We start from the raw sequence: 144179 nt of genomic DNA on the forward strand, positions 1-144179 counted from the left end.
GATTTTTTTTGGAAAAAGATGAATTTATGAAGAATCTGGTGCCATCTCATACTTTCGATTAGACCTGCTGAGTTATTTATTTTCAAACTACCACAGAACAAACCATTTACAAGTTTTTGTAATTATCAAGGCTGAGTTATTTATTTTCAAAATCCTCCTGAAAAGTATTTTGAGAGTGGGTTTTGGTGGGAGATCTTTTATTGTTTTTGTAGGGTTTTGTCACAGATTTTGTGGGCTCAGGACGATTTTGAGCTTGACATATAGTATAGAAACCAGTCTTATGCTAAAGACAGTATTTTGCCCTCTTGAAGTCGTTTTGTTATTATTGTGTTGTGTTGCTGACTGATTTACGTATATCCCACATCTTATATTTATATTGGTTAATTTACCAAAGCAATTAAGACGCAGAATTTCAAGGTTTTTGTAAACTGATACTATGACGTGTTTCCTGGAAAACTAGGATACATAAACTGTTGACACAGCAATATGTCACGCCTTTGTGTAATTTTGATAGTTAAATGCAAATGTTGGAAATGATTTGATTTTGATTTTTGGTGTCTTAACGCCACTTTTAAGCACCGCTTTTGGGCTATTTCGTGGCGGCCAGTTTTTATTGGTGGAGGAAGCCGTAGTGCCCGGAGAAAACCACCGACCTTCGATAGGAAAACTGACAATCCTAGTCAATTAAGATTGGAGTCGAGTGCACCCGCACGAGCGGGGTTCGAACTCGCAACCTCAGTGTTGACTGGCTAGTGATTACAGTAGTAACTACTTAGACCACTCGGCCACCGAGGCCCCCTGTTGGAAATGAAATGACACTACTTTTACATATGAACTATGCATATCATTCAAAGTTAATGAGCCTTCACGGAAGAAGCAGGGTCAAATAACATCAAGCTCCGTGAAAATAAGGAATGGCGATGATAATACAACTGGAACCAAATGTCATTGTTTTATCATAAGTGTTTTCTTTTAAACTGATCTAAGCATAAACTTTAACATGTAAACTAAACAAAAGTTTTAAAGTCGGGTACCATGATGAGGGTGCAGCTCCATAAAATCTCCAAGGAAATGAGACGTGCAAATATTTATACAACTGCATACCAAATATTATTGACTTACTATTAAGTGGTTCGTCTTAAACTGACTTAATCACAAACTTTAACATGTAAAATATGTAAAAGTTTCCAAGACAATAGACCATAACTGAGGGTTTAAGGCCAAATAATCTCCATGAAAATGAGATTCGTCACTGCTTATGTACCTGCACACAAAATATCATTGCCTTACCTCTAACGGCTTCGCTTCAACTAACCTAATCACAAACTTTAACATGTAAACTATGCAAAAGTTTCAAAGTCAATAGACCATGACTAAGAGAACGGGGCCAAAAAAACTCCATGGAAATGAGATGTGCCAGTGCATACCAAATATCATTGACTTCTACCAGTAGTTCCCTTACAACTGATCTATTAAATCATAAACTAATGTATTTTTGCCACCGCAGGAAACAGCTCGCCATTGTCTCGCTTTTTCGACTTCGTCCAGGCGAGACAACCAAAGCATCGTGATGTTGTGATCCAGCCATATTCATAGCTAGTCTGATATTCTTTCTGACCATTTTTTTCAATATTTTTTTCTCTTTTCATTTCCAATCTTACTGTAAAATTTCTATGTTATTGTCCAAAAGTAGGGAATTTCGCAATATTGATGCAAATATTGATATATATATATTGATATTTCAATTTTATTTTTTTGTTATAAATATTTGCAATTTAATGGTATTGACAAGAATGGAAAGGGAAATCGTCAAATATAATTTTATAAGCAATATATTTTTTTATATGCCATTAATAATAACTGGCTTAATAATTTCCAGAAAGAGGCCTTGGAAATGCACTTTCTCAACAACAAAAATTTTAAAAAATAATAACTATTTTTTATCTAAATTGGTGTTCATTCTTCATTAAGAAAAAATACATTTCCTGTATTCAAATTTAAATGTACAAATACATAATGCTGAGGTATTTCCAATTACAATTAAATAGCAATATATAGACAATAATAGTGCATTGACTTGACATATCAACGATATAAGGATGAGGCTTAGAAACGGGGAAATGCGAGGCTCTGCCGAGCTTTTTCCCCGTTTCGGGCCGAATCCTTATATCGTTGATATGTCAAGTCAATGCACTATTATTGTCTTTATACTGCATTCTAGAAAAAAAAAACATTTGCAATTGTTGTTTAATGTGTAAATGTTATTTATTTGATTTAAATATTGGGAAAAATCCCCCTTTAAAAGGCCTCATACCGGTATCAGGCGGAGAAATAGACAACGCAATGAAATGTACATTACCTGTTGAAACCCGCAATCGATGGTGAACGAATTCGTTTGAGTATGGACTAAAATATCAACAATAAGCATAAAAAATAATGATTTTTTTGGTTTCAAACAAAAAATATTAACAATTGAAATATGTTTTCCAAAAATTGTAAAAGAAATAAGTTTGGGTCGTCCCACGCTTCATTGTAAACATTGGAAACAAGAACAGGTTGAAGAGGTCGTATGAATAATTAAATATAGTTTCGGCAACTTCTATTTAAATATTCATGAGGAAAAGTGATATCGGGTCAGTGACTGTATATGACATAGAAATATACAGTCAACGCATTTTGACTGCTCAAATAGAACGAGTACAGTATAAAATGGGATATAAATGTAGAACAAACAAATAAGTTTTATTGCAGAAAATGCTCAGGTAAGAGTTATGCAATTTTGTTTATTGTTTCAACCAAATTTCTGATAATTGAACTTGTAACTAATTAATTAGAACTTGATTATTGACTCATGTCAGATGATAATGACACTGATTTTACAAATGAAATAAAATTTGCTTGCATTTTTTATACATATTTTTTCTTTTTTTGTCTTTTCTTTGAAAAAAAACCCCACATCTGATTAATCATTCATGTCAAAAATTGGTAGTTGATGATTAAAATGGTGTAGAAAGTTTCTGCAAGTCATAAAACACATAATTAGTTTCATGATATGTCTACAACTTAGTATTCTGCACCATCTCCAAAACCATAGTGATCGCATAGATCCAGCATGGCTGAATCAAAAATTAAACGTCCTCGCTTATATTTGTGACCGTCTTTTAGTTCGACAAATAGTTACATTATTTTGTGGTTTGTAAAATGAATATTGTTGTTGGTACAAATAGGTCTTATTAAAATGACTTGGTTGTACCTTTTTAAATGTAAGTGCATATATCTTTATATCATTACACGGCAAAACTAGGGTGATTTTGAACTCACTATTAGACAAAGTTTTCATTCATGGATTCTTGCACATAAGGATATGAAAAGTAAACCGATTTACACATTAGATCGGAATACATGTCTCACCTTTTAAAAGGACCTAACGTTTTTTTAAACCGGTGTAGAACTCGGGTTAACATGTACAAACACAACATTACACGTCAAGACAAAACAACATAATTCCGCACTTTCCCAATTGTTAAACAAAATTACACGTGGATATCCACAAATATTCCCGTGTAATGCCAGATAATGACAAACCTGCTAGAGATTATCTTCAGATCTAATAATACTGTTAGGTCAACAGTGAACGGGAGAGTTTTTTCGCTCTCCTTTTACTTTGACATTACTTTTGCAAAATTCAAAACCTCATTTATATGGTTACTTGAACCAACCCCAAAGTGTGTTATACAATATACAGGACAAACGGGACGGGAGTTTTTTTTTAATTTTTAGAGAGCACAGAAACATCTATCCGCTTCCGAAAACCTAAAAATTTCAAAAATTTAATTTATAAACATTTAGGAAAACACAATCACAGTTATATTAAATTTATAGATTCCAGTAAAATTTGTGAACAGTCTTTGATTAAACGAATGCAGACAGTATATCCCCTCGGTCTAAATGACAATTTTAATGGGATGAGGGAACATCTAAAAACGTATCAATCGAAATTAAACATTGTATAGATTATACTCTGTATAGATTATACTCTTGATGATCTCTTATCTATATTTAAAAACAATGGTAGGCATCAATTATTATGCAAACTTGCTCCAATAACAAAAAGTAAATTACAAGATATTTTCAATTAAGGAGTGTTGACACAATATCGTTTTTCATTCAACTCTATAAATATACGCGTATAATTACAGCTTTTTGTAACCATAGGCTTTTCCCGAGTACCGATGAACCTGATGGTATTTTCTGAAAATTGAATAATTTATATGAGGTATTGATTTTAATTACTTTACCATTCAAAACTTTATACCCCCCATTTTGATAACACATAACCACCTATTATTTCGTATAATACACGCACAAAAAAACAGTAGAAGTGTAATTCTTAATTATACGCAAGTTACATAAAACGTCAGTTTCGAAAATGATGCTCCTTCAACTTGAGACGACTGTAAATCACCTCATTCTAAATATGATCCCTATGGCCATGTAATTACGGGGACCCCCTAAATCGTTCGAGACCTCCAGACCGAGAGGTTAAGAAATTTTCTGAAAGGGGACCAAAATGTCGTTCTTCGTCTTAACTAGATTGGAAATGGTGTCGTCGGGTCCAAGACGCTTTTTCGTCTATTGTAAAATGATTGGTGTAAACGGGAAAAATCTGATAAAAAATCTCTTGATCTTAATAAATAACTTAGAAATGAATAAAAGCGTACGAATTACGCATATTTCTAACATAAGGAACACATTTCAAGTACTCGAAAAATGGTTTGTGTTCATACCGGCCGAAAAAGCAGCCAGCAATTTGGTAGTGGTATGACATAAATACTGTACACGTAAGTTCTTTAGATGGAATTATAAACCATTATAAACTCTTCTAGATTCAGGTTCTTGCGCTCCATGGAGAATCATATAGTAAACAATCGTATATTTACAACATCTCGGCTTTAGGCCTCCTTTCAGGGACATTTTAAGGTCCTTACTATGTATTGGTTACCTAAACTACACAAACAGACCGTAAAATATCGTTTCTTCTCGACCTATAGTAAGTGTTCTACAAATAATTTTTCAGTTCTTTTAACCAGTTCCTTAACTTCCGAATCTATGAAGGAACTTATCATTAACTTTTGTAATACAGTATATGAAAAAGTAAAATTAACGTTTTTTTTTAATATAAAAAATTCTTTTGATTTTTAGAATAAATTACGTACTTTTTATGGTCATTTGAATTGAGTTGACAGTTTTGACATTGCGACTCTTTACACTACACTTCCACACAAACATCAAACGAAAGTTTTTCTATTTGATAATAATATGGTCGTTCAAACAATCTGTAAATTGATTGCAAATTAATCTGTTCAACTCATATAAAGCCTTCTTCTGTAATGAAAAAAGTAAATATGCTAGATATACTTATTGGAAGTGTGACGAGATGATTAAAGCTGTACATTTTCTCCTTGACAACATCTATGTACGTTTCGGCAATAAAGTTTATCGACAGGTTGTATAATTCCTATGTGCACCAATTGTGCCCCTTTAATAATAGACTTGTTCCTGTATTGTTATGAATCACAGTTTATGGCCAAAACAGAGTAAAGATCCGGCTAAATTCCATTTAGTTGAGAAATTCAACAACACTTATCGTTATATGAAACTTTATCGTTAAATACCAAAGAATATAATGCCGAAATTTACCCAAAGGAACTTTCTTTAAATAAATCAAATATAAACCGTCATAACTGTCCTTTCCTAGATTTAGATATTTCAGTTTCATACAGGAATCTCAACAAAACAATTACGACAAAAGGGACGATGTTTCGTTCGCTATTGCTAATTTTCCATTTTAAACACGCGTTACTGCGTATACATGTAAATACACTGGGTGCATAATGGAATTCTTTATCGCTTCGTATATATTAATTTTATCAATGAAATGTCATGAAAATATTTTATTTTTTGAAGAACATTTATTTGTAATCAACATGATTTGTCTTGAGAAACATATATCAGTAAAAAAATCATGCATATCATAATAACGAACAGGTACGATACATTGGTCATCTAAGTACACATAATGCACGCGGGTGAATATTAAGAATTGTATGCATATACATGTTCCTTGTGAATAACAATATGTCGGACGTAATTACAAGTAGTGTATTTTTTTAATACTATCACTAGTTTTGTGACATCATCAATTTCTTATCAACATAACTCATTATGATTAACATGGGATTAATGCATGAAACTGAATGCATATATTTTGTACAATAGTTCTTATAGAATATTTTTTTCAAAGATATTAGTATGTGTGCTTCCGTATTTTTAAGTAATCATTATAAGTTGCCTATGTAAACAAATATTCCTATGTGAACTTAATTAAGATATTACACAAATCCTAAAAGATCATCATAAAATGCAAAAAAATGATGAAAAAAGTATATAAGAACTTTAAACAAAATTTGATTTTTGAAGACTATTTAAGAACACCAAACTTTACATATAGAAAATTAAGAATAAAACTAAGAATTACAGACCATAATTTAAATATAATAAAAGGTAGCCATTCTAATATTCATAAAGAGCAGAGATATTGCCTTAAATGTAACATATCAGAAGATGAAAGTTAGACATGTTTTATTAGATTGTTAATTAAATAGGGAGATGAGAAACAAATTTTGATAATTTGGAAATAAACTTTTCTGTTCAAGATTTGTCTGATGAAGAAAAGGTGATTTTTATGCTCAATCCACCAACACCATCACAAGTAAATAAGTTGGGGTCCTACATTAAAAAGTCATTAGAACTGGGGACATGGACTATTACTACTGTAAATGATTGTGTATATATATATAAACAAGTCTAAATTGAAAACAACAAACCTATGATTGCGTTGGATAAAAACCTCAATTTTTATACGTGTGCATGCAAAACAAATTTCTTGGTAGAGTGGTCTAAATACAGCACAAACAACGTTTTCCAAAAGACCAAAAAAAGTGAAAAAGTATATTTTAACAAAACGCATTTGACTAGCAGGTCGAACAACGGATGTTCTTAAACCCTGCTGACTGCCAAATAAACGGATCACCAGATGTAAAAAATATATATATAAGTCTAAAGATTTGCACAACGGTACTAATATAAGATGGTAATATACGAAGATGATGTTATAAAATTGTGTTGACAAATATTTGTATTATATCACGACTGGTTTCATTGATACCTACCGGTATTTATCACTGGTATTACTATTAGTTTATCAATATAACACTACACGGAGACAATATTAGTCTCACATCTCATGATTGTACATAATTTTGAAGGAAATATCTATCTAGATGCACAATACAACGAGTCCAATACACAGCTTGCTTACTAGTATTATTTTATAGAAGGAATGTTTGATAATTTGAAGTAAACGTTAAGAAAACAGAAGTAAAGTACTATCCCTTTCCTTATTTTGTTTTTGTCAAATGTTTGTTAGGATCAACAGGGACGGATCCAGAAATTTTTCAGAAGGTGTCACCAAAACTAACTTTCAAAATTTTCAATTTTTTTAGTTGATATTATCTTCATTATAAGTAGTACCAAAACAAATGGTAACACATGGTTTACAAAATTTAATATAATTCTATTTCTTTTTGACCGCCTCATGATCCTTCTGTAGCGTGCTCCCCTCGAGTGCGGGAGGTCGTGGGTTCGAACCCCAGCCGGGTAAAACCAAAGACTTGGAAATACGTCTTTGCTTCGCCGCTAGGCACGCGGCATTTAGGAGTAAGAAAATACTAGTCTGGTCTACTCGGAGTCAGAATAATGTGTTCGCGTAGTCTGACATGTCTACCTGTGGACTGTTTCATTGTGAAAAAGCACGTTAAGAATCAGGCTTAGTGTGTTGGTTCGGAGTCGCCCCGCTATTCCGACACCCCATTGGTCCGACACGCTATTGGTCCGACACACCCAATAGTCCGACACAAGCTGTAATTGAATCTACTTCATACAAACAAATGGAAAAGACAGCACTTCCCAACATGTACATGTATGTAAGAAATACCATTATCTCGACAACCTTGCAATATTTTGCTTTATAAATACAAAGTGTGACCTAGCTCTTTAAAAAAAAACCGCTACGCTAAAAAGGAATTTGATTGATTTATTGCTGTTTTCTTTACGTCCACTGTCAAATAATTCATGCATGTTAAAGACGCAAACAAATTAATAATTAATACAAAAGGTATGTCCTGAAATAAGGATTCGATCGGGATTGAGGGCGGAAAACTTGGACTGCCACGGGAAAATGAGGGTATATTGGATAGGCATAGAAATTTGACCTGGAAACAGACTGTCATGAAATAGACGTTCCTTTATAATATATGTTCTAAATATGGAATATTATTTTCACTGGAAAAAATATTACGTTACTTGTTCCTGACGAAATAAAAGGTATATATAATATTTGTTCCAAAAGGAACAGATATTATAGGATTGTTTACAACAAAATTTCCAGGGGAACTTCTGTTAGGAGGAACAAATATAGTTAAACAAGCGTTGGTACCACCTACTGACCTACCATATTGTTGCAAGGTTTCTTAAAGTGCAGAGAACGTGCCACTCTCTCTACGCGAGGCATCGGTTGTAATGTTCTTTTTTCAGACCGAACGTGGCTGCCTATTTATTACATCCAGCATAACCAAAGGACGCCCCACTTGGCAAGGGGTTTACTTTATCAAAAAAAAAAACAACAAAAGTTAACATATTTTTATACACAAGTCATCATTGGGGTGAGGAAAATTTGGAATTTTAAAGAACCGTCTCTCGTTGAAAAGAAAATGTACACACTGTAATATAATCTCCGAAACTGTCAAACTAAAAAGATTTCATTAACAAACAAACAGAAACTTATTTTATCCAAGCATGTTGGTTTCCATCTCCACCAAACTTGAATTAAAAAATTGAAACTTTATAAAATATAGCGAGAGTCAAAATATCCATAAGAAGATTGAACATTCGATTATATTTGGTTCTTTATTGAATGCTTTATTACGGTTGTTAAACTCAATTAAAACGGATGGCATTTGCCGTCTGAATGGACTTACAATGAATATAACTGCTTCATATTACCGCTCTTCATTCTGGTCGACCCCTTTTACTGGATTTATTGTTCATTAGTTCTTATCCTGAACATGCATGAAATATTTGCCGCTGGATGTAATGACAGATGTATCTCCCATTGCGTCTTATGTTTTTGAAAAACGACATGTTTGCCAGTTACGTTGCTTTCTCCGGAAAATTTGAAATGTTTGACCTGATTAAAACAATAGCTGAGTAAGGTAGTCGTTGATCGGGAAATCAATATACATGCTTCTGATCGAAGAATCATTTATGAAGTAAATGAATGCCTTTATAAGGTATACAGTCACATATAAATATTTTTAATGAAGGGTAGGCTATTCGAAATGGCGAATTAGGTGCCTTTAGGGTTTTTCAGTATACCGATGTGGATAGTAAACTACACATTGCTAGAAAACTACGAAATACTGATGCCTGATTAAAATAAATTGAGAATGCGTCCATGGGACACAGATGATGCACCCGCTTGCATATGACGTTATAAAAGCGACAATAAAAGTGACGCCAACCTTATTCGAACTTGATCTGTGTTTTATGGTAATATGCATTGGGTATAAGTTTCATAACATTTGGTTAGGGTAAACTAAAGTTAGCGAACGGAAACCAATTTTGGGACGGACGGACGGACGTACAGACGGACGGGCGGGTGGACGTACGGATGCTAAGTGCCCCCTTCGCCTAACAGCTGGAGCATAAAAATATTGATCTGCATACCGAGTCCCTGTGCGGCGAACGCGTCAAAAACAGAAGATTATTATTTGGAAGAGAGATAATCATTGAACCAGCTTAACCACTATTTGAATAACAGAGTGATCTGTCCTAATTTCACTCTTTCTTGAATATTGGTGTCCATATACACAAACTAAACTGGTGTTCTTCTTCAACTAATGGCATTTTACTATTACATTTAAGCTCCCCTTTTCCGAAAAAATATTAAATTAGAAGTTTTAGTTGAGTTACAGCACCGTTATTACTTTTTGTCGCTAGAGTTATACAAGAAAAACTTGACCGTCTTATTCACTCAAGTCATATTCACTCATATAATCGTGTACGCAGGTTCCTTTATTATCTTACTGCGTCATTTTTAACCTGTATCTCTGAGATACTGTATCGAAAGGTATTTATTAAGCAATTCGTCAAGACTGAAGAAAATATTTTGTGCTTTTAGTTAGTGGTGATGAAATTCTGCTACTTTAGTACTAATACATTAACCTAGATTGCATCACCTCTTCCAACGAAGGACAGTGTCCTCTTCTTAATATTGAACGAACCTTTTATTTGGCTTTCTAATATAAAAATAGATACATTTTTTTTTAAACATTTCGATGTCAGACTAATGGAATGTCGACCTAATAGGTATCGAACCGATAAGGTGTCAGACTATTGGGGTGTCGGACTATTGGGGCATCGGACCAATGGGGTGTCGGACTATCGGGGTGTCGGACTAATGGGGTGTCGGACTTTTGGGGTGTCGTACCAATGGGGTGTCGGAATATCGGGGCTGCCCCGTTGGTTCAGTTCGAAGCAGGGTTTATACTCTGATCATATCACATCATTATGATGCCCGAAAACTATCATATCAAGGTTTGTTGATATGGTTCATAAGTGTTTCTCGTTTCTCGTTTTTTATATAGATTAGACCGTTGGTTTTCCCGTTTGAATGGTTTTACACTAAAAATTTTTGGGGCCCTTTATAGCTTGCTGTTCGGTGTAAGCCAAGGCTCCGTGTTGAAGACCGTAATTTGACCTATAATGGTTTACTTTTATAAATTTTGACTTGGATGGAGAGTTGTCTCATTGGCACTCATACCACATCTTCTTATATCTATATAAGTGTAAATATATAATTCACGTTCATCAGTGCTAATCCATTTTCACATATATACCTTTTAACATAATCAGTAATGTTGTATAACTTGAAACAGGTTTTGTTATTCAGTTTGCTAATATTGAGTTAAATTCCACTATGCTGTTTTCGTTATGCGATCCATGTTCACTGTCGAGTAAGGGAGCTACTATTTGATTTTTAATTGTAACCTCTGTCCTGCCTTTTTATTTTTCACTCCATTCTGTCCTGCCTAGAGGAAAATTTTGACACTGAAAAGCTAGAGCTTGTAGAAATACAAAACAATATAATAGAATCCATAGAAAGGGAAAAAGGTCAAGGCATTGATCATGTCAACGTAAAGGAGGTTAATAAAGCTATAGAAAAACTTAAAGCAGGAAAAGCACCGGATGAGGATGGAATTTCGGCAGAACACTACAAATATGGGATGGATGAGTTAACTCCCTTTATAGTACATTTGCTAAATTTAATTTTAACATATCAGGATGTACAAATGTTCCTAAATACAGGGATTCTTACACCAATCCTTAAGAAAGAAAAAGACAAAACATTACCATCTAGCTATAGAGGAATAACTGTGACTAAAACCTTTGCAAAAATATTACAAAGTATACTGAAGGATAGAGTTGACTCTGTATTTAACAACATACAAAACTCCTTGCAAAGAGGCTTTACAGAAGGAGTGTCATCACTATGCGCAGCTTTCATCACATCAGAAGCAATCGAAGAAAGTAAGAAATTAAAGATACTGATGATTTTAATAACTCTTGATGCAGAAAAAGCATTTGACAAACTAAACCATGAAATACTATTCAACAAGCTGTACCATTATGGAATAAAAGGAAAACTCTGGATACTACTGAGAAACTTGTATAAAGGCATGAGCATTAAGGTTAAATGGGAAGGTCAATGTACAGAAGATGTAATGGTGTTACAAGGAATTCAACAAGGTGCAAAACTATCTACAACGCTATATAAATGCTACAACAACGTCATACTGGATAGCATTTTAAAAAGTGGACTTGGAGCATGTATTGGTGATATACAAGTCCCTGCACCTACATGTGCCGATGACATTGCTGTCCTGGCAAATAGTACTGCAGACGCACAAGGAATATTAGACATAGTACAGCACCATACAAGCAGAGATCTAGTTAAAATCAATCCAACTAAATCTGAAGCTGTTTTATACAATGCAAAAGGCTCAAACATATCAACACTGCAATTCGAAGACGATGACATCAATATAACCAATGAAACCAAACATCTAGGTATCAAAAGAAACGGGCAAATATCTCAGAAAGAATAAGAACCGGCAGAGCAACACTATACAGCCTTCTCGGAGCCGGTTTACATGTCAGAAGGGGATTCTCACCCATGGTCGCATACAAGCTATGGAGAACATATGCAGTACCAAGAAGCATCTACGGACTTGAGGTGATGAGCTTACTTGCAAAAGAAAAGGATATGCTAGAACTGGCAGAGAGAAAAATCCTCCGACAAATTCAAGGGCTTCCAAATAATACAGCAAATATGGCTGTCTATACCCTGGTAGGAGCAGAACCTATTGCCATCACATTAGATAAAAATCTACTTACCTTATTCATGAATATTGTTCGAAATTCAGGAACCATAGAATGTGAAATTCTGCGTCGACAAATAGCATTCTCAGACCAAAGAGGAAAAGACTTTATCAACAGAGTGGAAAAAACTCTATCAAAATACAATTTGAAATCTAGTAGTTACTACATAGAAAAACCACTTAAGAAAATCGAATGGAAAAGACTAGTAGGAATACAGATCAAAGAATACTGGAAAAATGAATGTCATTATGAAAAAATGGAAAAAACATCACTTAAATACATAGAGATACAGAACAATCCATTAAATGAAGCACACAATATATGGAAAAGCGTAAAAAACAATAGTAAAGATGTAAAGGCAGGAGAGATAAAAGCAAGAATAAGTACTCAAACGTACATATTACAAGCCAAAAGAGCTAAGTTCGATCCGAAAGTTAACCCGATATGTACAATCTGTGAACAGGAAAATGAAGATCTGGAACATTTTATTCTACGCTGCAAAGAATTGGAGCAAATAAAATCTAAATATTGCTTAAAAATCGAACAGACAATGGATGAAATTGATATCTCAACATACAAGAAGATCATACAACAAGGGAATTTACTGCAGCTTATAATGGACTGTACTAGCAAGGACATAAACTGTTACTAAACTGTGTATGAAAACATTGAAACTCTGGCTAGAAAAATGTGCTACGAGATGCACATGCTGCGCACAAAAAGGATAAAAAACTTGAACACAAGTACAGTATAAGTATAAGTAAACTTTTTTTAAATAAAATAGTTCCCTACTTTACCATCTTACTATTTTATGACTTATTAGGACCTAAATTAAATTTTTTGCAAAGTTTTAAGATATCAAGTACCTTTAAAGAATAATGATAAGATCCGAAATAAGGTAATTTTAAACTGTGAAGGAAAACTTATGTATATATGTCGAATTGTTCTAAACCCCAACCCTTTTACATAAGTCTTATAAAATAACCTTCTCATTATAAATCCTATGTACATATAACACCTTTAACTAACAATTATAAGAAAGTTTAATTTAAGACCATTTAAATTCTAAATTCTTATTTGTAGATATATCCAGTTCTTACTTAACTTGTTCTTACACCTCAGCACATTATGAATATCATTTTTAAAATTTTATGATGACAATCCTATGAATTAATTATAATATTAATTATTTAGTAATTATTATTGCCTAAATTCAGTCATCTGTACATAATTAAATATTTCCTTATGTTTTAAGGTGTATATAGTTGCTACAATAATACCCTATGGGTAGTGCTCCACAATTAATGGAGGAATATACAAGAAACTGAACTGAACTGAACCTGCCTTTTTTATCAGTTTATCCTGACTTTTTTTTACATAAATTGTAATCCTGCCTTTTTGTTTGCAAAGTGTCTCATCCTGCCTCCCTCCCTAAAAATCAAATGGTAGCTCCCTAATGATGCAATACTTTCATTTTCAGTGTAGGGGCGATTCATTTCTATTGTATATGCGGTGCATTTTCACAGTAGGAATATTTATCATTTTCGTAAATAGAGTGTTAGTTCAGCCGACTCACTGGCAAACTAAATAAAGCCAAAAGGATTTGATAATGCTTACTTTGTGAGTGAAAGTCTAACGAATTAAATAAGGGCATTTATTGCTATTTAGATATCAGTCAATTCTTTTTTTTTAATAACTCATCAGGATATACATGACAGTAGACCTATTGCTTATAGTAGCTGAAATATGGACTTGACCACGAAAACTTAACCTTGTTAACTGATCCATGAAATGAGGTCGAGGTCAGATGAAAATTGTCCGACAGGCATGAGGACTATGCAAGGTACGCACATACTAAATATAGTTGTCCTATTACTCATAATGAGAGAGAAATTAACATTACAAACTTTTTTTTCAAGTAGTCACTGAACCATGAAAATGAGGTCAAGGACAATGGACATATGACAGACGGAAACTTCAAGCTGAACTTACAAACTTATAGTGCCCATACGGTCTCTCTATTTGTCGTTTTAGAAGACTTGCGGACATAATTGCCTACGCCCGTATGTGCATAACAAAGTCCATGTTTGCTACGAGAAAAAGTAAAATCGTATTTGTAAATCGTTCAATGACAGCGTTTCCACTTGACTACACATCCTCTCTTCAATAAGCTTGGAGTACATAGATAATATTATAAAAAGCAGATCTGGGCCTTCATCAATCATTTGGCAGTAACTTGCATATTATGTAAGTTTTTTCATTAATAATAAATACCTCTGCTTCCATGGGTAAGTCTAAAGGAGTCAAAGTCCTAATCGATAAGTAAATTAAATAACCATAATTTTTATACTTGCATCTTTCACATTGCTTTCAAGAGGAAAATTATATCTTTCACTATTATGTATTATTAATTATTTCTCTTTTCTTCTTCTTTTTCTATCCCATAACAGTATAACTCAATGCTTTTTTGCAATTCTGCTGATAATGAAAGCTGACCAATACCAAAATAGCACATATTTGTAAACTGCTCGCCTCCGATTGGTGATTGTCAGCATACTTGCCAACCTCTGACAATGTGAAATCATGTCATGACATGACATGACATGTCAAAAAGCGTGTGAAAACGCGTGACATAGATGCGGACTTTTTAATATGAACAATGTTCATAATTTCACATATTGATTATACAAATTTGTTAATATAAAAAACAATATTCTACTATAAACTTTTATTGTATTCAACAGTGGTCTGTTTTGCTGCTTTTAAAGCAACACCACTAGGTACAAATTCAAAACAACTGCCAGTTTGGTTACATTTACTTGATAACAAGGCACACAATATATCATTGTCAAGTTCTGATCAGAATTCATTGTGAATTTCTTTATAATTGAAAATGCTCTCTCACAGTCAGAATTTATATTGGCTGAACTAAAATAGCTTTATCAAGCTTTGAACAAGTGTCATAACGTTTTTTTTTGCCATCTAAAATGTCATCTATTATCTCTGCCATTGCTCCCAACAAACTATATATGTTGCTATTGCCTGGTCAAAACTAGGTAGTTCATCAGAAGACAGCTGGTACTATGAGAACTATTCCAACAGTTCCGTGATATTTCCATCCCCTATGGCATGTGGAAATCTGTTGGCTAGATTTGAAACTGAAAAAGAAAAATATTTTATTATTTGATTACCATTAAACACGTTAAATGCTTAATCAAATAGCTACATTGTAGTTCTCCTCTCACATGTATTGTTATGATTGCACATAGGGTGCACAATGCGTTACTCGTCCCTCGATCATTTAAACTCGAACTCCCAAATATAATTTATAAATCTTGAATCTTAGACGTACACATCGTTTTCACTTAACAATCGGCTCTTTAGACGACGGTACAGGTCCTGAAAGCGACCTCTTTCTGTGGACATTTCCCCTACATGAGTTTGAAAGAAAGAAAGTAACAAAATCCTAAAAACTAATCACAAACTACTTACCTTAAATGCTTTTTGCTGTTCGTCCATATAGAAAAATAAACAATGGTGACCAAACAATTACTTCGAAATTTTTGGTATTTATCGTCTAATTATGAAAAAACCCGAGAATCGCGATATCACTAACGACCAAAAAATCAAAACATCGAAAAAGCGTGTAATTGCGTGTAAAGTGGTGAAAAGCGTGTACACGCCATGTGACAAAATCCTCGCGTGTAAACCGTTGAAAAAGCGTGTATTACACGCGAATATCATGTCAGTTGGCAACTATGATTGTCAGTGATATTGTAATGTTGGCGCAAAAACTAACTCCATCAGTCCATTTACCAGTTAAATACGAAAAATTTAAATAAATTCAAACTGTCTTCCGATGCTATTTTTTTGGTCATGAAGAAGCTCTCTGTACAAGTTTCGTAGCATACCATGAAGGTATGTAAAAGCTATTGATACATAAAAAAAAATCACCACAGACTGTTAATGTTAAATTTTAAAAAGTCCATATATCGGTAAAATACAGAAAAAATGATAAATGTATTTCCAAATTTTTCTTCAGATTTAAATAGAATGGTCAAGATTTTTTTATGCATATCTCTTATGATAAAATGTAAAATTAAAAACAAAAAACTAAATATCGCTTATTAAGGGAAATGACATTATAGTGCCCATGCTCAATCATTGCATCATAAGAAAATGTCTTGTCTTAATTTGTTTCTTTTTGGAAAAGGTCCTATAAAGGAATTTATTATTTGGATGACATTTCTTATATATCTTTATTTGGCCAAGTTCCTGGAGAATCTTTGTAGTCTACATAATTCGCACCTTACAGTAAGATAAAGATGTAAAATGGAAGAAACCAACAATATCAAAGGGGAAACCAAAGCAGAGACCACTACAGAGGCAGATTTCGGCCCCCTTTTTTTTGTGGAAAAATTTTGGTTGGTTATATAGGTAATCACTGAAGCATGACGGGAGCGGGAAAATTTCTGGATCCGCCACTGCACTACGTAACCACTAAAACTTGGAATTTTATCAGATGTAAGGATGGCATATTCTACCGAGTGAATTCATATGTTGTGTTCTGCATTACCAAACTGGACAAAAGTTAATGTCTCAATATGGTGGCCATTTGTTTTTCAATTCCCATATCACCGGTATATTATCTTAATCGCATCATGAAGTACATTAAAAGAATAGAAAATTAAATTCCTTGTAACGAGCGTGCCTGATGGAGGTTTTTCCAGAAATCTGTATAGTGCCATAAAAATCGTGCCATGATAATTTTTACTATCTCTTGGATTTTTTTTTTTATTTAAACAGTTTAGCAGTGGAAATGTGGATTCATGTTGACCAAACAAAATCTAGTTTGCAATGGTGGTGTCTGGCTTTAATATGGTTTTAATTGCCACTTGGTATCCTCTTGCTTTTCTAAGTATATGTATCTTTCTTTGTTAACAATTGTTTTTCTTAATGTGTGTTGCTTCTTTTTTCTTTCTTTTTAATTTGCAGCATTTACTTGTCCCTTACAAATCTCTTTTTTTAATATTACAAGATATCAAATGGATTTGAAGTAACAATATATATGGATTGGATATACATATAAATTCTATCTTCTGTTTCTTAAATAAAGCAGAAAAAAAAGTATCCCAGATACTGTGGATTAACTATAATTCATGGATTTCATAGTTCTGTTAACCTTGAATTTAAATGTTCAACAAAGTACAAATTTTCTATTGGTTTGTAAAGAGACTTCGGCAAAACCACATCATTAAATATCTATGAAAAATTACAAGTTTTTTTCAATCCATGACAAGAGTTCACATGCTGAAATGTCTCGCCTACTATACTGACCATTGATTTTATGTTGATAGTCCTACATATAAAGTTTTACTACAAGTATCACATTAACATTTATGATCCAAGAAAATGAGGTCAAGGTCAGATAAACCAAGGCGGAAATACATGTACACCTTTAATACAATCATTCTATACACAGAATATAGATGACCTATTGCTTATAGTATAAAAGAAAGAGACCATACCATGGAAATTCTATATTGACCATTGAATCATGAAAATTAGGTGAAGATCAGATGATACCTGCCAGACAGACATATACACCTTACAATCATTCCAGTCCTGAAACTACAAAAATGCTTGTTTTTGGCCCCTAATTCCTAAACTGTTGGTACCATAACATCCAAATCAATCCCAACCTTCCTTTTGTGGTATTGAACCTTCTGGTAAAATTTCATAGAGATCCATTCACTTAAACTAAAGTTATTGTCGGAAACTAAATGTGTTTTCAGACGACGACCCCGACGACATGATACCATTATACGAACGCAAAAAAATTTTGGCGATCGTATAAAAAAAAACAGACCAAAACACAAAAACTTAACATTGAGCAATGAACTGTGAAAATGAGGTCAAGGTCAGATAAAACCTGCCAGACTAACATGCATTCACCTCAAAAGCTAACCAAACCTTTAAACAGACTTATTCGGAAAGGATATAGTTACCATACTGTTGTCAAGTCATTAAGGATTGCATATTTTGGTATTAATATTGATTCACTCATAGGGTCTTTGCATCGGAAATAAACACATTTATTCTAAAACCAGTTGTTGGCACGATACGGGTTATGTTCTTTTCATATATTTGATACGGGTTATGTTCTTCTCATATATTTTATGAAGGTATGATACTAAACCCCTAAACGAGTTATGTTCTTCTCATATATTTTATGAAGGTATGATACTAAACCCCTAACAGGAATTATTGTACTTGATTTTCATATGATGAAGACATAATCTTTAAATCAGTTTAATTGAGGTTTGGAGCTGGCATGTCAGTAACTGCTAGTAGTTATTTATGTATCATTGTCATTTTGCTTAGTTTCTTTTGTTACCTATTTTGACATCGGAATCGGACTTCTTTTAAACTGAGTTTTACTATGCGTATTGCTATGTGTTTCTTTTTTCTACATTGGCGAGAGGTATAGGGGGAGGGTTGAGATATCACAAAACATGTTTTACCCCGCCGCATTTTTGCGCTTGTCCCAAGTCAGGAGCCTCTGGCCTTTGGTCTTGTATGTTTTTTAAATATTAGTTCATTTATATGTTTTGGAGTTTAGTGTGACTTCATTTTCACTGAACTAGTACACAATTTTATTTAGGGGCCAGCTGAGGACCACCTCCGGGTGCGGGATTTTCTCGCTGCATTGAAGACCCATTGGTGGCCTTTGGCTGTTGTCTGCTCTTTGGTCGGGTTGTTGTCTCTTTGACATATTCCCCATTTCCATTCTCAATTTTACATCATAAAATATTTCCATACACCAAATATAGTTGACCTACTGCATACAGTATTAGAAAAATAGACCAAAACACAAAAACTTAACTATTAACACCGAACCATGAAAATGAGGTCAAGGTCAGATGACACCTGCCAGTTGGACATGTACACCTTACAATCATTACATACACCAAATATAGTAGACCTATTGCTTATAGTATCTGAGATATGGACTTGACCACGAAAACTTAACCTTGTTCACTGATCCATGAAATGAGGTCGAGGTCAAGTGAAAACTGTCTGACAGACATGAGGACCTTGTAAGGTATGCACATACCAAATATAGTTATCCTATTACTCATAATAAGAGAGAAATTAACATTACAAAAAATCTTAACTTTTTTTTTAAGTAGTCACTGAACCATGAAAATGAGGTCAAGGAAAATGGACATATGACAGACGGAAAATTCATATCATAAGGCATATATATACAAAGTATGAAGCATCCAGGTCTTCTACCTTCTGAAATATTAAGCTTTTAAGAAATTACTAATGCCGCCGCCGGCGGATCACTATCACTATGTCGAGCTTTCTGCAACAAAAGTCGCAGGTTCGACAAAATTTAATGACCCATGAATATATGAATCCACAGTATTCTTGTACAAAATTATTGCAAGAAAACAAATTTAAGTACATATCAGATTTTTTACTCTGATTAAAAGGAACAGATAACAGTTATATCAATTGTCATACATATGTTTGTTTGTAACATTTCCTGCCAATTTCAATATGCACAGGACCTATTGTCAAATATATTCATTGCTTTCCAGAAACAACAACACATTATCATTAGATCATTTGACAATTGCATGCATGAAACAAACAAAATACTTCACCAGTCTATGCTTTCACATTTTTAACAAAATTGGTAAAAAAATAAGCTTACACTCGAATAAAAAATATGAACACAATATCATTAAAAGCAAGGTTTTATAATGAAATATCATATAGTAATTTAGTTTGGATATGTAAAACATCTGTGTTGCATTGCATGTCTAGTGATCATGCATTTCTAGTGATCATACTACTACTTTTATTTGATGTTATATAACTTAGTACTAAATAAAAAACCCACATGAACATAATATAGGATTATTGCAATAGTGTCCAAAATTGAATATTATACAGCACAAGCTTTTCAATTAAAAAATGTATATGAAATAATGTTTACAAGTATCTGTGTAAAAACCCTTTTATCATATGGTAACACTTTAAAATGACAATAGTAACATATTCAACTACTGTTCATGTAGCTTCTTTCAAGTGATATTGGACTATCACAATATAAAAATAATGCTGGTTTCACTGTAACTTTCAGTTCAATTCTACAAGGAATATTAAAGGGGCATTACCGGTAGCTGTCAAATTCGTGTTCACCGATTTGACTCACATTCTCATATTTGATTTATAACATACTAAAATGTGTATCCAAATTATAAAAAGTCTAAAATAAGCAATTTACCATGCATGTACTCAATAATATGTATCAGCATTTCGTGTGTATTTTAGTCTAGACACCATCTAATTAACTATCAAGGTGACCTCCGAAGACTGCCGACGGTCATATAACCCAATATAAACATATAGATATAAATAGATAGCGAACTCGTGCAATTGAATTGTAAGAGGTCTGTTTGATTTCATATTATAGGTTATAAAAATATGTTAATCATCGTTTTTACCTGTATGAGAATGAGTTATTGTGGATCGATTCAATCAACCAAATGGTTTATCCTTGTTTCACTTTCAATGCTGACATTCTTTTCCTTTTAACAGCTGGACATGCTTAGCTCATGCATAACCCATTTCTAGCTAAGTAAATAGAAGGTAAGATGAATATGGTTTCAATGAGGTCGAATTATTCACTTGCAAGTAATGTTTCTGATCTTATTTTGACCAATTTGAACCAAAGTGGCTGCTAAAAATGAATTATTATTTCACCATTTCACTTTCATTAATGATTGAACAAAAAAAAAATCATACTTTTATGTTTTTTACATCTCATAGCTAATGCCCCTTTAAGTAGCTTTATAGTAACAGATAAATTGCAATTAATTGTTGGGATAGGTCCATGTTTATTTCAATTGGTTTCTTTGCCGTTAATTATTAAAAAAAAAAACATTTAAAAAAATAAAGAAGAAAATTTAGGCAATGCTGTAAGTGTAAAAAATATGTTTGAACATTATTTTTACAACTTCTTTTCAAGTTTATACAAGTTCAATTGTTGAATTTTCCGTAATTTCTACATATTAAAAGACATCCTGGCTAAGGGCATTTAGTTGTTTTCCAGCAATACAAAATAAACCCAAAATGCAGTATTAAAATTTGTATTTTTTAAAAGTAAATTACTATAAAAGGGTGGAGATATTTGGGAAATTTTAAAAGAAGCCATATAAATCTTTCTGCTTGCTTTACAAAAGACAAGTTATCGTTGAGGGCTACATTTCACAACATCAGTATCAAATTCACTGGGAATTATTACAACAGTCAAATTATTAAAATTTTGTTTACATCACAATATGACAGTATGCAAATGATTAAACAAGCTTTTTAAAACTAATTGCTTCCATTACCAGCTTTTAAATATCATGAAAGCTGTTCAACAATGCAATACCTTTTAATAAAACATATCTGTTTAACCCCCTAGCACACTAGAATAATAATACTATAACAATCTGGTTGATTCATTTAGTGATATCTAAATGCTAAAGGCAAATTTCATGGCAGGTACCCCATCCTGTTTTAATTCCTAATATACATAACATTAAAACATAGTTACACAAAACATAAATGGATTCTTCAACAAACAAAACAATACATACAAATGGAATAAATTAAGATCACAGTTATGCAGCTAATATAAGTGTTTTCTGTCACTGGTAATAGGGCTATTCCATAAATATAGCCCTTTCTTAAAAACTCAATTTCAGATTCATGAATCTATTTATGACATTAAATTATGCAGGAAGATGTTTTCCTTGCTGGAAAACAGCACTCTGCAGCAATAGTCATAAGAAAAATAACTTTATTCTTTACTTTGATTGGTCTAACTACATTTGCTTGGTTTCATACACTAGTAAATTCATTTTCAAAAGTTTCAACAGGGTTCAGGCTACTGGACATCAAGTGTTACATATGATTTAGTCTAAATTGCTCAAAATAAACAAAAATAGGTTGCTCTGTAATAAACCGTTTCAGAATCTGAAACATGCTGGGAAGTATTTATAAAAGTTCAGACCAAATGTTTTGATTGGTCAAGAATTTCCTAAAAACATGTGATAGGTTTATCTTCATTTTGAAGAACAAACAATGAAATCACTCTTAAGTTTTTAGACTCTGAATACAGAGAATTTATAGCAAATGTTAAACTAATAAAAAATAATCAGAATTACAAAATGTACAAAGTAATCATTCATTTATACAAATTTTCAGTTATTGTTTTTAAGAAATGAGTAAATTAGTATAAAAATATAAGGTTTTAATTTGTGAAATACCCTTTTTACATGCATGTTTTGTTGTTGAAAATTAAATACCATAAATAGTTACTCAGCAAGGTTCTATGTATTGAAACTTTTTAAAAAGTTATAAATACTGATACTATTTTAGCTTCATCTGCCAGTGATTGCATTTCTAGCTTTCGGCACTTACATCCACATGTTCGTATGCTTTTACCCATTTACAAATACTGTCAAAAATATCAATTATGCCTCTATCAGCTCCTATCACATAGGTAATTTGTTTCACAACAATATTTATTATTTAAGTGGTAAGATAGTCCAGAGCCTTGTCACCATCATTCTCAAACTTAACTAATGCTTCTTTTATTCTGTCACCACTGAATCCCAACTCCTGGAATTGTTTGAATATCTTTAAGTATGCTTCTGCCTAAAATGAGAATAAATTGTGAAAAATGAAGTACTCTCAGATCTGTACTTTGTGTCTTTTGTTATTAGGGATGTATAAATACCCTGCCACGTCCAGTCTGTGCTTTTGTTAAAATGTTTTTCTGCTTTGTATCGATCTGATGAGTGAAGCCATTTTCAACTGATTTTTATAGTTTGTTCTTATGTTGTTCTGTAACACCACTGTCTCAGGTTAGAGGAGGGTTGAGCGCTCACAAACAGGTTTAACCCCATCACACTCTTTATGTGCCTGTCCAAAGTCAGGAGCCTGAAGTTCAGTGGTGGTTGTTAGTTCATGTCTGTCATATTTGTTTTTCATAAATTGTTTTGTAATAAATTAGGCCGTTACTTTTCTAAATTGAATTGTTTCATATTTTTCATGTCAGAGCTTTTTATAGCTGACTATATGGTATGAGTTTTTCTCACTGTTGAAGGCTGTAGGGTTGCCTATAGTTTATTACATCCACTTCATTTGAACTTGGGTGGATAGTTGTCTCATTGGCAATCATACCACATCTCCTTATTTATATACATGTATTAACTAATTTAAATATGTATACAGAAAACTGATCTTATAAAAGAAAGGTGACTTTTGAATAGAGTTTAAAAATGGATATGTATTACAAGCGTGACAAGTTGTGGCTGACCTGACAATACAGGTTATCACTTAATTGAGAAGAACTTTATACATGGTATAGCAGGTTTGACTGTACTATGAAATAATAAGATTATAAAAAGGCTAAGGAATTAGAATAGACTACTTATAGTGTTGCATCAGTGCTATTTATAATTTGTTTATTATGACTCATACTATGCAGGTAGATTTGTTTGTAGTTGTACAAATAATAAACATACATAAGTATTAAAGCTTAGTCAGGACAATGATGATTTGAAATTTTTATGTGATTTAATTCTTTATGTGTATGAATGTAATTTTATTGCACATTGCATTGTAATCAGTTTTACATTATGACCCAGCATTCTTATTTGGTTATTTCCCAGTTCTTATTTATAACTGAACATGTTCTAACTTAAGAAATCCTAATATTTCCAGGTTAGGGTTAATTTTACAGTTAAATGATAATATGATAATGAAATTGTTTGTTTAAGGGAGAGGTTTTTAATTGTGATTAGACAGGGACATGATATAGGATTAAAGGTAATGAAAGATAGGATATTAAGTCTGTGATCCTTATAGTAAGTGTGTGTCATAATCATAGTGTCCTTGAGAGTAGGTCAAGCTGTTTGTGAACATATATATGTATGTACATTATAGTATCATATAACGAACCTTTTGTTTATCATTTTTATGCAGAACTAATGCCAATTCACTTTGGTATGTATCATAACCAACTTCTGTCATCTTATCTACACTGAATAAATGATCAACAATCTACAAAAAAATAAAGTCATGCTCTATTTATTAAATTCTCATTACGCATGTACTATCAACAATCTATTGTATAGACTATGGTGAACCCTGATAGTATGTTTTCTAACTATTGGGTGACTAGGTTGAAGAATTCACTTTCCCCTACGTACACCCCTTTGATTTTCACAACTTCCAAAATATATATCTTGTTACTCAAGTGTTCAAACAGTTGCTTTTGTCATCATTACTTTTTCATTTTTATCAAATTGATGCAATGGCAATTTTTCATTCATAAGCTAAGAAATTCAAAGACATCGAAAATTTATTTCTCAAGAAACAAACTGAAAGCATCCTCAATACAGACCAGACTGGTCAGAAATTATTTCAAAAGACACAACTTTTTAATGCAAACATATTGAAATATTCTCTCTCACTTCTGGCTCTTGTTACATTAGCATATGCATGCATTGTAAATCCATAGATGTGCCTTTTTAATAATTACAATACTTAAGATTGATATATGTACAATATGTAAGTAACCTACAAAATATTATATTACTACAGTACCACATTAAAAGTAAACTTTTCTTACCTCTTTTTCGTCACAGCCAAAATTTTCAACAGCCCGAGCAACTCTGGGTCGAGAGAATCCCATACCGACTAGATTATTGACAACCCCCTGAAGCTCAGGGGTGAGTTTAAGATATGGATCCACCTCGGATGGACTAGCGAAGTCACTTGTACTACTACTGTTGTTTGATGCTCCTGATGGGGAAGGAAGGGGAGAGTATTTGTTCCATGACTGAAAAATATAGAGAAATCATTACACATGAATATTGTTTACTATACTTGATATACAAATGGGTTGGAATCTTAGCCAATAGATCATGTTAGGAACTTTATGCTACAAAAATAAAAGAGGGAAGTTAAAACAAGAGTCCTCCTTCCAAAAATAAGGTTCTGCATTTCTATTTCAAAGCTTATCTGGCTTTATCAAATAAAGATTGGCAAAAAAACAGGTTTTATGAGTATTACTCAGCCTAATACATGTATACATGTTATCTGATGTGAAGAATAACCTTATTTGGTCTACATCAAAAATAGAGATGATTGGAAAAACAAGAAATGTTGAATGCCATATTGATTTTGGTAAAAAGGTGTAAGTAACATATTTGGTTGTCATGTTTGTGGTTCTTAAAATGATTTTCCATATGTATTCATATGTAATATTGTCAAGATCACTATATGTCATGTATGTATACCCAAGTAAAAAGAACTTAGCTGATTATTTAAATACACAAAAATACATGCATGTAAATAAAATGTAAATACATTGTACATGTAAATAAAATGTAAATACATTGTACATGTAAATAAAATGTAAATACATTGTACATGTAAATAAATATTCTACATTTGAATATGTATGCGACTTATTATGTTCAATGAATTTAGCATATTATATGATTATACTATTATTTTGTTAACTAAACTACATGATTAGCATATTAAACATTTAAATCCTTCACCAAACATGCCAAAGCTACAAATGTATATGACGTTTATTAAGTAAAACCAAACATTTTTCCTTTAAACAATTCAGTAATGACTAAATGTAAATCCACTTTTACTCTATATCAGTCCCCGCATCTTTCAAAATACATTACCACAATCTTTTTCAATCAACCTCAACATTGCTCAATGCTCATTTTAAATTTTATTAGTAGTTCAAAAATGATGTGAATAAAGACATTTCCTAATATGCTTTTTACAAAATGTTTCATACAAATAAAGCTAGGAGATAAATTATTAATTTTGTTTGGTACAAACTACAAATACATGAAATACATGTACACAAAATATAGTAATAAAAAAAAATGAAAACACCGATATACTTGTTTATATATATATATATATACATGCATTTTATTTGTAAGCACAATGTAATGAAAATATAAACATGAGTTTTAACGATGTAGGCCTGTAACTAAATTTTTGTAATAATAGGTTGAAACAATTCTTTTTGACCAGAGTAACACCAGAATGTCAACATCAGTTTCTACACATAATCATTGCATTAACACGGTCAATGGCCATGTAATTAATGACTATCGATACATATGGCGGTACGATGCACATTCCTTAAGTCACTTATACAAAAAATGTTTTATAATATCAAGGTCAACATGTTAAAAAAATGTAAACAAATCTGCAAAAGTTAGATGTGATGGAAGGTGTCCAATTTGTGTCCATAAAAATTTTTTATCTCTGGAAATTGTCCAAGAAGGTAATGTAACAAAGAAATACACATAATGTATACATGGTATAGTGCAATGACGACATCATTAGATACAGTACAAGTTAATAAGGATACTAATTAGTACAGAACTATTCTAGGATATAATATACAATGTAGAAGGATTCTAATTAAACAGACAGTTTTCTACTCCTTTATCAATTTTGTGGTAATTTTAATGATGTTACTTCAATGTTTAAAACAGTCTTAAGGTAGATGGGGTGTCTAAATTATAATCCATAGAATTTTTTAATAATTTGCCAAAATGTAGTTTATATCATGCTTTTTTGAAAAAAATAATAAAAAGAATGGGTCACGGGGCTTAATTTCACGCTACAGGTTGTGCAAAATTAACAGATTTTGTATAGATTATGCATGGAAAACGCAATTTTCTGCCATAAAACGAAAACTACACCATAGATATTTGAGATAAAATATGAGTAGATAGCCCTAATATTATACTTTCAGATAAGAAAAAGAAAAAATGGGGTCACCGGGCCCGTTTTCTTGCTACATAATAAAATAGATAAATTCCTAACACATTCTATTGTAAAAGTAACTTTATCTGAATTATCTGCCCTTTCATTTGAGTTGCCTCCCCTTATGTGGCAAAGTTGGAAAAAATTGAATCAAACAAAAGTATTCTGTTTTTTGTAAAATACAACCATAAATATAATAAAACATGTCATTTTCTATATTAGAATGAAAATTCTTACACATGAATTACCCACTACTCTCAAAATTTGCACATTTTATTAAAGGTCTAGACCGATTATTTTCTGGTATTTCAAAATCCAAGATGGAGGAAGACACCCCATCCACCTTAATAGTCAATTCACCAACTACTGTTATTACACACGTTTAACAGAGTTGTCTCCCTTTGTCAATTGTAGACTGATTCTGAGCTGGACAAAATGGGCTACTACCAATGCAAAGCCTGATAATTTGAATGGATATATAGGCATTTTAACCAATTTTAATGAAAAATAACTAAAAACATTTATCTTAATAAAAGATTGAATGTAAATAATAAAAATAAAATATTTGGAAAACTTAAGATTACACACATAAATTAAAGCACAAATAAATTTGCACTGTCCTCTAGCTCTACATCATCAATGTAAATTTATGTCCCTTCTAAAGGAAATAATTGTACAAACGGATCTCTAATTACCAGGTGAAGTACGTAATTGGCAAATAGACTATTTCATTGGTTTAAAAATTGTCATTTGAATTCATCTGTTGGTCATAAGATCTTTACTAAAGCAGCCATACATGCATAATGAAATTTGATGAATTTTTTTTTATAGCACATAACATGCATAATGAACATGTATTTTTGACTTCACTTGAAAAATACAGGTGATTAAAAATAGTTTTTATTGAACATTCATTTCCTTTGACTGTACAGACTTTGGTTTCTTTTTTCTGTAATTTTGATCTTTTAAGAAATAAAATAAATCTTTAAGGATCTAGAGTAGAAAACAATCCTATAATCAGATAGATCAGAGATATATGAGTACTTACTGGCAAGTCAACATATAAATTTTGTTTTACAAGATCCTAAAAAATAACGTTTTACTTAAAAAAAGAAAAAATTCTATACACTTGTACGTTAAATTATAAAAAAAATGAGGATGCTTAAAAAATTTAACTTTCTATTTCATAAAATCAAGACATTAGCATGGCCCTAAAAGGCTTCCGTAGTATTTCTACTCATCTTTATTTTATCAAAGTTAGCTACTAGCATAGAAAAGAAAACCACATTCATCATAAAGGAAGATTTTTTTATACAATGGCATGATATGTAGTACCAACCTGTTGTGATGAAGGTCTGTATGGTGGAGATTTTGACAGTGGAAATGGTGCTCTATCAAACACTTCACTAGAATTTTCCACACCATTCACGGTTTTGACAATATCCGGTGAACTTTTGGCATTTCGTATTGAACTGTCATTAAATGGCGCTGCGGGAGCAACATTTACATAACTAGATGCATTTGTTTTTGATGCAGTCTTTAATAATGACTCATGTGATAGCGAAGATTCACTTTTCTTACTAAACACAACTCTTTCACTTTGAATGTCAATATTTTCATAACTAGGAATATCAGAATCTAATGGTTTGAAGTATGGTTTATTTGTGTTTTCATATTCAGTTGCATGAGCGTTTGTAAATGTGTCTAATGCAAATGGATTAGGTTCTACAGAATTGAAATTTCCATAATTTGTACTATTGACAGTCATTTGTTGTAGGGGTTGATTAGCTATTGCACTTCTATCACTTTGATAATTTATTGGTGGGAGGGGATCATTGCTGACTAAAAATCTCCGAGGAGGAACTGGGGGTAATTTATTCAAGTCCATTTGGGATGTTTTATTTGGATGCTCAGGTTCGGTTTTTAGTGTTACATAATCTCCAGCATTATCAGTAGGCTCGGGACTGCTGCTAAATGCATTGTTTATATTAGCACCACTGGAAACACATCTTCCATTGGGACCTTGACCGTTACTAAAATGAATATTTTCATAATTATCTCCAGACATTTGTGAATTCCCTGTTACAGCATTTTGTCCATTTCCAATGAATTGTGAGCTTGTATTTCTGAAGGTTTGCTGTGTATCATCAAGTGGTTCCGTACTAGTGACACTAGTCGTTTGATTTGTACATTGGAACACATTTTTCAACTCCTCTAAATCGTTCAAAGTCTGTCTTTCAAACATATCAAAAGGATTATCTTCTGTTTCAAATAGGGTTACATCTACAGGTTTACTAGTTCCTGACACTGTTTTTTCATTGTTTGCTGAGGAGATAGGAATTGGTGTCAAAATACCATTACTTATCACAGGACCTCTTGGTTGAGGAGGACGAGGTGGAGGTTTTGGTTTTTCACGTGCAGTATTTTGTGGATCTCCTGGGAAACTAGTATTCTGAGATTTACTTTTCAGCCATTCATCTTCTGGTTCAGAATCTGATTCCTCCTGTGTTATTCTTATTGGGCAACTGTTAACTTTCCCAGCTTGGATCTCTTCCTCAAGTCTTTTTTGTGCTTGTATCTGGCGTTCTCTCTCAATTGCTCTTTCCCTTTCTTCGGCCCATTTCATAACACCTTCTTCAATCTCAAAGTTATACTGAAAAATATTATTAAGTTATCACTATGTTTAAGCAAAACGGTGGTTTTTAATCAAAAGTAAGTGCAATTGCATTTACAAGTTTAAAAGATACACAAACCTTAACAGGCCTAACACTACTTCAGAAACATAAGAGAAGAGACTTCTATTTTTGACAATGATAGGGAGAAGTGGTGAGACTTAAAAGAGAAGTGCTCGTTCACTCAAGGCACTTCAAGGTTTTTACCATAATATAAAGAGCCATATGTATCCATCCATATAATATCTATTTTTTATATTCATACCTGGTAATACAATTAAAGTAACAGTTGTTTCAGTTTATGTCTTAAATAATCATTTATATTTAAACAATTATATTTTTTCCTCTTTTCAGAAACTAGTACTACCAACTAATTATATCGCAAAAAGGAAAAGAAAGTATCAAATATCAATTAAAATCCAATCAAAAAACTATTCTATTAATCATGTTTATGAAATTCATTGTTTCTCATTAAAAAGATATATAAATTTAACAAAGTTAAGCAACTTTGATCAATAAATTAAACAATGCATTTACATAAAAATATATACATTTAGCAATGAGATCTAACCAAAAGTCTGTTAATGCAGGTGGAATGAGTAATTTTTACTTTTGGAATCATTATTCTTCTGCCAGCTCTTCCATTCGTGTGTCTGTAGTTATTATCATAAGAATACAGATTTCTGTCATAGGTGATCCACTTGGCATGAATACCGCCTCCGATTCGTGGTTCTTACAAATATTTCAATGGTGGACGAAAAAAATAAAAAATATGTTATAATAAGTTATAATTACAGACTGACTTACCTCTTCCCTGGCATGTTTTGGACTTCTCAGAAAATCTGCCTGTAACCTAACCTGAAAAAGTAAATACTTTCTAAAACTTTTTTCACTTTGAATAATGAAAGGCTTTATGATATATGGAGTACTTAATACAAAGACAGTCAATCTTCAAAATGGAATGTATATTGTTTATGTCTGATACATTTGTACATTCCAATGAGTTGTTGAGAAAAATTGGTGTTGATAATTTTTGTCGATGGCAGATCTTTAATGTTGATAATTTTTATTGATGGCAGACCTTAGGTGATAATCAGTTTTGTTGATGGCAGACAGTGTTCTCCTCAGAAATTTCTTATATCATCCTGGTAAACAGGAAATTATGAAATACCATCCATAACACTATCTATAAGAAACTAATTTCAGATAGCATCACATTACCATGATGCTAAAAGGCCCTGGGGAGAACACTGGCAGGCCTCTGGTGATGATAATGTTTATTGATGACAGATCTTTGGTGTTGATATTGTTTATTGATGGCAGATCTTTGGTATTGATAGTGTTTATTGATGGCTGATCTTTGGTGTTGATAGTATTTATTGATGGCTGATCTTTGGTGTTGATAATGTTTATTGATGGCTGATCTTTGGTGTTGATAGTGTTTATTGATGACAGATCTTTGGTGTTGATAGTGTTTATTGATGGCTGATCTTTGGTGTTGATAATGTTTATTGATGGCAGATCTTTGGTGTTGATAATGTTTATTGATGGCAGATCTTTAGTGTTGATAGTGTTTATTGATGACAGATCTTTGGTGTTGATAATGTTTATTGATGGCTGATCTTTGGTGTTGATAATGTTTATTGATGACAGATCTTTGGTGTTGATAGTGTTTATTGATGGCTGATCTTTGGTGTTGATAGTGTTTATTGATGGCTGATCTTTGGTGTTGATAGTGTTTATTGATGACAGATCTTTGGTGTTGATATTGTTTATTGATGACAGATCTTTGGTGTTGATAATGTTTATTGATGGCAGACCTTTGGTGTTGATAGTTTTTATTGATGGCAGACCTTTATTGTTGATAATGTTTATTGATGGCAGACCTTTGGTGTTGATAATGTTTATTGATGGCAGACCTTTGGTGTTGATAGTTTTAATGGATGACAGATCGTTGGGTGTTGATTATGTTTAGTGATGGCAGACCTTTGGTGTTGATAATGTTTATTGATGGCAGACCTTTGGTGTTGATAATGTTTATTGATGGCAGACCTTTGGTGTTGATAATGTTTATTGATGGCAGATCTTTGGTGTTGATAATGTTTATTGATGGCAGATCTTTGGTGTTGATAGTTTTCATTGATGACAGATCGTTGGGTGTTGATAATGTTTATTGATGGCAGACCTTTGGTGTTGATAATGTTTATTGATGGCAGACCTTTGGTGTTGATAATGTTTAATGATGGCAGACCTTTGGTGTTAATAGTTTTTATTGATGGCAGATCTTTGGTGTTGATAATTTTTATTGATGGGAGACCTTTGGTGTTGATAATTTTTATTGATGGGAGACCTTTGATATTACAGGATAGCTAGTTCCTACTACTGTTCTGTTTCCATTGTTTTCTAAGGAGATTAGAATAGGTGTCATAATACCATTTTGATGGATACATAAAGGTTTGCTAGTTGGATTCTGTTCCTGTTTTTTGTTTTCATTGTTGACTGAGGAGATAGGATTTGGTATCAGAATACCAATTTGATTGATACAGCTCAATCAGCTACTTAGAAATAAACTTGTTGTTTGGGGAAATTGATGTTGATCATTTTTGCTGATGGTAGTTCTTCCATAGTTTCTTGTTAAATTGCTCAACTTTTTGAGAACTTTTTAGAGATTAACATAGTGTAAAGACATCTTTCTATTGTATGAGATTGTATGTTGCCCTTTATATGCTTTAGGTTAACTTTTATTTACAAAACTGCTAGATTTGAAATCGAAATCAAAGGGATAAACCGTTTTTTTTTGGAGGGGGGGGGGGGGGGGATTCTACATGATTTTGCTATAATTCTCATTGGATAAGGGTCACTTTATTTACTCTACTCTTAAAAATGCTAAAAAAATCCATCTACTTAAGTCAATATAATATGATTAGGGCAGCAATAGGGTTATTCCATAAAAATGCATGTGGGAGGGAAGGAACAGACTTTGAATTCCCCAACCACTAACATGTAATTTTGCATACATCAAATTAATATATAACCATAAATTGTCTTACAAACCATGTCTAAAATAAGTTTCCCTTTCTAACCTCCTACATTCTTTGTAATAGAATAGCTCTTATAAGTAATCAGCTTTAACCAAAGATAACTTATCTCTGTATATACCAAGGTTGGCAAAAAAGCGGTCAATACTAGTATTGACCAGGCCAGCGGTAAATACCGGTAAATACCGGGAAATACTGGCAAATACTGGTCAATACTGGCAAATACTGGTCAATTGAAATTTTGATAAGATATTACTATTAAATACAGTCCCTACCTGGTCAACTACAGGGTAAATGGACAAATATATTCACAGGACAGAAAGTCACTTATTTACTACATTGTAAAGGACAAAAACTCACAATTAATTAGTTTACAAGTGTTTAAATATGTAAGGGAAAATCCTTGAAATGAATTCATTGTAATGTTTATGAGATTGATAATGAACATGGTTAAATGAAGATTTATTAAATATTAATCCTACAAAGGATATTTCTTGGTACCATGAAGCCAGCCAAGAAAAAGACTATGACAGCTTGTTTTCTTAACAGTAATTTCAGCAAATGTAATAAAACAATGTCTTAAAAATTAGTCTTTTCTTAATCAAAGAAATAGTTCTTTCAAAATTGCATTGTGACTTTCTGTCCTGTGATATTTAGCCCTACATTCAATAACTGTTAGTCATGAAAATATGAAAGTTTTCAAGTCAAAATTAGACTTTTTTAATGTTATCTTTTCTTATATAAATTGAAATTATACATGAACACATCATGGACAGTGATTATTAGAATAAAATTAAAGAAAAAGAAAAACAGCAGCCAAAGTATAGATCCTTCAAAATTTCCATTTTCTGTATTTACATGATTTAGTTTTAGAAGATATTTATCATGCAGTTGAATAGTCAGGAATAAAATAATTGTTTTAAACAGTCTTCAAAAATAACTTTTATGACTTTTTTCCTGTTATGTCAACATTTATTAGGGGACAGTTGTAATATTGAATAAACTTTTGACACCTGCTTGCCATTTAATAGGTAATGCCCTGATAATCTAGTCACCTGTAATTCTATTTACCTGTTAAAATCAAACCTTTTCAAGAAAAAAATATACATATTTTATACATGTTGAAATAACTGATATAGCAATTTTATATTCATACCTAAACTATGTTATATCATTACCCATAAGAACTGAATAAGTTATTATTCATGCTAATAATTGATAAAACATACCAATATCAATCCTTTTTATAAACTGAATCATGCCATATGAATAAAGTTAAAATAATTTCCCCTATCAACTAAGATTTAACTAACATTGATAGTAAAATCTGTCAAAAGAACCATGAAAATTTCAATTGTCCAGTATTTGCCAGTATTGACCACTTGAGGAGTATTGACCAGGGTGGTAAATACCGGTAAATACCACTGGTAAATACCGGGGGTGGTATTTACCGCCCAACCTTGGTATATACTTCTATTGATCAAATATCTTACCTTATTTGGGACCTGAAACTGTGAACTTATGGTAAACGGAACACCATCAAGACAGGAGGAGGTGGATCCAAAGGCTGCAAAAAAAAAAAAATTCTCTTGGAGTAAACTGTCAGTTGAATCTGGTAATGTACAAAAAAAAAAAAAAAAAATGTAAGCTACAAAAATGCAAAATGAAATTAACCAGCCATGATTTGTATATTTCTTGTTTTGTAAATATGGTACACATATCATCTCTTGGATATTGATGTACAGTGAATATTATTCAGTAATTTAACTTTTTAGTAAACTAAACTAAGCACCGGTCTAATCTTTACAATTTTTTGTTCAAAGATAATTTGTGTAGGTAAGTTTCAATGTCATATACAATGACACAACAGTAGTACTGTGAAAAATACTTTTAGTCTATACAATGTAGCTATATCATTTTGTATATTGGTGAGTGTAAAGTTTCATGGTTTGAAAAATCAACCCTAACAGTGAACTTTTCTAAACAGAACTTGTCATAAAACAGAAACCTGTGCAAATTAACCTCTTGTATCAGAACAAACAGAAGAGAATCATTCATTATTTCACATACATGTATGTAAAGTTTACATACACAACAGCCTGTACTAAACATAATATGTGTCTAATCTGGACAAAATTTTCAGACATCATAGGATTCAGTTAAGACAAGTTACAATACATAAACACATATATATGTATCTATCATGTGTTGTGTTCCAATTACAGACATTTTATAAAAAAATTGTACAAATAAAAAATCATTCTTTCAATAGATTAAAGCTTCATTTTTTCTAAAATGTTTAGAACAAGAGGCTCTCAAGAGCCTGAATCGCTCACCTGTAATTTTTTGCTTAAATCTTTCATCAATGATTATTTTTGCTTTTCAATATATATTAATGAGTGGCTTAAAAATGCCATTTAAATGTTCTTTGTATCTGTCATATTTTCCTCAAAAGCTAAATGCATTTTACCCCTATGTTCCATTTTAGCCATAGTGGCTATGTTTCTTGCATTGACGTACAAGGAAATAAAATTAAAAAATTATACTAGATACTCTGAAACTCATTCAGCCCAAATTTGGCTGAAATTGATTCAGCAGTTTCAAAGGAGAAGATTTTTTAAAGAAAGCAAACAAGATGAACAAATTGTGAAAAAAATGTCTTTAAAGGGCAATAACTCCTTAAGGGGACAATGGACAATTTTGGTCATATAAAACTTATTTGTAGCACTTACTTTGCTGAACATTTTTGCTGTTTACAGTTTATCTTTATCTATAATAATATTCAAGATAATAACCAATAAAATGCTCCGCGGGGTGCAGCTTGATACGACCGCAGACGTCAAACCCTGAACAGTTGGGGCAAGTATGGACACAACATTCAAGCTTGATACAGCACTGAATTTGGATTGTGATTAAATATTTGACACAGCATAGGTTTCTGACACAGAATGAATGTGGTCTAAGAACTTAAAAAAAATCTAATTTACCTATTCAAACCATATCATTATTATTTGCCTTTATATATAAATCAGAAATAACCAATTTAAAACGGAAAATTTTAAAGAAAAAAAAAGGAAAAAAAAATCCCTCCCCCAAATATTTTGAACCCCCTTGTGATTCATCACCCCCAAACTCAATCCCAGCCTTCCCTTTGTGGTATGGTACCTTGCAGTACAATTTCAGAGAGATCCATACACTTGAACACAAGTTATTGTCTGGAAACTAGAAAAACGCTTGTTTTTAGGCCCCTTTTTTACCCCAAATTCCTAAACGTTTAGGGCAATTACCCCCAAACTCAAACCCAGCTTTCCCTTTGTGATATGGAACCTTGTAGTACAATTTCATAAAGATCCATACACTAACACACAAGTTATTGTCATGAAACTAGAAAAATGCTTGTTTTTTTCCCCTTTTTGGCCCCTAATTCCTAAAATTTTGAGGCAATTACCCCCAAAATCAATCCCAGCCTTCCCTTTGTGGTATGGTACCTTGCAGTACAATTTCAGAGAGATCCATACACTTGAACACAATTAAAGTTATTGTCTGGAAACTAGAAAAATGCTTATTTTTGGCCCCTTATTCCTAAACATTTTGGGCAATTACCCCCAAACTCAATTCCAGCTTTCCCTTTGTGAGATGGAACCTTGTAGTACAATTTCAGAAAGATCCATACACTTACACACAAGTTATTATCATGAAACTAGAAAAATGCTTGTTTTTTGCCCCTTATTCCTAAAATTTGAGGCAATTACCCCAATATCAATCCCAGCATTCCCTTTGTGATATGAAACCTTGTGGTACAATGTCAGAGAGATCCATACACTAACACACAAGTTATGTCTGAAAGTTACAAAAATGCTTATTTTTGGCCCCTTATTCCTTAACTGTTGGTACCATAACCCCCAAAATCAATCCCAACCTTCCTTTTGTGGTATTGAACCTTATGGTAAAATTTCATAGAGATCCGTTCACTTAAACTAAAGTTAGAGTGCGAAAACCAATGTGTCTTCAGACGACGATGACGCCAACGTCATACCAATAAACGACCGCAAAATTTCCAACAATGGGTTGTTAGATTCATCTGAAAATTTCAGGGCTGATAGAACTTGACCTAATGAACATTTTTATCCTAGTCAGATTTGCCCTAAATGCTTTAAAATGAGATATAAGCCAAAAACTGCATTTTACCCCTATGTTCCATTTTTAGCCATGTTTTTTGACGAAACAGAAAATAAAACACAAACTTTATTTTAGATACCCTAAGGATCATTCAGCTTAAGTTTGGTTGGAATTGGTTTAGTAGTTTCAGAGGAGAAGATGTTTGAAATTGATGGCTGACTACGACGACGACGGACGCCATGTAATGGCAAAAGCTCACATTTCCTTTGTAAAGATGAGCTTATAATCTCTCTCAGGATAAATAAACAGCATATCCATGGGATCTGCATCTTATGATCTGTTCAGGATGTAAATCTTATATGTACAAGTGAAAGATAACTGACCTAAGTTGACCGACCCCCTTTTAAGCAAATAACTTTGTAAAAAGTATCTGGATCCATCTCCATTAACTATAATAGACTTCACAAGTACAAATGTATGCTTCATGTAATTGTAGAGTTTGGTATTCATATGGTTCATTGTATAAAAGTTCTGACACTTGTCTATTATTGAAGACTGAATGATAATCTCTAGATGTCTGTTTGAATTGTATTATTGTTTGTTTGCTGTCTCCCTTAAAGTTTAATCCTAGACAAAAGGTGATTTAAAGCTTGACATATGGTATTTGTCTATATGGAATAGATAGACCAAATGTTCACTTTTTTAGTTTTTAGTTATATTGCTGTAGGATGCTGTCTCATTGACATTCAAAACACATTGCAAAATGTTTGTTTAGATAATTATATACAAAATGCAATTTGAATATAAAGCCTGTTTCATTATGCCATTTTCTATTGTAATCATACCAAAACTTGCTTCCCGTTCCAGTGTTCTGTAAGCCATGTCTCAACTCTGAAAATATACATATACTTTAATTGGATTGATTGATTGACAATAGCTAAGTGTTCAGCATCAAATATGTCATGCAGTATACATACCAAGGAAATGAATGTTAATTGAGTGAGACATACACTTGAAATAACCCACATTTTAAACACACAAAGAAATGCAATATCTCACTAGACTTTTATTTGAATGGAAGGTATGTGACCATATCAATACATATCATTCTATCTCCAATACAAGTATGTCCAAGCCTTTTTTCTGTAGACCCTGTCACCAAACATGTTGTATATTATCTTAAGAAACAAAGAATACCAATTTCTTCAGTTTAACCTGGTCATGAATTTGGATTAACTTATTAGACATGTTCATGTTAGAAGGCCTGCATTTTTTAATTTATTTTTAATTTTGTTTAGAATGTCATATCTAATTGTATTTGCTATAGCACATTCTCCACAGCTGATTTATACAAATTGCAAATGCTTCGATGAACTGAAAGAGAGACTGCTCAGATTGATTTGATGTCTGTAGATTAATCTCATTGTCAAAGTTGTGTTGGGGGATAGTTTGACCAACATATTTGTGGACTATTTGCTTCGGTCTCACTAATTAGCGACAAGAAGAAAAAATTAGCGACAAAAAAAGTTTAAATACTAGCTATTAAAACAAAAAAAATATGGAATAATTCAATTAATTACAGCTGATTATTTGCTGTTTTATAAAGTTCCAATGTTTGTTAGATTTAGTACCACTAGGTACAATATAGTCTTTTAATGAATTTTTAGTAAAAATTATTTTATTACATTATATATTTTAATGTATGTATCAATCTGTCAGAACATTTGTAACAATTATCCCATGTGCCATCCTATATATATATTTATATATATATGGACCTTTTTAGTGAAATAAAAATATTAGAATTTGGTTTGAACCTTTGATATATTAACCATGCCGACTCGTTATAAGAACATTATTTTCTTCGCTCAGTATCATCAGAGACATATAGGTATCATGAAATATTGAAAATTCTCGTATATTTAAGATAAAACCACACACATTTTAATGCATGTTTCTATATCTATTTGTTTCAAATTATCATTATTTAGATATCTTAACGCAAAATTTATTTTCTTGTCGCTAAATTATTCTTCTTGTCGCTAAATTATTCTTCTTGTCGCTTCATGACGCTAATTAGTGAGACCCATTTGCTTTCACAGTAGTACGAAAATTGATACAAATTAATATACAGTGTTTTTATAATAAAACTACCAAAGAAAACCAAACGGATACAATTCAATTTTTCTCAAGCAGTCGTTTTATCTGTTTACGTTTATATTTGTGACAACCTGATTATTCAAGTGCTTCAACTTCCTTGTGGCTTTACTGTTACATCTCTGGTGCCTTGAAACAAGATTTTATAAGTTCTTAATTTTAATTACCATTTTCTTGCTATTTTCTCTGTTATTATTGTCTTTTTATTCTCGATGATGTCATGGTCAGCAGCGAAATGACAATTCAAGAGAAGATAATCTATTTTTGATTTATAATGTCAACTTCCGGTTTAACTTTGAAAGGGCTCTAATAGGGTTATTTAACGTTTTTTACTAAGTATGGACATTTACGTTGAAGTAGTTCACTGAGTTGTTATGAAAAAAGTAACTTAATTAGGAATTATAATTAAGTGTACCTAATGCCTTCACACACATCTTTTCTGATACACAAATAATTATAATTAGAAATTATAAAAAAGTTGATTTTTAACTTCAGGGGGGGCACTTAAGGTAGGAATTCAAACAGCATAATAATCAATAAATTAAACATAAAAATAAAATAAATCATAAAAAAATAATGTATCTGGTCCCGCCTAAAAAGAGACTGGACAAAACTAAAATAATAATTTGACACTGTGCTATGATTTTTTTTTATGTAAGAATTTAAGGTTCCAAGTCGGTGTAAACCGTGAATAAATAATTAATTAATTTCAAGAACTAAGAACCAAGTATATATATATATACATATCATAAGAAATTCGTTTATGTATATAAAATTGTATTGATGTTAATACTAATTTTCCAGACCTTAAATTTGCATTACTATCAAAATCACTGATCTTACTTACTATTGTTTAAATGTCTCTGGTAGGCCACTATCCTTTTTTCGTTATTTTAATAAGTTTTTTTTCGTGATTTTAATAAGTAGCGATAATGTGTGTTGTAACTAGCTATACATCTCCGATTATTATTGATTTTTCATTAAGTTCTTTTTATGTTGGTCCATCAATTGGTGTTATATTATCCGAAAGGGCGTACTTGAGTTTTAAAAGTAATGATTTATTGTTCAGCATAAAGGGTAAATGGTACACTGAGTTACACCTTAACTTCTAACTATAATTAATACCGTAAATATTTTGGCATTTTATCCTGTTTGGACAGAATATTTTGTGTTACTTATATAGAATAGAATATCTTTTATTTCCATAAAAGGTACCCTGAAGGGACAAAGTGCATATACATATATGACAATACAGTTACAATCACAAATACAGTATATGTGGAACTTTGAAACTGAAATAAAGATTCTCTTATCTTATCTTATCTTTAAAGGGGGGCTTTAAAAGAGACATAAGGTAAGAGTCGTGGTCGGGGTCGGGGTCGGGATCACAATATTTATTTTTTAAATATTTGTTCTTGGCTTTTCATAACTTCCGGTAAATCGGGAGTGATTTCCCCCTGGAAATGTTTTTAATTTTGCAGTATCTGGCTCTTTGTCACTGATTTAGCAGTATTCATGTAAGAATAATGTCAGTAATTACACTCAAAATCACGTATTTGTTGAATGAGGAAGAATTTTTGGTCCTTCAATAATGATTATTTTACATATATTCTTACTCGCACCCCAACCTTATTCTTTTTATAATTTTGCCATTCTTATACGACCGCAAAAAAAATTGCGGTCGTATATAATAAAATTTGGTATCACGTCGTCGTCGTCGTCAGCGTCGTCCGAAGACATTTGGTTTCCGGACAACAACTTTAGTAAATGTAAATAGAAATCTATGAAATTTAAACACAAGGTTTATAACCACAAGTCAAAAGGAAGGTTGGGATTGATTTTGTAGGTTATAGTCCTAACAGTTTAGGAATTAGGGGCCCAAATAAGCATTTTTCTAGTTTCCAGATAATAACTTGTGGAACGGTGTATGGATCTCTCTGAAGTTCTACCACAAGTTTCCATACCACAAAGGGATGGTTAGGATTGGCTTTTGGGGGTTATGGCTCAAACCGTTTAGGAATTAGGGGGAAAACAAGGGTTTCCTGGTTAATGGACAAATAAAAAAAAGTACAATGTTATGTTTGGATTACCTCCCTTACACTGCTTTTGAATTATGTATCAAGAAATGTTGTATTGTCTTGAGGTGATTAGCTGTCAATTTATTTTTAAAAGCTACTATTTAAAAATGCTGGTTAAGGAATATTAATTTTAGCCATGATTATTATGCCATTTTCTATTTTAAGACTTTTATGATGTAATTAAATTGGTAATTATGGTTGCAAACTCCATTGGAAATTTGAATTGAGGTTATGACCATATCTTGAGGGAAAGAATTTTTTTTTTTTTGGAAAAGTGGGGGTGGAGGTGAAAAAAAATGGGGGGGGGGGTAAGAAAGAAATTGTGAGGGGAGGGGACAATTTTTTCTCATTTCAGATTTCAAAAATTAAAAATAAAATTTCTTCAAAAAATGGGGGGGGGGGGGGAGGGGAGGGTAAAATTTTTAAATTTTTTTTAGGGGAGGGGTCAATTCGCAACAGCATAGTGTATTGCACAAAAGCAAAAAATTGGATATAAATTCAAATCATATAACCAATTCTAAGTTCTTTGACTACAGTTATTCTGTGTCAGAAACCTATTATGTGTCAAATATTTAATTACAATCCAAATTCAGACCTGTATCAAGCGCGAATATTGTGTCCATTTTTTGCCCCAACTGTTCAGGGTTGGAACTCGAAGGCGTATCCAGCTGAGCTCGGCGAAGCAATTTATTGAGTTTTGGCCAGGTTGTCAGAATCACTAAAAATCAGATCAAAGTTTATATTATATGACCCAGTTGTTACCTATGAATGAGAATGAAGTATGTTTAAGAAGGGGTTTCACCAAGACTTCAAATTTTAAGTTGAACTTGCTTTCATTTTTCCCTTTTGGGATTCTGAATTCTGGCTCGAGTGATTTCCTAAAAGTAAATAATTAAAAACATTAATTCAATTTATTTACAAAAGTTATGTCCAAAGGCTGAAAATTTCTAAAAACCCATGCCATTGATTCTTCTAGAGCATTCAGAGAGCAGAACAAGTTTGCCTTCATGGGTTTTCATGTCTTTCCAGCCTTACTGAGTCAATGTAGGGTACAACGATTTCCTGACAACTCTCAAAAACTCAATATGAACATGATGAACCGAGAACCAATAGATATTACCTAAAAAACTCTGTTTTATATGGTGTTATCAAGCTTTTATTGATCATAACGACTATAAATTTGTAAATAAAATTCTGAAGGATCGTTTTTTTTACAATAGAAATTTGAAAAGTAAATACATTATTTGGAAAACTTCAAATTTAAAAAAAATAATTAAGTACTTTTATTTAGACAGAGTTACACTACAGCTCGGGTGGATTTTGCTTTGTCCACCGGCCCACCATGGGAGTGGGCACCGGGTGGGCAAAATTTGTACCTTGTCCACTCTGCCCACCTGTAGGAGTGGGCATTCAATTTCTTTTGTTTCATCTAAAGACTTGCAAGTACAATCACTTGAAAAAAGCAGATAAGCATTTGTAATCGATATTTTTACAAAAAAGAGATTATAGCTAGAGTGGGCACGGGTGGACTGCCCACGGTGGGCCGGTCGAAAAACCAAAATCCACACGGGCTGTTGTGTATCTACCTTTTGAATAAATACCTTCACCATATTGTTATACAAGGAACTTGCATACAAGACATGCAAGTTGAATTCATGAATTCAATAGCTCATTTATTTAGTAAAAATGACATATGCATGTATATACATTGTATCTCAAAATTATAGACTTTATCATGTTTATAGAACTATAGAACTACGTGGAAAATGGCATTCCACCCAGATGGTCCGAGGACACAGTTATCGTCCTTTGATTTTCGTTGTCTACAAATGTAGTCCCTAGTGTGGACATTGTATAACTTGCAAATTTTTTTCATACACTTTCCAAATTTATTTCTTTAATTATATTTTATGCATCAAATATTAAGTAAGGGGATGAAATTACATGTTCAAAAAATTTGGGTGCTGAATCTTGATGTTAAGTAGTGATTTGGTCCAGTTAAAAAAGTTCAAAAATTAGTATGTGTGAAGCTGTCATTTACTGAAATTTAGACCCCCTTAACATAGAATTGTCAATATTTTGAGTAAGAGCTGGTAGACTTTTCTATAATTTTGATATTATTTGTTCCAATAGTAGAAAACTACTCTGTAATAAACTTTTTGAGATAGAGCAGGTGCGATTTTAATACGACCGCAAAAAAAAAAATTGCAGTCGTATATTGCTATCACGTCGTCGTCGTCCGAAGACATTTGGTTTCCGGACAATAACTTTAGTTTAAGTGTATGGATCTCTATGAAATTTAACCAAAAGATTCAATACTACAAAAGGAAGGTTCGGATTGTTTTTGGGGGTGATTGTTCCAACCGTTTAGGAATTAGGGCCAAAAAGGTGCCCAAAACAAGCATTTTTCTAGTTTCAGGACAATAATTTGTGTACAAGTAGTTTGATTGCTCTGAAATTGTACCACAAGGTTCAATACCACAAGTAGAAGGTTGGGATGACAACATAGGATCATGTCTATGTAGTTTAGGATTATAGTCTTAATTAGCTTGTTGTGCAAAAATAAGTGTGGAGCTATCACATGCAATATTGATATTGTAAATGAGATTTATGAAAAACAGGAGATGCTCACCTTGTTGATACATTGGTTTTCACTTCGTTTATACATGTAGTTAAAATCATGGTTTGTATTTACAAAATGCATTAATGAGATTTGAACACAGGTTACAACTATGCCTCTGACAACTGTTATAACTATGCCTCAACTATATAAATATATATAAACACATACTAAAGATTGATTGATTGATTGTTGCTTGCTCAACGTCCAGGGGTTATTATTTCATGCATATTCAGGACCAGACCTAAAAATTTTTAAATGACAAAATGAATGATGATAATCAGTTATCGTGTCATGGGTTATAAAGAAATACTATGAATGGCTTGGGGTCTTCTTTAAAAGGTCAAAATATACATACATGTAGAATCGCTGCAAATATGCAATATATCTGGCATTAATCAAGATGGATGTGCATATTCAGTAAACTTTTCAGCATACATGTACTTTTCATTTGTAATCTTTTGTCATATATGGATTCATGTTCCTGTTCACGCTATAAAAGCACAATCAATAACATAATCAAATAAATTGATAGTAATCATGGTAATGATCAGTTGTTTTGATGTAAGTCAATTATAACTGATTATTTTATTTAAATTGAAAACTTTGGGAAAAATAGAAATAGAAATTCTAAAATGAAATAGTTGTTCAGATCAATTTGATATAAGTTAAGTGAGATATATGTTTGTTTTTAACATTGTTTCATCATGGTTGTTTCCAATGAATAAATAATCAAAATGGCTGCCAACAATGACTATTGATCGACATAGCTAGCCTCATAGGAACTTACAAGAATTTTAATCTAGATATTTTTTTTACAGCGAGACAGTATTTTGAAATGGTCAGTTTAATAAAACTTAGATTGATGAATCCATTTCAGAATAACCTCAAATCTAAAGAATCTGCAAACAATGGCTAACCTTCCAATCTGGTCTGTTACTAAAAAGAAAATTTATTTCCTAATAGTTCCAGAACCTACATCGCCTATCTTGACTAAATGATGGTGTATTGCACATCACAATGATTGTCTTGTTTCAGGATGGTTTATATGATTAAGTCAGTGTTCTTTATACAAACCAGTTGAGTTGTACAGGCTTATGGAAGCCTCTTTTTCAATATCATGCTATGACCAGTAAATGCATATTGTTTCTCATGTTTATCTTGCCTTCATACATTTGTCATATAAACCTATGTAGAGTACTTACATTTGTAATTACAATTTAAAGTAGGAGGGATCTATTTTAGAGAAGTGAATTATCAACAACCATAATCATGTAATACATGTTATGATTTTGTCCAAAAATCCCAGGCTTTAAATAGATATATGTAATTTTCACTGTATATATATAATTGGCTTTTATATTATCACCTTTCAGGATAAAAATATATAAATGCTGAATATAATACAACTGGTAGAGCAATTATTTTTCAGCTCACCTGGCCCAAAGTGCCAATTGAGCTTTCCTCATCACTTGTAGTCCGTCTTTGTCTAGTAACCTTTACAATAGTCTTCTCTGAAACAACTGGGCCAAATTTAACCAAACTTGGCCACAATCATCATTGGGGTATTCAAAAAATGTGAACGATGACCCTGCCTGACAACCAACATTGTCAACATGACTTAAAATAGAACATATGAGTAAAATGCAAGATTTGTCTATTGTCTTGGAATCCACCATGGACATGATGGAGAATATCTGATAGGAACAGAAATGTTCAGAATATTGAGATCTACGTACTGCCCTTTTACATTAAACCTGTCAGATGACTACTTATAGAAGTTATTGTCCTTCAATGACAAATTTTACCATTTAAAAAATATTATAATAGATAGCTATAGGGAGAAACTTTAAGTTGCAAAAAGATCAGCAGGACAAAATCTACAAATAAGTCAATATGGCCTAAATTGTCAGACAACTCCTTATTGGAGTTATTGCCCTTTAATGAAGATTTGTTTACCCTTTTTATACGACCGCAAAAAAATTTGCGGTCGTATATTGGTATGGCGTTGTCGTTGTCGTCGTCCGAAGACACATTGGTTTTCGAACTCTAACTTTAGTTTAAGTGAATGGATCTCTATGAAATTTTACCATAAGGTTCAATACCACAAAAGGAAGGTTGGGATTGATTTTGGGGGTTATGGTACCAACAGTTAAGGAATTAGGGGCCAAAAATAAGCATTTTTGTAACTTCCAGACATAACTTGTGTGTTAGTGTATGGATCTCTCTGACATTGTACCACAAGGTTCCATATCACACAGGGAATGCTGGGATTGATTTTGGGGGTAATTGCCTCAAAATATTAGGAATTAGGGGCCAAAAAAGGGGCAAAAAACAAGCATTTTTCTAGTTTCATGACAATAACTTGTGTGTAAGTTTATGGATCTTTCTGAAATTGTACTACAAGGTTCCATATCTCAAAGGGAAAGCTGTAATTGAGTTTGGGGGTAATTGCCATAAACGTTTAGGAATAAGGGGCCAAAAATAAGCATTTTTCTAGTTTCCAGACAATAACTTGTGTGTAAGTGTATGGATCTCTCTGACATTGCACCACAAGGTTACATATCACAAAGGAAAGGCTGGAATTGATTTTGGGGTAATTGCCTCAAAATTTAGGGATTAGGGGCCAAAAAAGGGCCAAAAAACAAGCATTTTTCCAGTTTCATGACAATAACTTGTGTGTAAGTGTTTGGATATTTCTGAAATTGTACTACAAGGTTCCATATCATAAAGGGAAAGCTGGAATTGAGTTTGGGGGTAATTGCCTGAAACGTTTAGGAATTGGGGGTCAAAAATAAGCATTTTTCTAGTTTCCAGTCAATAACTTGTGTTCAAGTGTATGGATCTCTCTGAAATTGTACTGCAAAGGTACCATACCACAAAGGGAAGGCTGGGGTTGATGATGGGGGTAATTGCCTCAATATTTTAGGAAAAAGGGGCAAAAAACAAGCATTTTTGTAGTTTCAGGACAATAACTTGTGTGTAAGTGTATGGATCTTTATGAAATTGTACTACAAGGTTCCATATCACAAAGGGAAAGCTGGGTTTGAGTTTGGGGGTAATTGCCCTAAACGTTTAGGAATTTGGGGCCAAAAAGGGGCCAAAAAACATATTTTTCTAGTTTCCAGACAATAACTTGTGTTCAAGTGTATGGATCTCTCTGAAATTGTACTGCAAGGTACCATACCACAAAGGGAAGGCTGGGATTGAGTTTGGGGGTGATGAATCATAAGGGGGTTCAAAAAATTTGGGGGGGGGATTTTTTTTTTTTTTTCCTTTTTTCTTTCTTGTAAAATTTTCCATTTCAAGTTGGTTATTTCTGATTTATATTTAAAAGCAAATAATAATGATATGGTAGGAGATACACACCAAACAGGATGTGTAAATTATTATATAATAAGTATTGTGCAATAGCAAGAAATTTTCAATTGCACAGTATTGTACAATAGCAAGAAATCTTCAATTGCACAGTATTGCGCAATAGCAAGAAATCTTCAATTGCACAGTATTGCGCAATAGCAAGAAATATCCAATAGCACAATATTGCGCAATAGCAAGAAATTGTCAATTGTACAGTATTGCGCAATAGCAAGAAATATTCAATTGCACAGTATTGTGCAAAAGAAGATACTTCCTATAAATTGCTTATTTCTTGACCAATTTCAATGGGGTTTTATTCTTGAATTCTTGGGGTTCTTTAATATGCTGAATCTAACCGAGTATTAAGTTTTTGGATTTTGGGCCCCGTTTTTAAATTGGTCCACATTGAGGTCCAAAGGGTCCAAAATTAAACTTTGTTTGATTTCATCTAAAATTGAATTATTGGAGTTCTTTGATATGCCGAATCTAACCCTGTATTTAGATTCTTAATTTTTGGTTCCGTTTTCAAATTGGTCTACATTAAGGTCCAAAGGGTCCAAAATTAAACTTAGTTTGATTTTAACAAAAATTGAATTCTTAGGGTTCTTTGATATGCCGAATCTAAACATGTATTTAGATTTTTGATTATGGGCCCAGTTTTCAAGTTGGTCCAAATCGGGGTCCAAAATTAAACTTTGTTTGATTTCAACAAAAATTGAATATATGGGGTTCTTTGATATGCTGAATCTAACCATGTATTTAGATTTTTGATTTTTGGGCCCCGTTATCAACTTTGTCCACATTGAGGTCAAAAGGGTCCAAAATTAAACTTTGTTTGATTTCATCAAAAATTGAATTCTTGGGGTTCTTTGATATGCTGAATCTAACCATGTATTTAGATTTTAGATATTGGACCATAATAGGTGAATGTCCAATTTAAAATTTTTAAGTTCATAGACCACATTCATTCTGTGTCAGAAACCTATGCTGTGTCAAATATTTAATCACAATCCAAATTCAGAGCTGTATCAAGCTTGTATGTTGTGTCCATACTTGCCCCAACTGTTCAGGGTTCGACCTCTGCGGTCGTATCAAGCTGCGCCCTGCGGAGCATTTTATTTGTGTCTAGGGCAAAAAATAAAGAATATATTGAAAAACTGTAAACAGAAAAAATAATAAGATCAACAAAATGAGATTTTTGTCATGAATTCTATTCTAGCCCACAATTGGAGTGTGTCATTGTTGAAGATGCCAAACTGCCACTATGTGATCACTCCAGATTTTATGATGGTGCAGAATATGAATGGAAGGCATATCATGAAACTAATGATGTGTAAATGACTTGTACAAAATATAAAACATCAGTTGACATTATTTTCTACAAATCTTTGACATGTAATTTGCCTTTAAATTAAAAAGAGAGCTTCTAAATTGTAAATAAATACACTTGCATAAAGTTTCTTTGTAAATCAAATTTATAAATGATGACTGTTTATGAATTAATGTGAAAAGGGAAGAAATCAAATTTAAGCAGTTTATAAGAATTATAAAAGTGTTTAAGCATAATCTAATGCTTGTATATAAAATTTGTTACAATCTGTGTATTGATACATTTTTTGTAGCAAAGTGGACTCCCCCCACCCTTTTAGATACTATTGTTCCAATTCTTTCCTAGGACATAGAACTCACCAATATTTGCAATAGAAGATCAGTACATTTAATTTACTTATTTCTGAAAATAAAACCATATGAACACACTTTTACATGTAGCAATATATTCTTACAGAATAATAAAGTGTATTAGAAAATAACAATAACAAGAAATAATAACATAAAACCATCAACTTAACAGCCATTGACAGCACTACATAATAACAAGCTTTCTGTGAGTATTGCATGGCAATACATAGTCCCCTACTGGATTAAAATTCATTGTATTGGAACAAAATTCTAACTTGATCTATAACTTATCATGGTGTAAACTATATAACAAATATCAAGTCAATATCTTCAAGCATGACGAAAACTGATTATTTTAGTGAATTTTCTAAGTCCAAGGACCATAACTCTGCACAAAATCATCAGACCGGGACAAAATTCGAACTTGATCTGTAACTTGTCATGATAAAACAATAAACCAAATATCAAATCAATATCTTCAAGCATGAAGAAAAAAGTGGAAAACGGATTTGCCGCACTGACGAACACACAAATGCAATATACATGTACATGTATATTATTGTTGATTCATTTATGTAAGTGGGTACATGTACTCATTTTCGTGGATGTAAAAATCATATTTTCATGTACATTTAATTTCGTGGATTTCCTAAAGTCAGCCTCTTCAGTAGTGTGTTAAAGTTCTATCTAATAACTATAGAGATGAGTAGTAGCAATTTGCAAAATGATTATTCAGTGATACTTTTCAAAGGTTTTTTTAATCCATTTTCATCCAATCATTTGCCATTGCTTTCCAACATACTTGCAGACATTGCCTTAGTTCAAGGTATATTCATGTATTGTTACAGTATTGTTTTATGGAAATGTGTTGTTCTAATGTACATGCAGATATTGTTAATTAATCCCCTACCGACGAAGTCGAAGGGGACTTTAGGTCTGTCTGTCTGTCTGTCTGTCTGTCTGTCCAGCAAATCAGTTTTCCACACATTTTTTCTTCGTGCTTGAAGATATTGATTTGATATTTGAGATATAGTTTTATCATGACAAGTTAGAGATCAAGTTCGAATATTGTTCCAGTCTGATGATTTTGTGCAGAGTTATGGTCCTTGGACTTAGAAAATTCACTCAAATAATCAGTTTTCCACACTTTTTTTAGTCAAGCTTGAAGATATTGATTTGATAATTGGTATATAGTTTTATCTTGACAAGTTACAGATCAATTTTAAATTTTGTTCCGGTCTGATGATTTTGTGCAGAGTTATGGTCCTTGGAATTGGAAAATTCACTCAAATAATCAGTTTTACTCACTTTTTTTGTCATGCTTGAAGATATTGATTTGATAATTGGTATATAGTTTTATCATGACAAGTTACAGATCAAGTTCGAATTTTGTTCCGGTCTGATTATTTTGTGTAGAGTTATGGTCCTTGGACTTAGAAAATTCACTAAATAATCAGTTTTTCCCACTTTTTTCGTCATGCTTGAAGATATTGACTTGGTATATGTTATATAGTTTTCACCATGACAAGTTATAGATCAAGTTAGCATTTTGTTCCAGTACAATGAATTTGTAACCGGTAGTGGACTATGTATTGCCATTCAATACTCTCAGAATGCTTGTTTACCTAAAAAAGGATACTAGACAATCGTCTTTTTGAAATTTATTTTTTGATCTAAATTGACTTTTAGTAATTATTGTGAAAAGAAAAACTGTAACCATTAATCCTGTGTAAAGCAGTTGTGTAAATATTTCTTTATTAAACATTTTGAAAGATAGTGATAATTCTAACTGTATTGAGAGAGAAAAATTCCGTATATTAGTTGTTTTTTTCGTAGTAGGTGTAATAACACCCTGAATAGTAGCAAACTGCATGTCCAAATCAATATACAATAGATTTAATTGTCACATTTGGTGAGTTAATGAAGAAACAAATGAATATTTTATGACATCTCTAATGATTACGTTTGAAGATTAATTTCAACAATTTACCTGGGAATTCACTGACATTATGAAGGAAACTTATTGTAATAACAAATAAAATACATGTTTTTCTAGGAATAAAATAATTTATATCCAGCAAAATAAAAATTCAGGATGTAGAAACATGATAGAGGTAAGACACTAAAAAAATTAACAAAACATTTAAAAATAATTGTCAAAAAACCATTATGAATTTAAAAAATAATTTGATTTATGAATTGATATTTAATTGTATATTAAAAATTTCAGTACTTTGTTTTGGTTCATACTTCATCATGTTCATGAAAAGTACTGTGCAGCTTCACACAATTAAGCTAGTGAATAAATGAATGGTCCAGTGTTCCTTCTCATCCCATGGCCAATTTACCTTCATTGTGATGTGATGCTATCTGAAATTATTTTTCATATTGACATTTCCACTTGCAACATATAAACAACCAAAATGAGGAGCAAGTGCAGAAAACTTATTTTAATAAGTTTGAGTTTTTATGCTGTTGTCAGAAATGATCATGGGTACACAGTGATCTTCATCAAGTTTATGTCATGCCCATCAGTTCATTTATCCATTACATTCTTTGTTTCTGGATGATGATTTATAACTTCTTACTTTCCTATTAAATAAACTGATTTATATGAGAAGCAGGGGTATCTGTGATCTTAACATCCTTAAGATCACTTCACTCTTGTTAATCTATAGTAATGCAAGAAAAACTTGAGAAGAAAAGGAACAATATAGTGTTCACACAGATTGTGTGCTAGTTCTTATTTGATTGCATTGAAAATGCAATTTTCAAAGACCTTTTCTTGAAAAATATCTTATTCAATGTTTTTTTATTTCAGAAATAAACGAACAAGATGGCAACTGAAATGGAAATTGACGATTCCCTTTACAGGTAGGACATAATTTTCTAAACTTGTTTGTTGAGGATATGTAAGCACAGTAAGGTAATTGAAATATAATTGTAATGAAATAGTTGGGTTATGGAAATGAATGATTGATTATTGTTTGTTTACTGGTAATTGCTGGTGGTAAATGGTTCATGCATGTTCTGGACAAGGTCAAATGAAAAAAAATTCCAAGATAGATTCAGGAAAGAAATTACTTCGGATGAAGGATGGGAAACATAAACTGCCTTTAGAAAAAGGAGAAATTGGATATGGAAATTTTACTTGCAACAGACTATCTAGAGATGTTGCAAGTGTTTGCTAAATTGCGAAGAATATCACACTCTCCCTACAATTTTATGTTTCTGGTCCTGCCTTGAATAAAGTTTACATGATTTATATAAGATAAAGAAATATATGTAGGTTTATAATTAAAATTATATGAACATTTAATTAATATTTCATTTCAACATGTTCAATGTGAAAATGCTTTACAAAATCAAAGTGTATATCATGCTGGCCATTAAGGGCCCTTAATTGGAAAATAAAAATATTTGTATTATAATCTATAAATGGGGACATATGTATGTTGCTATATTCTGTTTATCGATAGCAGAACTTTTATTATATTTTAGCTCTGCCTTGGAGGGGAAAATTGAACTAGACATTTGTTCTGAATTTAAGAAAAAAAATTAAATTGAGAAAGTGGTTTTGAAATATTTTTTTACATAAAATCTCTGAACATTTATAGTGTCTTCTAAGAATTGCTATGAATTGTTATATGTAAATACCATACATATTTTGATGATATTCAATACCTTTTTTCAGTCGTCAGAGATATGTTCTTGGGGACCATGCCATGAAGAAGATGGCTTCTTCATCAGTCCTAGTTTATGGAATGGGTGGAGTAGGAATAGAAATTGGTAAGATTTCTTTTGAAATTTACCCTTCAATTTAATTAAGCTTGTCTGACATGTCTGACTAGGCATTTCACATTGTCATCAAATATATATCTCTGTGTCAGAGAATTATACATCAACATGTTCAGATTGATGAAAAATATTCTAATCAAGGTCTTAATTCAAAATATTTAAACTATCATCTTAAAAAAAAATATTTGAAAAATGAACAGTTTATATTTATGTTAATAATGTCAAATAAATTCTCAGTCTTGGTTTATAATTATTAATATGGTCGTAATGATATTATAAGATTTTAGAATATATTTAAAATATATCTATATCAAATTAAATTATTAAAGTTTTTGTAATGAAATTGTATATTTCAGCTAAGAATATTGTCCTAGCGGGAGTAAAGGTGAGTTTGATTTTGTTTCAATCTTTTCACTATCGATACAATTCTATAAAATTTTAAGAGCTTCTTAATTATTTTTATAAGTTACACCCGACGTCAGACATCTTATTTCATGTTTAATATAACACAAAAATATACACTAATTCAATCAAGGAAGGAAATGAAACAACTGATAACAGGAACAAAAAATAAATTAAGATGTAATTTATGGGCATTTGTGTCATTGAATTTATCACCTTTTGTGTCAAGTTGACATATATTTATATACACCACATCTCCTTTCATAACAAAATAAAGTAAAGAATGGTGACCTGAAAACTGGCGTAGTACCTGTGAAAAAAAGGGGAATGATTTTTCATGTAACTGTGGGTCATGAAGACTTAAGATTGTATAACTTCTATTAGGGTAACTCAAAAAGTAGTTCTGTTGAGACCATACCAACCCTACCATGTTATTTGCCAGTGATGAAAACTAAGGATGAATCAAACTTCTATGAAAGATGTGAAATCCATATTACTTATTGTTGCAAAAAGAAATAAGGGATATATGGTGCACAATTGTCATGATAATTCAAGTAAATTAATCAAATAAAAAATGAAATGAGATGTGGGGTGTACACAATGAGACAGCAACTCAATGACAAAAATAAAAAGACATCTGGAGGGCAACATATACTGTAAATTCAGAAATTTATAGCAGTACATATTTGTACTGATAGTCCCATTATGAATACAAAAACTGCTTGTTTATCTTTTTTGAATGTAAAAAACATCTTAAAGCAGAGCCATTGAATTGCATAATTTTCATAGCTTTATTGGTGAATTTGAATTTCTACTAATTTTTCTTATTCTATATACTAAAGGCTCTGACTGTTCAGGATGGAAATGTCAGTACTATACAGGATTTGGGGACACAGTTTTTCTTAAGGGAGGATGATGTTAAGCAACAAAGAAATAGGTAATGAAAATATATATATACATATAAATGATTTTGTAATTGTTAGTACATTTTGTACTCTACAATTATTGCCTTGTGATATGTAAATGTATAATTGAATATTCCTCTGAAAATTTGATGTTCATTGAGGTTAATTGTATCATTTATTTGCCAAATCTAAAGACATTCATTGTTTTATTGGTATACTGAATGGAAAATATATATAAAGTGCAATCCAAATTTATTTGTTTTGCATATTGATAAAAATGGAGGAAGCCGGAGTGCTTTGAGAGAACCTGTTCGGAAGGAAAACCCACATTCCAGGTGGATCCAAGATTGGAGTCGAACTCTCCTGCCATGTGTGGGACTCCAACTCACAACCTCAGTGTTGACAGGCTAGTGATACAGTAGTTGAACTACTTAGACCACTCAACCACCGAGGACCTGAGATGTCATTTGACAGCAACCCCTCAAACCCAATAAACTAAAAAAGACTTCTACGTGGCAATAAATGGTCTTCAACAATAGACAAGTGTTAATGTCATATGTCTGGTCTGAATGGTCCCAACACCAACACAAGTTATGAATAAGAAAGAAATCTTTAGAGTGAATAAGCTTTTTATTTTGGTTGAGTTTATTCAATATTTTCAATCAAATAGGGAAAACAAATTCTTATGTAAACAATAGCTAAATAACATTCCAAAACACGTGAACCATTTATGATTTGTATTATTCAGGGCAGAAGCCAGTGTGAACAGACTTAGTGAACTAAATCCTTATGTCAGCATGAATATTTTAACATACAGTATTGAAGATTCTACAGATTTAGATTACCTTAAACAATACCAGGTAAACAGTCGTTGACCTACTATTTCTTGATAGTTCACATTATGTTAAATTTCGATTAATATTTTTTTGTCAGTTAAATGGATGTAAGAAATGATTTCCAAACTAATATCAACGCAAAATATAATATTTGAATGAAACATGAAGGAATTTGATAAAAGATAGAATTGAATGAAAGGAAGTTTTTAGTCTATCTGCAGTGAGTCATTCTACTATATTTAAAAAGTCACTACAGATACCTGACTGAAGTTATAAAGCATATATCTCAAATCCCATTTGCATTTTAATATCTGTTTTGTTTAGCCTTTTCTCAAGCTCTACTAGATTGTTTGACAAAACATTGTCAGTACAATATCTGGGATATCATGATATTGTGTAATGGGCTTTAAATTTGATATCTAAATACATTATACAAATTTTACTTGTGCATTTAAAAACAACAATACAACATTCTCAGTAATACATGAGCCACATTTTAATATAATAATTCACTGTTTATACTCATTTTACTTCCATGATAAGACACATACAATGTTATTTTGACCATCTGGTCCTTACCCAATGAATATGTTAATATGGGTTGTGATTGATTGTTAGTTGTTTACTTAATGTTCTGTGGGATCGGTTCTGATGTAAAAGTTCAATTGATAAAAGTTTATTGTTTTCTTAATGTTTGGATTAGCCAAATTCCATTATATCTCTTAGCTCAGTTGAATTTGATAATTTCAGACACAGTCGTATGTTAATTTAATGTTTTCTTTGTTTCAGTGTATCATATTAACAGAATTACCACTCAGTTTACAACTGAAGATAAACAAATTTTGTAGAGAACAATCTCCACAAATAACAGTAAGTGATTATGTTTATTCCAATTTTAATGATATTTACACCCAATGTCATATATATACAAGTGTTAAAAATATTGTTCTTACTACACAGTACTGGTCATTTAAAGAAGCAGGATTGACAAGGCAGTTGTGTTCCCTTTTTCTAGCTACAATTAGTTTTTTTCAAGAGACATATCACATTGAGTCAAAATTTAAACAATGACTAGTTAGGAAGAAGGTGTTTTTATTAAAAAAATAATGTTTTAATGTTATTTTAATGATGTCACAAATAGCACATATTTTGAGATATCATGAAATTTAATAATAAAAGGTAATTTCCATTGATATTTAGGACCGTAAACATACAGAGCATGTGTCGAAAAAGTAGATCTTTTAACTTGATGTTTGATATAACAAATTATATATCTGACTTGAATATCTAGCGCTCTATGTTTCCTAGGCCTAAATGGGGTTGAATTACAATTCATTTCAAATCTGACTTGCACATAAATCTTTGGCCTGTTAGAGGTATAAAGGTTTTAGAAGAAGAAAAAATAATTCTATTTCACCTTCTAACATGTCTATTCATCATTTTTAAACAGTGGACTTGATATTTGGGGCCCTTTCCAAACTTACTCCCTTGGATTTTAAATCTATTAAAGCTATTTAAACAGTTGTTAGCTTTTGAAATCAATATTTCTCAGGTGAGACGGCTTGCTTAAGGAGACTTTATCTAAGATTTACTTGAGTTCCCCTTGAGCAAGTCTGGTTCAACACCTGATATTTACAACATAAAATTGCAATAGAGTTGTACAGTTGAAAGGATGATTGAAGACTGAATAATGTCCAGCGTCAAATTAAATGTATATTCAGGACAAGAACATGTTAATGTAATATGAATATTAACCCTGCTTTGTACTAGACCGATACACTGAGCAGTATTTTTAACTTGCTAGTTCACAAGGTAACAGTCCGTGAAAGACATGTCATCTTACCTGGACTCACTATTCTAACTTCGAGTCGACCAGTCTTTGCTCTTACTTCTAATGCTTTTGCTTAAAAGAGAAGCTGCAGATACCAATTTTAAAAAAGTGTTTGGTTTGACCTGGCCAGGGTTCAAACCAACAACCTCCCGCACTTGAGGCAAACACGCTACCTAGAGACCACTCAGGCGGTCAATTTAAAGAAAATTGGTTAACAGTAGTAGAAGTTTGGTGTAAAAAACTTAATGATTTCAGGCGGAACAGATTTCAGAAAATCATGCAGAAAAATTGGACCTTGAGGTAGACATATGATACTTTGTTGTGTGTCCAACTTACCAATAAAAAAGATGCTTATTATATTATGTAATAATTGTTTATATGGTAATAATGGTATTTTGCATATTATATCTTGTTTACAGTTTATAATGAGTAAGGTGAATTGTTTTATTACAGTTTATAAGTTGTGATGTATATGGTGTATTTTGTTCAGCATTCTGTGATTTTGGTGATAGTTTTGAGGTAACAGATATTAATGGAGAAGAACCAAGAGACATATTTATAGAGAGTATATCTAAGGTATGCTATATGAACTTTACAAAATTCCATCTCCATAAGACACATGGCATAAATCATCTTTTTGTCAGACACCATTTGGTATGTTTTTATGCATTGATTGCATCTGGTTTTTATGTACTAGCAATATCAAAAATAGATACAGATTAATATTTAAATATTTCACACCTTTATCATGTTGTAAATGGGAGACAACTCTAGATCCAGAATTTTTTTTTCAGCAGCTTAAGAGGGGTGCATGCAACACATCATCTCTGTTTGAACTTTGGCACTGTATATGAAAAAAATTGAACATAAACTGATTTCAAATGCATACAAAAATTCAATGCTTGCTGTCTGTATGAATTTTTTAATTATGCCCACGCCGTAGTGGAGGGGGCATTAAGTTTTACCCTTGTTCGTCTGTACGTACGTACGTCCCAAAATTGGTTTCCGTTCTCTAACTTTAGTTTGCCTCAACCAAATGTTATGAAACTTGTACACAATGCTTATTACCACAAAACACAGATCAAGTTTGAATTTTGGTGGCATCACTTTTACCGTTCTAGAGTTATGCCCCTTTACAAATGGAAAAATTGCTGAATTTTTTCGTTTCCATTCTTTAACTTTAGTTTGCCTCAACCAATTGTTATGAAACTTATACACAATGCTTATTACTACAAAACACAGTTCAAGTTTGAATTTTGCGTCACTTTAACCATTCTAGAGTTATGCCCCTTTAGAAATGGAAAAATTGCAAAAATTTTATTTTCTTCTAAATATCAAGTAATTTTATTAAAATTGGAGTTATCTTCCTTTGTCCATGATTATAGTTGAATCAACTACAATCAATGATTTATACAATGCAATGTTTAATTTTGACTTCCACTGATAAAACACAGATCAAGTTGAATTTGGGTAGTGTCACTTTAATCATTATTGAGTTATGCCCCTTTATAAATCGAAAGATTGCAAAATTTTTAGTTTCCATTCTGTAACTTAAGTTTGCCCCAACCAAACATTATGAAACCTATACACAATATTCATTACCACAAAACTAATATCAAGTTCAAATTTTTTGTTTTCACTTTCTAAGTTTAGTTTGCCTCAACCAAATGTTATGAAACTTATACACAATGCTTATTAGTACATAATACAGATTAAGTATGAAATTTGGTGGCAACACTTTTACCATTCTTGAGTATGTCCCTTTATAAACATAAAAATTGCTGAATTTTATGTTCCGTTCTCTAACTTTAGTTTGTCTCAACCAAATGTTATAAAACTTATACACAACCGTTCTAGAGTTATGCGTGTTTACAAATAGAAAAATTGCTGAATTTTTAGTTTCTGTTCTCTACTTTAGTTAGCCTCAACCAAATGTTATGGGACTTACACACAATGCTTATTACCACAAAACTCAGATCAAGTTCAAATTTTGGTAGCGTCACTTTTACCGTTCTTCAGTTATGTCCCTTTATAACTATATGATATGCAAGCGGGGGCATCATCTGTGTCCACATGTGGACACTATCCACATTTATTTGATTATCTGAAAATCATATACATGTTGTCAGGTTTAAAAATATGAAAAAATAAGTAAACTGAACACTTTCACAAACCACTGATAACTGAAGTCTATGCAAGTAGTTTGTTTAAATATCTCATATAACAGCAGGGCTATAAAATTGACAGAAAAGATAACTTTCAGACTCTTCTAATTTAACTCGGTAACTTAGTCTGAAAACAGAAGTGAAATTAAATTTTAATGATATTATGCTTAATATTTTTAGTGAATTGTTCCAACATAGGCATTCAATTTGTGTCTCTTTATTTCTAATTTATATGAAGAAGATGCAAAATCAAATGAATAAAAAATTGCAGATGTATGTATTTTGGGGGATATTTGATTATAGGTAAATAGTCTTGAAGTTATCAGAGTGGATTCAACATCTTTTTTCTTTAATACTATTAAAGATTGGAATGCGCTTCCAAATGATATAAAATTAATACATGACCATTCAAAGCTGCAGTAAAGCAACATCTGAAAAATAAGAAAATTTGTATCTTTATATGTATTAATACCATGCCTCCTCTTAATTTCTTAATTTTCAATTTAAGTGTTGTACATTTTAAGGACCCAATTGGAAATAAGCAGAAACTCTTTCTAGGGTTATCCTTGGAAGGATATCAACTTGAGAGTGCATTTTGGCATTACTGTATTTGTTTTATTATATATTTTTAATTACACATATTTTTAAGCTGTACTTGCATATAGTTGATATTGATTCCTAAATGAGTTTTACTTTTTACCTTGAAGGATAATCCTGCTTTAGTTACAATTTTACAAGTACGAGAGAAAACACATGGTCTAGAAGATGGTGATGTTGTAACATTTAGGGAAGTTAATGGAATGACAGAAATTAATGAGAAACAATTTAAAATATCAGGTAAGAATATCAGAATATTTATAGACTATAGGCTATCAGCAAATTACCTCTGATTTCGGTTTTAGCTTGATTATGCAATGTACACTTAAGTTCATATGGATGTTTCTTTTTCTACCTTTTTACAGTGTCCACAAAAACTTAATCTTTTATTAAAAAAAAATATTGTATTAAAATGTTTGCATGCTGTCTTTCGTGTGTTTTCAATAAAAGCAAAATAAGTCTGTGATTTGCAAAGACTCTCAGATGGTGATGTTATAACATCCCATTTACTCACCACTAGATACCACAAGCCATTTACTCACCACTAGATACCACAAGCCATTTACTCACCACTAGATACCACAAGCCATTTACTTACCACTAGATACCACAAGCCATTTACTCACCACTAGATACCACAAGCCATTTACTTACCACTAGATACCACAAGCCATTTACTCACCACTAGATACCACAAGCCATTTACTCACCACTAGATACCACAAGCCAATTACTCACCACTAGATACCACAAGCCATTTACTTACCACTAGATACCACAAGCCATTTACTCACCACTAGATACCACAAGCCAATTTTGTGTAATTGTAAATATCAGCACAGACACAGTACACATGTGGGGTGATTTTAGGTTTTCAAGTTAAAAAAGAATGCTTTTTGAAATCCGTTTTATAATTATTTACTTTTTTTCAACAAAAGGTTGGTTTTAAAGGAAATAAATTACTTAGAGAAACTCCAATTTAATTGTTTATATATTCTAGAATGTGTTTTGTAATTTAATATTGCGTGCTGCAATACAATTAATTGTCAAGGTGACTCACCTGGGGTCTACTCTGTATAAAGTCAAAGAAAATATATCACACAGTAGTTAATGAAATTACCTGATCATCCAAGCATTTTGTTTTTCAATAGTAGTATCTTTTATTTATCTATTCAGGTAGATTCACTGTATAGTATACTGCCATCTTGGATTGTACAATAGAAGTACACAATCGGTCTTGTTCTTTGCCTAAATCTACAAATTTTGAGACAGATTTGCACTTTATGTGGAAAACTGTTTATGTATAAAGAAAAATAAGTGATTTATTGTATAATCCAAAATGTTTAAACTAATAACAAATATTTGTGCTTTTTAGAATCAATTTTTTAAATTAGCCATTTAAGGGCAGATAACTCCTACAGTAAAAATTCTATACTAGAATGATAGTGAAATTTTCATTTTTTACTTGTAGCAAGAAAACAAGTTCAGTGACACCCTTTTTTCTCTTTATTTTCTTAAAGCATATTATAAAACCTATCTTCTCATATTTTTTTTCAAAATTCTATCTCATAGATTTCTTTTTATTCACATAAATGTGTTTTTTCATGAACAATCTATGCAAATTTGGGCAATTTTGCATGACTTGTAGCTTGAAAAATAGCACGGTGACCCATACTTTTTAATATATTTTTGAAAAAAGCATGGTAAAATCTTCATTTTGGCAAAGTATAAAAATTCTATCTGAGGAAATATATACCGATGATTCACCTTAAAACGAACCAGAATAATTGTAATAATTAATGAAAACAAGGATTGATTTTATTTATTTTCAGTAAAATCTCCAGAATCGTTTACAATAAACTGTGATACAAGTAGTGATGAGTTTTCACCATATACACATGGAGGCAGAGCCATTCAGATCAAAGGTCAAGTCACATTAAAATATGTAAGTAAAGTTAATGGTCATTTTTGCATAAAAATTTGACTATTTCAGTTTAGCAACAACACACATTTCATTAATATACTTGTAGCATGACATAAGGAAAATCTGCTAAGAACATTTTGACATGTCTTTGGCAATAATGGTTTATTTTGGATGCACCACACATTTCCGTTTTATTGGTGTAGGCATATGGATTCCACACATTCTAGTTTAGTGTCAATCGTATCAACAGTTTTAAAGGAATTGGTTGATTGTCATTGTAAGCTGAAGTATGACATTAGTAGGACCAGTCAATAAAATCCAGAATAATGGATGAGATCACCAACAAACAAGGTAATCTATTTTCCCACACTGAATGATTTTGCTTTGACTACAAACTAAACAGTAGATGTATTTAGGTTTCTTAACTAAAATTTTTTGTATTTCTAAATCTGCTATGGAAGCTCTATGAAATTTTGTCTCCAAGATTACCTATAGAAGAGTCAGGTATCATAACCTAAAACCATAAATTTTCGAAATATTTGTACAAAAAACTTGACTACAAACTTTTAAATTCTATGATTTATTTTTTAGGAAAGTCTTGAAAAACAGTTATATGATCCCAAAATCTTAATCTGTGATCTTAGTAAATTTGAGGTATGATTTATGTAGCAATTTTTAGATTTTATTTCATCTTTATATACATATTTAAATTCCAGCTTAGGAGTATACCGTATACATCTGAAATATTGGGTATTACAGTGTCTTGTAATTTCTAGCATTTGTCTATTAATGATGTCAAACAAAAGAGAAAAAAATGTTTCAATAGGTAATCAAGTGGAATGCAATTTGAAGATCTGCTTACAGTTGTGAATGCTTTCAATTTTGTTAATTATAAAATAATCCTGTAAATAAATAGTAATATACGAAAACAGAAATGTCTAAAATACTAAATACTTTAACTGTACAAACAAACACCAACCAACTTGCTTAAGACAGCAATCTAATGACACAAAAGACAACTAGACTAAAAAATCAATTTTTGTTCAATGTGAATCACAATGTTTAATTCTATTGTGAAAAATTTACAGCTTTTGTTTACATTTAATTTGGTTTTACAGGCCCCCAGTTCTATACACTTGGGATTTATGGCACTTCATAAATTTAGGAAAGAAAACAACAGATTACCAAATGTTTGGTAAGTAAATATTATTGAAATTATCAACCTTTAGGTAAAGACAGTTGCATAAAAAAGATTTATGGGAGATGTTGGGTACATGTCAAAGAGACATAAGCCAAGTATACCATAGAATAAAAAAAACATCTAGAGGTTAACAGGCATTCTTCACACCCTATGTAAAGTTCTACCAATCTCAAATACAAGATGTCAATTAATTATGAAAACAAGAACTTTCAAGATTTACCATCTACACCCATTTCCTTATTCAATGGAAAAATATATGACTTGTTTGCTGTCTTCTGACAGGCACATGTGGTAAGGGTAAACTTGTAAAGAATTTGTGAGTACTGCTTCTTTTAATCATGAGCAGTGGATGGACAAAAGGCTCAGAGAAAAACACACAATAAAATCAGATTAAAAGTTACTTATTTCAATAAAATTGGTATTACAGACATAAAAAAAATACTGTTACCAGTATAACATTACTAAATGATACTGTAACAAAGGAATTGCATTTATGTTCCCCGAAAATCTTTTATAAACTCACTGCTAGTCTCAATGTATTAGTTAGATGATAATTTTATGCTTTCAGGTGTAAAGCAGATGCAGAAGTTGTCTTATCATTAGCTAAACAGTTAAATGAACAAATGGTAACAAAAGTGGCCTCCCTTGATGAAGATCTGATACGTATGATTTCATACACATGTTGTGGATGTTTTGCCCCTCTCTGTGCCGCTATTGGTGGATTTGTTGCTCAGGAGGGACTTAAAGCACTAACTGGAAAATTTACACCTCTTAATCAAATGGTAATATAATCATCATAGTTGATCCCCCTTCCCTTCCACCACCCCCCCCCCCCCCCCAAAAAAAAAAAAAAAAAAAAACATGAATCAAATTAATATCAGGCTATTCTATGCAAACTTATATGTTTGTTAATTTTTCAGAAGACAAATATTTGCAATTACCTTTGATCATATTCTTCTTTAAGAATGATTTTTGTGGTAAGAAAATAACATTTAAAAAAAAAAAGAAGAATGATTTTTATAGTGAAGAATAAAATTTTAAAAACTTTTCATGTACTTTTTTTTCTCCAATTTAGAAAACAATGCAAAAATATCTATTGTTCTTTGAAGATCTAAATGTGGCATATGGCTGATAACTGACTTTTGTTTACAACTAAAAGATATACATGAATTTTATATTAAGGAGTCTTATAGAAACAAGTACTATTTTTATTACAGATATATTTAGACTCTATAGATGTTATAACTAAAGAAGATAGATTGAATCCTTCATTATTTCAATCAAAGTAAGTCAAATAGATTCTTAAACAAGTCCATATGGAAATTGTGGATATCTTCCATTTATTTAATAATTTTCTTTATACTTGGTGGAGGATGACAGGTTTCTTTGGTTTTAATGCTTTTCTTCAAAGTAAAACCATCAAACAAACAGACTGACAAGACAAAAAAGAAGAAAGAAAGATAATGCACAACAATTCAATCATAATCATTGCAGCAGGCAACACATTTCAGCATGAGCATTTTTGTAACTTTAGCATAATATAACTTGTTCCATGTTTTCATATAATTTATCCTTACAATGTTCCATTTAAACATTCATGGCACACATGGAAAGATATTTAAACACAGCAAAGCCCTGTCCTAGAAACAGTACTATCATTCTTAAGCATTTTCAGTGTTGATTAATATTCCAGACGCCATTCCATAAATTACATTGGAAAGGCTCTTCCGTGAGGGGTGTATTGTCTAAACAGTATTCCATTTGTTGAAGGGATGTCATATCTCTTCTTACCAGTATAAATGTTAATTGGAGTGAATTATACTTTGTATTTTACAGAAATGACAGATATGATTTATTAAGAATATGTATTGGTGAGAATGGCTGTAAGAAACTGTCTCAAGTTAAATTATTTATGGTAGGTACTGAAGTGAAAATATATGTATATAAATTTGTTTTAGACAAATATAAAGAAATTTGAATGAAAGACAATATTTCCTTCATGTGTGGATCAATTATCAAGTAGTTGATAAGTTAAAATAAAATTCTATCAAAGAGTTATATTAGAAATTGTTCAAGTGATACAGCTTGTTTTGTTTGATTTTAAAAAAAGATTTACTTCAGTTTCACCTGAGTAACTATGATGCCAGCTTATGACCTATTATTGTTAATTCACTTATTGAGACAAATATAAAAGTGACCACTTACAATAACATTTGTTAACATATGTATGATTTACAGTGTAAAATAATTGGTAAACTTTTTATTATTACACAAATTCTTTCAGACACTCTCAGTAAATCTAATGACCCATGACAAGTAATTGTATTTTGTATGAGACACATTTTAAATACATTTATTCAAAATGATGTGATGCTACATGTTTTATATATTAAAATAAGGAGATGTGGTATTATTGCCAATGATGTGATGCTACATGTTTTATATATTGAAATAAGGAGATGTGGTATGATTGCCAATGATGTGATGCTACATGTTTTATATATTAAAATAAGGAGATGTGGTATGATTGCCAATGCGACAACTATCCACCAGTGTCCTTATGAAGTTGATGTTGGCAACTGTTGGTAACCTTACTGCCATCAACCGTGAGCAAAATCCATATTGTAAAGTCATCTAAAAAAGGTCCAGCCATGACAAAATGTAAAGCAGTACAAAAGAGAAAAACCAACAGCTTGATTTATGACAAAGCAATAAAAGAAAAACATTAATGACAAACAGTAGCGAAGGACAACCGCTGAATTACAGGCTCCTGACTTAGAACAGATGCATAAAGAATGTGGTGTGATAAAACAAATTTGTGAGCACTCCCTAACCTGGGACAGTTGGGTAACATAAGAACAAACCCTAAAAATCAGTTTTAAATGGCTTGACTCATCAGATTGTCAGGAAGTACAAAAAAAAACTTACATAGAGACAAAAGACACTAAGGACCGATCAAACAGTATATCTTGAAATGTTGGACGTTCAACTTTTCCATGTAACTTATTGATGATTGATTGTTATTTGGTATATCTTCCATGTAATTTAAGTTTTATGTGAATGTTGATTATGTTAAGTTTATAATTATTTGGTATATTTTAAGTTGGTTTTGGGTCTAGCTGTGAATTGTTAAAAGTTAATTGTGTAAGACTTACAAATATTTCATATATTTTAGGTTGGATGTGGTGCTATAGGATGTGAAATGTTAAAGAATTATGCATTATTAGGTGTGGGTTGTGATGGAAAGGTTGGTAACTATCATCTGTATATTTAGTGTTAAGGGTGGTAAAGGAAAGATGTGTGTATTAGACATTATGATATAAAATTGTGAATTTTAAAATGAAAATGATTTTAAGTCTTCAATGGTACATTTCAACCTATTTGCACTAGTAAGGTGAATAACGACCATCGGCATGAAAAGAGGTGAAGTAAATACATATTGTAAAAAAAGAACGTAAATTTAATGTCATATATTGTTAAAGCCTTAAAAAAGATTATATAAATTTGATGTCATATATTGTTAAAGCCTTAAAAAAGATTATATAAATTTGATGTCCTATATTGTTATAGCCTTAAAAAAAATTACATAAATTTAATGTCATATATTGTTATAGCCTTAAAAAAAATTACATAAATTTAATGTCATATATTGTTATAGCCTTAAAAAAGATTATATAAATTTAATGTCATATATTGTTATAAGCTTAAAAAAAGATTACATAAATTTATGTCATATATTGAAATAAGCTTAAAAAAGATTACATAAATTCATGTCATATATTAAGGGTATCTGCTGGCGGTTCATTTTTGCGAAAAAATTAAAATTGTGGTGATTAAAATTTGTTATTGGCGAAATAATTTGGCGAAAGAAATATAAGGGTTTGACTTCGTTCATCTTGTTTACTTTTTCTGGTTTCTCTGACTTTTTCCCTGATCAGACAATACTAGGAATTCACTTTTATCTCGTTACGATTTTGATAGAAAATCAATAATCAGCTGATTGCATTTTATAGCTATCAGTAATAATGGATTATAATTAATAAAGGTGTTGATTGTATTGTTTAATGAAATGGTGTGGTTAAATGGCATCACATGTCACACGTGTTTGAGGCATAGTTTTATTTTTCTTCTAACGATGGTTCAGAAAAGAAAACTATTGTTAAGAAGAAAAAATATTCAAAACGTAAGAAAAATCTCTGACTTAAGTATTTATCCTTCAACTAGATGGGACGTATCCGATAAACTTATTTAATGATGAATCCCATGTTCCCTGGCAGAAGTCAAAAATGAGATTTCATGATCTATATTGCAATTTTACAGTATCTTTTAAAAGTAAACGTTTTTTTATTATTGAGTGTTTATTCATTACAATGTAGATTAAAAAATAGATTTTTAGAATTATAATAGACAACAATGTGACAAATGGATTTTTTTTGTTAGAAAGAAGAAAAATTTTAAATGAAAAATATGTTTATGTTTAGAAAAAAAAAATTGTTTTGGTGAAAGAGGTGGCGAAAAAGAAAATTGATTCAGGGGAAACCCTGTATATTGTTATAAGCCGAAAAAAAGATTACATCAATTTAATGTCATATATTGGTATATAGCTTATCATTTTAAACTGTATGTCAAAGTTAAATTACCTTAAAATGTACAACATAAATTTTTGTTATAAAGTTTTCATAAAAATTCACTGGTTTTGATTAGAGTAATTTTTACCAAAAAATATGGAGCAAGTCTAATGGTAAGTTTTGTTGTTGACAGATAACCATAACAGACAATGATCTGATTGAGAAGTCCAATCTGAACAGACAATTCCTCTTCAGACCCCATCACATACGAGTAAGTCTTACTTATTATATGACAGGTTTACCTTTGGTATACTTTATATCATTGGCATCTTATAACTGAACAAAATACCTTTGTAATTGGTAAGTAGCTTGGCAGTGATGAGGTGTAAAATGTGAAGGCTTTTCAATCTGTCAGAATTACTTCCCATTTTCTGATACTTTCATCTTCAAGTTAGGTATGCTAAGTATGTCCTTGAACCCATTCTTGTTTTACTTTTAAAAAATTTCATTTTAATTTGTATCAAAAATTAAAAATTTTGAGTTTTAATGATTTTTATACGACCGCAAAAAAATTTTGCGGTCGTATATTGGAATGACGTTGGCGTCGTCGTCGTCGTCGTCGTCGTCGTCCAAAGACACATTGGTTTTCGCACTCTCACTTTAGTTTAAGTGAATGGATCTCTATGAAATTTTACCATAAGGTTCAATACCACAAAAGGAAGGTGGGGATTGATTTTGGGGGTTATAGTACCAACACTTAAGGAATTAGGGGCCAAAAATAAGCATTTTTGTAACTTCCAGACATAACTTGTGTTTTAGTGTATGGATCTCTCTGACATTGTACCACAAGGTTCCATATCACAAAGGGAATGCTGGGATTGATTTTGGGGGTAATTGCCTCAAAATTTTAGGAATTAGGGGCAAAAAAGGGGCAAAAAACAAGCATTTTTCTAGTTTCATGACAATAACTTGTGTGTAAGTGTATGGATCTTTATGAAATTGTACTACAAGGTTCCATATCACAAAGGGAAAACTGGAATTGAGTTTGGGGGTAATTGCCCAAAACGTTTAGGAATAAGGGGCCAAAAAAGGGCCAAAAATAAGAATTTTTCTAGTTTCCAGACAATAACTTGTGTTCAAGTGTACGGATCTCTCTGAAATTGTACTGCAAGGTACCATACCACAAAGGGAAGGCTGGGATTGAGTTTGGGGGGTGATGAATCATAAGGGGGTTCAAAAAATTTGGGGTTGGGGATTTTTTTTCCCTTTTTTTTCTTTAAAATTTTCCATTTTAAATTGGTTATTTCTGATTTATATATAAAAGCAAATAATAATGATATGGTTTGAATTGGTAAATTAAAAATTTTTAAGTTCTTAGACCACATTCATTCTGTGTCAGAAACCTGGTATGCTGTGTCAAATATTTAATTACAATCCAAATTCAGTGCTGTATCAAGCTTGAATGTTGTGTCCATACTTGCCCCAACTGTTCAGGGTTCGACCTCTGCGGTTGTATCAAGCTGCACCCCAGCGGAGCATTTTATTTTGTATGCTTATCTATTCATATCCATATTGATATTGTGAATAAGGATGAAGATATTTAACTCACTATACTATTTTTCTCTAAAAAATATTTTGTTATTTCTATTTTTTCTACTGTATGTAATAATATTGTGAATAAAGATGGAGATATGACACTTTATTTTTACGCTTACAGCAACCCAAAAGTACAACAGCAGCACAGTCAGTACTAGAAATAAATCCAGGTTTGTTGATGTTTTTAAAGACTCTTACTGTTGTATTATCATTAACTGTTTTAAATAATATGGATTCATTATTATTTGTGGTGTTTTCTTTTTCATAGTTTTTGTGAATAAAGTTTAACCACAAATATAAGTGTTCAACAAAATACTAATTTTTCTACAGGGTTTTTATGCAGAATCTTTTAAAACCACAAAATTCAAGTATTCACCAAAATGATGTTTTTTCTTCTGTCCAAGAAAACTTGAATACATCAATATAAAAGAATCCCAAGTTATTAGAATAATTAAGTTTTACTGCATTGATGTAAAATTAAAAAATGAATTTTCTAAACATTGTTGCATGACAATTTGAATCCTCTTGTAAATTCATTGAGCCACCTTTTTCAGAAATGATAGTGAATTGGATGCACTTTGGCATTTTTGGCAAATAATGTATTATTGAAATGAGATTAACGTAAATAGAACAATAAATATAAAATATAGAATTGACATAGGATATATACATAACTTGAAGTTTATTATAGTAAAACCTGACACAAATCAATTAAGAAGATGAACTCAAAGTTAAACAAATTAATTTAAATACAAAAGAAGTACCAAATTGTTATTCTGTAAAGAATATGGACTAGCAGTATAACAGGGATATATAGTTTTTTCATGTATTTTTTTGTCATTTTAGATTTGAAAATAGAACCTCAGCAGTACAAAGGTAGGAAATCTTGTATTCTTATGTATTCTTTAAGAAATATTAAAACAGAGTATCTAATATTGAGAATAACTGTAACTCATTTCCTATGAATAAAAATGGTATCGGAAAACAGTTTAGATTTCTAGCCTATTGTGTAACCAATCAGATACCATTATTAGAGTCATGAACATTCGTTAAGAGACATTTCCATTCAAGTTGCAATTTTAAAATGTTTTTTTATTCTGGGTAATATTTTTGTCCCCTGCACAACATTAGGGGAGACATAGAAATACAGGCCTTCCGTCTGTTCTTCTCTCCATCTGGTCTTGTTAGCGCTCTTGTGTGTACAGTTCTTGCCAGATTTTTATAAAACTTATACATGTATCATAGGTTTATATCAGCAATGTCTCAGACATATTAGAAAATCAGTGTTGATCAACTAATTTAGACTTATGCCCCTTTGAAATATTAATTATATGGAAAATTTCATTGTTAGCGCTCTCATGTACAAAACAAGCCAGATTTTTATGAAACTTATATCATAGGTTTATATAAGCAATGTCTCGGACAATTACAAAATCAGTGCTTATCAATTATTTTGAAAAGAGTTATGCCCCTTTGAAATAATAATTACATGGAAAATTGCAATGTAAGTGCTCTCGTGTGTACAATTTTTGCCGGATTTTTATCAAATTTATCTCAAAGGTTTATATAAGCAATTTTTTGGACAAGTTCAAAAATCAGTGTCATTCAAATATTATTTTAAGAGTTATGCCCCTTTGAAATATTACTTATATATGAAATGCATTGTATTTGCTCTCAAGCCTTCATTTCTTTAAGATATTTATAAAAAGTTTTTTTTTGTTATTGCCCTTGGATAGATAAAATATGTGTAACAGGGGGAACATTTTGCTAATGGTAACAGAAATGATGTTATTGTTTGTTATCATTAAAAAAATGATTATTTAGTTAAAGATACAATTATAATTTCGGTTTGTTCATTTTTAAATTTCAAAGAAAAAAAATATTGTTTCGTATGAAGATCACATAAAGATCACATGAAAAGTTCAAAATGTGGTTATGCATGATTATCATAACAGTTTTAACAGAAGATAAAAGTTGAGGAAGAAGATACATGACAAAGACAGCTGAATATAGACTAGAACAGATTCCTGTAAAACTAAACAATGCATTTGAACTCTTTTGAAGATTAAAGTAATATCAGGCACTTCCAAAAGTAATGGGATGAAATTCAGGTTAAGTTTTAATATCAGAAAAGATCAAGACAAAAATTTTAAAACTAGAACTATTGATTTAATAAAAGCATTACATGTATAGAGATAATCTAACATGATATTTATATGAAGTATGTATATTTATAGTGTGTCCACAGACAGAAGAATCCAACTACCCTGATACTTTCTTTGAATATCAAGATCTTATAGTAAATGCATTAGATAATGTAGAGGCCAGGAGATATGTAGATAGGTAAGTTAGATGACATAACATCAATTCATTTTTTTTTTAAATTCTTGTTTTATATATATATATATAGTAAGATGAAGCATTTTAACAATAATATTTAGACAAGCAAACTTTTATGCTGATTTAAGATTATTAAAGGCATTTGTCAAATGATATAATATATACATACTTTTAATAACGGCCAGTTAAAAATGCAATTCTCTTTTTCAAATAATGACTGAAAGCTTACATAGTCATTTTTCTATATTTTAGATTTTTCCTGGAGTGTCACAGTTTAAAAATCAGTGATTTTCGGCTGTTTTCTGCTCTTTGGTTGGGTTGTTGTCTCTTTGACACATTCCCCATTTCCATTCTCAATTTTATATTCATTTGAATGAAATGATATTAAAAAACTGTTTTTATTTTCATTTCTAGTCGATGTGTAACCAATCAGAGACCATTATTAGAGTCAGGTACCATGGGAACTAAAGGTCATGTCCAGGTTATAGTACCACATATCACAGAATCATATGGCAGTCAGGTAAAATTTGATACAAAAAATTGACAAATTAACTATACATGTATATATCATGATGGAATTGGACACATTTTAAAAACAATTTGGAATCATAAAGACAACAAATAGACTGGGGGCATAAAATCATTACTGAGGACCTAAGAACTCATTCTGTATTATCATTGATCATTATTGAGGACCTAAGAACTCATTATGTATGTCATTAATCATTACTGAGGACCTAAGAACTCATTCTATATGTCATTGATCATTACTGAGGACCTAAGAACTCATTCTGTATGTCATTGATCATTACTGAGGACCTAAGAACTCACTCTATATGTCATTGATCATTACTGAGGACCTAAGAACTCATTCTGTATGTCATTACTGAGGACCTAAGAACTCATTCTATATGTCATTGATCATTACTGAGGACCTAAGAACTCACTCTATATGTCATTGATCATTACTGAGGACCTAAGAACTCATTCTGTATGTCATTGATCATTACTGAGGACCTAAGAACTCATTCTGTATGTCATTGATCATTATTGAGGACCTAAGAACTCATTCTGTATGTCATTACTGAGGACCTAAGAACTCATTCTGTATGTCATTACTGAGGACCTAAGAACTCTTTCTGTATGTCATTACTGAGGACCTAAGAACTCATTCTGTATGTCATTGATCATTACTGAGGACATAAGAACTCATTCTGTATGTCATTGATCATTACTGAGGACCTAAGAACTCATTCTGTATGTCATTACTGAGGACCTAAGAACTCATTCTGTATGTCATTACTGAGGACCTAAGAACTCATTCTGTATGTCATTGGTCATTACTGAGGACCTAAGAACTCATTTTGTATGTCATTGATCATAATTTTTCCATAAATGGAAGTTTATATGTCTTGTAATTGGAAATGGGTTTTCAAACCATCAAAAAATCAAATCATGATGTAAGTGCAGGATCAGAATAGTACAAAAACAAAAATATTCCCTGTCTCTGTTCTAATAGTTTGTCCTCAATATGCAAGCAGTACTTAACACTTAACCACTAGATTATATTCAGGCAATACTCTCATACTGTTTGTTCCTAAATAGTACTTGGTCTTATCAGTATGAAGTTGATTTTGTAGTATAATAATATTTTTTTTTATAAAAACAGAGGGATCCAGTAGATGAAGATGTACCTTATTGTACACTGAAGTCTTTCCCAGCAACTATAGAGCATTGTATACAGTGGGCTAGAGATAAGGTAGGTTATTATCAAAAATTGTAAACAGTGTGCTCAAGGTAAGGGAGACAACTATAGAACATTATATACAGTGGGCTCGAGATAAGGTAGGTTATTATCAAAAATTGTAAACAGTGTGCTCAAGGTAAGGGAGACAACTATAGAACATTGTATACAGTGGGCTCGAGATAAGGTAGGTTATTATCAAAAATTGTAAACAGTGTGCTCAAGGTAAGGGAGACAACTATAGAACATTGTATACAGTGGGCTCGAGATAAGGTAGGTTATTATCAAAAATTGTAAACAGTGTGCTCAAGGTAAGGGAGACAACTATAGAACATTGTATACAGTGGGCTCGAGGTAAGGTAGGTTATCAAAGATTGAAAACAGTGCCTCAAGGTAAGGGAGACAACTATAGAGCATTGTATAAAGTGGGCTCGAGATAAGGTAGGTTATTATCAAAAATTGTAAACAGTGTACTCAAGGTAAGGGAGACAACTATAGAACATTGTATACAGTGGGCTCGAGATAAGGTAGGTTATTATCAAAAATTGTAAACAGTGTGCTCAAGGTAAGGGAGACAACTATAGAACATTGTATACAGTTTCCTATATTTGCTACATTGTTGATGAGTAGTATGACGCCATGGATAAAAATAAAAAGGTTGGCACTTTTGAGTGATAACTCAAATATGCTTTGAGTTCAGGAATTATGCCCAATAAGCAAAATTAATGGTTTAAATATATTTGCTTGGAATACTTTAATTCTAATGAACATATACACAATTATCAATGCATTTTCCAACCTGAGTGTGGCAGCTTTAACCTTTCAGAAGTTAAAAATCTAATTTGCCAAAATTGATCCTCTACTGATAATATCAATTTTTAGATATATTTATCATATTTAAGTGCATCCCTTTTTATATCTGATAAGTGTCTATGAGTAATGTCCTTATAAAAAAAAATTGTTAAATTATTTTACTACAACATTGCATACAGTCTTGAATCAAAGGAGCCTCTGTTAGCTAATTATACACAGAAACAACAACCAATTACACAAATTATGATTCTTCATTTAAAATAATTTTATATTTTACAGTTTGAGAGTTCGTTTGTACAGAAACCAAGTATGTTTAACAAATTCTGGTCCAAAAATAAAGATGCACAAGCTGTGATAGAGGTAAATATTATATAAATTTCACATGGAAAAAATAATTCTAATCTAGTAAAATACAACATAACATTTTGCTTACAAGACTTTGTAGGGGTAAATTAAAAAAAAAATTGTACTGTTAAGAATTAGAATCCATAGTGGGGAAAATCATATACTGTACAACAGAAAAGAAAGTATTTAAGCATATAAACCTTGAAAAAACAATAAATTTATGATGACTGAAAGATAGATATTCTACAATTATAGAATAAGTAATCCAAGAATATTGAAAAAAGGATTTGTTTCACAAGTGAAATATAATTTTATTTGACCGGGAAATCAAGGTATTTCCTTGTAACCAAAGTACCTTTTAGTGTTGAAAACATTAGTTGTTAAAAGTTAGTAAAACTTTTCTTGCATATTACAGAAATTATTAGATGGATCAAGTATAGATGGTGGAGTACAAGTCAGTAAAATATTACACAACAGATCTGCAACTTGGTCAGATTGTATCAAGCTAGGGAGGCTTAAGTTTGAAAAATATTTTAATCATCGGGTAAGTTACATAACACAGAACATATTGTATTAAACAAGCCAAAGGGAAAGCTTCTGTTAATCACTGTGAAAGTTACAAAACCAAACAACAGGCTGATCATATTTAATTTAACCAAAGAAGATAAAATTAAAAAAAAAAACTTCAACTAAAAGCTTAATCAGCAGTTTCATTCTCTAATAAAACTTATCAACATCGTTGTGTCATTCATGTCTAGCATTTTTTATATCATATCACCTTGAAAATATACTCTGTAGATTTGTTAGCTGTAAAGCTTGATGATGGAAAGATGCTTTATTAAAATTTAAAAAAATCTGTCCTTATGACTTTTGTAAATTTTCAAACTAATTGCTTAATGAGATATTTGTTTATTTATTTATGCAGGCAAAGCAATTACTTCATCATTTTCCATTAGACACTAAACAGAGTGATGGATGTAAGTAAATCTATATCAGTTGAAGGTGGAGACAAAATGTGTATTGATGTTTTCCACATATGGTTACAAAACACAGCACCAAGATTCCTATATACCCCCAAAAGTTTAGGGTGTATGTAGGAAACATGTTGTTCGTCTGTAGGTCTGTCTGTCCATTGTCTGTGCATCTGTCCCACTTTGTGTCCGGTGCATAACTTTTGTACCATTGGACTTAGGTTGATCAAACTTGGTATGCAGATGAATCTTGGGCTAGGATGTGTGTCCTTTACCTAAATCAGGTCACTTTGACATTTGACTCCTATTTAAGTAAATCCTTGTACAAATTGTGTCCAGCTCATAAATTTTGTACCATAAAACTTAGGTTAGCCAAACTTGGTAGGCAGTTGCATCATGGGCTAGGGGTAAGTCATATACCAAAGTAAGGTCACTCTGACCTTGACTTTGACCCTTATGATAGTGAAACCTTGTCGGATTTGTGTCCTGCGCATAACTTTTGTACTGTAGAACTTAAGTTGACCAAACTTGAAATGATGATGCGACATGGGACCCCTATGATAGTGAATCATTGTCTGAGCCCATTCCGTGCATAATTTTTGTACCAAAGCACCTAGATTGACAAAACTGTATGCAGAAGCATTATATTGACCTTGACTTTGACCTTTGACACCTATGATAGTAAAACATTGTCTGATTTGTGAACAGTGCATAACTTTGTACAGTAGCACTAAGATCGGCATAACTTTGTATGCAGAAGCATCATGGGATAGGGATGTGTCAAATATCAAAATCAGGTCACTCTGACCTTGACCCTTGATCTCCATTCTATAAGCCAAAAATCTCAATGCTGAATTTCACAGCAGGAAATGAAATGCATGTACGAGGGGTATTATTCTAGCTATTCAGACAGCTCTAGTTTAGGACAAATTTGTCTGCTTCAACTAATAACTCCTCAGAAATTGTAGTTTTTCTTTGTTTTGCTTATTTAGAGAAATTTGATTACAATAACCTGACCATTTTGAGTCTGAGACAAATGATGTTATGTAACTAAAAACGAAACTTTTTTTGGTTGAAAAATTGACTGCATGAAATGTATTGGCTTGTTTAAGTTGGATCTAACATATATTTATTAATGTGATATTTCAGCACTGTTTTGGCAGTCCCCAAAGAGACCACCTGTACCTCAGGAATTTGATGTAGCCAATGAAAAGTGAGTACAGCCTTCACAGCAATATCAAATTAAGCTTTTATGTCTATTGCAGATACATTGCAAGGTAACGTCAGTGTTAAATATGCAAGTTTTAATAAATCATTTATATTGCATATGCTACCTTGAAAAACTGAAATATTTAAAAGACATCATTAAACAATGACACGATAAAATTGGGAAATGGTATAATGCAATTGCGGAATATCTGCCTCAGTGTATTTCAAGTCTTAAATATATAAAAAAAAAATTCCTTAAAAACACATTTAAAACAAAATTACCGATAGAAGAAATCATTTCCAAAGAGGTAGTGTAATATGAACATGTTGGAAAAATTACCTTGAAAATTGTTTTAATCTTGATGATTTTATGAATTCTTATTTTGCAATGAATGGTATACGGAAAGGAGTATGAATTTCCACAAAAACTTACGAGGAGAAAGACACAAAAGCCACATTACAATATATGGTATACCTCAGAATTTACTTGTGACTATACATAATGACTATACATAATATCTTAAAAGTGACAGAACCTGATGTTCAGTGGTTGTCGTTTGTTGATGTGGTCCATAAGTGTTTCTGGTTTTTTATATAGATTAGACTGTTGGTTTTCCTGTTTGAATGGTTTTACACTAGTAACTTTTGGGGCTTGCTGTTTGGTGTGAGCCAAGGCTCTGTGTTGAAGGCCGTACTCTGACCTATAATGGTTTACTTTTACAAATTGTGACTTGGATGAAGAGTTGTCTCATTGGCACTCATACCACATCTTCTTATATCCATATAAGGATATTACTTATACAGTGGAAATATTAGAGTTGTCTTTCGTCTTCCAACAATATCCATTTATACTTTCTTGTAGGCCATATAGTTGTTTACATCCTTTATTCTCTGATGGATTGCTGTCTTATTGGCAATCATACCACATCTCTTTATTTTTATATTGAATCAGAATTTAAATGTATTACAATGTATAACATTACATGTAAGTTTATTTCATACATTACAATAAATACAACCAATTAACATGTACTTTCCTCAGTGGTGAGTTATGTGACATTGTATAGCCCTTTATTGTGACAGCATTATTTGTATTAAAATTATATTTCGTTTTTCAGTCATATGTCATTTGTGATCAGTACAGCCAGACTGTATGGCCATGCTGCAAACATTGCTCAGTCATCACAGGTAAAACTAATGTACTGTTTTAGTACTGAATTTTGATTGTTTAAAGTACTGTATCATAATTTTAACTGAAGCAAATGTTTGTACTGAAAATATCCGTATTATTATTGCTATTTAATTGACACAATTCAGGTTGTGGCAGTCATAAGCATAAAATGGACCTATTATAAATGCCTATTTATATACACCCTGTTATTAAATGGCAAGGGCATATATTCTTACCAATGTCCTTCCTCTGTAATCTCTCTATCTTTTTGTCTTTTCATTGACTAAGACAAATAGTTTAATAAATTTTAGAGAAGCTGATTTTTTATGCCGAACTTAGTAGAACATTTAAAATCTATCTTTGTTTCAAATATAAAAATGATGTTGCTTTGTTTTCTTTAATACAAATTTCATTGTAGGATACAACAACAGAAACGGTTGTAAAGATACTACATTCAGTAGTAGTTCCTTCATTTCGTCCATCTTCGAAGGTATGTTATATGGTAACTCAGCAAAAAGGGTTCAATCTAAAAATATAGTTCATTGAGTGGAGAGATATTTGTTTAAAAGAGAAATTAAATAGTAACAAGCAATCAACACAATACTAATTTTAATCAAAACATCAAGGTCACAAATATTCAATGGACACCCACACTGTCAACATATGGCCATAGTTGACAAAATACAACAACTAGAGAATCTTGCGTCATAAAAACAATGAGAAAATTATAATTTATTAACTTTTTTTATTTTAACATGAAACAAATAAATATATACAAAATGCCTTTGAACTTTCTCACCTATCTGTAAATAGAAATGAAACATGTTACGGTGTGAGTTACAAAAACGGGTGAACATTCATTACACTAAGGTCAGTAGAAATACATGTATGTTTTTATCAGGGTGCGCTTTTTATTCAGGTGCGTTTTATTTAAGGAAAAAAACACTCCTCCCCCCAAAAAACGGCTATGCGCCTTATTTAGGGGTGTGCTTTTTTCCCCGTAAAATACCTTATTTATAGTTGAATAAAGTGCTTTTTAAAATCTAATTTCAGCGAATAGTAACAGATGAATCAGCATCAAAACCATTGGATGAAGGACCAGCAGATGGGGATGAGTACCAAGATGCAGCCAATAGAATACAACGTGTCATCAACCAATCAAAAAGTCCTAATGAAGGTTCATATTATACTGCATAGATATAATTCAATTATATTATGTTTTTATAAAAATGGTATAATTGACAAGAACATACATGTACCTTAATAAGATATACTGTTTTGCATATTAGGAAATTGATTTTGATTATATCAAAACTGGTTGGATAATGAAAAAAGAATCAGTTAAACCTGCTATAAAGGTCACCTCTATTAAGGGAAAATCTGTCATGGCAGGTCACCTTTTTCCACTGTTAGTAATGCTTATGCATTTTGTACCTCAATTCAAAGGTCACTGATTTCTCTGATCTTGGGGGTGATCTTTATATACAGGTTTGACTGTAAACAACACATTTCTCTAACATGATCAAGTTTTTTTAATACCTGGGAGCATTCTTTGAAATGTTATTGTTTATTATTGTTGTGCTTATTTTTTATCTTTGATACCAGTACAGTTGACTATGTTGGAGACAGTATATCTTTTGGTTATTTGTGGCAATTGTCTCTGTCTCATTGATGAATACCTATATCCCTTTTATTCATATTCATTGAAGCTTGCAGTAAATGGATATTTTTGCAAATTAAAAAAAAAAATTTCTTTAGCATGCTCTAAATTCAATACAAGGGGTTGTGTAATTTTAACAAAGGGACTTATGGTTTTAACTGGTTCGATATCAATTTGATTTTAATTTTATCTATTGCTGAAGCACCAAACATTGTGACAGATAAATTTAACTAAGAATACCAACTGTATGATTATTTTATCTATTCCAGTAACATCAGTGATGAAAGTAGCTGACTTTGAGAAAGATGATGATACAAATGGACACATAGACTTCATCACTGCAGCAGCTGTAAGTGTTGAGAACAAGGGTCTTTACAGGGTTTGAAGTGGGGCAAAGTGGTACAAATAATTTTTATGCCAATAAAGGATAGTTTTTCTGATCAAAAAGGGGGAGTAAGGCATTTAATTCAGATTGTCAATATTAAATGTATTCAAATCATTACCTCATATAAGTTTTAAAAAATATCCATTTGACAGAAATACACAAGCATTATAAATACAATATACATAGTTCATCAAAGCTTACTTCTGATTAATTATGAGAAATCTTGAAACAGACTTTTACAGCAAAGAGAAAATCGTATAGTTTAATGTACAGAGCTATGGACTAGAATCAAATTACTTTTAAACTGAATAAATGGTTGCATTTCTGACAAACAGTGGCTTTTGGACTATTGGCTGATAGTTTGGGTAATTTCTGCATGTTTAAAAACTTAAGCAACTATTATTCAGAATGGTTGATGGATGACCTGCTGCATGGCTAAATTTCAGACACCCCCTCAAAAAAAATGTTTTCCATCTAATAAATTGGTGTATTGTTATGTTGATGTCATCCTGAATATGCATGGAATATTTGCCACTGGACTTCAAACTGTCAGAAATCAATCATTTAGTTAATCCAAAATGTTAATTTAACCAGTTTTTATACGCCCGTTTACGGGACGTATTATGGTATACCGTTGTCTGTCTGTCCGTTGTCAACATGTCGGACATTAACTCAAAAATGCTTTAACCAATTTGTATAAAACTTTGGTGAATTGTTTATATCTATTGATGTGAGCTCCCTTTCGTTTTTTATAAAATTTAGATTTTAATATTTTAGGTTTCCGAGTTATGGGGTTTTATTCATTAAAAAAAGGGGGATTTTCCAGTTTTCCGACAATAAGTCAAGAATGCTTTCACCAACTTGCAAGAAATTGTGGTGAATTGTTTATAGCTATTGACATGAGCTCTCTTTCGATTTTTATAAATTTTAGATTTTACGTTTCCGAGTTACAGGGTTTAATTCACAAAAAAAGGGGGGATTTTCCAGTTTTCGGAGAAAAACTCAAAAATGCTTTCAGCAATTCTTATGAAACTTTAATGAATTGTTTGTATGTATTGATGTAAGCTCCCTTTAGAATTTTATAAATTTTACATTATACATTTCTGAGTTATGGGGTTTTATTCATTAAAAAAAGGGGTGATTTTCCAGTTTTCGGACAATTAACTCAAAAATGCTGTCAGCAATTCTCATGAAACTTTGGTGAATTGTTTATATCTATTGATGTAAGCTCCATTTTTATTTTCATAAATTTCTAATATGACGTTGAGAATTAATTGAACTTTATTTGTTTATAGTCTGACAACAGATTTACTAAGTATTGCACAACAGCAAGAAATCTTTAATTGAATATAAATTCAATTCATATAACCAATTTCAATTTCTTTGACTACATTTATTCAGAAACTTATAATATGTCAAATATTTAATTACAATCCAAATTCAGACCTGAATCAAGCTTGAATATTGTGTCCATTTTTCCCCCAACTGTTCAGGGTTGGACCTCTGCGGGCGTATCTAGCTGCGCTCAGCGAAGCAGTTTATTCATAGTTCTTTACATTCTGAAATTGTCCTTCTCAACAAATAAGGGAGATTCTGTCAATGTTATGACCCTTAATTAAGAGTTTTCAAATTGTTAAAATTTTCAATTTAGATGTTTTTTTATCTTGCCAGGATGGAATTTGTGTGAAAATTCTTTTGTCATAAAATGAAAGCTTGGTGTATTTAAAAAAAAAAAACATTTGACATAAAAATTCTATGATACACTTAGTAAACAAAAGTCTCAAGAAAAAGTGAAAGGCAGTAACTGTCATTTATATCAAGAGCCATTTTTATACAATTCACTATGTTTCAACTAAAATCATTAACTTTTTAACAAGTCTTCTTTCAAGTGGTCAGATTTATTTTAATTTTATTAGAGCTGATTTAGACAATACAATTTTTCTAAAACAAATTTGTACAGTTGGAATGCAGTTAATTTACTGTGAATTCCCCTGAAGAAGCCTGTTTCACTGGAGAAATATTGATTTCAGTAACCCAACAATCAAGATAAAATTCAAATTTAGCTGACCAATAGACCTTATATCTAAATTGAAATCTGTGATAATTGACAAGAGATTTTACGACACATGAACTATTGATGTCACACAACAATCTTTTTTGCATTGTTCCACCAGAAATTTTCTCTGATAAAGTCAATTTTTATGGGGAACATCTGATGGCTATATATAGCTAGTAGTGACAGACAGTTAGCATTAAGGTGTATTGCAAGAAATCTAGTGAACTTGGTTGTATTGTTGAGGTTGTGACAGCTTTTGATAAACTTTTTTTTTGTGTATGTCAATGCGCTGTAATAGAATAAGTTTAACTTAACTGTTTTTCAAGTGAGATACTTTTGATTTATTACAGAATTTACGAGCCAGTATGTATGGTATAGAATGTTCAGATAGATTGAAAGTAAAGAGAATAGCTGGTAGGATTGTTCCTGCAATAGCTACTACCACTGCTGCTGTAGCTGGTCTGGTGAGATATATTTATTTCATGTAAAAGTGCAGATATGGAGTAGATGTTCTTGAGACAACACAAAAGTATGGGAAAATTTCTTGTAAGGAAAATTTCCTGATATTTTAATCAGTAGCATGTAACAGCAGTTCCAAAAGACATTGCAAAAGCATTAACAATGAGAACCTCCCACTTCTGACATAATGGCCATTTCTATCTTTATGAACTAGCTTAGCGGACAAAATAAGCACAAAGTATGTTTTGGATTAAGAAAACTCTTAAATCACTACAATAAATAGATTATCAGGTTTTTAGTGATTAGTTATCGTAAAACATCAGTCGCTTGACCCAATATGAACCAAATAATTATGTATTTGCCACCTGAAGTTAAGCAAACAACAATCAATAAATCAGCCGACATGACGGAAAAACGATAAATCAAAGTATTCAACTTTATATATAACTAATATAGGACAATGCTGTTGATTACAAATTACACCATTCAAGGCCCTTTTGTTTTCCACATAATTAATATTACCAATAATTAACAAGTTCCAGGTCCAATCTGATACTGATACCAATAGTATATGTCGCATGCAGTTTCTGGTTGTAGTAAGAAAAAAATTCGTAAGGTCTCCTTGGAACCCAGTGTCTTGCCTACTTTTGCTGTTAGTCGCAGGCTCAACAAAAATGGGGAAAAAATTATTAAAAAATTTTCCTCTAGATACTATCTTTTGATTGTAAGAAGCTTCTATCCAAGTTTGGTAAAAATCCAGGATGGTTTATGAATCTAATAAATGTTTTAAAAACTTTAACTGCAGACTGTATTGTATGTAATGTTAACTGGAAGAAAAACTAAGTCCATTTAGAAGTAATATACGCAAAAAACAGGAAATAAATTTTTACAAAATTTCCTACTAGCTTTTGATCATAAACAAGTTTCTAACCAAGTTTGGTACAAATCCAGGATAGTTTAAGAAAGTTATTAAAATTTTAAAAACTTTAACCACAGAGTGAATGTAATGTTAACTGGCAGTAAAACTAAGTCCATTTATAAGTAAAATACGGATAAAAAGGATTTTTTTTTTTAAATTTACTTCTGGATACTATCTTATGATCATAAACAAGCTTCTGTCCAAGTTTGGTAGAAATCCAGGATAGTTTAAGAAAGTTATTCAAATTTTAAAAACTTTAACCACAGAGTAAATGTAATGTTAACTGGCAGAAAAACTAAGTCCATCTATAAGTAAAATATGGATAAACAGGATTTTTTTTTTAACAAAATTTACTTCTGGATACTATCTTATGATCATAAACAAGCTTCTGTCCAAGTTTGGTAGAAATCCAGGATAGTTTAAGAAAGTTATTAAAATTTCAAAAACTTTAACCACAGAGTGAATATTTGTGGATGCCGCTGACGACAGAATGTAGGATCACTATGTCTCGCTTTTGCGACAAAAGTTGCAGGCTCCACAACTAGGACGGGTTCAAACATGAAGATTTTGAAAGCAGAGAAAACTGTGCACCTTATAATCAGCATGACTTCATCAGATGACAATAGGAATACTAAAAATCCAGGCTAATAATAAGGCATAGGTACTTTCAAATTTGTTAGCCAGCATGACGTAAAAATGATGAATCAAAGAATTCAACTGTATATATAACTAATATAGGACAATGGTGTTGATTAAAAGTTACACCATTCCAGGCCCTTTTGTTTTCCACATAATTAATATTACCAATACGTAACAAGTTCCGGGTCGACGAGTTCAAACAGAAAGATTTTGAAAGCAGAGAAAACTGTGCACCTTATAATTAGCATGACTTTATCAGATGACAATACAAATACTAAAAATCCAGGCTAAAATAAGATATATGTACTTTAATTCAGTCACGGACCCCGGATGTTGCTGGTGTGTTCTAGTATGTATTAAATAATATTTGGTTCTGTCAAGAACACAAAAAATTATATTTATAAGATTTAAATTTTGTTTTGATATTTAGGTGTCTGTGGAGTTACTGAAAGTCCTTGATATGAAACAACCTATAGAGGTTTACAAAAACTGCTTTCTGAACCTAGCATTACCAGTTTTACTGTTATCTGAACCAGGACCAGTAGAAAAGACAGTTCTAAAGTAAGATAAATATATTACTTTGAATCAAATGGAGTAGGAGTCATAAAACATCTACTTTTGCATTAAAATAAATTGGTGTAAATAAGGGAATCAACCTATGGATTTACACACATTATGATGATGTAAATACTGATTTAAAAAAATAAAGTTTGTAGAAAAATGTCATGTTACCATAAAAACTACATATTTTCAGAAAGATGTATGCTGGACATTCAAATCTTCTTAAAAGATTGTTTATAAGATATTAATGTTTGCTGAAAACAAAAAAGCATAAAAAAAAAGGATTTGCTAATGTTGTTGTGAATTTAAATTATACAAACTACAGTGGTTCATTTCATAAAATATTTCTCATGAATAGAATTGAGAGAAAGTTGAACTGAAATGTTTATGGCTTATAAAAAACTTCTTTTAAAAAATATTTTGTGAAAATGGTCGCAGATACATGGAAGCACAAATAATATTTTGACACAAAGTTATACATGTAGACTTTGTTTATTTTAACTTGATTTGACAAGAACTACAGATAGTGAATTAGGAGATAACTATATATTGTATTTTAAGCTCTGACGGCATCAATTGGTGATTTGATGGTCGCAAATTAAGTTTACTGGCGACGTGTTAGCTGTAAACGGGTATTTGCGACCATCAAATCACCAATTGATGCCGTCAGAGCTTAAAATACAATATTGTTATCTCCATTCTAATGAAACTGAAAGAAAACAACTTCAAATCATACATTTAAAATCTGTCATACATGGTCTGAGCTTGCGCGTATGTTTTCATAGCATCAATTGTGAATTGATGCCATGAAAATTGGTGACATTATCCAATCAAAATGAATGTTAAAAACGATGTTGCATTAAAATATTGATTAAATAAAAAAAAATTAAAATTATCAGTATGCATTTCTTGACTCGTTTTTTTATACGACCGCAAAAAATTTTGTGGTCGTATATTGGTATGACGTCGTCGTCCGAAGACACATTGGTTTTCGCACTTTAACTTTAGTTTAAGTGAATGGATCTCTATGAAATTTTACCATAAGGTTCAATACCACAAAAGGAAGGTTGGGATTGATTTTGGGGGTTATGGTACCAACAGTTAAGGAATTAGGGGCTAAAAGGGGCCAAAAGTAAGCATTTTTGTAACTTCCAGACATAACTTGTGTGTTAGTGTATGAATCTCTCTGACATTGTACCACAAGGTTCCATATAACAAAGGGAATGCTTGGATTGATTTTGGGCGTAATTGCCTCAAAATTTTAGGAATTAGGGGCCAAAAAAGGGCCAAAAAACAAACATTTTTCTAGTTTCATGACAGTAACTTTTGTGTAAGTCTATGGATCTTTCTGAAATTGTACTACAAGGTTCCATATCACAAAGGGAAAGCTGGGTTTGAGTTTGGGGGTAATTGCCCTAAATGTTTAGGAATTTGGGGCCAAAAGGGGGCAAAAAAAACAAGCATTTTTCTAGTTTCCAGAAAATAACTTGTGTTCAAGTGTATGGATCTCTCTGAAATTGTACTGCAAGGTACCATACCACAAAGGGAAGGCTGGGATTGAGTTTGGGGGTGATGAATCATAAGGGGGTTCAAAAAATTTGGGAGAGGGGGGTTTCTTTAAAATTTTCCATTTTAAATTGGTTATTTCTGATTTATATATAAAAGCAAATGATAATGATATGGTTTGAATAGGTAAATTAAAAATTTTTAAGTTCTTAGACCACATTCATTCTGTGTCAGAAACCTATGCTGTGTCAAATATTTAATCACAATCCAAATTCAGTGCTGTATCAAGCTTGAATGTTGTGTCCATACTTGCCCCAACTGTTCAGGGTTCGACCTCTGCGGTCATATCAAACTGTGCCCAGCGGAGCATTTTATTTGCTGTTTTTTCACAGCATTGTTAAAGAAAGCATGTATATATTTTTTATACCAGTGGAATCGAATGGAAATTCCTTGTTTATAAAAGATTTTCTTTTTCAGAGAGGGTCTAACAGTAACAATGTGGGACAAATGGGAAGTAAAAGGCAACAAGACATTTGTATTACAACAGTTCTTACAACACTTTAAGGTAAATTAACAAGAAATCCTTTCAGATAATTTGATGATATGAAATCTATTTCACAAATTTTTTATTGACTAATAGTGCAAGTTTAAATGCTAAATATCACTAAATAATGTATTATTTGCCTTTAAAGAAATTATGTGCATTCAGTGACCTATTGACTTGTTGGATATTTAGCTCATTTCATTTATTGAAAAATTGCTTATCTCATATGCACTACTGCTATATCATGATGCTTTTGTCTGTTCACCACCATACCTCCATGGAAGAATAAAATATGGTTTGAAATTATGAACACACCTTTTTATATTACCTTTTCTCTTTATTTTAGGATGTATATGGATTTGAAGCAACAATGGTTGGGCATGGTGTAAAAATGGTGTATGTTCCATTTATGCCAGGACATTCTAAACGATTAAATCAGACGTATGTATAATGCCAAGGTCATAAGCTGTACCGTCTTTTGGTATGTATAGTGCTCACATTTATACCCTGGGTCATGTTTCTTGTAAGAGGGGTGCGCATTATACATGCCTACAAACATTTTCTTAGCCTTTTTTCAGGTCCGAACTCCGACAAAGAAAAAAACAGGTGAAGTGAAGAGTACGGAATTTTTCGCTAATACCTCGACTTTTATTATGTTTTACATGTTATATTTGTAATATGTATCTTATTGTACTTGATATGTCATGTTTTATTCAAATAAAATACATTTTATATCTCTGTAGTTACGTTCGTTTATCGTGTAAATTTGTCCATCTGTTTGCAATCCAGAAGTTTGCCATGTCTTAATAAAGACACCATGAAGCTTTTGTTGTCGGTTAATTTAGGCTCTGTGTTTCTTGTGGTCATAACTTACTGTTTTGTATGTATTCATCATGGAGAGTAGAAGATAAGTGAATGAAAATTGAATAAACCACGCTCGTTTTGAAAAGATAAACCGCCATTTTTTTTAATGTATCAGGTGATCGCCAGTCATGTGACTAAATATTGTAAAGTGATGATTAAGGAGGGGGGATAGGAGGGGTCCTGATCCCGAAATCCCGGAGTCCCGTAAAGGACCTACCCCCCCCTCATTTAGTCTATGAGAAGTTTTTTTTTTATAAAAACGTTTCTACTTTGTAACTTTTAAACAGTAACAACTGTTTAAAACCGTTCCAGAAATTATGATTGAAAATATGATTATCCCATAATTGCAACCTGAACAAATTTAATTAGGAACAAGGTGAACCTGTCATTGATTGTTTTGACATCGATTAGACCCATTGATTGAGGTGTGATAATCCGGATTAACAGCTAGAATCAACAAACAAAAAATAAAAATTATGAGATTTTAACAATTTATTTCAGCACTAATTCATAACATAAAATTAAATAATACAAGATAATACAATTTCGTATTAATTACGTATTCCGTACAGAATTCACCGACATCGGTGACCATTTAAAAAACTTCCAGTTAAGACTTCCTGTTTGCCAACAAACGACAAACATTAACTTGTGGGTTATAAAAAGAAGATAACTATTAAAATTCTTTATTCAGCTACAATTAATTCTTTCCATGATATTAATCATGACTTCTCATTAATTCCTTGCCGAAAACAATCATGCTCAAGCAACATTTTACCGATTTTGGAGCTGTGACTTTTCCGAAAATGTCTATGTGTATTATACGAAGAAGAAATTTTTTTTCTCAAGTTTCTTGGACCATAAAGGGGGTGCGCACAATACACAAATGCGCACTATGCATACCAAAAGACGGTATTTATATAGAAAACAAAGCTAGGATTGGCAATAATACCACATGTCCTTATTTTATATAGAGGGGCGGAAGGACCTTTTTATGGACGTTGGTATTGGGCCTTTATTTTTGCAGGAATTTGGGATTGGACCTTTATTTTCGTGGGAATTTTGGATTTGTACTAATCCGGACTCGTGAATTAATGATTAATTTTTCAAGATCCGGGAAAGAAATGTTTTATTTTTTTTGGAATTCGAAACCCCCCCACTACCACCCCTCTATATAGAGTGTGGCTAGCCAACAGATTCATATGAACCTTTCAATTAATGCTTTTCAAATTATAATATGTTGTTACTCATTACAATATGGAGGTAAAATTTGATATTAACTATTTTCACTTTTGCCATAGGTGAGTTATGGTTCTTTATAGATTAGAAAATGGCACTTTATGTCCTTTCTGTGAAATAAAATATGAACCATTCAACGAATGCTTTTCAAACTCATATGAATGTCCTTAGAACTTGTGGTGCATATTTTGTAATTGAACATATCATCTGTAATTTTGTGATATAGAAACAAAATTGAAGCATTTTTTCCCAGAAGTATAAGACAATAGTACAACCACAATTTTTTTTCTTGTAGCATGGAGAAGTTACTGAAGCCTCACACTGGTCAGAAGTATGCAGATCTTGTTGTATGTCTACAGGGTGATAACGAAGAAGATATAGAAGGTCCACCCATTAGATATTACTTTGGACTGTGATATAGTTACCAATGTTCTTTCATTGTGACAATGTGGTACTTTTATTGTATGAGTATTTCTGTCTGTTTGTGAACAGGCTTTTATTGCCTTATCGTATGAATGTTTTTATCTACACTTACAGACATGTGAAATGTATAATACTTTTTGCTGTTTTTTAAGAATAATGGATGGATGCAAAGTTTGTAGTTCATAAATAATTCATTGTTATACGAGTGTATGTATGCTTGGTATTTATGACAGAGTAAATGTTCTTTTAAATACAATGAATGTCTTGAGAAAAATTGCAGGTTTATTTATTAGATAAGCAATGAATGTTTAAGTCTTGAAATTTCAATCATTGAACACCAAAAGTACGAAGTAAATTAAATTTGCAGCATACAAAATCAATTAAAATTGATTAAGGATGCAGCAAATTGATTCTTTGATTTATAAACATCCAGGAAGTTAAATAGGAAGAAATTTCCCCAAATATTTTACCTTAATTATGCAATAGCTAGATTCATGTCAAAGAAATTTGCATCCATAAAAGATTTGTCAAAGCTCTCACAAATCTTCCTGTAACAAAACTTCAGAAAAAAAATAATTCAAAATGAAATAATAGTCTATGATTTCTGATCAATGTTTTTAGTTTTACAATTAATTTTGAACAATTTATTTATTCAAAATATGTTGTGACTTGCCTGTTATAATCAATTATTTAATAATTTTGAAGATTTTCATACCTTTGTCCTTAAATACAAGTTGTTGAGAGGTTTCCATGTGTATTACAGATTTCCTCATCTATTTAAATAACTGTTATGTGTTCGAAATAATTTGTATAGAAATTATATAGCTCCACTCAAGAAATTACACAGAAGTAAAAAAAAAACTGCCAAAATAAAAACTGAAGAAGTTCTATGATAGCATTCTATAACTTCCTACACCAATAAAGTACCTCACTTTAAAACTTTTCTGAAACTAAGGAGAATTTCAAATGGACACTTGTTATAAGTTGGATAAATTGTTAGTAACAAACAGTTTTGCAGACAGGGTTAGGACTTTTTTTTAATGTGTAAAAAAACATCTGTAACTGAACAAGTATTAGTTATCAATCATTTATGTATATGTATATATCTACACAGTAAGTTTTTATGAACCCATGTGTCAGATATTTATTTACTGGCAGATTTACATTACATTTATCAGTATAATCTTCACAGGACTGCTAAAAGAGGTAAGGCCAATTTCCCTTGTATTTGTATTACTTAGAAAAACCACAGCTATGAAATCTAGTGGAAATTGAAAATTTTCATAAAAGTATGAATTTTATACTTTCCAAGAATGGTAAATAATTACATTTCTATTTTGATAAATTATATAAAAATCTTTAAAAATATCTACAGGTTAAGCAAACAACAATGAATCATATATGCCTGTTGAAGACCATTTTCATACATAAGAGCAAATTTTGCATGGATGGACATTCTTAACCAAAATGAACTGGTTTGTTTATGAGATTCAATACACAGCTTTAATTTTGGTTTTGATTAAGAGGGTCCATTATTTTGAATAAATACTCAAAATTTGCCATTATTTATCACCTGGAACTAATACCGTATATCGGGGTTTTTTTGCGTGTGTTTAATTTTCGCTTTGTTCGCTGCTGTTTAAGAAATGTGAACATTTGACCACGCAAAAATTTCCTTGCAAATTCCAAGGTTTATTGTTGTTTGAAAGTTTCATACATTATCATTATACTGTTAATTCTCGAATCATTTGTGTTGTTCGATAGATCACAAGAATGGGCATACTTAATTAAGATCTCTGTTTTCATAATAATTTAAAAATTGGCTAATCAATTGTCGCACCTTTTGACATCACAGCAATCAGTGACATGTTAAAAATTGATAATAAGCTATGATCTATTGATTGGGGGTCATAACCCGAAGATTTGGTATAAAATAAAATTAATTCACAATTACACGGATATTTGTAGATCTGTGATAATCAAATCCTTTAATTTTTAGCATGCCCCATATACATAATTTACATTCCTTGAAAGTTCTCTGAATGATGTGTATTTTCGTTTGTATTTATTTGGAATCCATTACCTGTTAGTTAATCAAGTTTTTTTACTATATCATAGTTATTTTTGCGCGTGTATTTTCCCATTCAGCGAAAATTATACACAGTGAAAATTTAACCTGCCCATTTTGTCATTAAAAAAAGCGGACGCGAACAAAACCCAATATACGGTACAAGAAATTATCTATTGGTCCCAGGTTTGACAAGGTCTAGGAGTTTATTTCATTAGCATGAGCTCATGTGAATGATAATAAATCGCAGTACATGTTTATCATCTTTTGATAAAGAATTCAATTCTTAATGTAGATTTTTGGCATTAACTGATTGAATAAGAATAAAGAATAAAATGCAGACACAGTTTGTTAGTGTAATAAACATTGGTAGATCCTCATTTTTATACGACCGCAAAAATTTTTTGGGATCGTATAATGGTATGATGTTGTCATCGTTTGCGTCGTCGTCCGAAGACACATTGGTTTCCGGACAATAACTTTAGTTTAAGTGCATGGATCTCTATGACATTTTTTAAGAAGGTTCAATACCACAAAAGGAAGGTTGTGATTGATTTTGGGGATGATGGTCCCAACTGTTTAGGAATTAGGGGCCCAAAACAAGCATTTTTCTAGTTTCAGGATAATAACTTGTGTATAAGTATTTCTATTGCTCTGAAATTGTACCACAATGTTTAATACCACAAGTAGAAGGTTTGGATTCATTTTAGGGGTTATGGAGCCAACAGTTTAGGAATTAAGAGCCAAAAAGGGGTCAAAAACAAGCATTTTTCTAGTTTCCAGACAATAACTAGTGTGTAAGTGTATGGATATCTTTGACATTGTACCACAAGGTTTCATATAACAAAGGGAAGGCTGGGATTGAGTTTGGGGTTAATTGCCCCAATTATGTAGGAATTAGGGGCCAAAAAAGGGCCAAAAACAAGCATTTTTCTAGTTTCCAGACAATAACTTGTGTGTAAGTGTATGGATCACTCTGAAATTGTACTACAAGGTTCCATACTACAAAGGAAAGGCTGGGATTGAGTTTTGGGGTAATTGCTCCAAGGGGGGGTTTCAAAAAGTTGGGGGAGGGGGGAATTTTTTTCCAAATTTTTTTAAGGGATTCATATTTTTTTTTCAAAATTTTTTAAATTTTGAATTTTTTAAAAGTTTCAAGAAGAAATCTTCAATTTCACAGTATTGGGCAATGGATTTATAAGATCTTTGACCATATTTATTTTGTGTCAGAAACCTATATTATGTCAAAAATTTGATCACAATCCAAATTCAGACAGTATCAAGCTTGAATATTGTGTCCAAATTTGCCCCAACTGTTCAGGGTTTGACCTCTGCGGTCGTATCAGGCTGTGCTCAGCAATGCATTTTATTAAAAATTGGGTGATCAAAATTTCAGTTGGGAATGTTACTGTCTTTATGTTTAGATTGTAATACAAAACCAATTAACAAAAAAAACCAAACATTCAGATTATGAAACTGGCTGTTTGTTTGACACTGACTTTGGTGCACATTGGAGTTTGTTCAATATTGATTAAAGATCATTAGTACATATGCAATATAAATGTTGATGTGATAAAAAACCTATATAATACTTTCGAAGAAAGAACAAATATTTAACAAAAGGAAACTGGTGGCAGGACATCCAAGTAGTTAGTAATTTTTGGGATTTGTGTTCCCGAGTTTAAATGTTAATGAGAATTCAACTACACTTGAAACATGTATGCCAGATCTCAAGAAGGGACGTTTTTGTTTTCATATTTTCATATTTTTAAAGATTTCTCATTTCTTTGATTGTATAATATTATGGTCTTAAGCATCACTGTAGAGACATTAATTGTTGAAATTTGCATATGTTGCACTAAAGTTGGTACTGTTAATATTTTAACTGGATTTTAGAACACAATCTATCTACTAAGCTTCATGAACATAATTAATTGTATTACTGTAGTGATTTGTTATGCCTTTACATGTGAGTGCGCTGGTTTTTAAATCCTGTTCGCAGGTTGTTATAACAGTCATTTCAACCTTATTAGTCAGGATAAGTGGAAACAATGGAAAAGATAAGCTAATGCTTTATTGGGCATTTTTATGCCCCTGCCGTAGCAGTTGGGGCATTGAATTTTACCATTGTCCGTCCTTTATGTATGTCCCGAAATTGGTTTCTGTTCTCTAACTTTAGTTTGCCTCAACCAAATGTTATGAAACTTATACACAATGCTTATTACCACAAAACACAGATCTAGATTGAATTTTGGTGGCATCACTTATACTGTTTTATAGTTATGCCCCTTTACAAATGGAAAAATTGGTGAATTTTACGTTTCCGTTCTCTAACTGAAGTTTGCCTCAACCAAATGTTATGAAACTTATACCCAATGCTAGTTACCACAAAACACAGATCAAGTTTGAATTTTGGTGGTGTCATTTTTACCATTCTAGAGTAATACCCCTTTACAAATGGAAAAATTGCTGAATTTTTCATTTCTGTTCTCGAACTTAAGTTTGCCTGTACCAAATGTTATGAAACATATAATCTTTGCTTATCACCACAAAACACAAATCAAGTTTGAATTTTGTTGGCATCACTTTAACCGTTCTAGAGTTATGCTCCTTTACAAATGGAAAAATTGCGGAATTTTTCGTTTCTGTTCTCTAACTTAAGTTTGCCTGTACCAAATGTTATGAAACCTATGAACAAAGCTTATCACCACAAAACACAAATCAAGTTTGAATTTTGATGGCGTCACTTTAACCGTTCTAGAGTTATGCCCCTTTACAAATGGAAAATTTGCTGAATTTTTCGTTTCCGTTCTCTAACTTATGTTTGCCTGTACTAAATGTTATTACACTTATTCACAATGCTTATTTCCACAAAACTCAATTCAAGCACGAATTTGGGTAGCGTGACTTAAACCGTTCTTGAGTTATGTTCCTTTATAACGTTTTATGCAAGCGGGGGCATCATCTATGTCCCATGGACACATTCCCCATTGATTGTCTTTGATTTATTCATGTATTTTATATAATTTTTATTAAAGTTTATTCTTAAATGAAGCATAAAAATTAAGCAAATACTAATATTTCATGCCACTGCAGTCTGTTTAATATAGTTTTGAATTCATTGCATCTCCAGAAACAAAAAAAAACATGAATGCTAGCCTGCCTGCCTGTTGTGAAGGATTTTAGGTATTTCTTCATCTTTTTATGCCCCCCGCTGTAAGGGAGGGGACATTAAGTTTTACCGTTGTCCTTCCGTACGTCAATCCATACGTCCCAAAGTTGGTTTCCGTTCTCTTACTTTAGTTTGCCTCAACCAAATGTTATGAAACTTATACACAATACTTAATACCACATAACACAGATCAAGTTTGAATTTTGGTGGCATCACTTTAACTGTTCTAGGGTTATGCCCCTTTACAAATGGAAAAATTGCTGAAATTTACGTTTCCCTTTTCTAACAAGTTTGCCTCAACCAAATGTTATAAAACTTATACACATTACTTATTACCACAAAACTCGGATTGAGTACAAATTTGGGTAGTGTCACTTTTATCGTTCTTCAGTTATGTTCCTTTATAACTTGATATGATATGCAAGCGGGGGCATCATCTGTGTCCCATGGACACATTCCCCGTTTATTTTTTGAATAGAATAAAGTTTTTAGTATTTGATTCAGTTTACCTTGGAAAAACATCACACTCCATTATTAACTTTACAAACCTTATTATAGTACCCCATAATAAAAGAATTAGCTTATTGATACACTCACTCACCAAGGTTGAAAGGACCTATTGTTAAGTTTGTGAGTGTTGTAACCATCATTACTCATGATTCCAATAAAATGCACTAAAACTATGCCAGATTAAAAAGATCATTAACCTAACAGGACTTTTTCACCTGAGCTGCGTCAGATAGAAATCGACCATATGCAAGTGCACATATACATGTACATATATAAGACTGATTGATTTTGGAACTTTCAAATACGAAATAAAAGATAAATTTTGGTCTGTTTTGTAGGATTCTTATATCAACTTAATGTTCAAACAGTAGCAGATAGAGAGTTGTCTCATTGGCACGCATACCACATCTTCTTATATCTATTTGCAAAGACATTTTTTTCAACCTGAAATAGGTTAACAGATGAAGTGATATTCATTTGCATAAGTTCGATTTCTATCTGATGCAGCTCACCTGTAAATAAACTTGTTTGGTTACAATGAGTCTCACCAATGAAATAAGACTTACTGTTCATTTATTCTTATTCTTTGGCTAACAATTTTCTTTGGTATATATAAACCACAAATTTAAATGTTCAACAAAGTATGATATGCTTGTATGCAGACTTTAGCAAAATACCAAATCAAATATCCACGACAACATACTTTTACTTCCATCCGCAAAATAGTATCCACAAAAATAACTGAATCCACAGTTAACATACAGAATACAAATTATATTTATTTCATTTTAGCCTGGAATCAATTTGCATTTTGGAAATCACTTAACATAAATGTAAATGAATCTTTTTTGTACTAGAAATATAGAATGTCAGCTGCATAATAAATTCACTGGTTATTATTATTTATAAGTGCTTATCATATTTTAAGATGATCTAAAGAATAGAAAACAAACTTGAAATAAACACAAAATATATGTCTATGTTGTTGTTTGTTGTTTTATTTTAAGTCCTATGATTGACTGTTAATGTTTTACCCCCAGCAGCCCAAAAAGACTAAATAGAGGGGGATGAACATGAAAATGAAAAGGTGATAAGATGGGATGCAATAGGGGAACAAACATCATCGGCCAAGTGAAATATATGGAGGGTTCAGTTAGGTTGGAATATTTAGCCTCAGGAATGGTCCATAATGAGCCTAGTCTTAAAAATTTGGCTTGAGGAGTATTTATTGTGCTAGGAAAGTTGCAAACTCCAGAGATAGGTTGCATATACATCCTGCATTCATACCCCTCAGTTGGAGAAACTGGGATCAATTTCTATACTGAGAGTTCCCTTTTTAGGTACTTAATTTCTATCGGAAAACTATTAGAATTTCAAGGCAAAAATAATGTAGCACATGCTGCTTTGAAATATTAAAAGTACACCTCATTATTGCACAAATGATATTTGTTACACTATTTGATATATAAAAAAGGAGATGTGGTATGATTGTTGTTCATGAACAGATATATAATTATTTCATTTAATGATAGAATGACTACTCATTCCTTACTATGTTTTTTTTCAAATCAACAACATAAAAGCTAATAAAAGATTTCTTCAAGAAAATACAACCACCAACCAATTCAATCTTTATGCTTGTCTCAGGAAGTAACAACCTTAGTTTTTGTAATTTTATAAAAGCCATCAGCTGAGAATTTATCAAAATGTATGTGAGAGAGAGAGAAAAAAACATGGTAGATGATACTTTAGTATACTAAAACTTACCCTAAAACTCCACCAGTAGTAAAATAAGTCATATTGATTTAGCTGCATTCAGTGCACATATCTGAATTATCTTTATAGAAGAAACCATGTCTACTAATTTGTTGAGTCGAGCCAATCAGTATGGATGTTTTAGCATGAACCCCTTTATTAGTACTCTTGGTTGTTTGTTTGTAAAGCTTTCATTATCCTTCCGTTTTAAGATTCAGTCTGGTATTTAGCATAGTGGTACAGAAGCTGGTGACGATTTGTTATCTTTTGCAGGATGGTTACTTGATTAAAATCTCTTCATAGTCCTATTGCGTTTTTGTGGTACTTTGGTATGACAAACATTTTTTTTATACCACCACAGGTAGTATTTATATGTTATGGTGGTGTCTGCGTCTGCATCTGAATACATTTTGATTCACAGACAATAACTTGAGTAAAAGTTCATGGATCTCTATGAAATTTTAGCACAAGGTTCCATACCAGTAAAGGATGGTTGGGATTGTTTTTGGGCGCTATTGTCCTTGTGGTTTTGTAATTAGGGGCCAAAAAAGGTCAGTTTGACTGGTTCATCGAAAATAAATTGTTTCGCAGACAATAACTTTAGTGTAAGTGTATGGATGTGTAAGAAATATTAGTACAAGGTTCCATACCACAATAGGAGGTTTAGGATTCATTTTGGGGTTATTGTCTTAGCTGTTTTGTAATTAGGGGCCAGTAAGGGGCCAAAAACAATTAGTTGTCTGGTTTTAAGACAATAACTTGAGTATAAGAGATATTTCTTTGGTCAAAATTTTAACACAAGGTTCCACACCACAATAGGAAGGATGGGATTAATTTTTGGGGTTACTGTCATAGCTGTTTAGGAATTAGGGACCAAAAAGGGTCTAACTAAAACAATTTTTTGTCAGATTCACAGACAATAACTTGAATATAAGTGTATGGATGTCTATTACATTTTAGCACAAGGTTCCATACCACAATAGGAAGGTTTGGATTTATTTTGGGGGTTATTGTCGTAACTGTTTAGGAATTAGGGGCCAAAAACAAGCATTTTTCATGTTTCAGGACAATAATTGGTGTATAAGAGTATAGATTTCTATGAAATTTTACCACAAGGCTCCATACTTCAAAAGGAAAGTTTCGAATGATTTTTTAAAGGGTCATGGCCCATGCTGTTCAATAATTTGGGGTCGATAAGGGGCAGAAAACAACTATTTTTCTGGTTTGCAGGCAATAACTTGAGTATAAGTGTATGGATTTCTATTCAATTTTAGCACAAGGTTCCATACCACAATAGGAAGGTTGGGGTTTATTTTGGGGGTTATTATAGTAGCTGTTTAGGAATTAGGGACCAAAAAGGACCTAACAAAAACAATTATTTGTCTGATTCACAGACAATAACTTGAGTATAACTGTATAGATCTGTATTAAATTTAAGCACAAGGTTCCATTCCACAATAGGAAGGTTGGGATTTATTTTGGGGGTTATTGTTATAGCTGTTTAGTAATTAAGGACCAAAAAGGGGTCAAAAACAAGCATTTTTCATGTTTCAGGACACTAATTTGTGTATTAGAGTATGAAATTTTACTACAAGGTTTAATACTTCAAAAGGAAAGTTTGGATTGATTTTAGGGGTCATGGTTCAAACTGTTTAATAATAAGGGACTGAAAAGGGGCCAAAAAAACTAGGATTTTCTGATTTCTGGACAATAACTTGAGTATAAGTCTATCCATTGCTATTTAATTGTGCCACAAGGTGTTATACCATAAAATATTGTTTGGGATTGATTTTAGGGGTTATGACCCTATTGGGTTAGTTAAAAGGGGCCAGACCAATACTTTGCATAAATTGCTTATTTTTTTAACAATTTAAATGGGGTTTATTTCAAAAGTCTTCAATTCTTGGAAGTCTTTAATATGCTGAATCTAATTGGGTATTTAATATTTGGATTTTAGGGTCTGTTTTTGAATGATTCATATTAAGGTCCAAAGGGTCCAAAATTAAACTTTGTTTGATTTCTATAAAAAATAAATAATTGGTGTTCCTTGATATGCTGAATCTAATTGTGTATTTAGATTTTTTTTATTTTGAGGCCTGTCTTCAAATTGGTCCACATAAAGGTCCAAAGGGTCCAAAATACAACTTTTTTTAATTAAAAAAAAAATTTAATTATTGGGGTTTTTTGATATGCTGAATCTAAGCGTGTAGTTAGATTTTTTATTTGGGGCATGGTCGGCCCACATTAAGGTCCAAAGGGTCCAAAATTAAACTTTGTTCGATTTAAAAAAAAAAATTCAGAGATGTTATTGGACAATTAACTGAAATTTTAAGTTGGGTCATAGTTGAAAATATATATAACATCATATCTAATATTAGAGAACTATTTTTGTGTTTACATCACTGGTTCATGGCAAATAAATTGGCTCACAGACAATAACATTAGTATAAATGTATGGATGTGTAAGAAATTTTAGCACAAGGTTCCATACCACAATAGGAGGGTTGGGATATTAAAGAGTTAATCAAGCTTTACATTTATAGATTTATTACAGAATTTTTAAATTGAGTCATAGTTTAAAATAGATTTGCTGATTCAGATAGGTATATTAATTGTGGTGATAATTGTGTATGCATTGTGTTCTATTTAAAGATTGTTAACATGTTTGAATATTTTGTTATGGTTAAAACTTCCCTTGGATATTAAAAGAGACCTTTGTCCATCTGTTGAAGTGGAAGTCTAGGTAAGTGAAGTTTTGAAATACAATTGTGCCATACATTATGTTATGTTACATCTTAATAAAGAAAAATGTTGTTTTTAGATAATAATCTATTTGTATTAAAGGATATATTTCACTACAATACATTGTGTAGATAAAGTTGTTGACATTGATAGATAAGTTGTAGATATTAGTTAGTTGCAAATGAAAGAAAAAATATTGGGAACTATTAATTATATATAAAGTTTTGGCAAAGTATATTACCTGGACTGGACTGGACTCTTGGAAAATTTATTTGCCTTCTTTAAATTTTGTTGTTGTTTGTTTTCCAGTATGATAACTGTGAAATACCATGCCCAGACTGAAAAGAAAATCTACATTAATGATAAGAAATGATCGTAAAATCAATTACACAATTATAATTGGAGTGACAGATTTATTTGAAAATTTTGTGTTTCCTAAGTGTAGTTGATGATATTAAGCTCTGTAGGACAGTATAAATATAGTTTGAAATTTACTGTTCATTATCAGATATTTTGAAGATAAGATTTTTTAAATACATTGTACTAATTAATATAATGATGACTGATATTTTGGAAATTATTTTTTCCTTTTCTTTGGTAAATTGTTTGAAGAATTTTGTTTGTTACTCTGTACAGAGACATATAAACATATATGTGTATATATGTCTCTGTTCTGTATAAATTAATTTTCTGAATGCTATATATATTTTGGGGGCATTAAGTTTTACCCTTCTCTGTCTAAGTCCGTCTGTATGTCCGTACGTCCCAAAATTGGTTTCCGTTCTCTAACTTTAGTTTGCCTCAACCAAATACTATGAAACTTATACACAATGCTGATTACCACAAAAAACAGATCAAGTTTGAATTTGGGTGGCATCACTTTTACAGTTCTAGAGTTATGCCCCTTTACAAATGGAAAAAAATGCCTAATTTTTTGTTTCTGTTCTCTAACTTTAGTTTGCCTCAACCAAAAATGTTATGAATCTTATACACAATGCTAATTACCACAAAACACAGATCCAGTTTGAATTTTGGTGGCGTCACTTTTACCGTTCTAGAGTTATGCCCCTTTACAAATGAAAAAAAAATCAGCATTTCCGTTCTCCAACTTTAGTTTGCCTCAACAAAATATTATGAAACTTTTACACAACGCTTATTACTACAAAACACAAATCAAGTTTGAATGTTGGTGGCGTCACTTTTACCGTTCTAGAGTAATGCCCCTTTACAAATGGAAAAATTGCTGAATTTTTCGTTTCCGTTCTCTAACTAAAGTTTGCCTCAACCAAACGTTATGAAACTTATGCACAATGCTGATTACCACAAAACACAGATCAAGTGTGAGTTTTGGTGGCGACACTTTTACTGTTCTATAGTTGTGCCCCTTTACAAATGGAAAAATTGCTGAAAGTTTTCGTTTCCGTTCTCTAACCGTTAAAGTTTGCCTCAACCAGGGACTTTCTATACTAACTTATAGAGTTAGTATAGAAAGTCCCTGCCTCAACCAAATGTTATGAAACTTATACACAATGCTTATTACCATAAAACTCAGATCAAGTACAAATTTGGGTAGCGTCACTTTTACTGTTCTTGATGTCCCTTTATAACGTTATATGCAAGCGGGGGCATCATCTGTGTCCCATGGACACATTCCCCATTTATTGTTTTTTTTTATGAAGCGAACTCCTTTAAAAACTAAGCTTATATTTTCTGTTAATAAACATGTATTTAGATTTTGATTTTGGGCCCAGTTTTCAGGTTGATCCGAATCTGGGTCCAAAATTAAACTGTGTTTAATATCAACATAAATTGAATATATATGGGGTTCTTGGAAATGCTGAATCTAAACCTGTATTTAAATTTTGGATTTTTGGGCCCATTTTTCAAGTTGATCCAAATCAGGGTCCAAAATTAAACTTCGTTTGATTTCAACAAAAATACGAATTTAAAAATTGAATTTATGAGGTTCTTTGAAATGCTGGATCTAACCATGTATTTAGATTTTGGATTTTGGGCTCTGTTATCAAATTGATCCACATTGAGGTCCAAAGGGTCCTAAATTAAACTTTTGTTTGATTTCATCAAAAATTGAATTCTTAGGGTTCTTTGATATTGTGATTCTAACCATGTACTTATTTTAAATATTGGACCATGAAAGGTAAATGTCCAATTTCAAATTTTTCAGTTCTTTGACCCCATTCATTTTGTGTCACAAAGCTATGCTGTGTCAAATATTCAATCACAATCCAAATTCAAAGCTGTTTTAGGCTTAAATGTTGTGACCATACTTGCCCCAACTGTTCAGGGTTCGACCTCTACGGTCGTATCAAGCTGCGCACACCGGATCATTTTATATCTCAACTTCGATCCAAAACAAAATATCAATCTATGTTATTTTATTCCCCCTTACTTTTAAATCGAAATAAGCTATAATTTCACTTCAATTATTTGAAACAAATTTTTTTCGAGAAATTAAGAATCAAACAATTTACTGATTTACAGACCCCCCCCCCCCCCCTCTAATACGAGTCGTAGTGAGGCTTATCTGTTGGGCGGCGAAGATCTAGATTCATTAGCCAAATGCCTTATGATCTAAAGTCTCCGTCTGTCATATATCCATTGTCCTTGATTTCAGTTGCATGTTTCAGCGACTGCTTATATTTGTCACGTAAATTTATCACATAATGAATAATTGAACTTCAATATTTTGTATATGGGATCCTTGCAAGGTCCATCAGAAATGGCTGATCTTAACCACATTTCAAGGATCAGTGATCAAGATTATGTTTTTTGTGGTCAAGTCCATCTTAGATACTATACGCAACAAGTCGACTATATTTTCTGCATGAAATGATTTTAAGGTGTGTATGATCGACTTGCAGGGTTCATCTGACCTTGACCTCATTTTCATGGTTCATTGATCAGTATTACATTTTCGTAGTTTGGTCAGCTTCTAAGATACTATAGGTCAACTATACTTGATGTGTGGAATTATTGTATGATGTTAATATCTGTCTAGCAGGGTTCATATGACTTTGACGTCCGTTTCATAAGTCATATGTTAATGTTAAGTTTTCCTGTAATGTCTGTTTCTTAGATACTATAAGCTGATGGTTAAGTTAACATTTCCTTCTGACCGTGACCTTATTTACTTGGATCATTAAATAAGTTCAGGTGATATGATACTTGTAGTTAAACTTTATTTTTAAGATTTATTGCATAAATTCGATCACGATCAGTGAAGAAGACAACATTTCAGCGTGTGCACTCTTTTTTTAAGGGGAGGTTAGTTTGTTTGCATTTTGGGTTTGAGGGGGTATTTGGTGTTTTCTAATTTGTTAACACATTCAACTGTCGAATGACATTTTTCGTAATGTTATTTATCAGGTTTCAAGAAATAAAGGGCGAGTTTTTAAAAAATCACCAAAAAATAAATGTTAACTGAGATATCTGAAATGCGAAGCTTTGATCGAGTTCATATAGCTTGCTCACAAGACACCATATATAAGTCTGACAACTGAAGTACTTCTTATCATGTATAGATAAGACGTACAAATCAGACACAACGATGAATTCCTTTATCACTCTAAATTTATTGTTGTTTCTTTCTAAAAAGTCACTGTCTGTGACTGTGGAAGACAATAAGCTTCAAAGCCTTGAAAATGCGGTAAAGGAGCTTCAGCAACAGCGACTAGAAGATCTGAAGAGGATAGAATCGCTAGAAAATGAACTGTCGATACAAAATCGTAAGTATCATCCTAGACACTGGTTAGGTAGACTAAATCATATTGCTTGTATAGGTCCATGTAAATGGTTTTCCTATACTTTAGATGTGGTTATATAAAACAATAAATTGTTGACGACCATCGTATTTGACCTCTAGAAGTCGTTTGATTTCTGTGTGTGTTATGTTTCTGTCTTTGACGTATATCAACATCTATTTTTGTCATTAAGAAAAAAATAAATACCAAGTCATAAATTTCTTCATAAGGCCTTTTTAGATATAAAAACAGAGCCAATTCTTGAAATTGGTGTTTGTTTATTATTTTCATCATTTTACACACGACACATGAAGCTACCGTGATTGACATTTGGTATAATTACAGGTACATGACACAGACAAACATCCTTTGTTAGGTTTATTAAACTAATTATGTTACGGCATATAAAGTATTCATTGGTATGTTTTAGAGCGGTATCGGTCAATGGCAATATACAAAGCATTATTAGGCTTTGGTGCCAGTAATAAACCTCTAAAATGGAAAGTTAAAACCCTAGCAAGGGATCATGGATGTAATGGAAGAAGTACTACAGGAATGATATATGTATAAGGTTCTGTTAGTATTCTGATTGCTCATTTGATTGGTGGTTAATCTATTCTGAAAGAATTCCTGTTGTTTATAACCCGACTCATAGAGTGGATGTATATAAAGAGATTTGTGTGTCACTGACATTTATTTTGCATATTTGTTTCAATTTCTAGTTAGTTGTGATGTATGTTGTTGATTATTGTCATTTTGCTTAGTTTCTTTTGTTACCCATTCTTACATCGGACTCGGACTTCTGTTAAACTGAATTTTACTGTGTGCATTGCTGTGTGTTTGTTTATTCCACACTGGCTAGAGGTATAGGGGTAGGGTTGAGATCTCACAAAACATGTTTAACCCCGCTGCATGTTTCAGAGTTTAGTGTGACGTCCATTTTCGCTGGACTAGTATACATTATTTATAGGGACCTGCTGAAGCCCGCCTCCGGGTACGGGATTTTCTCGCTGTGTTGAAGACCCATTGGTGGCCTTGGGCTGTTTTCTGCTCTTTGGTATGATTGTTGTCTCTTTGACGCATTCCCCGTTTCCATTCTCAATTTTATTACTCAATTTTTACTGCTGGATCCCAATTATTGTCACATATACCTATTATGTCTGTTTGGGTTGCTCACCCAATTTTGTCAATATAATGGAACTAGAAACAACTGTCATACAAATTGTTTAGCTAGCTATAAAACCAGGTTTAACCCACCATTTGTTTCTTCGGAAAAATACATGTACCAAGTCAGGAATATAACAGTTGTATTTCACTTGTTCCGTTGAATGATAACGTTTGATTTCGGTCAGTTTTTATAGACTTCCCCCTTTTTAAATTTACCATGAATTTCGGTATTTGTGTTATACATTTTTACTCTAACTATTTTTCAGAAGCGCTTGACAAAAATTTAAACTTCATTCACAATGTAAAGGACAAATAAGCCGAGGTCAATTTTTGGTAGATTTGACATTTACTGTAAAAGAGTTATATCACTTTTTCTGTTTAAACACACTGTAAGATACGGGTGAATCTTTCATCAGATAATTTTGTAAAGTATCAATGTTTTCCTATTCATCATGTTTAATTCGATGCAACAAATATAGAGTTCACAAAACAAATATTTCACTTATATTCCAGGTCAGACTCGTTTGTTATTGGATTCTACTGTTCCTGAACACTCGAGGGTATCTTTTATGGCTCATTTATCTAAGGATTTGTCGAGAGTTGGAAATAATCATACCATCCATTTCGACCGTGTTATTACTAACAACGGCCAGCCATATAACCCACTCGATGGTATATTTCATACCCCTGTTACCGGAACATATGTTTTCATCTGGACGACAACTAACAGAGACCACAGTTTCATGAATTCCGAGTTGTTGAAAAATGGAGTTCGTGTTGCGCGAGCTATGTCCGATGCTATGGATCACATAGATTACGCTGTTGCTACAAGCTTTGCAGTAATTAATTTAACAGTAGGAGACGAAGTTTGGATTCAGTCTGGAACTTGGCATAGTAGTGCGTTAGCTGGTGATGATTATTCATCTTTTGCAGGCTGGATACTTAATTAAATCATCTTTATACTGTTGTTGCCGTTTTTTATGTGTTGTTTCAAATTTTATAAATGATATAAAAAATTAAAATACACCATTTTACAACATTTCTTTGTATCAAGGTATTTGACCAATATCAGGCAGCATACCAAAGCGTTTACATTTTCATAGCGTTTTATTCATAATTTTCTAAAATGTTCAATTTTTTTTGTAAAAAACAAGTTAATCACGTTGATGAAGGCGAAATTCACAACACCATAAACAAAAGATAAAGACAAAAATATATACAAACAAGGGTCAACAAAATTTTACTTCAGATTGAGCAACACGAGTAAAATCAGGGGATGCACTCAGAAATTTCTGAAGCGTTGTAGTTTCAGTTCTTTATTGGCACCCATCGTGTTACGCTTGACAATTCAAATTTCTGTTACAAGTCGCATTCTCGGATGTTATAAACATTAGGACGGGATTGTGATAACGACAAATGGAACATATCTGTGGTCATCTGAGGTACAGATATTCCATAGAACAAAGGCGCGTTCGTATAATATTCCTACATAGACTTATGAAATCTTGATTTGAAAGCATCCTTGTAAGCAAAACTCTTTGTTAACGAAATGATCACAGAGAACGCAAGCCCTGAAATATCACTGATAGATATTATAAAATATTTTAAAATCATTATGCTGATTCAGCTTGGACTGAGTTATTCTTGGAGATCAACTTCCAAGTGAAAGAGAGGCGAAAGATATCAAAGGGACATCCAGACTCATAAGTCGAAAATAAACTCACAACGCAATGGCAAAAAAAAAGGACAAAGACCGAAAGACAAACAACAGTACAAAAAATAAAAAAAAATAAAGACTGAGCAACACGAACCCCACCAAAAACTTGGGGTGATCTCAGGTGCTCAGGAAGGTTAAGTAATCGTCATTCCCAGCAACAAATACTCATGTTTGGTAAACAGCTGATGTTTCGCAGGTCAATTGCATACTAAGTATCCATTTCAAGACCTACACGGGCAATGGTAGCAAAAATCTAATTTAAAAATAATAAAATTACGTGATCTATAAACTGAAAAGTTAATCATGGAAATACATTATTTAGATCATTAATTTCAGACATTCTGGCTGCTGGATGGATATAAATTTCCCATACTTATATTTAGCTGATATTTGAATCGTTGGATTGAGTGTGGCTAGCAGGTAATCTTTTACATGCAGGACACTCACATGGTAATATAAGTATGAATATGAACGCAGCTTTTGGCCGATATTATACAGTCATTCAGATTTAATACGTCCAACACTTTAGCCAATCATGTTAGCACGAACAAGATAACACAATAATAAAAAATATACGGAGTTTTAGTTAAAGCGCTGAAATACAACATGATGCATTGTGCGTCTAGAAGTTACAATATCAACGAATGATTCCATATAGTGTAGGCTATTCGGCTTACACGATTAAAAAAGACGACAAAATCTCACTTCCGTAAAATTAGTAAAATCAAAATTATACATTATCTGAATTCCTTCCATTCTTTTAATTCAATGGTTTTGTTGTGGAATGGAAGCGCCATTGTCTCACGTAATTGAGATCATATACTCAAACATCGGTCGTGTCAAACCAAAGCCATTTAAATTCAAATTTTGCTGCTTATCCGATAAATATCATGAGGACTGTTACCGTCTATGTTGACATCATGAACATATACGGTTTAGCTGTTCGATGTCACATCAAGCATATTATACTGATTAGAAATTCATATGTATTTGTCATGATTTATGTAATATTTGCCACTTGACATTAAACTGCCATTAATTAATCGAACAACAATTTTTTAATTTTTTATACTAGTACATAGTAAATTATAGTTCAATTGAAAACTTTTACCATTTTACCCTCAAGCACCCACACAAACAACTTTTTTTTTCTATACAATTACCTTGCATGTATGTTTCATTAGAATCCGATATTTTGATTGGCTGACCACAATCGAGGCATGCCATTATCATATTTTATTTCCGTATAAAATACAAAACCTATGATGACACGTGCTCTCCGTGACAAGGTTATAATAATGCATTGATAAACAAGCAAAAAGCTTGATATAACTCTTAATTTCATGGTTCTAGCATAACAATGTAATTAAAAGAATTCAGTCCTTCTTTATAATTTTAAAGGGTTTTAAAAGCGTTGATCGTGCGCACATTTTTAATATGAAGCGCTTTGGTCAACGCTTTTACACCCAAATGAAAATATAGAAAGAAGCATTTAATTCTTAAATGAATACAAATTATACATACATATTTCAAAAGTTACATGTAATGTGAAAAATTATATTACGTTCTCAAAAACTCTTAAAATGTCAACCACTGATCGTAATTATGACCAATGAAACATGGCTATTTTAATATCACTTTGAACAAGGACAGAATTTCCCTTAAACAATCCACATAAAAGCTTATTCGGAATTCATGCATTCAGTTAATACACATTTTTTTAAATTATTATAAATAATATTTAACCATTTCGCGCAAAATAACCAATGACATCAGTTAGTTCAGTTTTGTTCTTGTTGACTTACCACATTATTAAAATATTCGGATTTACAAAAAAGAGGTTGTATTCTCTTCTAAAAATTCAGTATTTGACATGCTTTATAATGATATAAATGGTACTAATTTTATTGCAAATGCAGGTTTCTGAATATGACATCATTATGAATTTTGTGAGAACATATTTCAAAACAAACCAATCCAGGATCTTATTTCGTGAAACTTGACAACGCAGAGACATACCTGCCAACTTTGTTTAGAAGAATAGAGTGAGAAGAAACAACAAAATATCCGGAAAAACTAAGGTCTCGGTTTGTTTGAAATTATAAATAACGTACACTAGTTACTAGCATATTACATACTATTGTTAAATTGTCCATTACAATTTAGCCTTGAAATTGTTAAAAAAACACATGCTCGAACTCTACACGTGTTTCGGTTGGCTTTCAAATATTTGGCTATGAGTTTGGCGGATGAAGGTAAATTCAGGAATTCGTTATCAAATTTATAAAGGGGTTTCATTTTTGTTATCGCACATGGTATCTACCGTTGCCAGTGGACTATTAGTCCCCGATGGTATCATTAGCATAGTATTCAATGTTTCGGTACTAACATGATTTATAACGTATCTTTCTTAAATTGACAGTTGATCAATTTAGAAAAATTATAAAGAAACTAAGGTTCCACCTCCTTGAGGCAAATTGGAACTTATATGGATTTGGTCATATAGCTCTTCGCGTGCTTGGTACTTATACATTCTTGGCTTTCAAATATTATGAGCGTTCCTGGTGAGGGTAAATCCAGAAAAGTGTCTCGGACGCATAAAATATTTTAAGTGATATTTTAGTTTTGTTATAGCACTGGGTCGATACTCTTGTAAGTGGACTATTAGTTCCGAGGGTATAATCAGCTCGGAAGTCAGTGTTTTGGTAATGACATGATTTATGACATACTGTACCCTTCTTGAAATGTCCGTTGAAATATTTAGAAAGAATTAAGAACCAAGATTCTAAACTCTCTCATGTAAAATTAACCGTAGATGGATTTTGCTATTTTATGTCCCTTTTGGTCACAAATCTCTTCACGTGTTTATAAACTTATACATCCTAGGCTTTCAAATATCACGACCGTTCCTGGTGAAGTTAATCCAGAAAAGAGCTTCGGACGCATTCAATTTTAAAGTGTTATTCTCAATTTTATAGCACTGGGTTAATACCGTTGCGAGTGGACTATTAGTTCTCGGGTTATCATCAGCTCAGAAGTCAGTGTTCCGGTACTGACATGATTTATAACATACCTTTCTTAAATTATCCGTTTATGAATTTATAAATTATTAAAAGACTAAGGTTCCAACTCCCTCAAGCAAAGATGACCTTAGATGGATTAAGCTATTAATTTTATGTCCCTTTTGGTCATATAGCTCTTTTCCGGTTGTTTTGCTACTTATACATCTTTGCACTCAAATGTTTGGCTTTGGGCTTTCTAGATGAAGGTTAATCCAGAAAAGCGCTTCGGACGCATAACATTTATAAAGTGTTATTTTCATTTCTTATAGCACTGTTCCATACCGCTACTGGTGGACTATTAATCTCCGAGGATATCAGTTGCTCAGTAGTCAGTCCCTTGGTACTGGCATTATTTATAACATACCTTTCTTTTATTGTCCGTTTATAAATTTGGAAATTATGGAGAAACTCAGGTTCAAACTTCCTCAGGCAAAGTTTACCATAGATGGATTTGGCTATTATTTTTAGGCTCCTTATGGAAATATTGTGCTCTACGCGTTTCGATACTTATACATCCTTGATTTTAAAATATTTGGCTCTGCGTGTACCTAAAGAAGGTATATAAAAACGCGCTTCGGACGTATACAATAAATAAATTGTGATTTTTTTTTTCATTTTTAAAACGTTCTGCTCTGTTTTGTTTATTTTTAACTACTGTGACTCATCATTTTCAATCCACGCGATTCTCTATGGCCAAATTGTCTTTGAATTTGGCAGTTGGTTTCAACCTATAAATTTAATTTTTGGTCATACGACTTTCGTCGCTTAGCATGCTGTCAAATTCCTCCCGTCTTCTGTTACAGCATATTATGCAAATTGAGCGTCATATAAAATAAGATACCGGTCAAAAAAGAGAGGTGAAAGATACCAAAGGGACATTCAAACTATTTTTTGGTAGGATTCGGGTAATTCGAATTATTATGTGTAGTGTTGTGTGGAATGTTGATTGTTCGTTATTTGTCTTTGGTCGTCATGTTTTAGTCTTTGTTTCTTTTCGCCGAATAGAACATATTTTCAATAAGCACGACATGGAAAGTATCATATACATTTTTGAACGCAAGTTTATTAATGGAGGGTCATTTCTGACAGACTAAAATAAAACGTACAAGGTCTGCCAGAATTTTTATACAAAAATATTACATAGATGGCCTTTGATACATCAGTTATATGTATCTAAATAAGTTTAGTAACTCGGGCGTGGATCAAGGATTGATGAAATAAATCAACGTGTATTGTTTAGGGGACGCGTGGTTGGTAGGTTGAATAGGTTTATTAGTGGGGTTTTACCTTCAATTGTTTTGTTTTTGTTTATTTGGCTCTCAACCTGTCCATAATGTACCTGCTGGTTATTAAAAGAGGAACATTTGAACATCAAAAGTAGTATTGTAATAAGTTAATTACTGATAAATCTTGTATTTACATGTATATACTATAATACTGAATACGTAACAATTGTCGTGCGGCTACGTGCATTCAAGAAGTATGTGTTATTAAAACAAATTGCTTGAAATCGTCTAATCTTTAAATCTATTAAAACAGTAACCTTCACTTCATTTTTAAACAAAATTATCCATTTCCTGTACTTCTGGTGTTTTAATGGAAAAACAACTAACTACTTTTGCCACAATATCCATTTCTGTTTTCGTGATGTCAACATTTTTACTTTTCAAATTAACGCTTTCTTAATTTCAAATCAATGCCAATAAATCTTGTATTTCCAATCGTCAACATAAATCAGCATTGTTTCAGTATTTCCGCTATCAATCAACACAAATGAGTTAGGAGAACAATAAAATTGTTCTAAACAACACAAATATTGACAGACAGTTGAACAATCAGGCGTTACGGGATCTTCCGTGTGTTTATTTACAATGATATCTTCCTATGCCTTTTCAAGTATATTTTGATTGCCTTTATTTGGAGCGGAAGCTTGGTCATGTGATTACAGCTGACTTCCATTAAGATGTCTACTAATCTCAATATTATTACAGCAATTAAATGTCATTTGCAAACGATGATCAGACTTTAATTGATTCCATTCTGTGTGCAACGAAAAAAGTGATTGATTAAATTTAAATACGAAATAACCAAATTGATCAAATGTAAATTGGATGCCTAATTAAAATGAGAAAATTATCTAATGGTATTTTGTTTGTCTGGGGGTTAAAAACGTGAAATAATCTGCGAATTTCTTTTGAAGTATTTTCAAATGATTGAGTTTCTATTTTGAAAACAGTCAGTAACAGACTTAAAATGACATAAGCATTTCCTATTTTCACTATTCCGGAAATAATCGACCGAAGTTGTATGTTTTTTTTAATTTATTGATAACTTGACTTTTTAAGCGTGTTGAAATATTTAACATAAGATGGATACAAAATTAAAAGTACAATACCGATTTTCGTGTGCACGACACGTGGTTCTGGTATAAATTGCATCCGATTGGCTCGAGTTCGAAATTGGGGAAGACAAATACATTCGATATGAAGATATAAAATTTTAGACGCATCAAAAATGTAACTTAAACAGTAACGATCGTTCTCCAATTTTTCTATTGTGAATTTTCCTTATCCATGTATATATGTGTAGCAGCATTCCATTAGTGACTACACGTGGAGTATATTTAAGAGGTCAGTATTGACAAATAATAACACATATTAAAACAGGTTGATTACTGTCTATAATTCCACCTTATGTAATAATGCTGGATTTTGATTGGATGAGAGACATGGTATTTTTCACCAATTTCTATGTATTGAGATTTTCTTTTCTCTGCCGGGGTATTTGTCATTAGGGAATTCCATGTGCCGGGGAATTTGCTAACAAATACCATGGCAGATGGGGAATATCATGTCTAAAAATAACCCAATTCTATTCTAATAGGACAAATTTATGGCCATTCTTAATATACGGTTCCAAATGAAATATTTACGTTAAAAAACATCATTATTGAATTTGGAGCGAATGACGTAAAATTCCGCGAACCTGTACTTTTAATGACGTCATAAATAAAATTCAACGGAAAAACATTGTCAACCGGTCATAAACATAAACTGGAATCCGCTTGTATTACGCTTCACTCAAACTGATGAAGAAAGTGTAGCAGTCAGTCGAAAACCAGCTTATCATAAACAGGGAGATATATATACGGTCAATGACTGTACATAAACAATTATAAGAAATGAATATACGGCCAATGCAATTTGACTGCGCAAATAGCACAGCTGCAGTTTATATACAAAAATTATACATTCAAGTATAAACTCCATATGATACCTGATTACAATAAACTTTCTGAGGTCAAGATGGATACAAAGAACATTCGGTGGAATTAAACAATTATATCATGCTTACAAGAGGTATTTGCCAAAAATACCGGTTTCGAGGTAATCAAATTTCCCTCGCCTAACGGCTCTGGAAATTTGTACCTCTCAACCGGTATTTTTGGCAAATACCCCTTGAAAGCATGATATATTTGTATAATAATTTAATTGTATTTTTTTATTTGAACATATTGGATGATTTTAAAACTTTTATTTTGGACATAAAAATGTTTGTCATTGATGGCAGATCTTAAGAAGCTTCCATAACATTCATTCCCAATATGTCAAAATTCAGGGTAAATAACTTAAACTCATCAAAGATACCAGGATTAAAACTTTGTTACCAAGATTACAAACGACTCATCAGTGATGCTCGAATCAAAGTTTAAAAGGAGCCCAAATAAAGTACGAAGTTGTAAACAATTAATTTAGGTAATTTATGTCGTGGCCTATTGTATAAACACTTGACCTTTTTGAAGTTTATATCTTGACCTTAAATGTCTGTTCCGGTTCTATTTTGTTAAACATAGTTGGTATCACTGACTATATACCTACACGACGCGAAGAACAGCGTTTTAATATTGAGACACATATAGAATTTTCATGAAAAAAATAGTTGATATATTTTGTTATCTGAAACGTTCGAAAAAGATCTTCTGTAACCTTACAATGTTGTTTTTTTTAAGTCTAGAACGATCATATTTTAACCTTTGATCTAAAATAGTCTAGCTGCTTGAGAATTAATACAATTTTACGTTTTGGAAAGTACGCTATAGTTTGTAATTTATATTTTTTTTTATTTGAAAGGTCAGTATTTATGAAGAATGTGCATTTCCAATTACAAAAAGTAACATTATTTATATATTGAAACATAAAGAAATGAGCTAAACTGAAAAAGCAATGAATTTTCTGCATTACTTCAAAGTATTTTTATACAAACGAAAAAACGCATTAACTCAAATAACGGCATCAAACTTCGCACAAAAGAACTCACCGAATCGAGAACATAAATGGTAGCTACTCTATGTGTAAATGTAACACAACAAGATAGTTAGTTATACAGTTGTTTATTTACGCCAAATGAGCCGATGTGCCCCGTACAGTAAATACATAGGTATATATACAGAATATAACAGTTTGTCAAAGTTTCTATTAATTTGACAATAATAGTTTTAATTCTAAAGGTACATGGATGAATATCTATTAAGTTGACTCTAATTGACATGTTTTGACTAAGCTGGAAATTGATAGTTGTAGAATACACGTATGTCCAGTCTTTTAACTAATTGTTATTACAACATGTCACCATCTGGTCTGCATGTAAACATGTTTTTAAAGTTATATGCAACGCAGTGGTCAATTAAAACAACCTTTCCCAAGGTCATGATTTCCTTAATAGATATTCCCCTGTATTTATTTTATTCAATTTAATAAACATTTTGAGAATATATAATCATAAATATATATATATATATAAATATATATATATATATATTTTAAGCCCATCATATTATCATATTCCTCCCTTTCTTAAGAAATATAATTATATATTTTAGTTAAAATCGGTGACAATATGAATGCTTACAAATTCCACAAAAAAAAAAACAATATTCATTAACAAAATCATTTCAAAAGTTCAACAACATCTAAATGTCCAGCAATGTATAGTTCATACAATTCTTGTGTGAATAACTAAGTTGGTATAGTTCTATCATAACACTCCTCGTAACATCAAATATCGGAACTTCTTAATTCTAGAAAAAGGCGCAACCATCAACTGCGGAAGGTCTTCATAACCCCGTCTCCGGTGAACTGCTCCTCCGATCGTCATTGTCAACAATCCGTTTGTTTATCTGCAACGCCAATTCCCGTCATTCAGAAGTACTGCAACTACTCCGACTGTCGTTGATAACTCCGACCTCCTTGTGATCCACCATCAGTTGTTGATAACTCCGACTTCCATATGATCCACCATTAGTCGTTGATATACTCCGACCTCCATGTGATCCACCATCAGTCGTTGATATACTCCGACCTCCATGTGATCCACCATCAGTCGTTGATATACTCCGACCTCCATGTGATCCACCATCAGTCGTTGATATACTCCGACCTCCACGTGATCCACCATTAGTCGTTGATATTACTCCTAACTGACCTAGCTTACCTACCCTGTTGATTCAGGGTCCCTGACTAGGCTGCTCAGTTATCACCGGCTGAAACAGTTCAGGCAAATCTACCTGTGATGTTGTAGAACGATTCCCTCTACCAATATAAAGTTATGTGATCGTATAGTTTTATTTACATCTAAACGTCTGCGTTGTGTCCAAAAATCAAAGCCAATATCCAGTGTTCTTTTCCAATCATCTTTCTTGTGGTCAGTTAACTTGATTGCTACTACTCATTGTTTGACAAGTTGAGTACTGGATAATGGTTCTTAGTGGCTGGTTCCAATAGTGGTGCAGAAGCTATTTTAACATCTCTGGAGGCAGTACCATCGCCCTCAACATTAGTTGACACCACTTGATCGCCACCAAGGTATCTTGTGACTATTTGAACCTCTTTATTATTATTCATTCTCTTGGCTAAACACCTATTCTTAATATTTTGACGATATTTACAAAATAAATATAACATAATCCCTATAGTTTTTAAAAGCAACAAAAAATAAATTAATGCATTTAATAAATTTGATAGTTCAAAGTCATCCTCAATAACTTCTTACTGCTTTAGTTTGGAAAATGAAATTATCAATGTGTTATCTATTTTAAATAAGAACAAAAAAAACCTCTAAAGTTTTATGGAAAAAAAATAAGAAATATTTTTTTCTCTCGAAAGGACTGAAAATGGTTTGAATAAGGTTTGATATTCAACCAACACTTTCCTTCCTTTTTCATAAACAAAGCTGTGATTCAGAGATTACTGATATTAATAGGATTTCTAAACAATCAACATTTTTTCAGCGATCCATCTGAATCGAGAATTAGAATGATTAATCAAAACAAAATTATTTTATATACGCATATATTTATTTAAAAACAATCATCACGAAGCCTACGTCTACGTCGTGTTAGTCGTGCGTTTTATTAAGATAACAAGAAATGTCTGAGAGAAAACTTAAAATTAATTCGTCTTTCTTTTCAGACTTTTTAACAATTCGTTTAGTTTTCTTTGGTATTCTAATTTCATCAACAGACATTTTTTGACTGCTTTCTGAATTATACCCATGGGAATTATTATTATCTGACATTCCATAACCGGTACCGGAAGTAACGGAAGACTTTTCATCCTCCTTTTCGCGTCGGTTTCTGTTTGCTATTTTCTGTTTTAATTCAGCGAGCGGAATATTGTCCTCGTCGGACGATGTTTCTCGTTCTTGTCGGTAACGATTTATGAGTCTTTCTCGAGGATTAGCGTCCGGAAGTTCACTTTCACTACCGTCACTGTCCTCGGGAGGTACAACATAATTTGTTTTCCTCAATTGCCTACCTTCTATATTTGTTGGAATAACCCATTCATCAATCTTAGCTTTTTTAAGGTGTTCGAAATGGACTTTTCTAGCGAAAGACCCATCTAATTGGTTTTTAAGGACAAAAGTTACCGGAAATTTTCTCAATTAATCTGTAATAAGGTTTCCACTTAGTGTCTAATTTACTTTTTCTTAAATGATTTTTGTAATATACTGGATCACCAATTTCTAAATTTATTTCTTGTCTATTTTTATCTGCGTTTTGTTTTTGTTTTTCTTTAGATTTCTTCAAATTTCTATGAACTAAAACGAAAGATTTATGTTGTTGTTCTAACAAAATCATGTGCGGATCTTCACCTACATATTTCCTTCTAGGTTTTAACAGATTATCAATTGGAAGAACAGGATCTCTATTGTATAAAAGAAAAAATGGAGAAAATTTTGTTGATTCATTTTTTTGAAATCTAATAGCTGCTATTGTTTGATTTAAGCATACGTCCCAAGTAGACGCGTCACTTTGCAATTTCTTTGCCATGACGTCATGAAGCGTCCTGTGAAATCTTTCTACTTTCGCGTTTCCCTGTGGATGATAAAAAGAAGTTGATATGTGACTTATATTCAATTCTTTTAAAGTTTCTTCAAATATTTTGGAGGTGAATTCACCGCCATTGTCTGACACTATAACCAAAGGCACGGAAAAGTTTGGAATTATTTCTTCAATTAATAAATGAACAACATTTTCCGAAGTTTTATTTGGAACAGGAAAAGTCAAAGGCCACCCGCTGTAATGACAAACAAAGCTAACAATATACTTATTTCCTGATAATGATGTAGGATAAGGTCCAGATAGATCTACCCCTATCTTAGCAAATGGAAATGGTGGTATATCAGATATTTGTAATAAAGGTTTTGTTTTACCTGCACTTTGAGATTGACAGATAACACAGGAATTAATATATGAATTTAGTTCTTTATATAACTTTGGCCAAAAATATTTTTGCCTAATTGAATCGTGACATTTGTCGATGCCTAAATGACTTAGGTTGTCATGATAACTTTTAATGACCTCATTTCTTAATTGTAATGGAATGTAAAGCCTTAATTTTAAATCATCATCGGGGTGAGAAATGTAATAAAGTATATCATTGATAATAATATGTTTATTATCAACACTCCTTGAAGCTTTACCTGTGTTAATTTGATTAATAATTTCCGAAAGTTCTATGTCTAAAGATTGTTCAATTTTCATGTCATAACCAGGAATCGTGCATTCCTTAACGCTTAATTGGCCATCTTCCTTATAGTCACAACTTGCAAAATCTTTTGGATTGAACTGATTTGAGTTCAAAGTATTGATCTGAAAAGCCTTGTCACTTATATCTACTTCAATTTTTTCATTTTGGTTTTGATTGTTTTCTTGACCCGGAGGTCTTCTTGAAAGATAGTCAGCAATAGTGTTATCAGTGCCCGCAAGCCATTCAATCTTGCAATTATAACTTGCAATACCTAAAGCCCAAAGCTGTAATTTCTTGTTACATTGTGGCGAGAGCAAAAGGTACTTTAAAGGTTTGTGGTCAGTTTTGATAATAAATTCAGCCCCATGAAGATAATGATCTAATTTCTGTAATGCATAATGAATGCTAAATGCTTCTTTTTCAATAGTAGACCATCTAGACTGTGTATCAGACAATTTATGAGATAAAAAATAAATAGGTTTTTCTTTTCTTAAACATGGTAAATGAGTTTCTTCCTCCTCACAAGGTTGCGTAAGACATGCACCTATGGTATCATTAGACGCATCAGTATATAAAACATAAGGTTTCTTCAAGTCTGGGTATGCTAATAAAGGAGTCACAGTTAAACTATATTTTAAAAAATCAAAAGCTTTTTGACATTCTTCATTCCATTGAAACTTAGCATACTTTTTTGTTAGAGCAACTAAAGGTATAGAAATTTTTGAAAAATTTGGAATAAATCGTCTATAGTATGAACACGCCCCTATAAAACTTCTTACTTCCTTAACAGTAACAGGGTTTGGTAAAGTTTTTATTGCTTCGACCTTGCTATCGTCCGGTTTTACACCGTCGATATTGATTTTAAATCCTAAATAATTGGTTTCTTTCTGTAAAAATTGACATTTCTTTAATTTCAACTTCAAATTATGTTGCCTTAATCTGTCAAATACTTGCTGAATATGATCAAAATGTTCTTCTAGAGTTTCAGAAAATATCAAAATATCATCTATATACGAGATAGCAAATTTTAGGTCTTGTAAGACTATCTCCATCAATTGACTAAATACAGCAGGACTATTTTGTAACCCAAATAGCATAACATTAAATTCAATTCCTCGATGACAAACAAATGCTGTTTTTGATTTATCTTCGTCTGCCATCTGGACTTGCCAAAATCCACTGCAAAGATCGATTAGGCTATACAACTTTGCAGCCCCTAAAAGGGTCAATATATCGTCGATAACCGGTAACGGATATCGGATCGCTAATGTATTAGAGTTAAAATGTCTGAAATCAATGCAGAAACGTGTGGTTTTATCCTTTTTATCCACTAATACTACTGGTGACGAATAATTACTGTTAGACCTTCGAATAATGTTTGCTTCTAACATGTCAGTTATTGCCTTATTGACTATTTCCCTTTTATGTAATGGAGTTCGATATGGTTTCAATTTAACCGGGGGATTATCACCCGTGTCAATCCTCATTTTTACAGTGTCAGTTTGACCTAACTCAGTATCCTTAAAAGCAAAAACATCTCTATTATTGTTCAATATTTGTAACACCCTCCCCCTATAAGCATCAGGAATATTAAGATCAGTTTCAAAAACATTCTCAATTTCAGAATGTTCTTGAGTAGATTCAAGTGAGACAACATTTTCTGGTGAAGCCCTGCCTATTGTTATGCCCCTTCTAAATTTATAAGTTCTATTCGTATTATTAACTATAAGAACTGGCATTTGACGTTTTTCATTAATTTTTGCAACTGAATTAGCAACCATTAGACCTGGTTGAGAACTCAAATAACTCTTAGTAATTGGTGAAATTTCAATAGATTTAGAACTTGAAAAGGTTTAATGTTTATTACCCTTTACATAACAGATATTGCTAGTCTGAGGTTTGAAGACAGTGGTATGAGCAAGTCTAACAATTGAAGCTATGTGAATATCTTCTACTAATGGTACATAAGTTTTATTTACCCTTAAACACCCCAAATCAAAATAAACTCTAACACCAAATTTAACTAACCAATCACGGCCCAAAACTGCATTTCTGTTCATGTCAGATACTACATAAAAGGTATGATTCATTTTGTTTCCTTTCATGTTAAAGTCTAAATTTATACTTCCCAAAACATTTAAAGAAGCCCCGTTAACTCCTTGTAAATTGACTTTTCTTTTTTCTAATTTTTTTACCACAGTTCCAACAGAAGAATGTTCTTCTTGATTGTCCTGTTAAGTTAGGTTTATTTTGGACAGAATTAAACATTCTAGGAGGATATGAATTTACATTATTACTTAGCGTGTTGTCATTAAAATTCCTGCGGGGCACATGTAATTCGGCACGCGAACTTACTGTGTTTACATGAAATTTTGCATTATTATCCCTACAATATTTTGCCTTATGGCCAAATCGCTTACAATAGTTACATTTTACACCTATTTCTCGGTAATGTGATATGTCCATTGGTGTTATATTAAGCTCATTACCGTTACTTTTTTTCAAGTCAAATTTTCGTCTTAATTGCGTTTCAGCCATTGCCGAGTTTACTGCTTGAGCCAAAGTTTGTGGATTTTCACGCATTATTTTCATTCTCAAATAAACTTGATACAACCCGTTTATGAAAAGTTAACTAATTGAAGTTGAACAATTGGTTGATTCATATCTTGCCCTCTAAAAGCATCTGTTGCTAAAGTTAAAATTCGTTCTCCAAATATGGGAACATTTTCGCCAACTTTCTGATGAACCTTATTCAGAAGTTCAAATGCATATGATGCATCAGGAATATGCCCATAACGAAAATTCAATTGAGTTTTTAGATTATCCCAACTGTTATTTCCGGCATCTGTTTCTCTTAACCACCTAGCAATGAAATCACTTACTGGCCCTACAGAAGTTTGGTAACATACCATTTTACAATCGTTCGGATTTAAATTGGTAATCATTGCATATTTTTCTATGGATCGAATCCATTGAGAATATTTTTCTGAATTTGAACCATCAAAGCCTTCAACTATCGAATTGACACCGTTTGCAGTTAATTTTTGAGTAAGACTTTGAACTTGTGTTGCTAAATTTTGAAAAACTAACCCTACATTAAATTCTTGTTCAGCCATTTTTGAGAATAATATAATTAAGATTATCAAATAAAATTTCACTGTACCTTTCTTTAGAATTCGTCCTGGCACGGCACACCAAAAAGACTGTGTAACACAACAAGATAGTTAGTTATACATTTGTTTATTTACGCCAAATGAGCCGATGTGCCCCATACAGTAAATACATAGGTATATATACAGAATATAACAGTTTGTCAAAGTTTCTATTAATTTGACAATAATAGTTTTAATTCTAAAGGTACATGGATGAATATCTATTAAGTTGACTCTAATTGACATGTTTTGACTAAGCTGGAAATTGATAGTTGTAGAATACACGTATGTCCAGTCTTTTAACTAATTGTTATTACAACATGTCACCATCTGGTCTGCATGTAAACATGTTTGTAAAGTTATATGCAACGCAGTGGTCAATTAAAACAACCTTTCCCAAGGTCATGATTTCCTTAATAGATATTCCCCTGTATTTATTTTATTCAATTTAATAAGCATTTTGAGAATATATAATCATAAATTTAAATATAAATATATATATATATAAATATATATATATATATTTTAAGCCCATCATATTGTCACATTAAAAGCAATTCTGTTTTAATCTGTGATAAAAAAGAAACACACATTTATTTTGTAGTTTCTCTTTCTGGGAACAGAGGGAACATATTTCATTGATTAACAAAGGATAACGAAGGGATTTTAGAAATGCATCTGAATGATCACCAATATTGAAATTATAATAATGTTACCAAGTCTTGGGGTTTGTATTTACTTTTTTCTTATCTTTTAAAAAAAAATTGTACAGGCATATGCTATTTATGTACTGATTTACTTTATTTTGGACAATCCCACGTTTTTTTTTGCAATTCCCATACCTGTTGACTCAATCTCCGTAGGCTGTTTCTCTCCCTTGTAACGTACGGGCAGTGGCGCATCCAGATTTTTTTGTAAGAGGGGGGGGGGGGGCGCTCCAGTCACGCTTCAGTGATTCCCTATATAATCAACCAAATTTTTCCCACGAAAAGGGGGGCCCGGGACCCCCAGCCCCCCCCCCCCCCCCCCCCCTGGATCCGCCTATGACGGCTATCGGAGTCAAAACAGATAAATTACAAGGAACAAGTCTAAAATCTACGTAAAAGTTCAATGGTTGAGATGTGAGTATTATAGGAAAATTTGATTTCTATTCCAACATATTAGTACTGTGAGTACTTTGAGATCTTTTCAATATTTGCGGACGTCGTTGATGCAATATTTCACCTGGGGTTATTTTACTTTTTCTTTTGTTTTGTTTTTTCTGTAAGATTGATGTATTCAGTTGAATTATTTTTCCTCACTAATTTATGTAGTGTTTTTATATTGTCTATACCTACTTTTTACAGATAAAAGTAGTACCACGAGTTAAGGGGGCGTACGAACTTAAAAACCCCTGAATCCGCCTCTGACGAGGGACTGTTAGTATTTTCAAGGATTCTTTTTTTAAAATCGAAACATAATAATTCATCACATGTTAGAAATCCTGTTAGTTTGTTTTCAAGCAAAAAGCAACGAAAAGGAAGCAAAACACGTTTATTTCAAAATATAATTCGATAATACAAAAATATAGCTTTTTTACGTTTCCTCTATAAAACAAACATTGACATTAACTGCTGGTGTATTTATAAAGTTGATCTTAAAAGATCATAACCTTTATGATTCGTTCAAAAGTAAGACTACAATAAGAGACACACAGTTTAATGTAATATAAATTCAAAATGAATGTGGTCTATCTCAACATCACCAATAAAGTCGATTTTATGTGCATATGTTGCTACACTTGTCATGTTACATATATATCATCGATTTCGCTTACTTGAATTTTTGGTATTATTCTGATTTGCAGTTTCAGTGGAAAAATTTCCAACTTTATTTAATTTCAAGCATTTGCATTTGAGACGATTTCGAAATTCATGTATTCTGAAAACGTATACAAAAGGATCAAACAATGGATTAAGCAGTAGCAGATTGTTCGTTATGTTTATAATATCGGACGATGGTTCTCCAATGCTCTGGGAGTACAGTCCATAAATAGTTCGGGGTAAAATTCCACAAATTCCCAACACAATAATGATGCTCAAAGTAATCACATTCTTGCGCATTTTAAATATGGCCTTTCTCCTTTGTTTGATCTGTGTTTCTGAAAATGTATCTACAGAAATCAGCTGATTTAGATGTCTCTTCATTCTTACTATTACCACAACATAGCAAATGGAAATAAGGCACACCAAAATTCCATTCGGAACATCAAAAAACAAGTGAGTGGTGTTTTGCATAGTGAATTCATGATGACATCCATTGTGATTATGTTGATCATCCGCTTTCACTTCGGCAACAATAAATGCCGATATTGTACATAAATGCGTAAGTAAAAAGCATATGCCTATGGTAATGTTATTGGTCATAAATGTTAAAAGTTTGTTCGGAATTGCGAAGGTGGCATTTAATCTTTCTAAACAGATTAAAAATGTTTGAATCAATGAAAACACAATTGTACCCGCCATTAAATGTATCATTAGACCGCAAAGGTGTTGCAATATGTCTTTGTCAGCGGTTTTAGACATTTGTACAATGAATTCATGCAGTATTCTTTCAAGCATCATGGTTCCATCACTTATGCTTAGAAACAATGCCAAGCACACAAACTTATTTTTCGATAGCCGTTTAGTCTTAGCTAAGATTATAATTGCCAAAATATGAATGCAACAAAGTACAGAACAGATAATAACGACGACAACCCAATTCATGATGTTAAATTTCTAGTATCTCGAACCAATGAAATAGAAACAAACAACAGTACTGTAGATAAAATAACTTTTTTCAAGTTTGATAACTGTGTTCATTAACGAATCCAAGTCACAAAATATAAAGAAAGTCCGATGATTAAAAAGTACTGTCTTTGACTTATTTCAACATGTATGACATTAATTACACTGTTGCGCGAGTATATATGACAAAAATAATCACCAAATACCACATGTGTATTGTATCTTCTTTATATACGTTTTGGTGACGTTTCTGACGCAAACATATTTGCAATTGTTTATATATGTTTTATGACGATAACTTCCATTTGCTTTTATCTATTTTGATTTTGGATCATTTCTATGTATAATTAGGTTTTGTCCCTATAACATGTAATAGTTCATGTAATGGACCTCTAATTACTCACACCTATCTTTGTACATATTTCGCACATACTAAGGTAAATGCGCTTTAGGTTAATGTCCAGCAATTTTCTAATTTACAAGGTTAATCTATTGGTCGAAGAACAAAAGCAAATGCAGGGTAATCTTCAAAGACGCAACAACCGAAAAATTACAAGCAAATGTAGGGTATGTCTGTGTCTGAGGTGACGTTTTGAATTGCAATGAGCATAATCTATGTATTACTGGTAAATTATTAAGTCAGGGATTTCGTTACCACAAAATATTTAAAACCTTTACTAAATTCTTCCATAGATACAAAGATTTGCAGGTTTTGCTGTACCTGTATAAAAACATATTTCAGACGGAATAGCTCATCCTAAATTTTACGGTGCTGTTGTTTACCAAGCCCGGAAATTTATATACGATCCGGGTAAACTTATTAATCCTTTAAATAAACTTTTAATAAACTTATTCTAAAAGGTTACCAATTCAACACTGTAATTAGATCTTTGAATATTGTTTTTATTGGTATAAATATTGATTTTGTTTTCAGTAAATTAAAATCATACTAAATAGTTTGTTATACACATATGCACTTTAACGGCACTACAATCTGTCGATACCTTTTTTTTGGCATTGCACATGGTCATGTTTTTCTCCGACTGTAAATGACGCCTTGACACTAAATCCATTGGATGTTGGATGTGTACTGATTGATATTTTAGTCTTAGATACATGATTTGTTTATTAGTTGTTATTGGCTATGAACTAGCTGTCAGTAACTGCGAGTATTCTCAGATCTGTACTTAGTGTCCTGTTTGTTGTGAGGGATGGATAAATACCCTGGGACGTCCGGTCTGTATTTGATGTTTTTCTGCTTTGTAACGATTTGATGAGTTCCCTTTTCAACTGATTTTTATAGTTTGTTCTTATGTTGTGCTGTTACACCACTGTCCCAGGTTAGGGGAAGGGTTGAGCGCTCACAAACATGTTTAACCCCGCCACATTCTTTATGTGCCTGTCCCAAGTCAGGAGCCTGTGGTTCAGTGGTTGTCGTTGGTTTATGTCTGTCATATTTGTTTTCGTAAATTGTTTTGTTATAAATTAGGCCGTTAGTTTTCTCAATTGAATTGTTTCATACTTTTTATGTCGGGGCCTTTTACAGCCGACTATACGGTATGGGCTTTTCTCATTGTTGAAGGCCGTACGGTTACCTATAATTACTTGCATCCACTATATTTGAACTTTGGTGGATAGTTGTGTCATTGACAATCATACCACATCTCCTTATTTCATTAACATTAGAAATTCAAGCGTCCATACCATGACACACTCCAAATTCCAAGACTGTAGAAAAGTAGGAATTAATTTCAACAGAGATTACATCAGAACAAAATTCATAAATCATAAATGGATTAAACAGTTAAGCTAACGAAAAAATGTCAATGACGTCTGTTGGATGTGTACTGATTGCTTCTTTAGTCTGGGAAAAATAAAAAAAAAGAGCCGGAAGATACCAAAGAAACATTCAAAACTCAGAAGTCGAAGAAAAACTGACAACGCCATTTTAAAAACCGAAAAACGACAAACAGACTTACAAGTCAACAAAACACTACACAGAAAACTTAAGTCTGAGCAACACAAACCCCACCGAACACTATATGGAAAACTTAAGTCTGAGCAACACAAACCCCACCGAAACACTATATAGAAAACTTAAGTCTGAGCAACACGAACCCCACCGAAACACTATATGGAAAACTGAGTCTGAGCAACAAAAAAACCCCACCGAAACACTATATAGAAAACTTAAGTCTGAGCAACACGAACCCCACCGAAACACTATATAGAAAACTTAAGTCTGAGCAACACGAACCCCACCGAACACTATATAAGAAACTTAAGTCTGAGCAACACGAACCCCACCGAAACACTATATAAGAAACTTAAGTCTGAGCAACACGAACCCCACCGAAACACTATATAGAAAACTTAAGTCTGAGCAACACGAACCCCACCGAAACACTATATAGAAAACTTAAGTCTGATAACACAAACACCACCGAAACACTATATGGAAAACTTAAGTCTGAGAAACACAAACCCCACCGAAACACTATATAGAAAACTTAAGTCTGAGCAACACGAACCCCACCGAAACACTATATAGAAAACTTAAGTCTGAGCAACACGAACCCCACCGAAACACTATATAGAAAATTAAGTCTGAGCAACACAAACCCCACCGAAACACTATATAGAAAACTTAAGTCTGAGCAACACGAACCCCACCGAACACTATATAAAAATTTAAGTCTGAGCAACACGAACCCCACCGAAACACTATATAAAAAACTTAAGTCTGAGCAACACGAACCCCACCGAAACACTATATAGAAAACTTAAGTCTGAGCAACACGAACCCCACCGAAACACTATATAGAAAACTTAAGTCTGAGCAACACAAACCCCACCGAAACACTATATAGAAAACTTAAATCTGAGCAACACAAACCCCGCCGAAACACTATATAGAAAACTTAAGTCTGAGCAACACAAACCCCACCGAAACACTATATAGAAAACTTAAGTCTGAGCAACACAAACCCCACCGAAACACTATATAGAAAACTTAAGTCTGAGCAACACAAACCCCGCCGAAATACTATATAGAAAACTTAAGTCTGAGCAACACAAACCCCACCGAAAACTGAGGGTGAACATGATTTATTTATTTGTTGAAATTTGGTTTGAACCATGTTTCAGTAACTGCGAGTACTCTTAGAACGGGATGGAGCGTTCACAAACATATTTAAACCCGCCACATTCTTGCAGTCCGTTCGGTAACCTTTAGCTTCTTTCACTCACGTGCCTTTTGACTCTGGTGGAAAGTTGTCTCATTAGTAATCATATCACATTTCATAACTTTTATACTGACGAGGCTCATTCTTAGGTTGAAACGATCATGTTCAATTCGTTCGAATGCTGATCTTTTGTTGGCTGAAAGACTAATCATTTGATTCCGTCATATGCTTTCATTTCGTATGAAAACAACACATGCCGTATGAATGCAACCCACTTATCTTCACCATATTAATCAACACTTTTTTCGTGTTGTTTGTATACATCGTGCAAATGATTATGCTTTTTTTTTAAATTAGAAATTTTATTTATTTAAAAAAGTAGTTGACAATTATTTTACCTTCAAAATAGAAGCCATTTCTATTTGTTGAAACCTTCAATAACATAAAATGTCTTATAATTTATTTCGTGATATACTTAAAATTAAAGCTTACGATAAAACATCTCATTCAAAATTATCTAATGAATTTCAGCTGAAATTATATCTCTTTTATATTATTTTTTATTCAAAATTGCATCCTTCATTTGATTTCTATATTAATAAAAGAATCCCAGATTTTAATAGAACTCAAAATGAAAGTTTCCTGGAAATTCACTAATCCAGCAAAACACCTGAAATAGATAACAGCCAAACTTATATTAGATCCTCTCTGCATTGTGTACATGTATATGTGCATCCTTTATTTGTTGCTACCTTTATGGTTCTTAAGATTAGCTTCCATGGCGGTTGTTTTTCACTTGTTCCGTGATTTTTTCCGTTTTTATAGACTTCCCCTTTTTGAATTTGCCTTGGAGTTCAGTATTTTTGTAATGCTTTTTTTTCAGTTGGAGTCAAATTGGACAAACTGCCTTTATTTGGTTTCTGATTCATCTTCTCTGTCAAAGCCACTGAATTCAATTCATCCACACACGTCACTTCTTCTCTGTGTAGTGAAGTTGTATTTCTGCATATAGACTTTTTTCAGCCACACTGAATATCAAGGAAGTATGTATCTGTGATATCTAGGGATACGTAAACCCAATAGTTACCTTGATATACCTTTTATCGTTGTTTTGGTTTTCGTTTATTCATCTCTCTGTACGCTGTAGTCGCAACCGTATCTTAAGTAAAACTGGATTTAAATGACACTTTCATTTTGTTTCAGAGCCTAATGATTACTTATGTTTCCATTAGAATCTGCAAACACGGATTAGAATCCCATATCGACAATTGATCAATATCAAATATAGATTTAAACGACAATTCCACAGAATCTATTTGACATGAAGCAACTGAGAACTTATAGAAAGTATTTTTTATTGGACAATAAGAATTTAAAAACAAGGAAAGCAATTGAATACCAAAAATAAAGCATAATTCAGCACCAATAATGTATGTTGTAATATCTAATCGGTAAAGGGAAACCGACTTATTCAGGTACTGTATGATTTTTTAGAAAGATAACTTGTCTTTTGGAAAGTATCGTGTAAATACATCGTACGACGGAGAGAAAGAGCTTGAAATCGATTACAACGTAAGTGAATTATTTCAGTTATCGTATTACTTTCACGAGATTTAATCATAAAGAACCCTTAGTACAACGGCTGATTAGAAAAGAAGTCCTGGAATATTGTACCAACCGGGAGATATATACTATATATGAATGAGCTACAGGAATATACTACATAAAGATGGTAAATCAACAATGGGAAAATTTATCTCTTTTTTAAGCATTGATTAAACCATAAAAAAAGGGCCAATTACAACGGACATATTCCAGACGGTAACTTCAGACCATAAGGATTCTGTTTATCAGATTTGAATTATCCAACTACTTTATAAATTCTGATTTATAAAGCTTCATACAAAAAAGTTAAGCCGTCGCGATTTGCATCCAATGTTTTTTCATTAAACTTCCTGATTACATCTTAAATCTGCATAAGTATTTTTCCAATGAAGTCAGAAAGAACTATCAGAGTTATTGTTGGGAAACCATTGGTTTTCGATAAAACACAAAAATACGGACAAATTACTATATGCTCTCGATAACTTTTTAAGGGAGGTTAGAAACAAAAATGAAATGGCAAACAAAAGTCCACCAAAATCTACATAGACAACTAAAGACTGAGCAACACGCAATCCTTTTGTATATCAATTAGTTACACACGCCTTCATTAATTAGGATTCGTTTCTGTGTATATAGAGGATGTTATTCTGATGTTTCAGGATTATTTACAAAGCGAACACCTACTAAAATGACGATAATCGTTGACACATTTCTTTGTGCAAATCACGTACACTGAATCAGTTGCGCATTGAACAATATCTACTGCTGTATGACGTACATGCACGATCAAACTTTTTATTATAATGGTAAATTCGTGACGATGAGCAAATTACTAAATTCTCTTTACTTTATCATAATTGTAATAAAAGAAGATATCTTGGAAAGTTTAACATAATTTGAAACTGAGTCTGTTTCAAAAAACCACTAGTTGCGAAAGAAACAAGCATCTCTTAAAATTAAACATACAATGTGAGACAAGACATAAAAATAACGTTATGAATTGTATACGTTCGAAGCACTTTTCTGGATTAACCTTCACCAGGCACACCCGAAGCTAAATATTCTAAAGTAAAAAAATGTAGAAGTTTCCAACCAAATCAAGAGCTTTATGACCAAAGGGTACCTAAATATAATAGCCAAATTGACCTAAGATCATCTTTAACTCAGAGCGTTAGAACCGTAATTCCTTCATTATTTCTTAATTCATAAATGGACAATAAGCATTGTTTAATGATTTACGATTCATCAATATTTTCATAAGTATTATAAAAAAGCATTTATGAAACCTAGATACGAAAACTTTCTTCATGTCTACTTTTTCAATGAAGAAAGCATACCAAATATTTGTTGTTATTGTTGCACTTGCTATGTGGCATTTACCTCTCGTTGTCAATATCTTGAATTCTTTTGCATTTCGTTTGTGGTAATTTTCCGATTTGTAAGCCGTTTCATCATTGAAAATATGAATTTTTATCTTAATACAGGTATTCAAATCTTAGTCGGTTTCAAAGTTCATGTAAACTTATATGTACACACAAGGATGAAACAACGGATTAGGCAGCTGCATATTGTTAGTCGTGTCGGTAATACAGATGATAGTTTATTGAAATACAGTCCCCAAACAGTTCGACGAAAATACCAAAAAACAGACAATGCAATGATGAAGCTAGAAGAATTCACGTTTTTGCGCATTTTCAGTATGACGAAACAAAGCTAGTAAATAGAAAAGACCCATGTGAACATCCTCACGTCACTGTAAAATAATCATGACATACCAAATATGGTAATGAAGTCTTTAGGCGTAAACACGCATTTGTTACTAGTATATAACTGAGACTTACTAAAATTAATTAAGAGTCGTTTATGTTGATAATGTTCTATTATGTGGATAATGTTCTATTGTTTTATAAGAAGGCATTTTGCAAATAGCGATAATTGTTCGCACCTTTCAATTTTCATTTCACGTAAACAGTACACATAAATGTTTAACAATATCCTCTGTTGTATGTTCAATATTTCACACATTTATTCAAATTTGGGGACCTGCAGAACAACACGTTGAAAAGTTAAAGTAGCGTAGTAAGTCTAAGGTATTTAAAACCAGGTTCAACCAACCATTTTTTTCTTAAAATGTCCTGTACCAAGTCAGGTATATGGCAGTTGTTATCAAATAGTTCGTTTCTATATAAGTTGGCGTTTGTTTTTGTTGCACTTCAGCGTTCCTGTTGTTCCTTTGTTTTCCTCTTATAGTTGATGTGTTTCCCTCGGTTTTAGTTTGTAACCCGGATTTGTTTCCTCTCAATCGATTTTTGACTTTTGAACACCGGTATACTACTGTTGCCTTTATGTATTAAACACTAGTCTATCTTATTTTCTAAATCTGTGGAATTACACAACAAACTAAGTCCAACGCATGACACAATTTAAACCAGGTTAATATGTAACTCCATGAAATCGGTACTACGGCTACATGAAACTCATTATTAGATAAAACTCATCAAAGATTCCGGCTTGTAATTTAGTACGCCAGACGAGCGTTTCGTCTAACTCTGACTCATCAGCGCCGATCAATTGATAAAATTCAATAATTATTTACAAGTATAACATGTTAGCTATCGACTCTACTCGCAAACCTCATAACCACTTTTTTCTGAAGTGAGACAAAGCAGTTTCTTTTTAATGAGTATATCGACAGGAAAATATTGACAATAAACTATGGACGATACAGTGTTATGAAAAACATTGATTAATTTATTATTAAATATTTTATACTCGTAAAATAAATTCTGCACTCGATATTTTAAATCTTTATGATAGATTCTATTTTTTACAATAATCACAATTTATCTGTTACGTATTAGTAATTTTCAACGGCATATTAGAAAAAAAAACTATAAAACATAGTCAAAGAGAATTTAAACCGACATAAGCCTAGTGTCTTCTAAAGAACATTCGATGTCAGGACATACTTTGAAAGCAAAATGTCTTTAACATGAAAACTGGCAATTGCGATCACCCCAACCTTCGAATAGTTCATATCAACAATAAGACGGTTAATCGACCTGTTAATATTCAAATACTTATCAGAAACATTCTTAAAGCAGTCACTTGCACACAAAACCAGCATGCAAATCCGTGTTATTCCAGGACTGAATTGGCATTTATTATTTATCCAAGATCGTGTGAATAATGTTGTGTAATGTAATGAACGTTACAGTTTCTGTTGCAAGGACTGCAACTGCAAATAAGAATATTAAACAGACAACGAGCATAAATAAATGTGCACACATATTTCTAGCAGATGTTCTATCTTTTCTTTCAATAAACAAAACCGTTTTGGTCAAAATATGTAAGTGGGAACATTTGTATATTATTGTTGTTAATTTCATGAAGCAACCATATTATCTTTTTAACTCAATATCTTGTATAAAAAGTAGATAGTCAAAAGTAGACAAAAAATGTTTCAAAAGTCTTATAGTCACAGTAACCGTTGGTAAGCAGAAGAAAGCCACAACTAGAATGATTAGTGGAGCAACAAATGCAAAGTAAAACCCTGTTAAGGTAAGTCCGAGAGAAACACACATGGAATTAACAACACTACACATTACCACATTATAATATCATATCTCTGGCCCAGTTTATCCTTCAATGCTGTAATTTCCTTTCAATTTTATTAATTGTCGCAGCCAGTGAATCAAGTGTAATATCACAGAACACAAAATGAACACAAAATGGAAAGGCGAAAGTGTACTTTTCACGTTGAAGGTAAATGGTTTTGACATTTTTCGTAAGGAGGCTTCTTATTCTCGTTCGATGGTTTGCGATTTTTTTTATATGTTACGAAAATGTAAACAAGAAAAGTCCAGGAAAAAGCAAAATTTCCTATTATTAGGAAATACATTGACTAACGCAAATACTTTTACCATGGAATATTTGCTTCGGCCATGTTTTTGTTTTTCTCGCTTTTTAAAACTACCATCAGACTTTCAGCTTTAGTGTCTTGTGGTAAGTCAAAAAGATTACCTTTACAGCATCGCTCGAATGAGCTCGTGTTTCGTATTTAACACTTACAAGCATTGCTTTAAAGTCTGTAGTTCGCAGAATGGAATAAAGTTTGGATGTATCAATTTTCAATGTTTAACCATAATATCAATGTTACTGAACAAAATTTTCAGAATTGTGGTTGACGGGAGAGAAGCCAATTTTGAATATAACTATATCATATTATATTATGCAATTTTTTCTTTTTGGAATACTTGTTTACGATCATATTACTTCTGTAACAATACTTTACGAGATACTCTATCTTATTTATCGTTATTGCAAGTGGTTTAAGGTAGGTCTGCTCATACTGAATGTGTACATTTTTTTTACCGATAAAATCAATCTGGGATGAAGAACATCCACATAAATACAAACTTGCCGAATAATTATAAAGCAAAGATTCACACGAAAGACCATCTGGTCCTCTATAGAAACAAACGTGAAGAATCTTTCTATCGTGGCGTGATTCTCAATTTGTGCTCGGGTGATCTTGTCATAACATAACATGTCGGAACGATTACATTCCAAGCGATAGATATTGATAATGAGATCTACAAACAATCCATTGTTGGTCTTTTTTCATATTTATCAATAATAACTGTTTAACGGATCGACATCTTCAAAAAACAGGTGAATGCAAATAATATTTGTTCCCTTTGCCTTATCCTGGATTTAAGAATATACGGGTACTATGGAACAATTTACAGGTCACTTTGGTTTGTGTGGTTATGATATGTGTCGACTAATTTTACGGTCGATGAAAAATACAGTGAAAAATATTATCTGAAATCAAAATCATAACTCCAAATTCAATTTAGATATATCGAAGTTCAAACGGTCAAACGTTAAGGTGCGTTCTTGATTAATATCCATATTAATTTATTGCTACCAGGAAACGGATACAGTCACAGATAATAATCATGTTGATATAATATTTCTAGATCTTAATCGCTTCTGTTGGAGTTCGTACGAATCCCTCAGTTTTGTTTTACCTTGATTAAGATCTTCTAAATATAGAATCTACCACTGCATCGAGTGTGATACGATATTTATCCACTCGAGACAGTTAAATTTTCAAATTTAAAACGCGAGGCTCGCCGAGCGTTTTAAATATTTAAAATTTAACTGTCGAGAGTGGATAAATATCGTATTACACGAGATTTGATGGTGGAATCTGTTTCTCTAATTATTTTCAAACAATATGCAGGCAAACTTATTCCGTCTTTTCGAATGATCTGTAAAATGGTGTGTTCTTTCTATGTGACGTCATCAGACATGATCGCCTTTTTTCATGCCGTCACATTAGGAAATTCAGAGGAAAGTAAGTAAATTCGACGTCATAATCGGATTTTAACCAAGGAAGAACTGAGATCAAACGAACCACACGTTGATTAATTTTTTTTATACAATGGGTGCAGAAAGGGATAAATTGACGAAGAATTAGAGAAATGAATTAATAAGATTTGAACATCGTTAAACAACTGTTGACTCTAGTTTAGAAAGGAAGCTAAATGACAAAAAAAATATGAAGACCTTCTTTTATGCAGACATAATTCAAAAATAAAGTTATGTTTTAATTTAGTTAACAAAAGTTATATAATCAAAACAAGAAAAAAATCGTTGTGTTATGTGTAATAGCCATACAGGCACATATTTTATCACGTAAAATTCTACTTATATAGCCATATCAATTTAAAAATATTAATTTCTAAAATACGATTGAAAATTGGGCTATTGGGTAATCAAATTTACACATATGTATCAAAGATGTTGATTTGATATATTTCAGTATTATAGAATTTAATCAAATAGGATGAAACATATAAGTGGCAATCTTTCTCCAAATGTGGAACTCATCATGTTGCTCATGTGGGTACAAATTCGTTGAACAGTCTAATTCAGTTATGTCACTTTCGAAAAAAGAAGACGGGATTGTGATGACGACAATTGGAACATATATTGGAACAGATATTTCATAATGGTCAACTATCTCGTGATGGCGTCTGTAAAATTTTCACTTGCAACCCTTGATTTGTTATCTTCCCTGTAAGGAGCAACCGTCTAACAATGAAAGCATGATAAGAAATGCAAGCTCTTGACATATATATTCCATATGCAGGTGCTGCTGAAATGTTGATACAAATGTAAAGTACAATTAGGAAGCTAAAATCATCTCTTTTGTCGGAAAGTCTTTTTTTTAACCGACCTTCATTGTTAATTTCTAGATGCAAGCCTCAAGATATCAGGCCGACTTAACTGTATCTGTTGTATTCTTTGTTTCAAGCTCGAAGGGATAGATGCGTTTAACATAGTCATTAAACTTTTATGTATTTATTAAGAGGCCATCATCTATATAGCGGAACGTGGAGTAAAAAGATAGTGCTAGCTTCTTTTCGTTCTTCCTATGAAGCTCCTGTATGAAGTCTGCCTCATATAAAAAAAGGAAAAAAATTGTGTTAAGTGTAGGACATCCAATTTTTTTTATACTAGATAAAGTGGTCACATCTTTCTAAAAAAATAATGCATACATTTGTGATCGTCACATTCATCGTTCTTCAGAGATTTCCGAAAGTAGGTAATGACTTGTTTTTGATTTTAAAAATATCCCGTATGTCGAACTTAATATGCAAATCACCACGTCCCACCATGATAATTGCGATTGACAAAAAGTTGTTTTGACATCGAATTGAATACGTCAGGTCAATGTTGGCCAAACGAGAAAATGACACAAGGTTATGGCATTCAATTTTTCACAATATTGTTATATGCATGAATTGCAAATTATATAAGAACTGGTGCTGTGTTATTTAATCAGTTCGTGATATAAGACTGTTTATTGGCAGGGCAGAATGTGATTTGGTGCTTTGAATGGTTTTACAAAAGTTTCAAGATTTTTATTGTTCGGCGTATAATCAAGAACTTTTTTGATTAATTTCGTAATAGAGCTCAAATGAAATAAACTATGTTTTACATGATATGTAAGAGTTGCATGGGAAATATTGCAAGAGTTTGAGTATAAGATAAACTAATCTGAAATTTACCGTGATTAAGAGATGACAAAATGTTTAGTTTACTCGTATAACCGATGTACAGTAACAACACGCCATTAATAGTTGTGGTTATTCATCTGCACGCATCAGGTGTCGCATATAAACCGAAATCGATTTAAATATTATTTTTATCCAGGTGTTCACCGGTATGGGGCCCACAGACGTTACATAGATTTAACAGACCAAACTGTTAAACAGATTTCTTAAAATGACTTTTTTAGAATTCAAACTGAAGGCAAAATATTATGATTTACTCCTTTGAAAGTAAATGATTACAGTTTTGCACCAACAAAAGGCTCACTTCCGGATCATAAGTCATCTTTGATATGATCCTGGTAATCATTTATATCGTAATAAATTAAAGTTAAGATCACATGCCCTTTCGGTTTAGGAATAAAGCTGATTCTATGTAATATTCAAGTGGCAAAAAAAAATAAAAAATAATGTCAAGCATTTTCTAAATTTGCTTATGTTCACTTGGTTTTTAAACTACAGGATAAATTCTCCGCAGAAAATAAGGTACAACAATGCCATGATACAGATTTCCAGATACGTATCCGATGATCTGCATCTGGTACGCTCAAAACCAAAACTTTTTTCTTGTATATACCAGTTTAAAATATCATGTCTTCTTTCAAGTATGGTTTATACAACATTTTTCTGGAACACCAAATCCTGTCCGAATACATGCAATCAAATTACGGTTAAGCTCGACTCATCAATAACCTTTCGTCGTGATGTAGGCCATGAATATGTTTTTGTTATTAAAGGCTTTGTTTTGTTTATGGTCTGAACTAAGAAGGTCATTCGGATCGACACCGTACTTTTTAGACCAACCAGACAACGATTTTACAAATACAAACGCCTTCATGTTTGCTCTCTTGCTGATGTCTAATTATTCACTATATTTCTGATAAAGTTTTCATATACTCAAAACAAAGAATTAATCTGTCAGATTGAACTTTTTGTTAGAATGTCATATCGACGCAATTAACATATTTTGATAGCTGAAAAAGAACAACAGTACTAATTTGTAAGACTTCCCGTGATTCTCAGGAACCAATTGTTTCCCTTAGAATCGACAAAACAATTAAACATAGTCTCATTTGCATGAAAAGTGAAATTTTTAAAGTCGTTTTTCTTGTTTCAATCAATGCCACTCATTCGTGAAAGATCGAATATTCCTTCACCACAGTTTTAAGATTTGGATATCAATATATATAGCACAATAGAAACGCATTTCCTACTGTGTTAATTGCTAATAAAATGTTTCCGAACATTGCAAATATTGACAGAATTTGAGAAATAATATCCTGAACTACCTTTTTATTATTTATTCACAACAAATTGATCAGATGTCTTTTCATGCATATTTTGATTAGCGGCGTACTAGACGGATATGGTATCGTGGGGTGACAACCAATTTCCATTAAGACGAATCAGACATTGTATTACGAAAAGAAATTAAAACTGCAAATGTAGAAAATAACAATAATTACCCTAGTGGTATTATATCGTAATCTGTGAAATATCTCATAAGAACTTTCTTAGGATTTGAAATTAAATTGTAACTTTTATTGTAAAATGTTATATACAAACACTTCTTTATTGTGGATATATATTGAACTTCATTATTAGCAGTATAATGAGAAATTTCACAGATGACTTTATCAACTTTTGCAAATTTTTGCTTAAAAACAGGAATTAATAAATCCGGAAATTACAATTATTATACTGTTAAAAAATGGCATCAACGACATCTAATAGATTTAGTGGTTTGCGTTATGTATCATAGAGTTATTAACACCTTTTTAAATGATACATAACGCAAATCACTAAATCTATTAGATGTCGTTGATGTCATTTTTTAACAGTATAATAGTTGTCATACGTCAGCAGAAGTTTCTGAAATTTACCCAGGTGGTTCAAAAGGCGGATATCCTAACTGTACACTAAACTCTGCAGGTGTTTTATAAGAGTGAGTCGGATTGGTAGTTATTTAGATATAAGTATCATATTGGTCTATATATGTTATCGTTTCTAAATGAGCTACTGCTTTAATACTTTGAGAAAGAACGTTTTACGACTAATATGCTTCTCATGATAGTTTCTTAAGGGACCTAGACACTTACTCTTTATCTCAATGATTTTTTTCTGTCATGTAAAGTCCAATGCATTTCAAAACTCCTTATCCTGGTTACATAGTCCATTGGTTATCCTGAGATTTCAAGTCTTCTAGCAATTCAAATCTAAAATTACATTTTGGTCATGTAGGGATTAGAAGAATTCGGAATCAGCAAAAAAATGTTGAGCATTAACAATGAAAATAAAGAGGACAAAAGATGACACTAACACTGAAACAAATAACCGGTTAGAAAAGTACAAACTTACAAATATGCATGTAGCAACCATTAAAAAAATGCCTAACACTCCTCCGTACCACTATTATTATACTCATAAAAAAAAATTCACGTAATCTCTAAACTTGAGGCAACATCTTTAAAAACTAACTCAAAACCTGTTTTGCGTTTATATCCTTGTTCAGTATATCTAGTAATGAGTTAGTACTTTAATAGCATACAATTTAAATCAATATTACACATAATTATGCGCTCTCGTTTTTTATTCACTTAATAAATGAATGCTTCTTTTTGTAATTTGATTGGGGTGTAAAAGTGTTGACCGAAGCACATTTTGTATGAAGCGCAGTTACATTTTTATTCTAAGACCATGAAAAAAAAGTTTTAATTTTTGAATGACGCGCGATTGTTGTTAGCCAATCAAACTAACGGATCCTCGTGCAACATACATGTAATATAATTATTGGACATTAAATGTAATGTGCTATGAACAAATTAAGATTTGTTGAAATTTAATGAAAAGAGTATATATGTATAAAAAGGAGCTACAGATATAAGTAATAAGTAACAGTTTACTGAATACCAAGGTTATAGAAATATGATCACCACTGAACTTATCTAATCAGGCAGTATTTGATGCTATAAAGAGCTCAAGGAGTCCGTTTGGTTGAGCAGGATGTAAAAATACACTGTCACGTCCACGGTATCTGTACGTTAGAGACGCCTTAAACAACTTTTTGATAGGTCCATTGGTGGCCTGATGGAAGGAAAAATGTCTGCCCCTATCGAACTTTCTCATATTTCAACAGGATGTCGAATATCACATGTTTTATCCCGGTTGAACCACTCTACATAAACCACCTTTAGGAATAACTATTATTTTGTTCTCGTCCTGAAAACGAATGAAAGATTTGCCACTGGAAGTTCAGCAAACATCCTTCCATTAATCCGTCAAACACTCAATTCACTATATATAAACTACTGGTCTTTTCACATTTTCACATTTCTGTCATCCAGATCCTCCACTTTCGATTTCCATCCTTGATATTCGTCTCATAAATAAATTTTACTTTTCTAATATTCGAAAACGTTTTACAACTCACATACATACACACGCACAGTGAGCATTTAAGAGTAAGATGAGAAATAAGAGATCAAGGTCAATAGGACAATAGGTAATCGAATCAAAAAGTCCTTTAGATGTTTGAGTACGGTCTTTAGTGATAGACACGTGACCATACAATATGTCACGAAAGTCTACACGAGTCGTGACATCTGTGAACAAATTATGTAAAAAGATGTAACTGTTTTCATGAAAAAAAAATCAAAAAGTTGTCCCCTGCCAAAATGATCCATTCATACATGTAAACTGCTTTTGTCCTCAGATGTAAATGAAATTTGTTTGGTTACTAACTTCCTTAAAGATAAATCTATCAAATCTTACAAGTTGTTTAGTAAACACGACATAGAATGCCACTTGAGGGACATCGTCATAAAAAAAAAAAGAAAAGTCAATACTGGGAAAAAATGAAACAATATCAGTTGTCATTCTTTATGAGCATAATTCTGCTATTGGAAAAAAATGTGCTTCAAGAGACTTTTCTTGAAATTTGCCTATGTATTTATATATTAAACCTTGAACGTATTTGGATTACTAATGCTGTTTATTATTGATATATGGCTTTCCGCATTTAAAAAGAGCGTTGTACATTTTATTTTGAAATGCAACGCTCTATTTAAATACAGAAAGACATATATAGAGGAATTAAAATCAATACTGTAAATTTAGAAATTATTGCGTGCATTTATTATTGCGATTTTGTCAATTTAAACTAAAATGCGATTTTAATTTTTACGATATTGAGAAAAAAATCCTGTTTAATGCATACAAAAAATTTCAAAATGTGAGTTTAGATTATTGCGATTATAACCCTGTCGCATTTTTCGCAATAATAAAAACATCGCAATAATTTCTGAATTTACAGTAATAAACAGCATTAGTAATCCAAATACGTGTTCATGGAAGAGACTAGCCGGTGATAATTGTCTATTAACACAATTGATTTTGGACCCAAGTGTTTTGATTAAACAGAATATATTATCATGCAGTGACAATATTCTCACTAAAATAGAGGACTGCACAAGAAAACTGTGCTTCTCCCTCCATTGTTGAAGATCATTGATTGTACATAATTTTTTAGGCCCAGATTTCAAATATAATCGTAAATTTTATTCTATGTAAATACTTATTGATAAGATTATCCCCTAATGTGACTTTACACTTGTACTCATGAACATTTACCTATTTTGGGGTGCACCAATATAGTGCTGGATAATGCAAACTAAAGAAGAAAGATACCAGAATATTATACAATTATCAGAATAATAACAGTAAAGAAACAATTAGCATTAATTGGCGCAGAACAGGTTCTAGTAGGAACTGATCATTTGATGATATGATCTTGCCATAGTGACCGAACTATTATCATGTAAGCAATTTTTTTTATAAGTAATGTAAATGATGAAAATCGAAACTGTCAACAAACGCTGCAAAATTATGATGCAATGGACGTATGTTTGTTTAAAACTTCTACATATTTGTTACTTAAAATAAAACATGAATACTTCAATTGGCCGGAAATCCAAAACATAACAAAGAAAAAAACCTAGATATAAATAAGAAGATGTGGTATGAGTGTCGATGAGCAACTCTCCATCCAAGTTACAATGTGTAAAAAGTAAACAATTATAGGTCAAAGTACGGCCTTCAACACGGAGCCTTGGCTCACACCGAACAGCAAGCTATAAAAGGCCCCCAAAATGACTAGTGTAAAACAATTCAAATAGGAAAACCAACGGTCTAATCTATATAAAAACGAGAAACGAGAAACACTTATGCACCACATCAACAAACTACTACCACTAAACAACAGGCTCCTGACGTAGGACATGTGCATACAAATGCAGCGGGCTTAAACGTTTTAACAGGCGCCAACATTCACCCTAACCTGAAACAGTAGTGGAACATTACAACAACAAAAAAAACACTATAAGATATCAATTGAAATGGCTTAGCTCGATCAAAAAGACATATAAACAAAACTGAACAAGTAAACATACACTGAACGAATAAATTTGATCTATGACACAATATAAATACAATATTAATAAAATAAAAGATGTAAAACAATGTCAGAAAGACAACTATAACCTGGGACAAAATAGATGTCCACATAAGGTGTTAATAATTGTAATGACCGCAGATTAACTGGCCAGTAAAGATGAAATACTTATGATAATTATTCATACAAATTTCTGAAATAATAAATACAAATTGTTTCGGAACTATAATATTTGTATGAGCACATGAGTGCATGGGAACAATATGCATAGCATACCCTGAGATTCCTATAAGTAATGAATACTGATTGCGGTCAATTTCTTGAATTGTCTTGTTTTATTTTTGTTTTTCAAGTCAAATAATTTTATCGAAACTCAATTCCAATAATTGGACTATCATCATTTCAAACCCATAATAAACACAAAATAAAGAAGCATTAAAATATATTAAAAGAGAATTAAAATTGAACTATGACAGGGCGAAGGAAACGTGCAAATGAAAGTAGGTTTTATGCAAGCATCAGCAGAGAGTACTAGTGTAGTATTCTATGTAGCTTTTTATCCAAAATAGGAATATCAGAAAATTAGATATAAAGAGCATTCCTTATATAAAATAAACAAAACAAATCAGTTTTTCTGCGTTATGACATAAAGTAGTGGGTGGTTTTGGTAAAAGAAATACTTTAGCTTTTACACAATGTATGCTTATCCATGTATGATAATTAAATGAAATTAAATAAAGATTTCTGAATTTGAATCCGACTAGCATCATTTTAAGTGTGTTTTTTAACGACTAATCCCATTTTATTTCTTAAAATAGCTAACCTTACATGCTATCTTGTGGAAAATTGTGCATGCTGTGGATACATATTCTGTGTTGCAGATTGTTTCTCTTTTAACTTCCCATCATCGTTTGACGCAGAAAACTACCTAGGCTGCTGAGAACAGTCTGACGCATTTCAAAAGAAATTAGTGTCTCTTAAAATCAAATTACTAAAACGATCAAATATAGTATTAGATTTCTTTGACAACCCTTATTCTTAATCAAATAGACATTTGAAAAATGATTTTGGACGGAGTATTTATGCTGTTGGAATTGATATAGATTCTTACATAGTAGGTTCGTTTGGTTAATCCCTATTTAATGTCTTCCCTGGAAAGAGAATGAAAACAAATGTGTTTTAGAGCAAATGAAGAGTAAATACATCAGAATCCACATGTTACTTTAGCAAATTACTTCATTGCGCAAAATAGAAGCATCATTCACACATTTCCTATTTCCGAGTCATTTAATTCCGATCTAATGGTATTTGAATATGCTTTTACTCCCGGGCTGCTTCTATAAAGTATATGACGGAGATGCATTCAATGTATTGGAAAATTCTATACACCGATCTCGATAGGCGCATAAATATTCCCTTTTTGCTTTTAAAAACAGCGGTTAAGATTTGTATACGTCTTATAAAGTGTAAAATTTTGAATCTTAAACTACATTTGTGATTTATAGATATAGTTTAGTTACTAATTCAATATTTGATGTATTATTATAGTTCAGAATGTAAATGGAATGTATTGCTTGAATTAAATGTGTAAAATTGGCGAAATTCTTTGATGTTGAGTCAATTACCATTTGAAAATACGTAACTATTTGTGCTAAATAGGAATGATACTGTTTATTTTAAAATGAAGTATGTAACTAACGGTTTGGTTGAAGAAGATATAGGTTAGTAGACGTTAAAATGTACAGTTATAAATGGCCCGGTAGGAGTCCCATATGGCGATCTCGATTCAAACGAAAAATAAAAAAAGCGAACTCTGCATATTCATCATATGAACTATAAATATCTAAACATAATACCTGAGCCCAGCCACAACAAATCTTTTCGGTATCACTTCACGCTTGGATATACTTTTTCACGTATAAAAACCTTAGGCCATATGGTACTGTGTTTCATAACGGTTTTTGATATGATTATTCCACAAAACTTGTAATAGCTAATATTTTTTTGTAATAATCTTAGAATAAAGTAATGCAAAGATAAACAAACATACAAAGAATATAACAAAAATGTACATGGTAAGGTTAAGATATTATAATTTTAAAGTAAAATCATGAATACACAGAAATACGACAATGCGACATTTAACACAATAAGTGATTACTTAGAGGACACTTTTGTTTTGAATAAGAGAACTGCTTTTTCTGTCAATAACCTTAACTAAGTACTTGGAGTACAAAATGGGTGCTCGAAAAACCAAATACATGTACTTTATTTTGATTGGTAGATCTATGACTCTGAGTACGATAATTTTTTTCTGACTGTAAGTCCTGGTTACTCTTATGCATTAGTTGAAATTATTTCATTCGTGGTGTTGCTAATCTAAATTTGATTAAAATTAAATCTAAAACTTTAATTTGGCACGACTTTCAAAATAACGGAGCAAAATGAGATAATCAGTTTTAATTCTAATTCAGATATTGAGGGTAATTATAGCGATATTAAAGTTAGAATGGTAGAAAATGATGAAAAAAATACTACCGTTTTCCACATATCCTACTGCTGGGGGAACAAAAAAGTAATTTCTAATCGAATACGCTCATCGAAAGTAATAATTATCCGTATTACTGAAAAGGTATTAGCTTTAGAAAAAAGCGTGTCGAACCTCACAAAATATTTTTTCAAAATGTTATACCAGAAAAGGTACATAGATTTAAACTGAAACTTATTTGAAATTTCACAAATTGTGACATGGATATGAATTAATGATATAGTTGCTCAAGTCATGCAAGCATATCTGAAAAGCTTTTACTTTTACGTCTTTAGGAGTAACTTCACAGGAAAACAAAACAGCCACAAATGAAAATAACAAGACATAAATTTGCTACATCTATAGCGATTTTCTATATTGACCTTCATCTCAAACCTTTAAAGCATGAAAGCCAAGGATGAATGAGTGCTGGAGTACGCGAGGAGCAATATGAAAATAGGAACTATGACATGCAAGTTCCTATAACTAATAGTTAATTGATATCTATGTGACGCATTGAACAGCAATTAGGTCCATATTTATTCTGCCTGTTTAGTTGCAGGAAGAACGAATAATATATGATAGAATTGAAAATGGAAATGGGGAATGTGTCAAAGAGACAACAATCCGACCAAAGAGCAGAAAACAGCCCAAGGCCATCAATGGGTCTTCAACACAGCGAGAAATGCACGGAAAAAGAACTAAATTCACTAGGCACTTAGGACAAAATACAACAACACATCTGAAACGGGACTTTACGACCTATGAAATGCCTCATACTAAAAATGTGCGAATGATCAACCCTATGAAAATATAAAAAGAAGCATTCAATTCTTATTATTACAACGATGAAATTAAGAGCTATATCAAGCTCTTTATACTGCAGCTAGAACACTTCCTGTTGTATTTATCTACCAGATATAGTAAAAAAAAAAGGATATTTCAAGCAATGTCGATTTCATGTCACGTAATTTTTCTTCACAATTTGAAGTTATTTTAGAGATTGAAATGCCTTTTATATTTTGTATAATTTATTTTATACCTGTAACTATAAGTGTAGCCATTATAGCTGCAGTATAAAAGCAATTTTAGGTCAATTTCAGAAAAATATCAACCTTATTTAATTCGGCACGAAACAGTTGAAGGGCGAGGTTTACCGAGGTTTGCCTCGTACAAAAAAGTCAATATTTTCTCTGACATTCACCTATATTGTATATTTGTTTTTGTTTTTTTTCTATGGATTTTTTAACATTGTCATGGATAGCACTTGTGACCAGCCAATTAAAATTAAGGATTCAAAGGAAACATACAATGTAATTTTTATATTATAAAATTATCGGATACCTGCATTGGGTATTGCTACAACATCAAAAATGTCCAACGGACGAATTTTAATCAAACGTTTTGAACAATTTCACTGAATTCGAGACGTCACACTAGATACATGATTTATTCAGAAGTCGTTTTTTTCTAAAGTGTTATTTAATTTTAGTTTTGAAAAATGTATAAATTAATGAACAGATTATTTCTTACTGACACT

The 144179-nt window shown here is 32.0% G+C and overlaps 2 protein-coding genes across 3 annotated transcripts; one reads left to right on the plus strand and one right to left on the minus strand.

The window, feature by feature from the left end:
• Positions 1-20032: 20032 nt before the first annotated feature.
• On the minus strand, positions 20033-39683 carry LOC127734384 (uncharacterized). 2 transcript variants are annotated; one of them, XM_052244222.1, is made up of 9 exons: positions 39604-39683; positions 38125-38170; positions 34654-34727; positions 30930-30980; positions 28790-30103; positions 28499-28534; positions 25268-25477; positions 24595-24696; positions 20033-23286 (listed from the first exon to the last, which is right to left on the minus strand). In XM_052244222.1, exons 2-9 carry the CDS (start codon positions 38159-38161, stop codon positions 23161-23163), a joined length of 1950 nt encoding a protein of 649 aa, XP_052100182.1. In that variant the 5' UTR covers positions 38162-38170; positions 39604-39683; the 3' UTR covers positions 20033-23160. The 2 variants fall into 2 exon arrangements, with proteins under 2 accessions (XP_052100182.1, XP_052100183.1); XM_052244223.1 differs by lacking the exon at positions 28499-28534.
• A 1189-nt stretch (positions 39684-40872) lies between these two features.
• Positions 40873-95573, plus strand: LOC127734373 (ubiquitin-like modifier-activating enzyme 6). Its single transcript, XM_052244209.1, has 35 exons — positions 40873-40953; positions 51996-52048; positions 52869-52963; positions 53329-53357; positions 54217-54311; positions 55028-55139; positions 55905-55985; positions 57400-57522; positions 59819-59948; positions 61541-61653; positions 62224-62286; positions 62751-62827; positions 63402-63615; positions 64051-64118; positions 64670-64748; positions 66009-66080; positions 67595-67672; positions 69119-69167; positions 69844-69873; positions 71235-71340; positions 71752-71857; positions 73007-73096; positions 74174-74254; positions 74655-74783; positions 75165-75216; positions 76360-76423; positions 77538-77607; positions 78009-78080; positions 78644-78767; positions 79520-79599; positions 82042-82155; positions 84139-84269; positions 86253-86340; positions 86666-86760; positions 88718-95573. The coding sequence occupies exons 2-35, from the start codon at positions 52011-52013 to the stop codon at positions 88836-88838; spliced, it is 3069 nt and encodes a 1022-aa protein (XP_052100169.1). The 5' UTR covers positions 40873-40953; positions 51996-52010; the 3' UTR covers positions 88839-95573.
• The last annotated feature ends 48606 nt before the right edge of the window (positions 95574-144179 follow it).

This window comes from Mytilus californianus, unplaced genomic scaffold (genome assembly GCF_021869535.1).
Source record: "Mytilus californianus isolate M0D057914Y unplaced genomic scaffold, xbMytCali1.0.p SCAF_3, whole genome shotgun sequence".
Taxonomy (NCBI): Eukaryota; Metazoa; Mollusca; class Bivalvia; order Mytilida; family Mytilidae; genus Mytilus; species Mytilus californianus.

Excerpts from the sequence above, each read along its gene's own strand:
- LOC127734373 (XM_052244209.1), top strand. The coding sequence starts at position 52,011 with ATGGCAACTGAAATGGAAATTGACGATTCCCTTTACAG. Across the intron at positions 52,049-52,868 it reads ATTGACGATTCCCTTTACAG|TCGTCAGAGATATGTTCTTG; the intron begins GTAGGACATAAT and ends ACCTTTTTTCAG. Across the intron at positions 66,081-67,594 it reads GTGTGGGTTGTGATGGAAAG|ATAACCATAACAGACAATGA; the intron begins GTTGGTAACTAT and ends TGTTGTTGACAG.
- LOC127734384 (XM_052244222.1), bottom strand. The coding sequence starts at position 38,161 with ATGGCTTACAGAACACTGGAACGGGAAGCAAGTTTTG. Across the intron at positions 34,728-38,124 it reads GGAACGGGAAGCAAGTTTTG|CCTTTGGATCCACCTCCTCC; the intron begins GTATGATTACAA and ends TTTTTTTTGCAG. Across the intron at positions 25,478-28,498 it reads ATTTATATGTTGACTTGCCA|TCATGGAACAAATACTCTCC; the intron begins GTAAGTACTCAT and ends TATATTTTTCAG.